The 108,355-nt window shown below is 41.7% G+C and overlaps 1 protein-coding gene and 1 pseudogene across 1 annotated transcript; both read right to left on the bottom strand.

The window, feature by feature from the left end:
* Nucleotides 1-8,538: 8,538 nt before the first annotated feature.
* Ireb2 (iron responsive element binding protein 2) lies at nt 8,539-56,686 on the bottom strand. Its single transcript, XM_057766934.1, has 22 exons — nt 56,555-56,686; nt 54,874-54,963; nt 40,000-40,165; nt 38,517-38,654; nt 36,590-36,808; nt 34,936-35,005; nt 34,230-34,413; nt 33,273-33,412; nt 30,146-30,317; nt 28,895-28,992; nt 25,865-25,981; nt 24,726-24,885; nt 23,701-23,836; nt 22,092-22,176; nt 21,508-21,664; nt 21,052-21,176; nt 17,869-17,973; nt 17,639-17,781; nt 15,508-15,655; nt 15,301-15,423; nt 12,261-12,446; nt 8,539-11,394 (listed from the first exon to the last, which is right to left on the bottom strand). Exons 1-22 carry the CDS (start codon nt 56,571-56,573, stop codon nt 11,284-11,286), a joined length of 2,892 nt encoding a protein of 963 aa, XP_057622917.1. The 5' UTR covers nt 56,574-56,686; the 3' UTR covers nt 8,539-11,283.
* LOC130872721 (high mobility group protein B1-like) lies at nt 45,880-46,696 on the bottom strand (annotated as a pseudogene).
* Nucleotides 56,687-108,355: the final 51,669 nt, after the last annotated feature.

The raw sequence follows: 108,355 nt of genomic DNA, 5'->3' as shown, positions 1-108,355 counted from the left end.
AAGTAGCAAGGGTGTTTTTCCTACACTTTAGGATGTCAGTGACTTTGACTTGGATTTCCTGTAACCAGAAATGGAACACTCTGCGTTCTAAGACCCCTCTGCAGAATCTGAATTCTTCTCACCTTCTCTCACCAGTCTGTTTCTACTGACCATTTTCTTTCTCCTCAGCACTAGGGTTGCAGAAATGCACAGTAATGTCTGGCTTTTTACATGGGTTCTGGGGATCTGGACTCAGGTCTTTGTGCTTGGGCAACAAGGACTCTAACCCACTGACCTTCTGTGACATTCTTCAGAAATGCATAGTCTGGTATGGTGATGGCTGTGGAATCCTAGCACTTGAGATATTGAGACAGGATTCTGAGTTCAAAGCAGCCAGGCTGGGCTACATAAGGAAACCCTGTTGTAAAGGAGAAAAAAAAATGCTTTCTGTAACTTGCCATTTTCACTTTAAGTAGATATTTTCCCATTTTAAGGGTATCTTTATATATAAACTTTTTGTACATCTTAAAATTTTGGTTGAGACAATCTCATGTAGCCCAGGTTGGATTCCTGTTATCACCTCCAAGTGCTGAGATGATAGTGCACACCACCTTGCCCAGCTTTTGTGTGCCTCAGATTGTCTTTTGGATGAACTGTTCAGTATTTTAAGATTCCTAATGTGTGCTGCCAAACCATTTTTCCCTCAACATTGGAGATTTTGTGTGTGCTTGCATATGATGTATCACACACACACACATACACACACACACATACACACACATACACACATACACACACATACACACACATACACACACACATACACACACACATCCAATTTGAAACAAAGACGATTTGCAGTGTCAGGCTCAGTGTCTAACATGTATAATGTTTTGGATTCAACCTCAACAGAAAATGTGTTCTAGAAAACAATCTTGTAGTTTAAAACATGTATTAAAGCTGAGCATGGTGGCACACACCTTTAATCCCAACACTAGGGATACGGAGGCAAGTGCGTCTCTTTGAGTTTGAGGACAGCCTGGTCTACAAAGCATGTTCCAGAACAACTAGGGTTGTTATACAAAGAAACCCTATCTAGAAAAACCAGTGTGTATGTGTGTGTGTGTGTGTGTGTGTGTGCGCATGCGCACACACACAGGTGATCATAGGCAACATTGTGGCGTCAGTTCTCTCCTTCACCTTTGCATGGCTCTGGAGATAGAATTTGTGTGACCAAGTTTGTCCAGCAAGCACCTTCTATTGCACTGGGGCAACCATGCAGTTTTGTTTTTCCTTTATATAACGGACATTCAGAGTTTAGTGCTAACACAATGAATACATAAAATTCAATGGTCATATGAGCAGACTATGAGGATTGTACATATACATGTTTTTGCAATAATGACTCATTTTTAGGTACTAATATGATACCGCTGGTACATGTTCTGAGAAATGCATCCTAAGGTGATCCCATTGTGCAAATGTCAGTGCAATCATACAGACTAAAATGGCTACTAGGAGACATCTTAGAAACCAGTTCTATGTGTTCTGTAATTCACTGGTAATCTCATTTTGCAAATGTCAATGCAATTACACAAACTAAAATGGCTTGCTGTAGGAAATCCTACAGCCAGTAGCCCTTAAGTTATCTGCCCACTGGGGCGTGGCCTCTTATACTATTTATGCCAATGTAAAGCGTGCATCCGGCCTCTTTTCTGGCTGCAGGATTCCGTTGCTGTTCTCCATTCCAGCAGAGGATATTGATTTGTGAGTCTACCCCCATAAATAACCATCTATTATTCTCAATTCTGAGCTAGTGTGGGATTTCTTTTAAGTGTCCTTCTTCAATGGCTACTGGGTGACATCTTAGAAACCAGTTCCATGTGGTCTGTTATTCACTGAAAAGTTACTATGTGGCTCAAACATAACCTGAACACCAGTGGATAGCCTAGCAGTGTAAAACCTATCCAAACAACTCGCATCAAAACAGCAAGACTAGCTGTAACTGGTAATTAGGAAGCAAAACTGAAATCAAGTGATAAATGCACCAAGGCTGTTGTTTCCATGAAGTCTGAATATCCAAACTACCAGGATGCACTTGTGTTGGTATTTTCTTTTGTGAAACTACCCTAGAATCTGAAATTGTAATCATTTTAGTCTTTGGATGTTAATGTTGGAGAATATTATTTTAAAGTGTGATGCATTTTTTCCTACTACTTTTGCTAACAATTCAAAGGTGTTTGATTAAAGAAAATTAACCTGTGAGCAGGAGGATGCGTCACCAAGTAGCTGACAAGCAGTGGTAAAAAGGGACCATGTGTAGCAAGGCAGAGAGAAGGATGGTGGGTTTTGGTTTTTGTTTTTTGAAAGATGCCAGCAAAAGGTTAGCTACTTGCTATTCTGCTTGCCTCTCTGAGTGAGCAGAATCCCACCTCAAACCTTGAATTCTGAGTTCTTTAGATTTAGATAGTTTCCCTTAGTGGCTTTAAAAGATTTGGGATCTGTGGGAACAGAATCCCCTCAGACTGCAGGCCTTGCGGCTGAAGCAGTGCTTAAGGGGCAGCCACTGTAAATAATAATAATAATAATAATAATAATAATAATAGTCAAACAAACATAAAAAAAAACAATTGGCACCCAGTGGATGGTAGAACCACACAGGAGGGGTTACACCAGCCAGCTCTTCTGCATTTGCAGTCTGGACCTCCCTACGCTAGCAGTCCACTGTGACTTGCCTGGAGAAGGCAACAGAATTGGGGAGAGATTTGGGAAATCCTTTAGAAAAGTAGGAGAGAGTTAAATAATATTGAAAACAACGTCTTCAACATTAAGAGTGGGAAAACAACAAAGCAGGATGCTAGGGCTCTCTATACTGCTACTTTAGAAGGCTTGAAGTTAGAAGTAGAATATGGGAAGATAAATGATTTAACCAACACTGATATAATACTGATAATAAGTACTGTCAGTATGGTATTTAATGCCTTATCAATAATAGCCTTTGTGGTTTTTGTTCTAATAATGATGAGTAGATTGATAGGATGCAGGCCTTGGAAAGATATACTAATAAAAAAGAAAGAAAATGCTCAGACATGGACAGAGGAATTTAGAGCAGAACTTACCACACCATTGCATTGTAAAACTGGAGAGGAACAGCCTAAGGTTATTAGAACACCAACTTTAATATATCTGATTACTGTTCAACAACAACCACCGATAATATGCAACCCCAAGGCTATGCAGAAGTTAATTGGAATTCTGTAGATATATCAGAATTAAAGAGATTTAAGGAGCAGTAGTTTCATATGACATGCATTCACCCTTTGTGAAACAGATGTTAAATTCATGGGCAACTGGAACAGAATTATTCCACAAGACTGGAAGGACTTAGTTACAGCCATATTATAATCTGGTCCTCAATTACAATAGAGAACTTGGTGTAGAGAGGAAACCAGGGCTCTAGAACAACGAGGTAAGGCTAGAGGTCATGAGATTTCCCAAAACCAAATTATTAGTGAGGGTCAGTATGCTGGTTTGCAAAGACAGTGTACGTTGAATGATAACACCCCGATTCTGTTATATAGCAGCTTTGAATGCTTGGGACCGGGTTGAAGAATCAGGAAAGAGGACTGAGTCACTTACTAAAATTTTACAAGGCCTGAAAGAAGCTTTCACTGATCTTTTACACAGATTAACATAAGCTTTAAATAGAAAGATTCTGATCCAGATGCTTGACAAATATTAATTGAAACTTTGGTTTTTGAAAATGCTAATGCAGAATGTAAAAAGGTGATAAGGCCTTTAAGGGCAACATCAGCACCTATAGAAGAATGAATCAGAAATACAGTCAATATTGATTCTAATGATGATACCTGGATAGGAGCACTGCTTTCTAAAAATATGAAGAAAAATCAAAATATTAGGTGTGTTAATTGCAGTAGACAAGGTCATCTGAAAAAGGAGTATAGGTAAGGTGCTCCTAGAAACTATGCTTATTCTAGAAATAATTCAAACAGAAAGCCCCAGCCCTTTGGAGTATGCAGAAAGTGGGGCAAAGGCCAACACTGAACTAATGAATGTAGATCAACAAGGGATAGGCAGGGTTACCCTTTGCCATTGGGAAATGCCCTTTGGGGCCTCTCCAAGGCTTCAATATCAAATGTAGTTTAATCTTTACCTGCCAGCATTGGGAAAATCTTCCACAAAATGATTAATGGCCTGTTGTTTAAAAACATACTGAACTGGATGCCAGAACAGCTTTAGAAGATAAAACAAAATTTTCACAAGATATCATAAAGCAAATATTTTGGCAAACTTCTATAAATGACCAAAGGTAGAATTTGAATAAACAACATAGAAATTGAGTGTTTAGTAGACACAGGTGTAGATGTAACAATAATTGCACTAATTATGGCATCCAGGTTGGCCTCTTCAGGAAGCAAATGTTCAGCTTTTAGGGCTTGGCAGTTTGTCTCAAGTAAAACAAAGTGTGAGATGGGTTGAATGTATAGGGCCAGAAGGACAGATAAAAAAATTGAAACCAAATATGGCTAACATAGCAATGAATTTATGGGGACATGATTTACTACAGCAATGGAAAACACAGATTAACATTCCCCCAACCAATCTCAGAAAAACACTATAAAATACTTATGAGAAAAATATCAAAAGATACTATCAAGAACAGTAACAGACCATTCAAATCGTAGATAAGCAGGGCACCACAGTTGTTGGTATTACAAAGGTACCAAAAGCCCTACCTTTAAAATGGCTGATTGACAAACCTGTTTGGGTGGAACAATGGCCTGTGACATCCAAATAATTACAGGCCTTAGGCTAGTACAGGAGCAGTTAAATGCCCAACATATTGAAGAATCAACCAATCCTTGGAATTCTCCTATATTTGCTATTTAAAAAAAATCAGGAAAAAGGAGAACGGTAAACACATCTAACAACTGTTAATAAGGTGATTCAGCCAATAGGCTGTGTTTGGAATTCCCCTGCCTTCTCTATTACCTGAAGGATTGAATATTATAGTTATTGAGTTAAAAGACTGTTTCTTCACTATACTTTTACAAAAAGGATGAAAAATTTGTCTTCACAGTGCCTACTTATCATGATTCTCAGTCCATTGAGAGATATCAATAGAAGGTTCTCCCTTGAGGGATGTTAAATAGCCTAACCCTGTGCTAATGTTTTGACAGTCATTGGAAATAATTTGTGTACAATTTCCTCAATCTCTTATTGTGTGAATTCATTGTGCCAATAGCCTTTTGGGTACCAGCCCATAAGGGCATGGTCTGATAAGCGCTGATGAAAAGCATGCTTGCTCTCTTGGATGGTGGTCAGAGTTCTGTTCTCAGCTTCTGGTGCCCAAAGAGGACCACAGCTCTCTACCATTAAAGTGAGTTTTTCCCAAATAAATACTTGGTATACTTTATTCTGGGCTATCATGGACCCTTGTTAATTACACCTACAATCTGTAATTTTTCAATATATAGAACATTTTACTAGCTGATTCAAATATAGATACTTCAAAAAATGAAGTAAAGAAAATTTTGCCTTGTTGGGGATTACAAATTGCTTCTGAAAAAAATACAAAGGGGAGAGTCTATTAATTACTTAGGATTTAAAATAGGTTTACAAAAAATTCAACCAAAAGGTACGAATCAGGAGAGATCAATTTCAGAATCTTAATGACTTTCAAAAATTGTTGGGAGACATTGCCCATGTAGGGCCCACTATTAGAGTAACAAATAAAGAACTAAGTAATTTGTTTCAAACATTAGAAGGTGACATGGACTTATCTGATGAAGCTGAAAGATGACTTTGGAGGAAAAGAAATTACATGATGCTCATGTGGATCGTTTGAATCTGGAGCTTGATTGCATTCTGGTTATTTTACCTTCTACACATTTCCCTACAGGAATTTTTTTTTTTTTTTGGTTTTTCGAGACAGGGTTTCTCTGTGGTTTTGGAGCCTGTCCTGGAACTAGCTCTTGTAGACCAGGCTGGTCTCGAACTCACAGAGATCCGCCTGCCTCTGCCTCCCAAGTGCTGGGATTAAAGGCATGCGCCACCACCGCCCGGCCTCCCTACAGGAATTTTAATGCAGAGGGAAGATAGTATCTTAAAATAGATATTTTTATTTTACCACATAAACAGAGTAAAAAATTAAAACCTATGTGGAAAAGGTTTCTGAGTTGATTCTAAAAGGAAAATTAAGACTTCATTAATTAACAGGAATGGAACCAGCAGAAATTGTAGTGCCTTTTACTAATGAGAAAATTGCTTCATTTTGGGCAAAGAGCTTGCAGTAATTTTTTTGGGAGAGATTAGTAACAATCATTCAAAAAACAATAGATTTCAGCCTTAAAAAAAACTAATTGGATTTTACCTCATATAGTAAAAGGCACCCCAATTTCTATAGCCCCTGGTGTAGGAGGTTCTTCTGTTTGTGTGTTGTTTTCACTCGTTGAATAAAGAGACTGCCTTGGCCTTTTGATAGGGCAGCCCTTAGGTGGGCAGAGTAGACAGAACAAAATTCTGGGAAGAAGAGACAGGCAGACGCCATGATTCTCCTGCCCAAGATGGACACTGGTTAGACTCATGCTAGTAAGCCACAGTCAAGTGGGGATACACATTAATGGAGATGGCCTAAACGAATATGTAAGAGTTAGCCAATAAGAGGTTAGAACTAATGGGCCAGGCAGTAGTTTAATTAATACAATTTCTGTGTGGTTATTTTGGGTATAAGCTAGCCGGGCAGTGGGACAACAAGCCCCTTTATTGTATACTGATGCAAATAGATTGGGAAAGGCATGTTACAAGTCAGGAAAAATAAGTGGCTCAAAGCCCTTATGATTTGGTTCAGAAATCAGAATTCTATGCCATTCTCATGGTATTACTAAATTTTTCAGAACCTCTTAATATAATTACTCTCAGTATACAGAAAGGGTTGTCTTAAATATTGAAACCACTGAACTTATTCCTGATAAGTCAGAATTAACTTCATTATTTATACAATTACAAGAAATAGGAATCATCTCTCTATTTAATTCATATCAGATCCCATAGAGGTCTGCCAGGTCCTCTAGCACCAGGTAATGACAAAATTGACAGTTATTAATAGAAAATGTCCTAGAGGTCTAAGAGTTTAGTAATAATAATAAAACCATGTCAATAGTAACTGTGTGCTTAAAAAGGGAATTTTCTATCACTTGGCCACAAGCCAAGGAAATGTTCTACTTGTTCCCTGTATAACCAAACTCCACTACCTGCAGAAAGTAACCAGAAGGGAAATTTGGCAAATGTATGTTTTATTTTGCAAAATACACCATATCATAGATACATATTCAGGATTTCAATGGGCAACCATTTTGAGTTCAGAAAAGGCTGATTCTGCAATTACACATCTATTAGAAGCAATGCTCATTATGCAGACAATATACAAATTAAGACTGAAACCATATGTATCTAGTAAAATGGAACAGTTTTGGCTCAGCCTGCTCTTCCCACAGGGATTTGAATCCAAAGCCTTGATCCTGCTAGACACGTGACCTATCACTGCCCTAAACCCTAACTCCTGGACTATCCTTTCCAATCAGTGGAAAGCTGACCATATTTACAAAACCTTGATTTAGGGGAGAGTGCTGTGATCCTAGCTCCTGGCCGTGGAAGACTTGTTTTGCAAAAACATCAATAAAATTGCAGCACAGTGAGTGACACCATTAGTAGGACCTGCAGTGTGAAGCTTCCAAAGCATATGACACCACTGTCCTATATCAAAGCCATTTCCTCCTGTAATAAACAATTCATATCAATGAGCTTTCCAAATCTGTCCTAAACGTTATCAGTTACCATAACAAAGATCTATGGTATAAAGGAAACATGCAATGCCATTTCTAGTAGCTTTTAACTATGTATTTAAATTAGTTATTAAAATAAGGGACAGACAGATTAGGGAGAAAGAATCAAGGAATATCAGCTACGAACAGGAGATTTCAGCTTGAATAAAAAATTTGCTTTGGGACAAGTAGGTGGCCACAGTAGCGGCCCTCAACTCAACCAATCCTCCTTGTTTTAGCTTCATAAGCACTGAAACAACAGGCATGCAACACCACACTTGGTGAAATAGTTTTTAAACATCCAAATGTCAGCTCAGCACTGAAATTGCCTGGTAGAATAGACAGTCTCCATCCCTTGAATGTTAAGTTGCCTGCCTTGTGCATGTTCAAAAGATCCCGGCTTAGGTCAGGTTAGTCCTTTCACTCTAAACTGATTCCATGACTTGACTATGTTGGAACACTCCCTGAATTAAATCCGTTTACTGTTTCTTAAGTGGGTCCTAACCATATTTCAGACTTTCGATTAAGTCTAAGCATAGAAAGGAACTTTGAGATATAATGGTGAGATTAGCTGCTTCAAATGCTGGATGGGAATGAACAAAGGCCAAACATTACAGAACATATTTAAGGAGAAATTTATGGATAGCATTTTATTTCTTAAGTCATGCTATTTTATTCTGTTCTGACAAAATACAACATGAGTCAAATGTGGTAATACAGTTTCTTTATTAAAAATAATTTACAGCATCAATAACATATACACAATTTCATTAACTGAACTTTACCTCCAATATATTTCTATACAATACTTAACATTATTGAACTTAAAACTGTTATGCTATTTTGTTGGCTTTAAATAACAATGATTTGTAATTACTTAAGATACATATATATGGTTTTATAGCCATGTATTATGCATAAAATTGATAAAACAAAAACAAAACAAAAAGATCACATCAGCACAGTCACAGTTCCCCTTGAAGGGGAAAAAAATTCCATTGAAAAAAGTCAAAGTCCACTTCCTTTCCCTGTTTTTTCCCCAAAATCAAATCTAGTATCATTATCTAGTATCTTAGTGTCTTCTCCCTAGACTCAAAAGCAAAAAGGAAGCTGGTTTTCAACCCCTGGAGAGTGTCAATTTTTATCATCTCGTCACTTACCACAGAGAAGAGGAATGCACACTATACTGTTATCACATATGCAAATAACTGGCTCTGGCTTTACAACATCTAGTTCAATACCAGTAAAACCCACACAGTCTGGTGAAGAGATACCTCTCATCCAAGTGCTAATACAGACAGAGGTACCTGCTGGAAGTCTTTCCTTCATTTGTACGAGCAGCACAACTAAGGCACACAACAGCATGGAACACAGTGTTCTTGAGATAAAAATGCTGCGGTTGGTAACTGCACTATGTTCACAATACTGATTGCTTTTTTTGTGTTCACTTCCTTTCCCAAAAATTGGTAATGTTTAGAAAATAACAAAAATACTAAAAATAGTCAAAATAAAGGAAGTAACACATTAAACACAGGCCATCACATTTTTGCATCATTTGGCTGGAGGCAGAATTATAAAATATATGCATTAAGACATGCGCTTAATTTCCTTCCCCCATTTAAAACCATGCTCATCAAGAGTTTAGTTCACTGTTTATAAGCAAGAGATCGAGAACCTTGACTTTGTTCCTGAAATACAAATTTTTTACACCATTCCTGGAGGGTGGACTGGAAATGTAAATGTTTGATTTACAGCATCTTAGATGTTTATATCCACACCTTTAACTCAGATTGTTGACAGAGTATGCCTTCAAAATAAGACACCCCCCATATAAACATCCTGAATTACCATTTCTTCAAAGCATGTACCAGTACTTTAATATTCAACTTGTAACTTCCCCATTCCTAACTCAAGTTTCCACCAGATGAACACAGATGCACAGAGAGAAGACACATGGCTTCTACCAGAACACAATATGATTTCAAAGTAGCAAAAAACACTTAATAATGAGACTTTGCTTTGTCAAATTCTAGTCCAACTAGATACACATATCTGAAAAAGACTTCAACAGACTGGATGACTGATTATGTGCAAAGTTCCCAGTGCTCCTCACTCACTACTGGTTTGGTAGTTCCTGAATTTTAGCATAAAACAAGTACTTTTTGTTTTGTGCTATGCTCAAAACCAGATCAGATGAAGAAAACATTTTAAAAAATCATTGCACTTAATTAACATTTTGCTGCTAAGTTTAATTTCTTAATTAAAAAGAGGTATAGGGCCTTCTAAAAGTAATTACCAACCCTTTTAAAAATGATTTAAAACATGGACAAAGCATGTGATGTGGTGTAAGATATAAATGCAACTGAGGAACACATGACGTGCAGACGGCAATGATCGCCAAGTGTCTTATCCTCATGGTCAGTCTTGATTAAAAACAAACAAATCACAATGAAATGAACAGAGTGACGTATACCAAATATTCAAATAGCAGTAAGTCAACTTAAAGGACTGTAAAAAAAATAAATAAATAACATTAAAAAATACTTTGGGTGTATAGCCAAATAATTTTGGGTAGATAACTTTTAAGTTTAGAGGAAATATAGAATTGATTCAAAGTTGTTTTCAGCATTCATAAAAGGAGTGTGGAATATCAGCTGGTAATACCTAATTGAGGTTACAGAAGTTACAACATCATGTAAAATGAGTAAAATCTAGCCCAAATTAATACACCAGAATTTGGGGCTTGCCAGAGGGGTCACAGTGGCAAATTACTAAAAAATTAAAGAGCTATATCATAGCATATATATTTGACCTAACACATGGTATCATACAATCATCTATATTTTGCAGTTTTTTATCTTCAGGCATGGAGTAAACTTTGGCTGAACTGGTCAGAGGAACTGTGATCTGGGGCAGGTTCTAATCCTCAGACATATTGAGACTAAGGGTAAACCTAATTTACATTACAAATTGGGAATGCCAACTGTGTCCAACTCAATTCTGGAAAGAAATACACTTAAAAATTCATTTATAAATTAGGGTCTAATCTGGATTCTTGTATTTCAACTTGCTATTCTTAAACCAACAAACAGCAATCCAAGTTTATAGGGCAAAACAAAACAAACAGCTTCAGAAAGGCTACTCATATGAATCTTCAACACAAGTTCAAATTCTATCTTTATTTACAAAATGTTCTGATAAAATATAACCCCCATACTTACAGGTCTCTTCCACAACACACTTCACACATTGATTTTTAGCAATGTTAATAGCACCATTCGTATATTATTTAAGATCAAGATTTCATTTCAGTTACTACACTGATTCATAATCATTTACATCCATGGATGAGATAAACAAGTTTACTGGAATTATCTGCAGCTCCATGGCAAGGGTTCCTGGCTCCAGCACAAAAGGCTTTGCAGTTACCAGTCACAAAAGATACCACGGTGAGTATATACTATGAGAATTTTCGAGCCACAAAGTTTAATAAGCCTCCATGTTTGTACAAAGTTATCTCCACATCATTTTCAAATGATGCAATCACGCGGAATTCTTTTCCAGTACTCGTCTTTAAACAAACAAAAAAAAAATGTGTGAGCGTCAGAGCTTCAAAGTGTTACTTGGTTAAGATCATTTGTATCCACATTCACTAACTACCTGATTTATTGCCTCATTTTCCCGGTTCTAATTCTTACATTTCATTGCCCCAAACCCTTCCGATATTTAAAAACATGAGACCCCTCCCAAAGAGCTAAGTGGAAAACGAGGTAGTTTGCTCTCTGATTCTAAAGAAGTCTGCAATTCCACAGCATGACGCGGATGCTGCTTCCCTTAAGTCATCACTCACTGTGCACATTTACGAGACATAAGTGTCGACCACATACGATGTCTACTGTCCCTGACTTTCTTCCCTTAGTTATAAAGTCTTACTATAACACTGAGTGATGAACTTTTTTTTTTTTTTTTTTTTTTTTGGTTTTTCGAGACAGGGTTTCTCTGTGGTTTTGGAGCCTGTCCTGGAACTAGCTCTTGTAGACCAGGCTGGTCTCGAACTCACAGAGATCCGCCTGCCTCTGCCTCCCAAGTGCTGGGATTAAAGGCGTGCGCCACCACCGCCCAGCCTGAGTGATGAACTTTTGCTTCTCTTTGGATTATTGCCTGGGTCAAATTTAGATCAAAACACAAACAGCTGAAAACCCAGCACAAGGAACTGAGCCTCAGTTCTCTATCAGGCATCTTTTTCCTAGACTAACCAACCAGTTCCTTCTACCTTTCCTCAGACACGAGCTCTATTAATAACACATATTAACAGGAGAGAGCTACAGCTAACATGCACTGACATTAGCACGCAATGAGAAACAGTTCTTACTCAACTAACAAAAGCCCATTTGAGTACAGAGTACACAATTATGTATTTGGAAATCTTCAAGATACCTTCATATTTAATGTAATTCCAGGAGAGAGTTCTTCAGGAAATGATAAAGAAAATACTTCTCTACCAGAGAGGCCCAAAGTGTCTGCATTTTCTCCAGGAAGGTACTCAAGTGGAGCGATGCCAATTCCAATCAAATGATCTTTGTGTATTTTTTCATAACTTTCAGCCAAAACAGCCTTTACACCCTGTAACAAATATGCATTTTATTTCCTCACTTTAATTTTAATCTATCACCATCATCATCTTTATTATGATTATTTCTGAGACAGATCTTGGTTTGTAGCCTAAACTGGCTTCAAATTCATAGCAATCTCCCTGCTTTCTGGCCTGGGGTGCTAAATTTGCAAGATGTACAATTATGTCTGTTTTACAGGGAATATTTTAAAGAAAAAACCAGATCTTTGGGCTTTGTTTTCTATAGTTATTTTTGATGGACTATACTATTACTGAGATTGTAGTTGTATATGGTATCTACAGAAATCTTTTCTAGATTCTTCTTTAAACAAAAACAAAACCGAAAACAAAGAAACCCTACAACACTCTTAAAGATGGGTAGTGATGGCACACCCCTTCAATCCCAGCAGTATGGAGACAGACCTCTGAGTTCAAGACTAGCCTGGTCTATAGAGAGAGTTCCAGGACAACCAGGGCTACACAGAGAAACACTGTCTCAAAACACAAACAAACACCCCCCCCCCCAAAAAAAAAAACAGAAACAAAAATCCTTACATTGCTTTGACCACCAAAATAGCTCAAGGGTTAACACTCTGACTCGAAGTAGAACTCTGGGGGCCTTTGGAGAAGTAGAAGGAGGTGGATTTGTGAGTCTCAGGCCAGCCAGAGCTACACAGAAAGATTCTGTCTTAAAAATAATAATAAACAGGTAACTGACCTATCAAAAGAATAAACTAGAAATAAGACACTGCTATCAGCATTAAGGTCTGAGTCAGTCTGCAAACTGAGCCCATGAGTTCTGAGATCTAGGAGAGAGGACCCGGGAACACTGGAGAACTAATATGCAGTGAGCTAGAGCTCTACTCTGAGCTGTTTATTCTCTAGAAGAAATGAGCCAGAGAGGCGGTTCTCAAGCTGTGGGTCATGACCTCTTTGGGGTTGAATGACCCTTTCACAGGGGTCTCATATCAGATATTAACATCACAATTCAGAACAGTAGCAAAATTACAGTTATAAAGTAGCAATGAAAATAATTTTATGGCTGGAGGATCACTACAACACGAGGAACTATATTAGATGGTTGCAGTGTTAGGAAAGTTGAGAACCACTAAGCTAGAGATTCCAGGCTTTAAAATAAGGTTTCTTCACTTAAAAAAAAAAAAAAATACACTGTCTCAAAGTCTTTTAGGACATTTCCCCCACCCCCTTAATCATGCATTCTTCACCATCTTTGTTCCTCCAAAATTTGAACTGCACAAATGTGCTGTACACTTGTTCAAGTACTGCATGCTTACCTTGTACTTATACAAAAATATAACTTGTTCTGAGACAGGGTCTCTACATAGTCCTGGCTGTCCTAGAATTCACTTTGTAGATCAGGGTGTCCTCAAACTCACAGAGATCCTGCCACTGCCTCTGGAGTGCTTGGATTAAAGGCATGTGTTACCATGCCTAGCTCAAGAAAAAACATTTAAACAAAAACGAGGCACACTGGGGTACTGGGGGGTGCATGTGACATGAGACAGGGATGACAGATGAATTGATAACACCAGACTGAAAACAGAGACGGTGCTAACCCATGCCTCCTGTGTAGGTCACTGTCCTGGAAGAAAATGATAGACTCACAGAAAATATAGACAGGTTTCTTTTTTTTCTTTTTTCTGTTTTTTTTTTTTTTTGTTTTTCGAGACAGGGTTTCTCTGTGGCTTTGGAGCCTGTCCTGGAACTAGCTCTTGTAGACCAGGCTGGTCTTGAACTCACAGAGATCCGCCTGCCTCTGCCTCCTGAGTGCTGGGATTAAAGGCGTGCGCCACCACCGCTCGGCCAGATGGTCAAGGAGTATAATATTTGGCTACCTGAGTCTCTTGACAGAAACGAAGTTAAAGAGAGGTATTACACATGATAATTTTTTTTTTTTGTTTGTTTGTTTGTTTTTTTGAGACAGGGTTTCTCTGTGGTTTTGGAGCCTGTCCTGGAACTAGCTCTTGTAGACCAGGCTGGTCTCGAACTTGCAGAGATCCGCCTGCCTCTGCCTCCCAAGTGCTGGGATTAAAGGCATGCGCCACCAGCGCCCGGCTCCACATGATAATTTTTTAAGACAGACTTCTCCTTTCTCTTTATTGCTCCCATGCAGATTTCCTTACATATAAAAAGATTTAAGGTTTTATCAGAGTAGCAAAATAAAAGTAAAAATATATCATCTAAAATTATTGAAAAAATGTGAGATCCAAATAAGCATATAAAAATTCAAATAAACCAAATAAACTTTGAAAATATGTTACCGAGAAAAGAAATATTAAAAATTCTTTTAAGTTTAAGAATATAAAATGATATCTTGTATATCACCACAGAACCTTTATCTGGCGATGGATGGAGATAGAGACAGAGTCCCACACTGGAGCACTGGACTGAGCTCCCAAGGCCCAGATGAAGAACAGAAGGAGGGAGAACATGAGCAAGGAAGTCAGGACCACGAGGGGTGCGTCCACCCACGTAGACAGTGGGGCTGATCTAATGGGAGCTCACCAAGGCCAGCTGGACTGGGACTGAACGAGCATGAGATAAAACCGGACTTTCTGAATGTGGCTGACAATGAGGGCTGACTGAGAAGCCAATGATAATGACACCGGGTTTTGATTCTTCTGCATGTACTGGCTTTTTGGAAGCCTAGTCTGTTTGGATGCTCACCTTCCTAGACTTGGATGGAGTGGGGAGGGCCTTGGACTTTCCACAGGGCAGGGCACCATGACTTCTCTTAGGACTGGAGAGGGAGAGGGAGAGGGAGTAGAAGGAATGGGAGGGAAATGGGAGGAGGTGGAAATTTTTAATTAAAAAAACAAGAATATAAAATTTGAGAATCAGTACCAGCAAATAGGGTCCTTTGGCAGCCCAGTCTCTTGAATTTCCTGAACCGTATTTTTTCCCTGCTAAGATTATCAGTGGGATACCTTCTTTCTGGTATAGTTCTGCAGCTTCAAATACATCAAGCTGTAGATTAAACAGACAGAAAAATATTTAATAGAGAAAATGATCCAGTGAGCAATGGCCAAGGCACTCTGTGTACACCCTTACCGTCTGTCCTGATGGAAAATGAATTGTTTTGGGAGCTGGCTTCCCAATAAACTTGTTAAAAAGCTTAATGTTGGCAAAAGTGCCTCTCGTCATCACGGCATCGTTACCTCTTCGGGCTCCGTAAGAGTTGAACTCTCGAGGAGTAAGGCTACAAAAGTTATAAAAGACAGTTTTCATGCCAGACAGAAAATAAAACAACTGAGTTGTAAAAAACTGTTAAAGGCTGTTGTCCACCTCCCAACCTTAAAATATCTCCAGTTAGTTTAAAACTTGAAAAGATCTCACGAGTTTACCACCAATCTACAAAACCACACAGTTTCTTAGGTAACTGCCCCCATTAATCTGAAGCAAATCTCAGATCTCAAATCTTTTTAAAAGGCAAGGTCTTAGGTATGTAACCCAGGCTGTTCTCAAACTTGCAATACTCTAGCCCAGCAAGCAGTTTTAGAATCTAGAACAAAACTATCTCAACAATCAACAACTGATTTTGATTAGCCTCTGATTTTATCTTTTATATAAAAGTATCAATGCTCTGAACTTGCACATTTGTTTTTTTCCAAGCCCTGGCTGTCCTGGAACTTTCTCTGTGGACCAGGCTGGCTCGATCTCACAGAGATCTGCCTGCCTCTGCCTCCCAAGTGCTAAAGGCATGCACCACCTCTATCTGGTTTTAAAAAACTTTTTACTTCAGGATATAGTGGTGTAGACCAATGGTTCTCAACCTTCCTAATGCTGAGACCCTTTAATACAGCTCCTCATACTGTGGTGCCCCAACCACAAAATTATTTCTTTTGCTACTTTATAACTATAGTTTTGCTACTATTATGAATCATACTGTAAATATCTGTGTTTACTGGTGGTTTTAGGTGACCCCCATGAAAAGATTGTATGACCCCCAAAGTGGTCTTGACCCACAGGGTGAGAAGCACTGGTGTAGATTCTGGGTGTCATATTTTCAGGAAACTTTAAAGTGATGAGAACTACTAGATTAATAATACAAAACTATATATTTAAAAGAAGTGGTAACTGGCTTTCTTTGTGGAAGATACATCACCAGGATGGAAATCATAGTCAAAAAATATTAGGAGGAGAGGGCAGCCAGATGGCTGAGTAGGTAAGGCACTCGCTGCGAAGCCTGACTAGAGTATGGGTTCCCAGGGTACAAAGAAGAGAACTGACTTGCACATTTACACACAGTATATATTAAATAAAAATAGAGTAAGAAATATTAGAAAAAACTTTGTAAAAGTTATAGCATAAATCTGTCAAATCAAGCTTCATAGCTCCAATTTTTATAAAGCATTTCAATAAAAAACCTTATCATTTGAATCTCTCAAGCAACAAATAATGTCTAAAAGCTAATCAATACAGCAAATAAACTTTCTATCTGACACCAAAACAGTTGTTCAGTGAGAGCAACTCCACATTATTTCTCATACAGAAATGAAATAATACCTTTCTAGTTTTAAATTTTATCTCTGTGGCTCAGTAGTTAAAATTGCTTGCTGTTCTTACAAAGACCTGAGTTCAGTTTCCAGAAGCCAAGTCAGGAAGCTCACAGCTGTAGCTTTCAACTCCAGCTCCAAGGGATTCAAAGTACCTTTTTCCTTACTCCACTGGCAATACATAAGTGGCTCAGGCACAAGCACATGCACGCACACACGCGCGCGCGCGCGCGCACACACACACACACACACTACAGCTTTAAAAAAATCAGCTATTCACATTTGATTCTGACAGTCTTTGTTACTGATACACGCCAATCCTAGTCTCACTACTCCATAGCTTACAGCCCCACAAAGCACACATTTGTTACACTTTAATGATGGAAAGATGTTTAGAACCAAAAGGTCAGGGTCCATTTGGTGAGTCAAACTAAGCTTGATTATTGCATCTAGTCAGTTATGTCTTTAGATTATAAAGGCTTTGTCTAAATAAGGGCTCAATTAAAAACAGCGACTTCAATTTCTAACAGTATAAGGAAAGAGTTCCTGCTGAAGACAATGTGCAAACAATGAGATCCTTAAGATAGTATGTTATTTACAGGACATAGGAATAGGACCAAAAGAAAAGTCTCTTAATGACTGAGTAAGAAGGTAAAGCAACACAGGGGAACCGTGGACACACATACCCTCTGTTTGTTAAATACTTAGCGGCAGCACTACTTCTAGCAATACTTCCAGCAGGTGATATGTGATCTGTAGTGACAGAGTCTCCCAAATACAGTAAGACATGGGCATTTTCAATAGGCTGGAGTATAGATGGCTCTTTGGTCTAAAAAGAGAAAATTTAAAACTCAGAACTCTTCTTCTTTTAAACTGTAACAATCTCTAAAAGCTCGAGCAGTATCCTAGTACTTACAAGTTTATCAAAGAATGAAGGGCATCTGATGTAAGTAGACTTCACGTCCCATGGAAACAGCACCGACTCTGGTGCTTCTAAGGAATTCCATCGTTTATTTCCCATCTGCAAACGAAGTTTGGATGAATGGATCAAAATAGGAAAAGAGACTAACTCACCAAATTTTCAGGAGCAATTTTGAGAGATAAGTTTCAATGTAGACAAATATAAATACTTCATAGAACTGCCCCATCCCCACTAAAAAACTGAAAGACATATATGTGTATGTATACTTACACTCTACAAAAAATTTGTATGTATGGTATATCATTAATCTTTAGAAATGTCATAAAAAAAGGGTTTTGTTGTATTTTGGTTTTTTTACTGTTTAAAGGCACGACTAACAGGTAGTCTTAGTATTTTTTTAAACTCCATTTCTCATCAATCTCTACTGCTACCTCAATGATTCATTCAACCAAAAGCTTTGACTATTTGACTTGAACTTTCTGATACTACATTCCTTATCAACTCTCTCTCAAAATAGGCTGAGTGGGTTAGAGAGAAAACTCAGAGATTAAGGGCACTGGCTGCTCTTCCAGAGGGCCCAGCTTCAATTCCAAGCACCCACCTGGCAGCTCACAGTCATCTGTAACTCAGGTTCCAGGAGCTGAGAGCCCCATCTTCTGGCCTTTACAAGCATCAAGCATCCACATGCTACACAAACATGTACACAGGCAAACACTCAGACATAATTTCCTTTTTCTATATACATTTAGCATAATATTCAATTTACATAATTCTTTTCTTAGAAACAGAGCCCTGCTATGTAGTCTTGGGAGACCTGTAGCTAACTCACTACATACAGCAGGATGACCTCAAACTCATAGTGATTCACTTATCCCTGATCCAATACTATGAATAAAGGTGTAATTCCAGCACGTGGGAGGCAGATGCAGGTGGATCTCTGTGAGTTCGAAGCCAGCCAGGTGTACAGAGCTAGTTCCAGGACACCAAAGAAACCTTGTCTAAAAAAAAAAGAGTGTGTATCACTACACCCAGCTTTCTTTTTGAGACAGCCTCACAGTGTAGCCGAGGTTGGCCTGGAACTAACTCATGATGTATGCTAAGACAGCTTGAAATTTATGGTTATCTTCCTGAGTGCTAGGATTACAGGAATCTGCATAGTTGGCTCCTAAGTATTCTTTCTACAGTTCACTGCCTCTCTGCGGGAAAATTCTTTTCTTTGTTCAATGATGTGTCTAAACAGCTAGAAGAGGAACTGCTACAAAGTAAGGCATTTTCTGAATGTTTATACACTACTTTGAACATAAAGTCTGTATAAATGTATTTGCTCATTTGTGCACAAAGGCAAGACAAATCTCAAAAAAAACAGTTAGTTATAGGACTGCTCTCTGTCCTATAGAGGCAAAGCAATGGCCAGGATTTTAGTGACAGCAAGGTCCATTATTTGCTCTTGCTTATTTTGATTTTTGAACTATCTGAATGGAATGACAAACATTTCCATAAGTAACTCAAAATCAATTAGAATATTCTAGATATTCCTCTTCATAATTAGCAATTCCAGATATAAAATAGCATTCAAAACTATGAATTCACCAGAGATATTTGCACATCTATGCTTACTGAAACAACAGTAGCCTGTTTATAATAGAACTAGCCTGGATGACCATCAACAGATGAAGAAAATAGGCTTTTTATAACAGTGGTATTTTTATTATGGCGTTAAAAAAATGGTTAATTGTGGGAAAAATGGATGGACTGGTGATCATCATTTTAAGTGAAGTAAGCCAGGCTCAGAAACCGTAACTTATTCTCTCTTACATGTAGAATCTAGATTCAAATATAATAGTAGAAACAGGACTATGTGAAGGGGCTGAATACGAGATGGTGATATGACTAAAAATAAAGACAAATATCACACATGTGAAACACAGACTTATGTGTGTGTGCATGTGTGTGTGTGTGTGTGAGGGGGAGGAGAAATTGTTTAAGAAAATGGAACTAGAGCTGGGCGGTGGTGGCACACACCTTTAATCCCAGCACTTGGGAGGCAGAGAGACAAGCATATTTCTGTGATTTCGAGGCCAGTCAGTTTACAGAGCAAGTTCCAGGACAGGCTCTAAAGCTACAGAGAAAAAGAAAAAGGAGCTACAGACCATTAAGTTAAGAAAAGTAAGCCAGATTCAGAAACATATATATTTCACATTTTTTATCTTATGTGGAATCTAGATTTCAAAATAAAATATATGTCAAAAGCATGACATTCAGCCTAGTTTGAGGGGCTCAACAGATAGAAGAACATGTTATAGCGTCTATGTTTAGAGCTCTAAAAGAGAAGGCAGAGGTGAGAGTAGGAAGATGGATTAGTAGGTGCGCCACTTGACACTGATTCTGAATTTGGATCCCCAGAAGCCATGTACAGCAGGACACAGGCTGCAATCCCATCAGTCTTATGGATCAAGTAGGAGGTGGAGATTAGAGAATCTATAGCTTGTGGGTCAGTTAGGCTGGCAGAGGCAGCAGCAAACCATGAGCTTTTCTCACTATGGTGGAAGGTGAAGACAAACACCTACAGTTGTTCTCTGACCTCCACACACGCCGTGGTCCACACAGGCTCACATTCATACACATGAACAAATAATCACCATTCACACGCAAGAGTTTAAAATGTCTGCATGAACACACATACATATGAAAGAGGGGGTACTGTTTGGGGGGAGGAAGGAGACCAGCAGGAGACAGTGGGGACAAGAGAAGAGTGGTGCACGAGTAAAGTCCAATGATACAAACATGAAAACGTCATAAAGAACATTAACCCCTTAGGAAACAGTCTCACTGTGCAGCCCTGGCTGGCCAGGAACTCAGAGATCCTCTGACTTTGTCTTCTGAGTGCTGGGATAAAAGGCCTGGTGTTTTTAATGGTACACGCGCGCACACAAATGCTTTTTTTTAAAAAAAAAAATTCAGCCATAAAAAAAAAAATCAATGTTCAAAATTTAAAATTTTCATTCTGCTTAGAAAGCAAAGACACATAGCTCATGCCTATTATCCTAGCACTGAGGATTGCTGAGCTCACAAGTTACTGTGGGCTATTAAGGAGTGGGTTCCCAGCTAGTATGAGTTAGTGAACCTTACTTCAAAATAAAGAACAAAACTAAAAACAAAGCCCCACAAGACTCTTACCTCTACCTTCTCTTTTAGAGCTCTAAACATGGACAAAACAACATGTTCTTCTTCTATCTGATGAACTTCTTCTTGACTAGGCCAAATGTCATGCAGGTAAATTTCCTTGCCCGTAGAGTCAGTACCTGCTCAAGATTTTAACATGGTATTCAGTATACACATTAGAACAACACAAAACCAACACCTCAAAGTACTTCTATTTTTTCATAGACAAGTCACAGAAATCAAGTAATTAACAACAGGGTGTACTTCAGGGTTAAATATCGAGAACTAATGACATATACAGCTGAAGTTCTCCACATCAACATACGCATTAATAACAGAAGATGGATGGTGAACGGAAGTAACAAGCATTGCATGTTTTCTTTCATATCAAGACTCTGGTTTTAACAACTTCTGGGAGGAAGTATGTACAGAATACATATAAACACACAGATAATATATAGGAAAACACACCTAAAGGCTCTGTCTGGAAATCTATATTCACTGTGCCTGCTATGGCATAAGCCACCACTAAGGGTGGAGAGGCAAGATAATTGGCACGAACACAATCACAAAGTCGACCTTCAAAATTTTTGTTTCCAGATAAAACTCCACAGGTAACCAAATCACCCTGAAGGGAAAAACAAATATGCTTGATTCTGAGAGCCAGACAATCAAAAAACAAATCACTAAGCTTTAAGTGCACAACTATAAATCTTATAAATTCTAATGATTCTTTACACTACTAAAGAATTATTATAAAAATATAGAAGTAATTCTTTATATCAATTTAAGATCCACAAGTTACTCATTCCAAGAGTTGGAAGTATAAATATCAACACACACACCAATGCACACTTTCTGTAACTTACTAACAATATATAGTAAAAACTAGTTGGGGCAACTCTCAAAGCTCATACCCCTGCTCTTCAGTGTGTCCCAATTCTTGTTTCTTTTACTTAGCACCTCTTTCTTAATCTTGGTGCTTAAGCAGATATTAAAGTATCATTTTAAAATTAAAAATAAAAAGCACTTAGATGTGCTAATCCACATTTTACCTGTTTTACTGCACTCGAAACAGCTTCTGATAAAGGTGCTGTATTTCCCACACATGTTGAACATCCATAGCCAACTATGTCAAATCTGCATTTAGAAAGTGAAGCGTGAGTGGAGAGCACATCATATTTGTAAAGAAAGGACAAGATTACTCAAAATTTACTTGGAGTACAAGAATTAACCATCAACACATTAATTTCACAACATTTTGAACATTCAAGCCTCACTGTTGCATGTTGTTTGTACTGAATGCAAATCTTAGAAGAGCCAACATATCTACAGCAGCTGTACTAGATCCAAATTATTTATCACACACCTGATAGCTCCCATAAGTACGCTGTGTTTCCACTTGAAAGGCATATTTAAAACTCTAAAGTATCAATATGGACTCACTATAGCAGGTTAATCACAGGCCCGAAAGGGTAAGGAGGCACTCTAGCAGAGTAACTTATTCAACTTTGAACCAACTAGACCTAAAAAAAATACCTGACTCCAATTCCAACATAAGATTACAAACATAATCCTCTAAGTTACTTTAGTTGCTGTTCTAGAAGCAAAATAAAGAAATTTAAAATTTATGAGGCTTTGAAAAGAACCCATAATTTACATAAGAATATTATGTTCTAAAATTAGACTACTGTCAATTTCTTTATAAAAGAAACATAAAAATTAAGTTTAAGGTTCACAGACTAATTACCCAACATATTGTAGACCCAATAACTTTGTAAAATCTGAATTAAAGCAATTTGTTCAATTTTTTTTTTTTTTTTTTTGAGACAGGGTTTCTCTGCGTAGCTCTGGCCATCCTGGAACTCGATCTGTAGACCAGGCTGGCCTCAAACTCAGAGATCTGTTTGTCTCTGCTTCACAAGTGCTGAGATTAAAGGCGTGTTCCAACTACCACCCAGAGACAATCTTTTAATTAAGTCAATGCAACTTGTATTATTTTACTCTTTTCTGAACTGCAGATGACTCATGAGAATTAGGCATTCCTCACTGTGACTTGGTTTCCCCTGTCCTGACTTCCAAGTGTCTTGCTCATGACATATTTGCAATGAACATCTGAGTGGCAAGCATGAGACTGTGATAACGGCAAGGTAACAAGTGAAGCGCTCTAGACGGGCCTGAGCATGGCAAACATGGCACCGAGGTTTTGCCTTTCTTCTTTCCTTCTCTCCCTTGCTAAACACCGTTAAACTACACTCTAAAAGCTAGAACCCAAGGTCCGTTCCCTTATAATGGCCACTGGCTCATTCTAAACACCAAAGTCCAACAATCAAAATTCATTATTTGTCTAGTACATCTAATCAGGACTTACCAGCTCACCCTAGCACAGACTCCCCCTTTTTCTCCTTAAAAACTCACTCTTGCAAAAAAATAAAATAAAATAAAAAAATGCTTGCTTACTGCTGCTTGCAGTCTGCCTTTGCAGCCCTACCCCCACCACTTGCCCCTCCAGGTAATAAATCTTTAGTGCTGATGACTTGTCTGGATGTGACTTAAGAGGGCCATCTTCTCTTACAACAAGTAATATTTTTTGTCTTTATCTTCTCTTGTTGTTTCTTAAACACATTTAATACCTGGTGAACACCAACAGTAAATGTAACTTACCCCAGCTTGCTAAGATAGGGTAACACTCCACTTGAACTGAGGTAATGCGTAACCATCCCACTGCCTGGAGATAAACTTGTTCTTATATAAGGTTTAACTCGCAAGCCAGTTTCAACAGCCTTCTTAGCCAAAAGACCTGTAAAATCAACAAACAATGAATAAGACAATATACCCTTTCCTCCTTCATATTAGAATAAAAACCAAGAAAAGGGTGTGATTACTCTAGACTACAATTTATAGTAAAATCTCAAACTCATAAACTTTCTATCATTACTACTGTACATTTTAATCACTGAAACCGAACTGAAATTTTTAGTAGATAAAATAGTCACCACGTTGTTAAGTTATCGGGATGGGCAGACACCTTGGCATCACAAAAATATAAAAAAAAGAATATTCACAGTCAGCAATTGACTGAATCAAAAATGTCATAATCATAGTAAATAAAGAGCAATTTAATATCGATTATACATAGTTGTACAGACATTAAGAGTTGTCACTGTAAACCAGGCGCCTTTAATCCCAGCACTCGGGAGGCAGAGGCAGGCGGATCTCTGTGAGTTCGAGGCTAGCCTGGTCTACAGAGCTAGTTCCAGGACAGGCTCCAAAGCTACACAGAGAAACCTTATCTTGGGGGGCAGACGATGACTGTCACTGTGTATACAAACTGACATTAATTGCTAATGATCCCTCACTTGCATAACTTTGAGTGGGATCAAGTATACTGTGATATTACGTGGTAGGAAAAAGTCCAAGCAATACCTGTGATACTTCTAAATTTACTAAAGACAGATACAATTTAAAATTAGTAGATATGTAAACTACCGTTTTCAAAAGCTACCTTTTGTGTAATAAAAACACTATACATCAAACTCAAGGTCCTAACAACTTAATTAAAAATTTCAGTGCCTCTCAATATGGAAAACAAATATGGATACATCATCTAAGGAAGAGAAATAAATATAACAGAAAAACAAACAGTAATTTACAAGAGAGAATAATTGCGGTCATAAATACCAACCTACCTGCAGCAAGCATGACAGACGGATTACAATTATTGGTACAACTGATAACTGCAGCAATGACCACGGATCCATGGGACAGCTTATACTCACTTCCATCATAATGAATAGAGACAGTGTCACTTTGTTTTTCTGCTGCAACTTGAAAACCTTTAAATCCAACCTATAAATTTGCATGTAGATATTACTGACTTTGCAGAGGAAAGAGTGACAGAGAACACAGCGTGGACACCTGACACCTCAGCGTTTAACAGTTGAAATTCTACTATGACAGAGAAAGTCTACACCACTCAGAAGTGCAACTCATCTTAATATGATCTGAATAGTTACAAGAGGAGCCTAGTGATGTTCAGAAGCAACACTTTTATATCAAGTGACTGCAGCCAACCTCCCAGAGCCAGTCCTAACTCACATGTTCCCTATTCATTCCTGTTTACAGACATTCCTAAAACATGGTAGAAACTCTTCCTATTCTAAAGATCTGCACCAAAGCACTCGAGTGTGTGAGTGCAGAAGAGAGGAACAAGATTTGCTAAGTAGTAAGTATTGAAGCTGCCCAACTGGAACACATCAATTCATCAGAGAAATTTCTTCTGAATGAGCTTAACATTTTCCAAATAAAAAGTAAAGAAACTATAAAACAAGGTGTGGGAGACAAGGCCAACTCTGGCTTTTCCTAATAAAACAGAGCAAGACACAAGACCAAATATGTAACTCTCAAGACAAAAAATAGGAACCCCCAAAGCTAAGGTTATTCAGTTTTTGTTTTTTGTCAGATTCTATGAGAATAATTACAGTGTGACGTCTTCCTAGCACTGACGCCGCCCAACAAAATGTCCTTCACTGATGGAGATGGTCAGACTGTGCTGACAGACTCAAGGCAGGCCACATGTAGCTGATTGATAGTGAAAGGTGACTACTGTGACTAAGAAGTATAACTTTATACACTTTTGATTACTTTCAATAAATATAATCCAAACTCCGACCCTCAGAGTGGTGTTGAAGAATAAGCTCAATGAATGACTGACAGAAAAGAAAAGAGGTTGTTGGCATATGCCATAATGTACACTGAATATGAAATAGTCCCAAATCCTGATGGTCCTTTATGCACACAGCATAAAAGTAACAATAAAGCAACTTACCTTTTCATTTAAGCAAGCCTGAAAATCACTTTTCATATCTGTTATAGCAACTCTATCCTGAGGCCTCTTTGGACCACTAACAGACGCAACTATTGAATTCAGATTAATCTGTATCACCTGGGAAAACAGAGATTATAGGGACAGAGATCAGAATTTCTAAGTAGAGATATAAAAGCAAACGCTACTTTTTAAAATAGATGAGTACATTTACATTTTTCTTAACACAGCTTATGAAAATCACGGTTCCTCAAATGTCTTTCTCCTACAGATATAAATAGTGTCAAAGGGGCGGGGATGCAGCTCAGTTGCTGGAGGGCTTGCCTTAGCATGCATAAGGCCCTGGAATCCATCTGAGGACCACACGGGATCAGACTTGATGGTGCACTGTCTGTAATCCCAGCACTCCAAAGGCAGAGATAGGATGATCCTAAGTTCAAAGGCATCTTCCTATATAACGAACCAGCCTGGGCTACATAAGACTGTCCTAAAAGAACAACAAAACCAAAACCACTGTCACAGCGGATGCCTGCACAATACTGAAGCAGAAGCTCTGCTAATCACCAACTCACTGCTTCTGAGTTCTGACTCCACTCGTGCCTTACTCTGAGATCAAAAAGTTAATGGTGAGTAAACATTGCCCCCAGTCACCTCACATGTGATGGCTGGTCAACAGAATGTGTACAGGACCAAAGCACAGAAAGCTTTTCTTTCTCTCCGGTTCTAGATGACCTTGCTGCTAGGTCCCTATGAGTAGGCTTCTATTACTTGGTCAAAAATCCTTAGCTTTGTTAACATCTCAGTTGCACATTAGCTATTTCTTTCTCCAAATATTTATCGTTTCTTTTGTGTACTTTATTTTACGAAGTTAGACAAATCTGAAACTTCCTCTGCATGACAGCCTCTTCACTGTCTAATAGCCAAGCTTATTCTGACTGATCCTATTTTGATTTAAAGGATTCAACTAATCCTCGTCTTTGATCTAAGTAAACACTGAAGGAATTTATTATCCTTTAAAGATTTAGTTTTATTTTAAATGTATGACTATTTGCCTGCACTGTATGTATGTGAATCACATGTGTCTGGTACCTGCAGACATCAGTAGAGGCTGTCAGATCCCCTGGAACTGGAGTTACAGTTACGAGACATCATATGGCTGTGGGGAACCCACTTGGGTCCTCTGTGAGAGCAGTAAATGCTTTTATCCACTAAGTTATCTCTCCAGCCTTAAGAAGTTCCTTTTGAAATCAACATCTTGATGGATTTTAGCTTTATTTCCAACTACTGTCAAGAGTTTACATGGTGGAGGAGTTCATTTTTTTTTTTTTTAAAATGTTCATGCTATGCAGCCCAGGTTGGCCTTGAACTATGTAGCCCAAACTGACTTTGAATTTACAATCCCCCTGTCACAGCTTCCAGAGTCCTGGGATTCCAAGTGAGAACCAGTATCCTCTGTACAGCCAGGGTTTTTTGTTGTTGTTGTTGTTGTTTGTTTGTTTATTTGTTTAAGGTGTGGTCTCACGTAGGGCTGGCTGACCTTAAACTTACAGGGTCAAGCTGAGGATGGCCTTGAACTGATTCTCCAGCTCTTTGTAGGTGTGGGTAACCAAGTACTGGAGACTGGACCCAGGGCTTCACACACGATAAACACTCTTATCTTATACTAACGGAGCTACATCCTGCCCCTGCAGTTAGCTAGGGTGTTTTTCAGTAAGCAATCAATGCAACTTTACTCTACTTGTCATTTTTCAGAACTGTGGACAATGCACCAGATTCAACAGAAATCAAAGGAGAAAGAAAATGTAAGAGAAGTTAAAAGATTTTTCCAGAATCTTGAAAATTCGATGTCTAAGTCTTTTATTCTGGCTTTTAAGGCCATTCTAAAAAAGCCAGCTGTGGTGGCTTACACTTCAAATCAAGAGACCATGGTAATAGAACAGCCTCAAACACAAGAACAGCCTGGGCAATTAGTGACTTCCTGGTCACTCCAGAGGGAGACCCTTCTGTAAACAAACCAACTTCCTCATGCACACCTGCATATTCTGTTCTCCCCCATCTGACTTTTTCTCCATTCTAAAAACTAGGAATATACATCAAAACAAAGCTCCTTGCCTTCATGGAACTGACTCTGCTCTAGTTAGGGGTAAGTCAAATATGTAGGTATTCAAATTGTGTGAAATAGCAACATGCTAGGAAGAAAACAAAGGTGGGTGAAAAAGATCCCCACCCCAGGGAAGGCAAAATCATAAAGCCAAATTGTTATAAATCCTTGGTATATTGTCCTTAAAAATAATTTTATTAAAACTAACTTTCCTGAATGTAAATTCTACCTATGGCACCAAAAATATCCAACAGATAAGAATTATAAGTATCTTTAACATTTAAGACCATATAACAATAGAATAGTACAAAATATTCATAAACTAGACAAAGACAGCACAAAAATTGAAATCGGTTGAGCAGTGGGAATATTAACAGTGTTCATCATGAAGCAGAAAAAAATAGAATTAAGAGTTGATATTTTGAATACTTAAAAAGTTAGACTGGGATCTGGAGATATGGCTCGGTGGTTAAAAGCATACACTACTTACTCTTTTATAGGACCCAAGTTCTGTTCCCTGCACCCATGTAACTCTAGCTCCAGGGTATCTGGTGTTCCTGTGGGCACCTGCACTCAAAGATATATTTGCCCCCATAATTAAATATAAATCAAAATGGTAGATTTCACAAAATGTTGCAAAATTTACTACCACCAGAATCTATGTAAATGTCATTTTAAAATGAAAATGAGTCACAAATGGGATTTCGTATTAACAGCTATCACTCACTGAGTCACAAGTGGCATTTATTTGCCGTTAGCACTTACTACATGACTGGAACTGTTCTACAAATCTGCATTTAACTTAAGAACTCTAAGGAGTACAGCACCCAGTTACCTAGCTACTAAGTACTTAGAACTAGGATTCAAACGGAAGTGGTTATGCACAAGCACTCATCCTTCTTATTACTCCTAGGAAAGTTAATTTCATATACCTGAGAATATTCAGGTTCTGAAGAAGTCCCATCATTTCGAAACAATTTCACAGCTTTAAGGTATTTTTCCATTGACTCAAGTTTGGTTTTGTCAAAACCTAAAAGAAAGAACAGTAAAATAAGATGTAGTAAAGAATCCTGAGACCCTAAATATAGGATGTGAAACTACACTGGTGGGCAGGTGTCACTTACTTACATGTTTACTTGACCTTGTCTTCTGCTATACTTACCAGAGTCCAGACTGCATGAGGGAACCTCATGGGCACACTACATAACATATATGAACGGATGGGCTGACAACCCTCCCTGAGCCCACAGCTGACATTCATGTAAGTAAAGTCTTCAGGATTCCAGGCCTCAGCTTGTGAATTGGGCAGCTGAGGCCCTAGACACAAAGCAGCAAGTTCTTCCTGCTGTGCCTTGTCTGAACTCCTTGACCCACTAAAACCATGAGGCAATAAATGATTATTGCTAGGTTTGTTTTTGATTGGCCAGGACCCCGTGGCATAAGACAAGTGCTCTACCAGAACCAAACAGCCTGACCATTGTTTTGTAAGCCACAAAATTTTAGGCTAGTTTGCTAAATAGTTAAAAAACAAACAAACAAAACAGTAGTATCCTAACTCAGATTAGTAAGTGAATAATGAGGTAAGCAGAGCTGGGGTGCAATAAGACAGTTTAACACTAACAAGGGTCAAGGGAGATGTGCTCATAAGGAACACACCTGAGAGTAGGGTACCATCTTTCTCAAAAAAAGCAATGCTTTTCTAGTGAATGCTCTACCATCAAATCCTGGTGAAAAAGTTTTGCACGTTCCAGAAAACCCTCTTTTCAAGGGCCTGTTGATCCACTCACTGTATCATTCTGAAGGTAGCTTCTATAGTCATCAGGGTGACCAAAGACCCTCGCCAATCAAGCTCCACAAAGATCTTGAACCTGAAACCCTACCCTACTTCACACTCAAAAACTCTAGTCTGGTTGCTCCTCTACTAAATATAGATAGGAAGGTTGCTCTTTGTGAGGCAACGGTGAAGTGAGTATCAATGTTTACGTACTTCCTTTACATGTTGTCTGTGGATCATAAGGGACTAGGGTTTGAGGACTCTTTTAGAGGTATCGATTGAGATTTGAGTGTTACTGTTTCAAAACAGGACAGTTTCATAAACATTCACTAGCATATATGACTGTAATTTGTTATAAAGTACTGTCAAGCAGCTATTTTGCAAATACAATCATTTTATATTCTCTTACCTGTATGTTCTAAATGTCGCAGTGTCACATTGTCAACAGGGAAAAAGCTGAGGATAGCACCATATTCTGGACACATGTTTGCTATAGTAGTTCGATCAACAATAGATAATTGTGAAACTCCACTTCCAAAAAACTCAACAAACTTTCCAGCCACTCCTACTTGCCTGAGGTGCTTTTAGGGATATGCAGAAACAACACAATATCAGCAATGATAAAATTAGCATGGATTTCTAACCAATACTAATGATAAGGTCTTTTATTGTATGGAACAAACTCATTTCAGTTTACTGGTATTTTAAGATAAGCAGTAAATAGAAGAGTGGTCTGTGTTTTAAAAGAAAAAATGAGCTGGGTATGGTGGCCAGGCACACCTTTAATCCTAGCTCTTGGGAGGCAGGGGCAGGTGGATCTCTACAACAGCCAGAGCTACATGGTGAAACATTGTTTCAAAAACATTAAAAAAAAAATCCCTGAATGCTCAGAAAAACAATTTTAATATTAATGTCTCTGAAATCAGAGATATCTTAGACTCCTCAGAATGCCTACATAGCTGGCAAGCACTTTTTCTTCATAACAGTACATAAAACAATGGTGCTCTAACCACTGTTGGCATCCTATAAAGTTTATGAAATAATAATATACTTATGAGAGACACCATATAGTGAACTTAAAACTGTATGCTGTTATACAAAATTCTTCAAATTATTAGTATTGGATCAAATATTTACAGCAACAGTATTATAAGTAAATTCATTTTGGTCAGATTTAACATATGATTTAAAACTGAATTCCTCCAAAAATTATTCTTCATTACTACCAAGTAACTAAAACAACTTCTAATCTTAGTTTGTTTTTATTATTTATTTTCTTTTTATTTTACAAGTGTGGACACTTTTGCCTGAATGTATGTTTATGAACCACATTTATGCCCTCTGACTGCAGAAGCCAGAAGAGGGTGTTGGATCTCCTGTAACTGGATTCTAGCCAGAAGAGGGTGTTGGATCTCCTGTAACTGGATTCTAGGTCCCTGACCTCAGTTTTAAAGACAAAAAGAAAAGTTAGGGGAGCTGAAGAGATGGCTCAGTGGTTAAGAGTATGTACTTCTTTTCCAGAAGATCTGAGTGTGGCTCCCAGCACCCACATTAGGTAGTTCACAATGGTCTTTTAACTACAATCCTAGAGGCCCTGACACCCTTTTCTGGCCAGTGTGGACACAGCATTCATGCACACAAATGCATACATGGACTCAAACATGCATAATTAATATAAAAAATAAAATCTTTGAAAAAGAAAAGAAAAATAAATTAGGTTAAATGTTATCATCTTTAAATATGGACTTGGGAAATAAGATGGTTAATTCTATAAAGACCATAAAAAGAGAAGAACCTCAACAGAGAAATAATATATCCAGTAAATACACATAATAGATAAGAATTCTCTCACAATAAGCTGTCAAATCACACAAACAGTAATACTGTCAAGCAAAAACAGACAAAGGGATTGAAAGTAGTGTGTTTATAGGACCTCTGAAGAACTAGTTCCTTTAAAATCAAAGTTAGGAATAAACTGCACTGCTCCTTTAGAGAAAAAGAATCACTATCACTACTGAGAAGGTAGCACTGCTCTTTCACCTTGAGGAGCAGCTCCAAAGCTGTCTCATCAATAACTTAGACAACACTGCTGAGGAGAGCAGCCCACACTGCAATTATGAGAGATGCATGTCTCAAGTGCAACTATTTTCCAAATGGAACTAGTGAAAAGTAGAAAAACCAGACTGCAATATTACAACTTAATATTCAGCATACTAAACATATACAGCCAGTGCTACCTCAAAGTATGTGAAAACAGACAATGGAGAAGTCTGACGCTATCACATTTCTATCACAGACTGTTTCAAAGCATTACCTAATAATTTTTTTTGTCTTGAACCTTTTTTTTTGGGGGGGGGATAAAAAATGGGGAGGAGGGTCAGACAGCTCAGGGTGTTAAGGTACTTCCCACCAAGGCTGATGAACTGAGTTTGGTTCCTCAGATCCACATGGAAGAAAGCTAAATTCTGAAAGTTGTCTTCTGACTTCCACATGTAAGTCATGGCACCCATATGTACCCACACTCATACACAAATATGTATATAATAAAAACACTTTTTTAAACTGGGGATAGACACTGGAGAAACGGCACAGTTGGTAAAGTGGTAAAACTGTTGGCCTCAACTTGATACCCGGAACCCAACTTCAACAAGTCAAGCATGGCAGCATGTGCTGTGACCCCAGTGCTGGAAAGTCAGACAGGTGGATCCCTAGCCAGCACAGCCTACTTAGAGAGATCCCAGCCTAGGTCAATGAGAGATTCTGTCTCAAAACAAAGGCACCAAAAGAACAACTATGGGTGATGCCTCTTGCACTTGCAAAAGCATGAACACAGATATATACATACACATGCACACACAAAAATTACTTTCTGGTGTCTGGCCTCTTATTTTATGACCCTCTTGTCTCAGCCTCTTGAATGCTGGAATTATAGGCATGTGCCCCACACCTGACTTCTTAATTAAAATGCCAAGTATTACATTTTGTTGTTGTTTGGTATGTATGTATGTATGTATGTATGTATGTATGTATGTATGTCCTGGAACTTGATATATTGAACAGATTAGTCTCCAATTCACAAAGAGCTACCTCCCATGTGCTGGGATTAAACGCCTGTGCCACCATCACCTGGCTTAACATAACATTTTAAAAATCCAAGTGGTCAACAAGTTATTTATTGAGGCAATAATGCATAACTGTCAAGGGCAAGGACTCCTGGGTCTGAAGCCTTGGTCTACCACTTAGTATTGAGCCCTGTGCTCCTTTGATAAATGATTAGGCTGTATGTATTTTCTGCTCAATTAAAATAATCACAACAGTAACTCACCCATAAGCTTATAATAAAGTTATTTAATAAATGTATTGACAGGTAGCAAGTACATAATGACTTTTTATGTACTTCCAAGTATATATTATGTTACATTTAATGTAATTACTATGGTAGCTAGTGATGTGAGAACTAAGGATGGAAGCATAAATGCAAATCTGGGCTCTCGTGGGGCTGCTCCACTTACATAACAACTAATATTTGAGCTTACCTTTGTAATGCCAAGGACAATATCTATGGATGTAACAAAAGTGTTGGACGAGCCAGTTAGCTCACATCCAACCACCTCTGGTAAAGTGAGAGTAACTGGCAGGCCAAGCATAACTGCTTCTGTTTCAATGCCTCCAACTCCTGTTAAGAAGGACAAGTACATCAACAAAGGACATTAATGACAATTCAGATTAGCCATCTTCCATTTTCAAATCTCCTGCATCTCACAAGTGAGACTCACATAGCATCTTACAAGGAGCTGCCACATTACTGTCACTGTGGTCTTTGGACCTGAACCCTTTATAAAGGATGACTCCACTTACTTAATTGAAAAAACTGGTATTTTTATCCTAATATTAAATTTAAAAAGCATTTTCTGAGAATGTTATGAACTGTTCAATGACCAACAAAACACCTGGATAAAAATACAACCCAGCTTGTGCCTTAGTCTCATGAACTGAAACTAAGAAAAAACCCAAGTTATAATACTCTAATACTCCATTTAAAAAAAAAAAAAAGTACAGTTTGGGGTACTTTTAGACTGATGAGATTCTACAAAGATTAGGGATTTCAAGAAGCAACTGTGCTTAATCTTGAAACAGTTGTAAATAGGGATGGTGGGCAAGGCTGTGAGACATGAGGTCATGAAGGACTGAACAAAATGACCTGATGGATTTTGGGTCTATAAAGGCAGCAGGGGATGTGACACCACAGCCACCATCAGCACTGCTACAGACCTCACCATTACCCAGTGTGGGAATGCCTGACAGGGGTGCTGTGCTGGCAGTATACAATCTTTCTTTTTCATAAATCATCTTTACTATAATTCAAAAAATCTTAAGTCTGTTCCTTTGCTACTATTATGAGAAACTGTCTCAAAGAGGCTCTCTGCCCTCTGATAATATTCTTGGTATTCCTTCTTAAAAATAAACCAAATTATACTGAGGTATTTACTTACCCCACCCAAGAATTCCCAATCCATTCACCATGGTTATATGAGAGTCTGTGCCAACTACGCTGTCTGGGAAGAGTAGGTCCTTTTCTTCAAAAACTACTCTTGATAAATATTCTAAGTTCACTTGATGAGCCATTCCAGTTCCAGGAGGGATGACAGCGACATTCTTAAAAGCTCCTGAGCTCCACTACAATTTGTTTGGATTTAAGAGACACAAGTGTTAGTACATTGTGTAACTTTGTATTCACAATCAAGATACAAACAAATACTGACACTATAATGTTCAATATGGTCCGCTCCAAATTTATAATACTAAAAAATACACAAATATTGAGCCTATGCATTTTGAAGATCATTAAAACCAAATTAAGCTGGGCACTGTGGTGTTTACCTATAATCCCAGTACTTGGAAGATGGAGGCAGGAGAAATCAGTTTAAGGCCATTCTCAACTATGTATCAAATTCTAGGCCAGGTACTGTGCTCTAAGACTCAAGGAAAGCCAATGAACAAGACTGTGGATGGCTCACTTAAAATACGGCAATTATTTTCATTATTTTTTTATGCCAAATATAAGGGTTTCCAAAATAATATGGTAAAAGAAAGTTCCATGATTATAAAGCTTTAATTAAATACAAGTTTAAATATTAAAAACTGTACAGGTTTAGTATTTTATAAATGTTAATGAAGAATTCCTCAAATCATTTATACCTTAAAAAACTGAAGCCTCTCTCGATTTCTGCCGAATTCTATTTCTTGATTTTTTAACACTGTCTCAGGTCTAAAAGGATGAAAAGCTGGTATTAAATACATATACTAGTAAAAACTCATTTGCCTTATGTCTAAGTCTTCATTCTCACACATTTAAAAAAACGCCCATAAGTATTTTCAGTTCCTTTTTTCCAGAATTATTTTCTCTCTCAACAAGAAAGTCCTTTCCACCTAACCCTGCACACAAGACAGCTATGGAATTATTATCTTACTGAGTACAACAGGCAGCATCCACATCAGTGCTCAGACTGCTGTGGGAAGACAGTCAGACCACGGTAAAGCAAACTAAGCTGTGCTAGAAGGAACAGGGAAGTGAGCGTGGTCAGAGAAAAGTGTGCACATTCTCACCCCCTTGGCTTCTGTACCAGTTAAAACAGGTAGATGGGAACCAAGTTATATCCTTAGAAATAAAAATAACACATTAAACACTTTATTCTGCAGTTATATAGAAACAACTTTTAAAAAATCAGGAATTTGTGAGGATGGATGGCTCTGTAATTAAGACAGCTTACTGCTCTTGCAGAGGACCCAGGTTCAGTTCCCAGCACCTACACAGTATCTCACAATCACCTGTAACTACAATTCTAGGAATTCTGATGCCCTCTTTTGGCTTCCGAGGGCTCCTGCATGTTTGTGGAGCATTTAAACTTACGCAGGTATAAACATTACATACAAAATAAAATAAAGATTTTGTTGTATCAGTCATTTTGAATCAGTAAGCATTGTCAGAATGCTACTTTGTATATAAAAGGTGCTATTCTCTCAAGTCAACACACCTAGTCATGGCGGGAAATGAGTATTAAAGAGTTACTACATAAAATTATTGAAACCATACAGCAAAGGAATCAGAATACATCTAATCCTTAGAAAGGATGTAGGATATCACTATAACCTCAAGTTTTATAAATAATACTAAACCAAGATTTTTAGAACTAGACTGAAGTTGAAGATTCAAATCAGATTCAATTCAAAGACAGACAAAATTACTGCATCATTTTGGCATTTACCATGTATATGTGTGAATACTTTTTCTAGCTACTTAAAACTTTAAATGTTTTAATATTTCTTAAGCCAAAGTATTTTTGTTTATTATATTTGTTTTTATTTTACTTTTATGTGTATGTGGGTGACTATATATCTGTGTACGGTATGTATGAGGTGACCACAGAAGTCAGAAGAGGTATCTGATGCCCTGGAATAGATGTTACAAATGGATGTAAACCACTGTGGCTTCTGGGAATCAAATTCCAGTCCTCTGCAAGAGCAACAAGTGTTCTTAGCTATTAAACCATTATCTCTCCAGCCCTGTTTACTAATTTTTTTAAAAAAGTTAGTAACTGACTAGTAAAAAGCAACAACAACAACAAAAAAAATTGCAACTTTATAGCTGGTAAAAATGGTGGCGCACATTTTTAATGACAACACCAGAGGGCTGGGGCAGGAAGAATGCCTAGAGCTCTGGGCCAGCCTGGCTCTAGAAAGCAAATGAGAAGGTAAGTTGTGAAAGCAATGCAACAGGAATCAGACATGAGAAGTATGGTATTAACTGAAAAATAATCTGGCAGCGAAAATATTAACTGAAACAATGTCATACTCAGGCACTGGCTGCAAATGAAAAGGACACAGGATGGGCGTATTCTCAATTTGTGAAGAAAATGTTCCTGAGTTTCGGCTTAGTTCTCCAGAATCACATGATCCTCGGCAGGTAGTCTGGCCTCGGCACGGAAGCTTCTTAGGCTGCACTTTAAGTGGAGAGAGCTTTCCTGCTTTCTGTAGGTCACCACCTCCAGGATTTGGTGCATTCTGTATTGCACTATTATTTCAAAAAGGAAACAAAATAATAATGTACAAGTGAAAGAAACTTGAGCTTAAAAAAAAAATTCCCATCAGCGAGTAAATGATGTCCAAATGTTGCATAGTAGTTTGAACGTAATTATTCCCCATAATCTCATAGGGAGTGACACTATTAGGAGATGTAGCATTGTTGAATGGGTATGGTCTTGTTGAAGGAAGTGTGTCACTGTGGGGTGGGCTTTGAGGCTTCCTCCACTCAAGACAACATCCAGTGTCTCAGTCAACTTCCTAGTGCTTACAAGATGTAAGACTCTCAGCTACTACTCCAGCACCATGTCTGTAGGCCGCTAATGCTCCCCATCATGATGATGATGGACTGAATCTCTGGTAGGTAGTAAGTGAGCCACCCCAATTAAATTTTTTTTTTTTTTTTTTTGGTTTTTCGAGACAGGGTTTCTCTGTGGTTTTGGAGCCTGTCCTGGAACTAGCTCTTGGAGCCTGTTCTGGAACAGGCTGGTCTCGAACTCACAGAGATCCACCTGCCTCTGCCTCCCGAGTGCTGGCCAATTAAATGTTTTACTTATAAAAGTTTCCATGGTATCTTTTCACAGCAATAGAAACCCTAAGACAGGTTTATTTTTAACTTGATGTTAGAAAAGTATTTCAGGTTATAAAAGAGAAAAAATAAGGTAGGACAGTGGCACACTTGCCATCTGAGGCAAGGGGACTGACAGGAATTCAAGGCTCACTGTGGCTGCACAGTGAGATACTGTTTCGACTCTCTCCACCACCTCAAACCGAAGTAGTTTATGTTCATGAAGGTAAAAACATAATCCCAAACACCTCATATAATCACACACCTCCCCAAGAGCAGATGTAAATTTCTTCTAATTTGACATGCTAGAGAGGAAAGTTCTTTAAGACAGAATCTCCCCATTGTAGTTGTAGCTGGCCTGGAACTCTCCACTAGACCAGGTTGACCTTGAACTCAAGAGGTCCACACCTATCTCTGCCTCACCAGTGCTGTGATTAAAGCCACACCCGACAATCATTTTTAATGTTCTATACCAATATGAGTAACTCTGAGCAAATACAATATACTCTTTTGACATAAGGTCTTAAAGATCATATAGTGCTTCTCTAGCCTTCCCTTGGCCAACTACGTTAGAAATACACAAAACTCATTTCAATGGAAGGAAGACAGCATTTTCAATCACCAGTTCAAGGAAAATCCTTAGATTTTCTCTAAAAGATAAGTAAACTAAAAACCAAAAAGGAACTGAAGCTGGCTGTGGTGGTGCAAGCCTGGTATTCTACCGCCTGGGAGAGGAAGAGGCAGGAGGTTGAGGATGCCTGGTTTATAAGTAGGGCTCAAGGCCCATCAAAGCTAAATAGCAAGATTCTGACTCAAAAACAAAAACAAAAATAGAGAGAGAGAAAAAAAACTTAATTCATATATTCAGATATCCATTCCAAAAGCAGGTTATAAGCATAAACATTTCCATCAAAGATGGTAACAGCAATACATAAATATGAAAACAGCTTTAAACTCAGAATAAGTACAGAAAATTACACTAATCCAAGTCCCATTGTTTTTTCTTTAATGTACAAGTCAGTTCTGAGCACAACAGGCTTTACTCTGTGCCAGAGCCATTACTCCTCTACCTCCACACTACCCACTTCTAGTTAACTAGGGTGACTTTCCACACACGTCTGTATTGCAGTACCATTTACTGAAGTCGATTTGTAAAGAATGGTCAACTGTGAGATCTGTTGGACAGGCAGGGTGGACTTTCTTAGGATCACCTCCAAGACTTTTTACTGCCTCCCTCATAGCAGCAAAATCCACCATCGCTGGTATTCCACTGAAAAATAAAGAACAATCAAATTACAGGTCTAAATGCTTAATACTCACTTGCTTCCATTTTTAAAACCATCTCTTTTTAGCTGTATGTTTATTTTTAATAATGTACTTCTGATTTAAAGTTAGATGTACCCCCTCGTTTAATGAGAATCAACACCAATAGTATCTGAGAACTTTAGGAGTAGAACTGCCAACATCAGAAGAGATGACTTTTGGAGGTCTATGATGGAGGTGGGTCTTGTATTAATCTGTTGCTTTCATTGGTTAATTAATAAAGAAACTGCCTAGGCCCATTTGATAGGCCAGCCCTTAGGTGGGTGGAGTAAACAGAAGAGAATGCTGGGAGAAAGAAGCCGAGTCAGTGAGTCGCCATGATTCTCCCATTCCAGACAGACGCAGGTTAAGATCTTTCCTGGTAAGCCAGCTCGTGGTACTACACAGAATATTAGAAATGGGTTAGATCAATATGTAAGAGCTAGCCAATAGGAGGCTGGAACTAATGGGCCAGGCAGTGATTAAAAGAATACAGTTTCCGTGTAATTATTTCGGGTAAAGCTAGCTGGGTGGCGGGACGCAGCCCCGCCGCCGCTCATATTACAACAGGTCTAAGTGAACACCATAGTTGGCTGTGCAACTCTCCTCTAGGCCCTTCCCCCACAGCCCTTGTATTATCTCAAAGCTATTCATAATAGCCTTTACCATTTTATATTCGCCCATCTGCATATATATGTAAAACAAACATATACCAAATGACTTCAATATTTTTCATACTGAAGATACCACTCAAATATGACACACTGATGATTACAGAACAGTAACACACGCATTAAGCAGCAACATACTAGAGATACCACACATCAGTGGCACATAAACTAGGCTTGTGTGAGTGGATGAGGGGGACATTCTCCAACATTTAGTTCAAGATTCACACTTCCATAAATATCCCATAAACAGAACAGTAGGGCCAGTCTTGCAGGGTGCTGTAAAGAAACGGTACTTTATTCTGAGATGGAAGGCTGCACATATGGAGGAATGAATGATATAACTTAAGAATTTTTTTTTTTTTTTTTTTTTTGATTTTCGAGACAGGGTTTCTCCGTAGCTTTTGGTTCCTGTCCTGGAACTAGCTCTTGTAGACCAGGCTGGCCTCGAACTCACAGAGATCCGCCTGCCTCTGCCTCCCGAGTGCTGGGATTAAAGGCGTGTGCTACCACCGCCCGGCATAACTTAAGAATTTTAAACAAATCAGCCCATACTGAGGATTCTACATGTGGAAATGAGGCCATCAAGTTAGAGGCAAATGCACTTACAATACAAAGTAATATAAAAATGAGGCTGTCACTCACGTAAAATCTTGAAGAACAACACGGGCAGGAAAAAAGGGCACTTCAACATTGCTTTGTTTGGTCTTCCAGTCCAAAATGTTCATAACATCTTCCTTTTTCATTAAAAAGCCATCACAATTTCGTACAGCAGCTTCCAACAGGACCCGTATTGAATAAGGCAGAATATCTGATTACAGACAAAAATACTACTATAACCAAGAGAACAGTCATATCTACAATTGCAGAAATTACAACAGCAAAATCTTCAGTATAAATATAGAAAAGGATAGAGTATCAACTAATTTCATACTAAAGAATGAAGAAACCCCTGTTGTTCCAATTAGTCTTAAATGTAAACTTGACATAGTCTGGAGTAATCAATCAATCGAGAAAACTGCCTAGATCAAATTAGCCTGGGGGTTGTGTCTGGATTATCAACTGATAAGGAGGGCCTAGACCACTATGAACAGTACAAGTGCAGGCAAGGTGGTCTTGGGTTGGAGAAAGAAGTGAGCCAGAGTGCAAGCCAGAAAGCAGCTTCCCTCCATGGTTTGTGCTTCAAGCTCCTACTTGGGTTCCCACCCTGTCTTTCCTCAAAAATGGGCTGTGACCTGGAAGCCTAGGATGAAATAAATCCTTTCCTCCCTTAAGTCACTTTCAGGCATGGCATTTGTTATAGCAATAGAATAAAACTAGAATACCTATAACATCTTCAAGTACAGGCACCAAGCAGACAGAGTGAACTGGAAGGAGGGTGAGGCTACATACTCTCAAAGTCTGACTTCAGTGACATACTCCAATGACTCCAGCGAGACTGAGCCACCTCCCTCAACAGTGATAAAAACTGGGAACCAAGCGTTCAAATAACTGAAACTATCTATGGGAGACATTTCTCATTCAAACCACCACCACACACATGGATAAATACATTATTTTAAAAAAATTACAATGTTTATAATCCACAAGAGCCAACAGAAGGAACCAAACCAACATAATTTTGAACAGTATAACGTGTATCTGGTCATGGGCTAAGTAGACCAAGCACCCGAAACACACTGGCAATTAGACTGCCGGGGGCTTCTGAGTTGGCACAATAGAAACTGGAAAACTAGGTAGTAATGCTTCAAATTTTCAAGTCAGAATTATTTTTGTTCCTGAAATTTATAAACAGGTGAACGATCTATAAATCCATTTTATTTCCCAAGTATCTTCCTTTCTTAAGTAGCTTGTGGAAGATATGCTTGTAGAAGAATTTTAAGTAAAAAAAAAAAAAAAGACATATAGATACTACTCTCCACATTAGCAAGATTTGACAGGAAAATGTGAAAAAATGGAGGATAAGATGGAGTGTTGGCATGCCATTTCTTACAGCTGGCAAGTAAGTGGCATCAGAAAAGTAGAATACAATTATGATCTGTGTTCAAAAGAATCCTTTCTGGGATCAAGACTTGGATGATTCAATGTGCAGACAGTGGCATTAACAATAGCCACTGTAGAAGAAAGTATAATCAGGGAACACTTAGCCTCTGCTCTGCTTGAATTAAGACAGCCTTTTTAGAAACTGGAGAGATGGTTCAGACTTCTCAAGCAAATGAAAGAGTTCCTCACAGTCTGGCTTGTGAGGCTGTGGGACATGGATATGACTAGGAATCTAAGTATCATGGGAAGCAAAGAACCTGAGTAATAAAACTACTCTTCCCTTCTTGAAACAAAAGCTGCATAAGCCAAGGCATAAGCAAAATCAGTCCCTGGGGGATTTACTAATATAAACCATGAAGGACACTAATACACCATGATATTCCAGTCCCATGCATATCCGTTCCTGAAGACAATAAAAAAGGACAACCATTACATCTGGAATTGTGAGCAGCAGTATGTGATGCTCAACTTACTTGGGCCAGACAGTTAAGAAATGAAGTTTTAGTGGCTTTGCTGAGCCCCACGGTAAGATGTGGTCTTTATGAAATAGAAAAGGCTCTAGGGGATCTGAATGATTTATAATAACATGCAAACCAATTTATAAAGTGCTAAAGCAACCAAGAGAGGATGACAGAAGGATAAAGCAGATAAAGGGCCTCTTTAGGTACCTTAAAATGCATGTGCCCTGTTCTGTACAGAGCTAGTGTTCCTAGGTGAAAAACTGACAAGAAGTCAAACAGTACTCGTGAGCCTCTGGACAACTTTAAAACCTGAGCAACAATTTATCAAGGAGTTAGGGTACGTGTGAAAAGACTCAGTTCACCTTAGGAGCATACTTAAATTATTTAAGCTGTTGGTACAGCATATTAAGGAGTGGAGACTGCTCAAGAGTCCAACTATAGCAGAAAATGCAGCAGACAAGAGTAAGTTCCGCCCTCCCTTTCCCTGGGCAGGATGAACAGAAAAGCCAACATCATGTAGTTCATGAGGTATGGGGAGATACAGACGCCTAATGACAACATCCAAGGTGAGAAATTAGGATGGTTGTCTGGATTACAGAGAGAAAAACGAGGTGCTTCTCATCCATCATGCTGAACCCAAGATTGCTTTTTTGAGGAAACAATGGATAGAAATAATGGGTATTATTTATTTATTTGTTTATTTATTTATTTAAATAATGGATAATATTCCACAGGATACTGGAATTTGCTTATGTTAGTGTCTTTTTTTGTGTGTGTGTGTCTCTTTAGATGCTGAATCTAGAAGCAAATTGCCAATTTCTAATTTCTTGGAAAGATATAAGATATTGGTAGACCTTTAGAGACCCTGTCCACAGTCTCTGAAGAAAAAAAAAAAAGAAAAAAGTTTTACACAATACTAATCCCCAAGTGTCTTACAGTTTTGAAAAAGCATCAGGAAAGACAGTAAAATCAGCAGTAACAGAGTTTGAAGAAACTATGTGGGTGGAAAAATGAATGTCTAGAAGCCATAATTATTTAAAAATAAGCCACAGGCAGGTTACCTCCCTATAAGTTGCTGGTCAGAGAGGCACAAGTCATAAAAACTATTATTGCTGCTTTTGTTACATGCCAGAAATAGACGGTAAGTTCTTGTTGCTGCTTTAACTGAACAAGATGAAGAAATAAAGATGGAACTGAAACAAATGTTCCTTCCCTGTCTCTGACATTATGCAGGCTCCTGTGGCAACTGTCACTGATGTACCTGCTTGAGTATGAACCCTGAGCCCTGTACAACCAACATGTCACTAGTGAACAGTGGCACTGGCTGTCACTGATTTCCGATTTAAAGCCCACTCCAGGAGAGGGCCTGTGGTTTGTTTTTTTGTTTTGTTTTGTTTTGTTTTAATTTTATCTCTACTTTTTTCATTATATACACCAATCCAAGTTCCCACTCCCTCCTCTCCTCCCATCCCCTCCACTTATTCAGCCTGTGTTTGGTTTGTAAGCCAGGGCAAAGACCTGAAGCTCTGGAGGCCATATGCCCTGGTGGGAGGCTGCTGCTACTGTTTTGTTAAACAGATGTTATGTGCCTGTCAAAATGCCTTCTAGATATCTGTATTTACTCCTGCACTTACTACTGCTGTCTGTTGCAGAGGGAGTCTTTTATAATGTTTTGCAGTGGGTGGTAGTTACTGTAGAGACTCTACCAGTCAAACTCCCGAGAGTAAGTGACTATTCCTATAGCATAGTGGCCCAGTGCTAAGCTATAAATGGGAGAAAACGAGACATGTACATTTCCCATTTCTATTCAAGGCTCAGGGAATAGTTTTACAGAAGGCACAGAAGAAATGGGAGAGGAGGAAGAGATGGGAGTGTTATGTAGCTGCATTCTTCATATTGAGACATTCTCTCCTGTAAAGAGGAGGGAGGCTGAGAAGACTCAGGAAGGGTCACAAGGCCTTTCCTATTAGCAGTAAACAATCGCAGGGAGAGCAGAGACTCTATCAGCTGTTATGAATATCCCATATTCCTGTAAGTAACTCCAATAACTCCCTGGTTCACCAAACATGACTGAAGTAATCTTTCTGGTCTGTTGTCTGGAGAAAAGAAGCATTTTTTTCAATTTTCCCCAAGAATAGCCACACAATACTTAGCTTTTCTGCATTTTCAGTTAGTCTGCATTACTTCCCTTATTCAAGAACTGCTTTTTTAAACAAAATAATTAAATTGAGACATATTTTGCATCTTATATTTTACCCTTTCCAAATGAGCAATTTATTATTTTTTTTAGTTCATCCCTATTACATTATGTATCCACAGTAGGATTTAGGGTGGTACAATTTTTAGCTCATATGAACAAGGGTTCCTATTTTTCTTGTGCACATACCATAAGAACACTATGCACAGAGGTTTGGCAGTTAAGAATACTGGCTTCTACAGGAACCAAGTTCAATTCCTAGGACCCACAGACGGTGGCTCACAACCATCGGTGACTCTTAACTCCAGGGGACCCAACACCGTCCTCTGGCCTTCACAAGCATCAGGCACACACATGGCTCACAGACATACATGCAGGCAAACTACCCATATATATAAAATAAAATAATAATAAAACATAAATATACATAAATCTTTAAAAAAAGAACACTGTGTACATACAATAGCTAGGTCATATGATAAGTTTATGCTTAGCCACTAGTTCATTCATTCACTGGTGCTATTAAGAAGGGTTGAAACCTGGGACTTGTAGATGCTAAGCAAACATGCTCCCACTTAGCTACATCCACAGCCCAACTATCTTCCGAAGTGGTGGTATCCTTTTATATTCCCACCAGCAATGAATGAGGCTTCTATTTTCCATATCTTCCCTAATACTCATTTTGTCTCTGGCATCACACCTACCATGCCTAGTTAAGAATTCTAATAGCCTCTCAGCAAGTTAACAAAGTTAACAATTTCCTCTTTCAAACAACTTTTTCTATAGACTCACACAACAGCTCTTTGCAATTTTCTCCCCAGCATGTCATTTAAAGACAGTTTTCCATGCCTTCCAAATGATGTGCCAAAAGGCACTAAATTCCCTTTGTTTTCAACCTGTAGGTTGAGACCCCTTTGGCAAACCTCTATCTCCAAAAATATTTACATTATGATTCATAACAGTAGTAAAATTAGTTATTAAAAGTAATGAAAATAATTTTATGGTTGGGGTTACCAGAACATGATGTATTAAAGGGTTGAGAACCACTATTTTAGAGCACAGAGTAGACAATGCTTATTGCCCATTTTAAAGATTCAGGTTCCATTAGTTCTCAGTTTCACATAGCCAGCTTGTATTACAGGTATTACGCAGTCCTATTCAACATGCTTGTTAAGAAACCAACACAGATATTGTCAACTTCTTCAAATGTAGGCTTACTTCTCACACGTTAGTGCTCTCCCTAGAAGTTCTAGTTGCCACTGTAGCTTCAATCATGCCTATCTACCCACCCTCATTCACTTCCCCCCATGTGGGGATCTAACCCATTCTACATCACCAATAATCCTAAAATATTTTCTGCAGATCAGATTGGTCTTCTAAACTCCAAAACTACATACCTAATTGCCTCCCGGTAAGTTCCCACTCAAGTGATTTCCACTCTGCCCTGACTTCTTTTTTTTTTAAATAAAAAAAAAAATTGTATTTACTTAGAAGCATTCAGAATGTCAACAAAACAGCTGCAATTTTTTTTGCAATTACAGAGTGGTATTCAGTTAACAGAACAACAATTATCTTCGTATAAGCTGCATCAGAGACAATCTGAAGATGAAAAAAAAACCAAAACGAAAACAAAACAAAAACCAAAAAAACTACCGTCCCCATATATAACTAATTTGTGCTGTGCACCAACAAGAACCTGCTTTAAATTTCCATGCCAATTTACAACCCCCAGACTGTACCAGGCAAGGTTAGTGGCTATTGAAAATACCACTAGGACAGGACTATCTAAAGACATACTCGATAGTGTGTTAACTATACAAAAAAAAGACACTGTACAGTTTAAAAACAAATCTTACACAGCCTTACATTTCAATTTTTTTCTTTAAAAGGAGTGAGTTGTGTACAGGGGGGTTAAATGCTTTATAAACAAGAAAAAAAAACTGCACTAGAACCAACTTATTCATCATCATCATCTTCTTCCTCATCTTCGTCTTCCTCTTCTTCCTCCTCTTCCTCATCATCTTCCTCTTCCTTCTTTTTCTTGCTCTTTTCCGCCTTGAACACCCCCTTTTTCGCTGCATCGGGTTTTCCTTTAGCTCTGTAGGCAGCAATATCCTTTTCGTACTTCTTCAGCTTGCAGCCTTCTTCTCGTAGGGCTGCTTGTCATCTGCAGCAGTGTTGTTCCACATCTCTCCCGGTTTCTTTGCAACATCACCAATGGATAAGCCAGGGTGTTCTCTTTTGATTTTGGGGTGATACTCAGAACAGAACAAGAAGAAGGCCAAAGGAGGCCTCTTGGGTGCATTGGGGTCCTTGAACTTCTTTTTGGTCTCCCCTTTGGGGGGGATGTAGGTTTTCATTTCTCTTTCATAACGAGTCTTGTCAGCCTTGGCCATGTCTTCAAATTTCCCCTTTTCTTTAGCAGACATGGTCTTCCACCTTTCTGAGCACTTCTTGGAGAACTCTGAGTTGACAGAAGTATCCGGGTGCTTCTTCTTGTGTTCCTCCCGGCAAGTTTGCACAAAGAATGCATACGAGGACATTTTGCCTCTCGGCTTCTTAGGATCTCCTTTGCCCATGTTTAGTTGATTTTCGTCCGCGAGGCAGAGTCGCCCAGTGCCCGTCCGGCTCTCGCTTGCCCCGGCACTGTCTCTATGGAGCTCAATGTACTGCAATGGCTGCCCTGGCTTCTTACTGCCACCTCTGGTTTTACTTCCTGTCACTATCATCCATTCAGACATCTATGTCAGCACAAGCATCACAGCTGGGCTTGGGCATGGTCAAGATCAGAAGTTTAAGGCTGTTGTGGACTAGAGTAAAGTTTAAGGCCACCGTGGTCAACTTGTTGAAACTTTATCTCAGAATGAAAAATGAAGGAAGGGTTGAAGATAAGAGTTCAAATGAGTGCTTGCCTAGCACACTCAAGGTCTTAGGTTCAATGCCCAGTACAAGGAGTTTTTAAAAAGAAGCACCGTCCTTTCTTTTTGGTTTTTCAAGACAGTGTTTTTTCTGTGTAACAGCCCTGGCTGTATAGGAACTCAATCAGTAGACCACTGACTTCAAACTCACAGAGATCCATCTGCCTCTGTCTCCTGAGTACTGGGATTAAAGGTGTGCACCGCCACATCTGGCTTTGAAACAATGTTCCTGACCCATCTTTTTTGTCTATCACCACTCACAGTCCAAACTCCCACTACAAATTGTTAACCTTCAAGCCTGATCCACACTAGTATTTTCAAAATGTGGTCCCAGGGCTCCTGAGATTCTGAAATCCTTTCAAACAACCAACGAGGTCAACTGAGACATTGTTTTCTCTTTTCCTTGTTAACATTTTGACCTTTCCAGTGTTTTGTTTTGTTTTTCTTATTGTTGTGGTGGGAGGGTTATGTGTCACATTATGATCGTGGAGAACAGAGGACAACTTGCTGGAGCTGGTTCTCTCTATCACCTGGGACCCAGGGTTCAAATTCAGATCATTAGGCTCAGCAGCAGTTCCTTAACACACAGATATTTTGCATGTCCTTCAATGATGGTTTAAAACCAATAGTGAAGCCCGGTAGTGGTGGCACACGCCTTTAACCCCAGCACTTGGGAGGCAGAGGCAGGCGGATGCCAGCCTGGTCTACAAGAGCTAGTTTCCAGGACAGACTACAAAGCTACAGAGAAACCCTGTCTTGAAAAAGCAAAAACAAACAAAAAATCCAATAGTGAGGCCAGGCTTAACAGCTCATGCCTATCATCCCAGCACTCAAGAAACTGAAATAGGATTTCCTTGAGATCAAAGCTCCTCTGGGCCTAGAGTGATACCCCCATCTCAAAACAGCAACAGAACAAAGCCAAAACTGAGTGCTTGATGACTCAAGGCAGTGGCACCAAACTGTACTAGTATTTATATGGTTTAATCACACAAAGACCAATTTCATTTAAGAATGTCACTGAACGCCGGGCGGTGGTGGCGCACGCCTTTAATCCCAGCACTTGGGAGGCAGAGGCAGGCGGATCTCTGTGAGTTCGAGACCAGCCTGGTTTACAAGAGCTAGTTCCAGGACAGGCTCCAAAGCCACAGAGAAACCCTGTCTCGAAAAACCAAAAAAAAAAAAAAAAAAAAAAGAATGTCACTGAAGCAGAGTGTTGATTTCTTAACATTTAGCTGCTAAAATCTTTTCTAATTCTGTGTGATGAAGTACATACACAGCCTTTCTGCTTAACATCAAAGTACAATGGCTGTGATGAATGAAAAAGCTATAAGGAAACTTGCTACTTGTAAGCTAATTAAAAAATAAATTTTAAGCCGGGTGGTGGTGCCACATGCCTTTAATTTCAGCACTGGGAGGCAGAGGCAGGCGGATCTCTGTGAGTTCGAGGCCAACCTGGTCTACAAGAGCTAGTTCCAGGATGGGCTCCAAAGCTAGAGAAACCCTGTCTCAAAAAACTAAAACCAAACAAACAAAAAACACTTTAGAAAAAGTACAATAATTGCCTAATTGCCTGGAGAAAAACATCTGTGATACTATTAAGAGTTTCAAGTAAAATGATTTTTTTCAAGTTTTCACTTGAACAACTCATAAACCACAGCTACTCAAATGTGGGCAGTTAGCAGACATTTCTCAAATAAGTGCCAGGAATAATGACAAATGCCTTTAGTCCCAGCACTTGGGAGACAGAGCAGGCAGATCTCTGTGAGTTTAAGGCTAGCCTTGTCCACACCGTGAGTCTCAGGACAGACAGAACTACACAGGGAGACCCTATCTCAAAACAACAACAAAATAAACTTAACTATTAACTGTCTAGCGTTACACTGTCTGAACATTATATTTATTCATCTTTGAAATATTAATGTTGCAATGAGTTATGCAGATTGTGGTGGTTTGAATAAGAATGGCCTCCATAGGTTCATAGATTTGAAGGCTTAGTCACTAGGGAGAGGTACTATTTGAAAGAATCCAAGGATTAGGAGGTTTGGCCTTATTAAAGGAAATCACTGAGGGTGGATTTAAGATTTCAAAAGCCCATGCCAGTGCCTGCCTGCCTGCCTGCCTATGGTGCAAGATACAGAACTCACAGCTACTTCTCCAGCAACATGTCTGCCTGTTATGCCACCATGTTCCCCACAATGATGATAATGGACTAAACCCCTGTAACTGTAAGCAAGCCCACAATTAAATGCTTTCTTTTAGAGCTGCCTTGGTCATGGTGTCTCTTAACAGTAGAACAGTGACTAATACCTTCCAAATGTATTACACAACTTATTAAAACAACAACAGCAGCAGTTGCCAATTTCACTATGGCCTTCTCCACATGGAACTGGTGCTTCAACATTTTGTCAGCACTCCTTTGAAACAAACTCAGGAACCATAAATATCCTTATGAGCAGTAACTTTGGGTCTAGTTCTGAAAGACCACTATCACGTACGAGAGGAAGCTGATGAAAGAAACCCAGGCTTCCAAGACAAAGCTAACTGGCTGCTATGAGACTAGGCGATACAGGGCTGAGGATGTGGTTCAGCTGTAGTTGATGAAACGCTTGCCTGGCATGCATAATCTTGGGCTTGATCTCCAGCGCCATAGAAACAGCATGCCTATAATCCTAGCACTCAGAAGTGGAGGCAGGAGGATCAGGAGGAGTTTAAAGTCATCTTCAGCTAAATCAAGAGTACAGGGCCATCCTGGGCTGAGTGAGTTCCATCCTAGGAAGGAAAAACAACAAAAAACTAAGCTAAGGACTGAGATTTCTTATTTGGGATTTAGGGATATGTATGAAGTAAGCACACCCAGAAGACCTGTCTTCAAATGACCTGAGTAGAAGGGATAGAAAACTCAAGTCCCTGGGAGAAAAACAAAGAACGCCATCAGTACTGGCCCACTGCCCATTTTCTTGACAGTCAGCCAGATTTAACTGGTCTGAAAGTTGTACACCAGCACAATAAATTCACTTTGGCTGAGCTAGCAAGTGTCACTCACTTTCTTTTAATCAGAGACTAATCAGGAACAAAAGATGAAAAACAAAGCTGAAGTCAACCTCTTGAACACAGTGCTCCAGGTTAAATGTGTCCCGTTATGTGATCTTTAGAAACGTATGTACTGTGTATAGTTTGTAAATAAGTTGGTCACTGCTTACCCAACCTACAGCACTTTCCAGAGTTCAGGGAAGATACAAGATTAGAGAATACATGTTTACCCATCCAGCAGGATTACTGGGATCAGCAAAGAAAAACCAACAAGCCCAGCTAAAGCAATAGGTGAAAGTCACTCAGAGATATCACCTTAACTGGATGGCAAGCCATTCACAAAACACAAAGATGGTCGAGTGGTCATGGTGGGGACTTACTCATAAGTACAGTGAGTTAGACAGACAGAAGACTCAGGTAGACAGAAAAAAAGAGAGAGAGATCAGTCTTCAAATGGCAAATGGCCTCTGCCTGGTTTTGTTAAGACTATATTTTTCCTCCGCTATCTTTCTGTGTCTGGAAACTGTATTGTATTTTCTATAAAAGTCTTTGTTATTCATAGACCATGATAGAGACTGGGACAGCATATACTAAGAACATAAAAGTACAAGTGTGTGATGTAGGTCGAGGAACAGCACACTTTCAACCTAATGTATCAATCAATAGCTTGAATTAAAAGTGTGTGTGTCTCTGCCAGGGATGTAGACCAGTGGTATCACATTTGCCTAGCATGTATTAAGGCCCTGAGTTCCATCTGCAAGGGAAGAGGGGCTAGAGTAACCACAAAGAGAAAAGCCAGTAATAACTTCACTATGTAGCCATTAAAAGCAGTAGCAAAGTACAGATAGCCCTCTCTACTGGAACTCACACTCCCTGACTCAGAAATCGAGCAGATTCAGATAGCAGGAATACTTGAATTGAATGACATGGTGAAATGTGCATAATATATTAGGTGAACAAAAAGTCACATAACAATACATTGTATTTTCATTGTAAGAATAGTCATGTTTTATACACGTACACAAAAATGGACTTTATCCATGAAGGCATTATCTTGTTTGCAATTCTTATAAATTACAAAATTTTTCCTAAGATGTTAAATACAGATTTTTCTTTCAGAGATTGTAATGTAGGAGTTGGCGTCTGTTTTTTTTTTCTACTACTGGAGATCGAATCCAGAGCTTTGTGCATGCCCTACCACTGAGCTACATCCTCAGCCCTTAGTATTTGGAGACAGAGATGACTATGTAGTTTGGGTTGGCGTTGAACCCATTTCTTGACACTGAATAACAGATATGTGCCACCATGCCAGGCTACAAGATAATGTATGAACATAGTGCTAGCTACGTTTCTCTTTACTGTGTTTAAGAAAGTAGGCAAGAAGGAAAAAAAAAAGATAACAGACCCTAAAATAAAGGATTCATGCAAGCTAAACATGTCAATCCATCCTAGCCAGTCTCTTTACTGTCCCCCATCCCTAACAACTTCATTCATGGTTCTCTAAAGTTGCTCACTTAAAACTAAGGTTGACCTCCCTCCACATGCCCTTTGTCCAATAGCAATTCAGCTGCTTCAGAATGCAGTCTCTACTACAAGCAAGAGAGACTGTTCTACCTTGGTAATATGTATATTCTTAATTCAGAAGACAGTCACCAAATTCCCTCAAGTTTCTGCTGAGCATACTAAAAAAGTACCCAATAGGCAACTCAGTAGTTAAAAAACACAGTTTTCCATGAAAGTAATCAGGTCAAAATGTTGTCAACATCTCATGAGTGTCCACTTCCACACCCTGAATAAAAATTTGAAAAGCAAAAGGTAAAATGGCCAGAGATCGGCTCATTTCTGTGATTAAGGCTACTGTGGTCTACACAGTGAGTTACAGGACAGCTATGACTATAGAGAGACCCTATCTCCAAAAATAAATAAATAATTTTTGAAATAATTTTTATAAAGATAAATGACATTAAAAATAAATAAATTTGCATTACACCCCGTCTAAAGACTAAGAAAGGGCATTATGAGTGGTGTACACTTTTAATCCCAGAACTTGGGAAGCAGAGGATCTCTGTGAGTTCAGGGCCAGCCTAGTCTACAAGAGCTAGTTCCAGGACAGGCTCCAAAGCTACAGAGAAAGCCGATCTTGAAAAACCAAAAACCAAAAGAACATAAGGTTAGTGAAGCAGATGGTATAGACTGGCTTACTCATCATTTATTCTTAACAGTTCTATCTTTTTCCTTACCAAGAAATCTTAAACTGTTTTTAAAGGTATTTTATTTATTACAGTTATAATAAATATAACTCTGGTAATTATGAGAAAATAGTACATATAGATGTCCATGACAGCTTATCTTCTATCAGATAAATTAACTTTTATATTATTATTCATCCCCTTACATTACAATGGCTTTTGATTCCCTACTGATTGTGTTTCTAGGTCATCTTCAAGTGGGCACATTTCCAAAAATTTATCCTGAGAGATTATTTATTCTCAAGTACAAAATATTACCCTTATATATGGCTTTTATAAATTGTTCAAATTGGGTTCAAAACACTTTTATATAAAGGAAGATGTAATTTGGATGGTAAAGTGCTTGCTTGGTGTGGAAGAAGCCCCAGGCTTGACTTCTAGTACTGCCTAAATCATGTGTGGTGCCACACACCTGCAATCTCAGTATTTGGGAGATGGAGGCAGGAGAATCAGAATTTTGAGGCCACTCTGGGCTAGATAGTGAGTTCCAGAATATACTGGGCTACATAAGATTCTATCTCAAAACCAAAACACATCAAAAGCAAAAATCCTTTGAGGCCAGTGTGGTGGCTTAACTGAGAATGGCCCCTATAGGCTCATATACTTTGGTACTTGGTCCCCAGTCAGTGGGACTGTTGGGGAAGAACTGGGCGCTGTGGCTTTGTTGGAGGTGGTGTCACTGGTGGTAGGCGTCTAGGTTTCAAGAGACCAGAACCAGTTCCAGAGCTTTTTCTGAGTTGTGGTTGTGTCTCAAGATACGAGCTTTTCAGCTACTGCGCCAACACTGTGCCTGCCTGCCTACCAGCTGCCATGTTCCCTGCCATGATGGTTATGAAGACTAAACTCTGCAACGATGAGCCCCAAAGAAACTGTTTTCCTGTTAGCTGCCTTGGTCATGGTATCTTGCCACAGTAATAGAAAAGTAACCAGAGAGAATCACGTATTTTGGAGAAAAGAGTTTATAAATAAAACCTATTGTGCATGTGTGTATATGTATGGGTGATATATGCCTGTCTGTGCATGTATGTACAACAGAGATCAATGTCAGGTGTAGTTTACTATTGCTTTCCACCTTATTTTCTGAGAGAGATAGGGTCTCTCACCTAGAGAGCTTGCCATGTTGGCTAGACTGGCTGGGCGAGTGAGTCCCAAGGGTCTGCCCATCTGCCGCCCAGAGCTGGAACTACAGATACACAGGACTGTGCTGACCTTTGCTTGTGGGTTCTGGAGATCTGAACTCAAGTCCTCAGGCTTATGTGGCAAGCACTTTAGCACTGAGTCACTGCCCCAAAGCCGAAGACCCCTCTTCCTTTTCTGGTAAATAATTTTCTAAAGCCAACACAAAATCATTAAGGGATAGAATAAATGAAAGACAAGTAGTACAAGAAATAAACTAACCTCTCTTATCTACAAATTACTGCAACAGAAGGTATCAAGGCTATTGCTTTCATTATGGGGGTTATTTTTGAAGCGCAATCTAATTGTAAGATGGGGATCTTCTAAGACATTAAAAATCATCTACATTGTCTCACAATGCACCCAGACACACTCTACATGACAATCTAGAATACTTAAATTCATAAAAATCTACATTGCTTATAAAAGAGAAATAAAAGGATTAAAGAAAATCTCTCTCCAAACTGTAAGGCTGGTCACATATTTTTCATAAAGCTTTAACAGAAAGTTCACCAGCAGCCATGCTTCCTTAACAGGTCTTTGGTCTGGCCGAAAAGTTACTCAACTTTCAACTAAGTCAAGAGCTGGGCTTGGTGGAGCATTCCTTCAATTCTAGCACTTGGGGGGCCGGACAGGAATGACAAGAGAGTTCAAGGCCAACCTTAGGCACTTAAAAGACCCTGTCTCAAAACACAATACAACTAAAACTCAAAGTCAAGACTCCACCTACCCAATGCCAACAGGTTAATTTTCTTCTGAGAACCTGATGAAAGGTTAGGAATGTGCAAATGTTTATCAAAGTGTCAGAGAACCACACTGTGTAGTGAAGAACAATTTAAACCAGTGGACTCACTTGATGATCCTATTCAAAGATGGTGTAAAGAATAATCAGAGGCTCTGGGCACTGGTGGCACACGCCTTCGCACTCAGCACTTGGGAGGGAGAGGCAGGGGGATCTCTGAGTTCTAGGTCAGACTAGTCTACAAAGTGAGTTCCAAAACAGTCAAGTTCTACAGAGAAATCCTGTCTCAGAAACAAACAAACAAACAAACAAACAAACAAAAACCATACAAATAAAAAAAGAATAACTTGAAGCACTGGCCACTTGAAAAAGTTAATGCATACTTTAAGTCACTATAGAATATTGCTATGCTTTCTTTTAAAATAAATTAGCTTCTTTGGGGGGTGAGAGAGTCCATTTAATTAACTAAACTCTTTAAAGGGGAAATTAATGTATGGGTTTCCATTTTCCTCAACCAGATGTCCCAAGGGAAGTTTTGTAAATAAGAGATATGGGTAGGTGTACCTGTTACCACATGGTGGAAATGAATTTAAAATGTCTTCAGCTCTGCTCGACCAATATGCATAATTATAACTATATTATTATTTACATATAATTATAATTACCAGAAACTGAAGCCTAAGAAAATGTAAGGCAATATTACCATATTTGGTGCCTCCAAGTTTAGGTACATTGAAGAACTTCTTATGTGGGCTGTCACCCAGTGTTTCAATAAGGTACTCAAAAGTGTGTCCTGGAAGAAGAGAGAGGGAAAAAAGAGCAAACTTTTCATCAAATACAGCTACGAGGTATTTCTTATTCTTATTCAAAGAGAAAACTCCCCAAAATTTTGTTTTGGATAATGGAAATGTTATATTTGCATTGTCCAGCAAGGCAGCTACGAGGTGCAAGTGGCTTTAAGTGTGGCTGCAGTGTTGGAGGAGCGGAGCAGCCCACATTATAGACACAGGCTAGTCTCCACCATACTGGGATAGCTTAATTCTAAACCATGGCTCTTGTCAAGTAGAAAACTGGTAAGAGAATTTTGTCCATTGAGACATGGTGTGCTACTGCAGCCCAGGTTGGACTTAAGCTGATTGGCAATCCATGAGTGCATCCAACCAGAGGCACACATCCTTTCTCTGTCTCGTGAGTGCTGGGACTACAGGCATGAGCCAACAAGCTCACTCAGTGGCTTTTCACTCTTAAAAATGTTAAAAGTAGGCCGGGCGGTGGTGGCACACGCCTTTAATCCCAGCACTCGGGAGGCAGAGGCAGGTGGATCTCTATGAATTCGAGGCCAGCCTGGTCTACAAGAGCTAGTTCCAGGAGAGGAACCAAAAGCTACGGAGAAACCCTGTCTCGAAAATAAAAAAAAAAAAAAATGTTAAAAGTCCAGGAGACAATAAGGATGGTTTAAAAGATTAAACCAATAAACCAAGCATTCGGAAAACATGCCCTGAAAATTGCTTAAATAGAGAATGTTTTGAGAAAACTATTGTTAGGTTTTTAAAAGAATCCAAAGACAGTTAACAATCTAACAATAGTTAGAACACTATAAAGATTTTTTTTAAAAAAAAAAAAGACCATAAGAATATTTAGATAAATTGGTACATTACATTCTCCTGAAAGCCATGCCCTTATGGTTACGCACTAATTCAGTATGTCCCCTACACTCAGGGTTGTGGGGAAGGGTGAAGCAACCTTGGGGCTGAAAAGATTTCATTGTGCAGACTCATTACATGGATGGGCGGGACCCCTAGACACTGCCACTATCTTCTTCCAAAAGGAGAAAAGATAAGCACAGTCCACTCGGAATGGATAGTGTTTTTCTTTTGCGGAGGGAGGTGGATGGGGGAGGAGACTCGGCGCTGCAATAATCTGGAAACCGGTTGACTAGCGTTCAGCCTCGACGGCAAGCCCCTCACTCCACTTCCAGAAGCCAAGAAAGAGGGAGGGACTCCAGGCTGCTGAGTGCAATGAACAACCAGCAGCGTGAAACCCAAAGGAGAGGACCCAGTTCTTCCCCACCTCAACGCTCACAAAAGGGGGGCGGGTAGAGGAAAATGTGGGCTTGTCCCGATACCAGGAGTTATTCCCGGGGGCCTGGAGGCTGCCGATATCAAGCAGCGGCTCCGAACCAGGGGCGGAATGACCGCCCCGCTGAACAGCGGGACGCGAGCGGGGAGGCCTGGCTTTGGCGGCCCCGGTCCTGAAGGGGGAACAACCAAGCCCGAGCGCCGGGGAGACCCCCGGCGGACCGTAAGCAAAGCAGAGCGAGGGCCACGGCGGACGGCAGCGCACGCCTCCAGCCGCCAGCGCTAAGGCGGCAGCCGGGAACTGACCTGCACTTGGGGAGTCCATCGCCGGAGACCATATTATCCCTGCCGGGAGGGGGCCGGCAAGGGAAGGAGGGGGAGGCCAGGCTGGGAAGCTAGGAAGGAAGGCAGGCGGACAGGCAGGGGAAGAAGGAAGGAAGCAGTCTCGCGCAAACACCGCGAGAGCCGCAGAGCTGGCCCAGGGTCGGAGCTCGCGGGACCTGCCGGCTAACTCTCGCGATATCTTAGGACCCGGTTGGTGGGGGGGAACACAACAAAGAGAAGGGCGGAGCCAGCCAGTAGGCGGGTTCCTGCGCAGTCTCCGCCGTTCTCCCAAACGGGAGTGGGTGGTGGGGGTGGAGACTTGGGAGGTTTGGCTTCGGGGCGCTACAGGGTCCCTTAGTTTATTGTAACCAGAAGTATCCAGTGAGGTTTTGAGGTTCAGCGACGTCTTCAGAGTGTCTTTTGGAGGAAAGGGTCAAGACCGGAAAAACAGCTTAAGGAGAATTAGCTCTGCTCCCTACCCCCACCATGGGAAAGTCTTGAGTTAAGCCTTGATGTATGGGGCGCCCACTTCCGGATTCTCAAGAGAAGACGGCCAATGAATTAAAATTGCCTCACTCGCCTATAACTTAAACCTTTCTCTTCCTAGTAGCAGTTGTTTAATCATGATGGTGTCTTAAGTCCCTCTGCCCAGCCAGGGAGAGTCCTTACGTTTTCCTGTCTGCTGCTTTGTGCCTTGGTTAGCTGACTCTTCTGTGTGAAAAAGTTAGGGATAACTACTTGCTAATACATTTCCCACACCTTGCTTTAACTGCTCTTTTTCTTTTGTTGAGACATAACTCCCAACTATTCTCTACTTCCTGCCTCTGAGCCAGCTTCATCTCGGTGGTCTCTGCCAGAGTCTTTCTCTGCCCAGCCTCAAAGGTACTGACGCGAATTCTAGCTCATGTTTTGCACCAGATCTCATTTTCTCTGGCTCACTTCGCCTCTCCATTGGCTACAGTTATTCGTTCATATGTTGATGCTTCCTAGCCCACCTGTAACAAACTCATTTTCTAAGCTTGGAAAATACCCTAATACTTGTTACCACAAGCACCTCGTATGCAAAAAGCTCTCCAAAACAATCATCACAACCCTCAAGCCCTCTTGTGCTGCCGGTTCCAGTGAATGGCACTGCCCGAGCTCAAACCAGCACATTGGTCTTGACTACTCCCTCTTCTACCATGACCGATAGACGTCCACTTGATCTATTTGCTTTCTAATTATTTCTCTTGTTACCACCTTGGTCTAGACAACTGTGACAATCTCCTAAAAAAGTCTCTGGGGCATGACTATTCTAACCATTTCCATGACACTGAAACAAACTCAAAATAACGTGCTAAGTGATCTCAGATACCAAGAAACTGACTTAAGGTTTGAACTCCATTCAGATGGAAGCAAGAGCTCATATTTAACTTAGATGCTCATGATCTGGTGTCCCATACCTATAATTTATACCCTGACATGCTAAACTGGCTGAATTGCCTAGTACCTCTAGACTATCTCAGTTTTTTTTTTTCTTGGAACGCTTTGTGCATGGTCAGGCTAACCCTTACTAATTCTTCAAGACTCAATCAGGTTTTTTTTAAAGATTTATTTATGTGTGTATCTATGTTCTACATGTTACATTATGACATGTATGTATGTCATCTGTGTAACCGCCCAAAGAGGCCAGAAGATAGTGTCAGATCATTTAGAATTAGTTATACACAGCTGTAAGCAGCAAGTGCTCTTAACTGCCAACCCATCTCTCAAATCCCATGGTTTTTATTACTTAGTTGGGCTTTTAAGAATTTCTTATTGTGTTCCTGGAGATTGAATTGAGGTCTTCTATAAGAGCAGAGAGAGCTGAGCTATCTCTCCAGGCCCCCAGGACAGTCTCTTTCTTATACAATCACACTTTGACAACTAAATTCAAGAAACTTGGCATTGATTCAGTACTATGCACATTTACATTTTATAAATTTGAATAATCAAACCTTATTAAATTCTCTAATCAAACATTGACACAATTTATAACCAATACTCAAATTTTGCCAGTTGTTTCAATTGTCTTTATTTTTCTTTTGTTTGTTTATTTGTTTTGAGATATAGTCTTGCTGTGTAACACAAGCTGATCTGGTGCTCACCACATAGCCCAGACTAGCCTCAAACCCATGGCATTTACCTGCCTCAATCTCCCACGGACTGGGATTACAGACATGTGCTACCATGCCCAACTAATCCTTTTTTTCTATAAACTTTTTTCACCTCAAAATCCAATCCTATCTAGTCTATAACTTAGAACAGTTTCTTAGTTGTTTATTTTCCTTGGAGCTGTTGGTATTTTTCAAAGCACGCTAGCCAGTTCTTTTGCAAAATGTTCGTTAGTTGGAGCTTGCCCAGTTGTTTCTTCATGCTAAGGTTTGTTAGGGAGTCCAACAACTTTTGGCATTGTGTCACAGCGTTGTGATTACAAAGTTCATGAAAGTTGGTGCAATCAAATTAACAGCAAAAAAATCATGCTTTATTTATTTACAATTTAAAGGTTTTTATGGCAAAAAAAAATATGAACTGGCACAACCACTTAGGCCACTGGAATGACATCTACTAAGTATGTGTCAGCAATGTCACTCATGACTCTGCGTACATGAAGATGTATGTAGAAAAAGCACTAGATTACTGCTTATGATAAGATTTGAAGCAGTTTCAATGCCAACCCCAGGAACATAGAGGTGTGCTACGAGGTGTTAAAAGTGACTTTGAGCCGTGTGTATTAACATACAGGTTTTAACAACTATACATGTGTATAAATGTATGCCTCTCTAATACCTCAACTTCCTCTGAACATTCCCAACACGTCTCCCTCCTCCCTTCAATAGTTCAGTGAGTTTAATTAGAGTAACTTGCATATCCACAAGGGTGGGCTTATGTACAGGATCGGGGCAACGTACCTGTGGCTATACCCCTGAAGAAAAATAGCCACCCCCAAGCAGCTATTACTCATAATAAAACTCATATTACTTTATGGTTTTGTGTTGGGCCACATTCCTAGTCATTCTTGGTCACATGTTTCCTAAAGGCTTGGGTTGGACTCACCTGAGAGATGAAGCATTTGGGGCAGGAATGCTATGGAAACAATGTCACCACGATGTTGTGCTCTTTCTGGTTCAGTGCTCCGGGAGTCACCTGATTTCACTTAGTTCCCTTTCTGTTGGTAATCAAGTTGCTTCTTGGGGTGGGGGACAAAGAGACTTTTGTTTGGTTTGGTTTAGTAAGGGTGAAGCTGGAGGCTCTCTCAGACTTTGGAAATTTAGTGTGACCATAGTAGCTAAGCCCAGAGGTCTGCTATGTTCAGCCAAGGTATAGTTTAGTTCCATTGTCAAAGCCTGTTTGATTGTTGATGTTTCCGCAATAAATAGTGTTGAATATTAGGGAAATAAAAAGCAGGATAAACACAAGTGCTGCCATTCTGAGGATCACTTTTAAAGCCACTGCTGCATCTGACCATGGATAAGATAAGAGCAGCTGGTTGCCAGCCCTAGATGTGTAAAATCAAAGAGAGCCATTGTGCAATCAAAACACGTAGCTGTGTGTTCTGCCCAGCTAGCAGGACGAGTGCAAACTCAGGGCTGGTTTTTTCTCTCCACTAATAACAACTTTTAACTTTTTTCTTTTTTAGAAAATAAGAAAAATACAAAATGAAATCTTTAAGTTTTTAGAAATGGAGGTTGCTAGGGTTATGCTTGGGCAGCTGAGGAAGGAAGATTGCCCCAAGTTTCAGTCTAGCCTGAGCTATAGAGTGAGACTTTTTCTTTATATATATATAAAAAAAACAGTAGGGGATGGGGTTGGAAAGTGACTGAAATGTCTGCTGAGAGCAGATAGGAAAGAATGTGGATGCAGGCTTATGGCATGTGTTCTAAGATAAAAAACAAAAGCAAAAGGTACAGGAAAAAATAGAAGAGATCTTTACTCCCCAGGCTCCTACAGCTCTTGCTCCTTTTTTTTTAAGAGAAACAAAAACAAAACACAGACCTGCTATTAGCAAAAAGAACAAGAACTTAAGATTCAAAAGTACTGTTATGTAAACAAGGATCTGGGGATGCGGTTCTGTTGGTAGAGTGTTGACTCGATCCTAGCACCGCATGAAACAGGCATGGTGGCACACACCTGTAATCCTAGGACTAAGGCACAGGCCACTGCACACAAGTGCACAAATGTGTGCACACAAACATGCAAATAATATAACTCTTTAAAAACAAGTTCAGGGTCATCTACTGCCACAGACCTGGAATACCTGGGACTCTATCAAAACAACAGCAAACCCCACCCTTGCAGATTTAATTGCTCCACACCCCCCCCCCCCCCAGTCCATGCTATACTGGAGCAGGACTGATCATAACTGAGCAAAATGATCTATGTCACCTGTAATACCTGCACTCAAAAGTGGAGGCCGGGGCAGGAGGATTTTAAGTTTAAGAACAGACTGGCCTAATATCAAGACCCTGTCTCAAAATAAAGCAAGAGGAAGAGAAGAGGAGAAGGAGCAGAGGGGAGGAGAAAGCAAGCCTGTAGGCATAGAGAGAACTTAGCGCTATGAAGAAACAGATGGTCCAGCATGAGAAATGAGCATGAGACCAGGTGATCAATCTACAAGCAAGGGCAGGCCTGACTAAATCCTTCCTGCAGCCTTCACAGGGAACCAGCCCTGCAACCTCCATCTGGGCTACTAGCCTCCAGAACTATGTGAGCTTCTGTTGTTTTTGCCACCCACTCTGTGGCACGGAAACCTCAGGAAACTTATACTAATATCTCCTTTGATTAGCCAGGATATAACAGAGACAGTACCGTCAAGAGACCTGGGGTTAATGCCAACTTAGGACTAAACATGGTTATACAATCATATCCAAATGGATCTATCAGGCCTCAAGTTGTGCAATTCATCAAACTAAATAGAAGTAAAATGTCTAGGTTCAGGCATGATTTCCTGTGACCTGTAATTGTGTTTCTATTGTCTCACGTAGACCTTATGTTTGTCTGTTTCATGGAAGATACTGCGCTGTCATAGTGGAATTCCCAAATGTTGCTTGATCTCATCCATCAGTACTATAGTTTAGGTTCTGGTCATTTCTTACCTGGCTTTAGGATGAGTCATCTCAAATTGACGGCTCCAGGCCAGCCACATGCCTCCATGGATAAAGAAACTTGCTGCATGCCTGGCAACCTGTGTTTGCTTCCCAGAATCCATGTAAAGATGGAAGGAGAGAACCAACTCCACAAAATTGTCCTCTGACCTGCACACTCATGCTGCAGTACCTGCACTTTCACATATCATGTGCACGTGTACAATCTCTCTCTCTCTCTCACACACACACAACAAACAAAAATTCATAACCTTTGGCCACTGTGGCCTGAAAGTGGTGATTCTATATAATTCAGCTTACTAATTTTCTAACAAGTCTTCCTGTTTCATCCTTGACTTCTTCATCCACCAAACACCCTTCCAACCCCACCCTTAAAGGCAAATCTGATAATGTCTGCTTAAAACCCTTCAGAGTTTCTACACGTGTCTGTCTATCAAGATCAGACTTTTCAGCTCAAAATCCCAGGTCCTCTTGGGCATTGAGTTGTTTTTTTTGTTTTTTTGTTTTTAACATGCATCAGTGTGTGGGTATGTGCACGAGAATGTGTGTTTTGAGATAGGGTTCCATGTATCCCAAACTGGCCTCCTACCTGCTATGTAGCTGAGGATAACCTTGAACTTCTGATCCTTCTGGTTCTGTCTCCTAGTGTTGGGATTACAGACTACTACTATGTCTGATTTCTCTAGGCTTCTCTTCCTTCCTACATCTCTGTCTCTCCCCCTCCCTCCTTTCTTCTGTTGTTGACAAGGTCTTATTTTATAACCCAGGCTGCTCTCTAACTCATAACCATCCTCCACCTTCAACTTCAGAGTGCAGAAATTATCGGCACATACCATCGCACTCAGCCACAAGCCCAATTCTTACCTACGACAGAGTTTCAGATCTAGTCCCTGGACTCAGGAGTCTCAAAAGACTGCTCTAGCCAATATCCCAATATACCAGTTAAACAATAAACTGAAGTCCCAGAAAAAAAAAAATAGCCACACCTATGTGAAAGTATCTACAAGGCCGACCAACTAGGCCAAACGTCCTGATTGTACAAAGCTGGAATGCCGGGCTAGTTTCTGTTCCCATCATAACTACCCATTGCCTACTCCAAGTCTGACCTGACGTCCTCCTGACTGTCAGGTGATCTCTGGAATACATTCTCAGCAGACTATCAGCTTCCAAAAGCTGTGGCCTTTTCCCTGCTCTGCTGGGACCCACCTGCCTGATGTCCCTGTCAGTTTGTTTGGCAAGTGCCTTGATTTATAACTCCTTTGTTCTATGAAAAGCTCATGAAATCACTTCCACATGGGAACACGTCATTCAGGACACCCTGGACCCATACTCTCAGGCCATGGTCACTCATCTTTGGCTAAGACTTCCTTTGGAAAAGAGGTCTAAGTTTTTGTGTTGATACGTCAGTACTTACAAAAACAGAAAAAAGAGATCTAATTAATCACTGTGGCCACCCTGGGCAGGAAAGACAAAGAGATTCAGTGACGCTAGGTCCTCCATATTTAGGGCACTGAGATGAACTTTAGGTTTAGACAGTGGAGTAATTATGGCAGTGGGAGAGTGGTACCTAACTACGCAGGGGTGGCCAAGCCGCATGTGGTCTGGTTACCAAAGTTCTAGTCCTGTTTGACTTCCCAAGACATTGCTTTCCAATTGAGGGAAAGCAGGTTGATTCCCACAGAGACCATCAGTCCTGCTCCAGGCTGGAGCCTCACCGTGATAGATTAATGCCCTCACTTGGGAGCCATTCATTGCTTGTGTGGTAGTTTCAAGCCTTGTCATAGAGGTGCCTGTTGGTCCTGTGGTTCTTGCAATCTAAGGTGAATGCAGGTGTAGGACAATGATTTGAGACATTTAGTTCTTTTTTGGACATTGGAGCAGGACAATGTAAAAGCTGATAGTAACATCTAGGCAAGGATAAAGGTAGGAAGAGACTCTTTTAGCTCCCTTTGACTATCAGACTTTTGAAACAATGGACATTTGCCGAGGAGTCTCATGCTGAGAGAACAAAAAGCCAGAAGTCTGATACTAGCCAGGGGAGGACTTGTCTCTTGGAAAGAGAGCTTTCAATTATTTCCTGTCAGACCACCTTGCAGGAGAGATTGAAGGGGAGACAGGGATAGGTCACTGGCGCTGAGACCATGACTTGACCAGGACAACTTGTTTATACACACCTCTCGTCCCCTATTTAAAGCTTGAACTTTATATCAGGACCAAAGATCACCCCAAGAGATGTGCTGGTTAGTGCTAATTGTCACCTTCGTAGGATCTGGAATCGCCTAGCCTCTGGGCACATCTGTAAGGGCATGCCTGTATGGAGGACCTTGATTAGGTCCCTGCCATGGGGATAACCACTCACTCTGACTGGCACCATTCCCTGGGACGGGATCTGGACTGTGTAAAAGGGAGACAGTGAGCTGAGCATAAACGTGTGCTGCTTTCTGCTTCGCAATTGTGGATGCGACATGACCAGCTGCTTCACACCCTGCTGCCTCGACTTCCCAGTTGTTATTAGTGATACTCTTCAACAACAGCAACATAAACCCTTTGTCCTCTTTTGCGAGGGTACTTTATCAGAGCAGCAGGTAAAGAAACTAAGACAAGGGACCATTGGGCCTCTTTATCTGTTCTTCTCGATGTGGCCACATACTTTGTACATGTCTGCATATTTGTCTATTTATGGGTAGCCCAGCTTGGTTTATTGGGCATCTAAGGCCTCACAATGACTAAAGAAAACAGGGGCAAAATGAAGGCAGAAGCGACGGACTTTTAGCCATTTCTGTAACAGGTACTTAAAGGTTGCTTCTTTTAAGCATTGTCTCCTGGCTTGAACCCAAAAGGCAGCTAAAGGCAAATTGACATTTCTGCCTTCATTTTGTATCTTTAATTGGCTGAAGGCATGGAAATAAATAATTGTCCTAAGTCAGCAGTCACTTTGGGTTCCAGGAATATCAAAGCCCATCAGAGCAGACCACCTCCCACTCCCCATGGAGGGCCGTTATCCTGGAGCAGGAGCAATCCCTCTCTGAGAGCCACCTTCAAGCACCAAGGCCTTCTCAGGACCACCTTCCAGGGTGAAAGCTAAGGCCACCCATGATGCCTATGTCTGCACCTTGACCAGGACTGCTTAGTTGTGCACATACCTCGCTCTATGCTTATTGTCCTCTAAAGCTCATGCCATTGTCTTAAAGATGAACTCAGAGTCAGTGTGCCGACATGACCTGGATCGGGAGTTGGCTTGGTTCCTTAGTCTCTGCGATCACTATCACATGGTCTGGAGATGAGGCGCATAAGAAAGTGGGGTAAAAGATAGTTACACACTTCCTACAAACAGAGCTGGAGCACTTTCCAGTCCAGGTGAGAAGGACCAAATGGCTGAAGAGAACATTTTGTGACATACATTTCATTATTTCTAAAACCTCTAAACTGGAAGAGCATTTTCCTGTCCAGATGACTGACTAGTCCACTTGGATTAACATGGAGAAGAGGGACAATGGTATGTCTTTGTTCTTTATTAGGAAGTCTCTGGATAGATAATAATCTTATCATAGCCTTCTGGGCAGTTCAGAATACCATGTTTCCATGCAGAGTTAACCATACTTAATTCAGACCAGTAAGCAGAGCCCTGCCGTTTGACTTCCTGATTTCATAAGCCGCTGATATTGAGGGAGGGAATGCATCCTCATGACCTTTAACCCTGATAATATCTAAATAGCTAACTCTTCAAGAACCGGGACCCTTTGATCACTTTTCAGGCTTGTCCAACCTGCATCATACCTAATAGGAGACGGGTGTTGAGGCGGTCTGATTGTTTCTGGATGAAATAAGGTGGGAAAGATTTAGGGTCTTCATCCTTGCTAATTTGCAGACCTCAGATGATGATCAAAGGGACTAAGACAAATGAAGTTAAGCTGCCTTCTCCCCTACTACTCATCTAAGTACATAAAGTTCAAAGACTAATAGGATCAACCCATCTCAACCATGAAAACCAAGAGGTCATAGCCAGATGTGGTGACTCCCTCCCCTCCCCTCCCTTCCCCTCCCCTCCCCTCTGCTCCCTTCCCTTCCCCTCCCAGCTTCCTGGGTAGAAGAAACTGGGTATAGAAACTGATTTTGCTATATGTAGTAGGCCATTGATGGGAGCCTCAAGTCCTAGTGACAGTTTTGGTGACTTCTTTCTGATTTCAGGAACAAGTTGAGTGATTATTTGTCCCAGAAGTGTACACCTCTACAAACAAAGGAATCAGTAAGAATGGCCATTTTTATGACCTCGAGTCGCTAGAGAAAGGCAGTAGGATCTTTATTAGGTTCCTGGTCAATAGTCACCAGCTTGCTATGACTCACAAGTTGTACTTCAGTCCCTTGAACTCACCGATATTGAAATGAAGGCATTCCTGGGCAATGGGGACACTAAGTGCGATAAGCCTTTTGTGGGACATTTACCATGGGCTACTTAAGCTCTATCATCTATAACTCATTGTACATAACCTCCTTTTAAATCATTAAAATTATCTCAGGCACATAGAGGAGGTCAAAGTTGCCTGTTGAGATGATGAATATTTTCCTATAGGTTCTCAATGATAGAGATTAAAGACAATAAATAAAATGTGCTTGCTTAGGGCCAAAATAATCTATAACCTTGAGTTTTTAGTACCCGATTCTCATTCTTAAGTCTAAACAATACACTTCATAAATCCACCTTATAACACTGTAAAATAAAGTTCTCTCTCTCTCTCTCTCTCTCTCTCTCTCTTTCTCTCTCTCTGTGTGTGTGTGTGTGTGTGTGTGTGTGCATGTACCTGTGGAGGCCAGAAGTTAAGTTTTCTTTCCACATTATTGTTGTTGTTCTAAGAAAGGGCCTCTCGCTGTACTTGGCACTCACTGATGGGCAGGAGGCTGGCTAGATAGCTTCAGGCGGCCTCCTGTTTGTTCTTCCCTGTGCTGAGGTGACAGGTACACACTGCCACTGGATCTAAACTCAGCCCTGCCTGCTTTCACAGCCTGTTTGTTACCCACGGAGCCCTTTTCCCAGTCTTACAAAGGAAAAGTCTTTAACCTTTATATCCCGCTGTAAATTACACCCTCTGAGAAAGTCACAGGATCACTTACTGCAATTACAAAGATAATAAGGCACAGTTTTCCCTTAATAAGAAGCCCCCGCCCATGTGTGCGTGTGTCCTAGCCTCTCCCTGAGCATCTGGTTCTATTAATCCTCCCGTCTAAGATGCACATTAAAGAATCTGTTAACAAACCCTGGCTCTGCTACACACTGCATTCTCTGAAAGTCAAGAACCCTACTTAATGGCAGTCTTTAAGGAGCACAGGAATTCTCCAGGCTGTGAGTGACACTGGGAAGCTGTGCTGTGCTTCTGTCCTTGCCCCGCTTGTGGACAGACCACTAGAGATGGGTTAGAGGTGGGTTAAAGACAGTACTGTTAATCCCTTTAACCCAGCGCAAGAGATGCTTTATCACAAGGCAAGAGGAATACATGAGAAACATTACAAGAGCATAGTCACCTTCCTTAAGAAAGACTCTTAGGTTAGGTTAGCAGGGATGCAGCAGGAGACGGGAGTATATAAGAGGATGTGACCCAAGGTGTATAATTCTGAAACTAAAGGAGATCCCATAGTCAAAGGAAGTTGCACATGTAGAGGAACAGGAAATTCCATGGTCTAAACCCAAAGAAGGGAAGTCCCCACCTTATCCTGATGAAGATGAAGGAGTTATGACGGTAACCAAGCAGGAACACCAGATGTTAGATTATTTAAGGTAGCTGTAGAGAGACAGAAGGAGGACAGCAAGAGATGCCTTTGGCTCATCTTAGGCAGAACCAAATTTATTCACAGCATGGGGACATGTTGTTATCCACCTGTGTGAATGAGCAAAATGCCCACAGAAGAACAGAAATCACTACTACACTGTAGTATGTTCTCTCCTGTGGCCACCTTACCTAGCAGCAAGAAAAGTTGGGAAGTGTAGTCTTTTAGCCCGTAACTTTTTCGTTTGTTTGTTTGTTTAACTCAGGGGTGTTATAGCTGCTTCTGTTGAGGAGAGCATTTGTCAGAGGAGTCATTCTGGGTCCATTGAAGAGGGGGGTCCTCTAGTCACATAGTAGGGGGAAGAGTCTTAACTTGATCAGTTGTAATGGATCAAGCAACTGTCATTCTGTATTCCTGAAGAGACTTGAAAACTAATCAGTAGACGGTTGTAAGCAGATGATTTGGTTACCCTACCAAGTAAAAACTGAGACTCCCCAGGAAGGTTGAGGGAGAGGGAGCAGCAGAGGTGGAGAGACAGTGTGAGCCGGTGAGAGGAAGTGGGTAGAGTTGATTCAAGGTAGTAGTTGCAGTGACAGGTCCCATTGCCTGGACTGCTGCACCAAAAGGACCTAGCGGAGTAGCAGGGAGCTACAGAGCATCAAAGGAGGGAAACAGGAGAAAACAGAGGACTTATGAGAAGAACCGCATCTGGCCTGGGGTGAAGGAGATGAAGGCCTTTTAGCCGGTTTTCCCACAGCATCTAACGGGTCTTTTGGCAGGTGTATCAGGAACAAATGTAGGATGAGAACTGTCGGGAGAGCTTGTGAGGAACATTTTGTTTGGGCATAGAGTGAAGTTCAGTAAGTTCAATACGCAGGGAGCTGTTGAATGACATGACTGGAGTACAGATCTGGAATCCATTTGGCCTGTGATGGGTGCATTCAAGCTGGGACTCCCTGAAGCTTACATGAATTTTTAATTTACAAAAAGAGATCAAAGTTTCAGATATAGTAGTATTACCACTGTTTGTAATCTGTACTGAAATCCACATTGTAGCTTTTGCTACAATGTGTCTGTAAAGCAGCTGGAGCAGACAGACTCCTGCCTTCAAGAAGTAGCAAAAGCTATGACTTTGGGTTAAAAAGTACCCTTTTCTCTGTCCAGAGGGCTGTAATACACTTGGGCAGAGATACCTTGGTCTGATATGAAGCACCTTAAGACCATACTTAGAAGAAGACGGCCAAAGGAAATTCATGTCTTGAGCTTGTGATTGCTAACAGCGGTCAATGCTTTACCAGCCTATGGGAACTCCATGGAACTCCATCAATCAATGTTGAAACTCCCTTGTGAGACCTTAGCCGACCAGGAAAGGAATCGGAAGCATTCCTCACTTTTCACACCCCTTAAATCACTTCCTTAGATCTTCGCAACTACTTACGCTTTCATGTAAATTACTCTTAGACGCTGGCAACTTTACATTTTAAACCTTTCTTTCATGGAATCATTCACCTCAAGACACAAGTGGTCGATTACTGAGGGCAGTCCTCGCAAAGCAAGTTCTTTTGCATAAAGGAATAGGAAAAAGTTAGAGCTGAGCCTGTTTATCCTTTCATATGAAGCCTGTTAGCAAGGCAAGCCTGTCTGCCTTTCTCAGCAGGAGACCCGGGAGTGCCAGAAAAGCCAGGCCTGATCTCTTTATGTATGAAATGAACTAACATGGTAGCTGCAGCCTTCGGGGAGAAGCTGGGTGCCTACAGTTGCCATAGTGACAAAGCTACTGTTTGCTGTCATTATTAGAGATCTGAGAAGGATAAATTACAGCAGGAAGTATAAACCAAATGGCCTCTGTACCAATTAAAATGGCAGAGACTTAGTAGCTTCCTGAACTCCTGTGGTCTTGATGGCTTCGCTGCGGGGGCAGAGGTCATAGGTCTTTGGCTATCACATAGAACAGCATTATATATTTAGCTGCTACACAGGACAGCATAGGCTGTCAACGGCCAGCCCCAAAAGGTCTGAGAGATTTTCCTGTGAATGAAGAAGTTGGGAAAAGTGACTTTCCTGACTTAATGCGGGGTAGGGCAGTCAACCCAACACTGTCCACAGTTTGCCCAAGGCCCTGGAATCAGGCTAGGCACGGGGCAGTTTTGCCTAGTGGTTAGCATCACTGCATTCCAGGTCTTTTCCTGTTTGTCTTCTTTGGAGACCTTAGGGTTGCTTCTGGGATCTGGCATTTCTATCACAGGAAGCTTTATCCTTTAATCTTTTCAGATGCCGTATTCAGCAGAGCTCTGAAGAGTTTTGAGAACCATTAAGTATACCTGTTTTGTTTTGTTTTTTTAAACAAACCTTACTTGTTTTTAGTTATTTACTTTAGGTTTAACCTTAAAAACATATACAGTAGGCTAAATAAAGTTTATTCCTGGGGGTGAGGAGAGAAGGGAGGGCAAAAGGGGAGAAGAAGTGGAGAAGGGGAGAGAGGAGGAGAAATTGAGGGAATGGGATAGTCAAGAAGGGGGAAGGACAGAGACAGAGAGCAAGGAAAGAGATGTCTTGATTGAGGGAGCCATTATGGGGCTATCAAGAAACGCTGGGTTTGGAATATTTTCCTAACTGAACCACTCCACCAAGGCAAAATCATCCCAATCAAGCCAAATCAGACCAGATTAAAAGATATCCAGGTTTAATTAGACACCTGTGCTCCTTGGTGGCCCCAAGGGGAAGAGGGGAAACCACGTGTTTATTTTCTGGGGAGCAGTTTCAGTAGCCTGCGGGAGTGGTCTTGACCTTTCCTGGGGAGGGGTCAAGGTTTGAGGGGCACGAGGCTGGGATTACACCCTGCACTAGAGAAATTCCCAGGAATCCACAAAGATGACCCAACTAAGACTCTAAGCAATAGAGAGGGTGCCTGAACTGGCCTTGCCCTGTAGTCAGATTAATGGCTATCTTAAATGTCACCATAGAACCTTCATCCAGCAACTGATGGAAGCAGAGACAGAGAGCCGTAACAGAGCACTGGGTTGAGCTCCCAAGGTCCAGTTGAAGAGTGGGAGGAATGAGAATATGAGCAAAGAGGTCAAGACCATGATGGGTACACACAATGAAATAGTTTACCTGAGCTAACGGGAGCTCACCAACTCTAGTCAGACAGGGAAGGAACCAGCATAGGACCAAACTAGACCCTCTCTGAATGTGGTGACAGTTGTAGGGCTGGGGCAGACTGAGGGGCCACTAGTAATGGGTTCAGGATTTATTACTACTGCTTGTACTGTCTTTTTGGAACCAATTCTCTTTGGATGGATACCTTGCTAGGTTTAGATATAGTAGGGAGGGCCTTGGTCCTTCCTCAAAGCAATGTGCCTTGCCCTCTCTGAGGACTGGGTGGGTAGTGGGAACTGGGATTGGTATGTAAAATGAAAATAAAAACAAGTTTTTTAAAAAATAAGTTAAAAAGAGTTTATTCCTGTAATGAGTTACATTAGCATGACTACAAATATAGTTCTGAACACATTACATTATCTAATTTACAAGGTGACTATTAATTTGCATATCTTGGGCTGGAGAGATGGCTCAGTGGTTAAGAGCACTGTCTGCTCTTCCAGAGGTCCTGAGTTCAATTCCCAGCAACCACATGGTGGCTCCAAACCATCTGTAAAGAGATCTGGCACCCTCCTCTGGCGTGTGGGTATAAATGGAGGCAGAAAGTTGTATACATAATAAATAAATCTTTAAAAAAAATTAATAATTTGCATATCTTAATTTGTAAATCTTAACAGTTTACAATAAATTAGTATCTTTTATAGGATTATGATTTGCAGTTTTATCTCTGTTAGGTTTAGCCTTAAAAAATAATTTCTGAATTGAAACTTGTTTAGTATAAAAATTAAACTTTATATACAGTCCAGGGGTGTTGTTGTAATATTACTTTAACTGTGTAAAGATGTGTTATACTTGTGTATGTTGTAAATTATTACTTTAACTATATAAAGGTATGTTGCATTTGTTTAACTATGTAGCGATGTGTTATATTTTTTAATTATGTGAAGATGTGTTTCTGTTTTATCTTGCCTGCCTAGGGCACCTGAGTGGCCTAATAAAAAGTTTAGTGGCCAATAGCTAGGCAGTAGAGGGATAGGTGGGGCTGCTGGGCAGAGAGAATAAGTAGGAGGATGAATCTAAATTTAAGAGGAGGGAGAATAAGGGAAGAAGAGAGGGAGACGCCCCAGGCCAGGCAGCCAGAGACGAAACAGGGAAAGTAGGACATACAGACTGAAAGAAAGGTAAAAAACCCCAAGGCAAAACGTACATGAAGAGAAACAGGTTGAATTAAGCTGTAAGAGCTGGTGGGACAAGGCTAAGCTAAGGCCAAGCATTCATAATTAATAAGTCCCCGTGCCTTTATTTGGGAACTGGTTGGTGGCCCAAAGGAAGCCTGCTACACAGGGGAGACTGGCAACTTTACTTCCCTGGTCCTTTCATAGTGCACCATTACAGAATATCACAGTCACTTGTGTGACTCAGCTTATCAAAATAGCTAAAGCTTAACAAAGTTAACAAAGACAAGGCTAGACATACACTCTTAAGCCAGTCTCTGTTAGTCTGAATAGCCCTTGTATAAGGAGACACATTCTAGAGGCTCTTTGCCAGACTTCTTGGACCATTGTCTTGCTGCCTGGTAAGATAGGGATATCCTTGTTTCTGGTGTTTAGTATTTGGTGCTCATAGCTGTGACCCTAAATCTTTAGCTAATTAATTAATAATTATGATTATACATTAATAAGACATCATAATATAAAACATCTTATAAACTTAAAATGTCCCAGAGTCTTATAACTTTTAATATTTAAAGAAAATGTTCAATTTATTTATTTATTCTTGTAAAACTCTAAAATGTCTTTTAAAAACTGTTTAAAGTCTATCAACTGTGGGCTCCTGCAATATTGAAAGATAAATTAAGTACCTTTTTTACTCCAAGAGGGAAGAAACAGGGCACAAGTACAATCTGGACAAGGCAGAACCAAACTCTAGGCACAAGTACAATCTGGACAAGGCAGAACCAAACTCTAACCATGCAAACAGTTCAGTGCTCAACAGGAGATTCACTCACAAGCTCTGGGCTTCTCCAGGGGCCTCAGGTCAGCTCTCCAGCCCCACCCTCAGCAGCACACACAGCCTGTCTTCTAGGCTCCAACCAGCTCCATTTCACTGTGACTTCTGTTCCTGGTGGCCATCATGTGGCGCTGGCATCTCCAAAACTGCTGGGACTCTCCTTAGGAACTCTCGCCCTCCCTCATTGCCAAGCCTCAGCTGCTCTCTATGGCTGCTTGTCTTTAAAACCAATACCACCCGGGTTTGGCTGCATGAGGTGCATTTTTGTATATGAGTATAGGGAGATGCAACTTTAACCCCTGATTAAACACTCATTGTTTTTAAATCCTATCTTTTATAAAACTTGTTTTTAATGACTATTTTCAGGACAAGAATTATACAAGAATTCATCCTAATCCAAAATATTTTGGAGACCTGCTGTTGCCTCCTTGATTGATTTATACCATGTGGTCACCTTTAATCAAATGGTGATGAAGTCACATGGCATCCACCCTCTCCAGTCCTAGCAATATTTGTTGCCAGTCACATGGCTGTCTCTATACAGAGTTTACAGATTTTTAAGCATACCCAATAAACTTACAAATCTTGAGGCGCAGAAAGTTCACATAATGATCTTAAAGAATCTTGAGATAACGTTTATATCGTAGCAAATGCTTTAAGCAATTTAATGAAACTAATAGGCTATTTTTCTTTTTAGCTGTTTCGTTTTGCTCTTATCTCTGCCACAAAGTCAGGTGCACAGATTTTGGAATAGACTTTCAGGTAAGCATGCTTGGGTCTAGAGAAGGTAGAGCCATAACCTAATTATAGAACCAGTTTTCCAACAAAGTGGACAACATAAAACAACTATAATGTTATTCATACTCAAAAGACATTTGAATCCTTGCTAAATTGAATCTAGAGACCAGAAATCTTGGAGATAAATCCTGAGTCCTGACTATCAAAGCAACCACGGCAAGCAGCCTCAGTGGTGGTGGCTGGCAGCCAGCAGTGGCAGAGATAGCAAAAACAAAACTAGTAAATGCAGAACGCAGAACACTCACACACATAAAGGGGACCACCAGTCAGAAACTAAGTACACAGTGGCCATCATCATTCGTACATTCAGCTGAGCCTGACCTGTTTCTGTCTAGGCTTCCATGTCAGCAACAAAATTTACAGACACACCAGAAAACACAGACCTATCCACATACACAAAACAGACATACACAACTTCAGGACATTTCATGGGGCCTGACAGATTGTCTTAGTATCCAACAACCAGAACCAGATGGATGTATGATGTCTCACTATTGCCCTGGGATGGGATAGTATTGGGTACCATTGAACCTCTCCATGTCTCAGATTGTGATCCCAATAGACCAGATGTCAAGGGAAATTACTATGACTTACAAGGGAGACTTTTATAGATGCTTGCTGCTTTTTTCAGCCCAGCAGTTCATTCTGATAGTTTGCAAAATTGAGAGCATACCTCGGAACTTTGGAATGTCTCAAGGTGCAGTCCTTCAGCCCCAGAGTCCTAGGCAGAAGTTCCAGCTTTAGAGTTTGGGTAGGTGGCCTGACCTCACTGGGGGCATCCAGACAATGTTAATCCAAGTGGGCGAGAATAAGATCACTGCCACAAGTATTGAACCAAATTCGAAACAAGCTTTATTGAATACTGGCCAGGGCAACTAACACTGGCTAGGTCCATACCTGGGATTTCTAGGGTAATGGGACTGAATTACATTAGCTAGGGGCTTATAAAGGTGAAACTCACAAGGCTATGTACTTCCTGTCTTCATCCAATTAGGGGTAAGCACATATCCTGATGTACTTCCTGCCTATGGACCTCCAGCCTACATGTGAGCAAGTACATCCTGTGCAGCTGGGGCAACCAAGCTTGTTTACAGCAACAAGATCTCATGGCTTGCAATCTTACATGGACAACAGCCCCCAACATTCCAGGAAGTCATTTGTCCTTAGGCAAATGGACTTACAGGTTAGAAGTGGTTTATTTTATGAATCTCTTAAGCATGGTAATTTAAACTTAAAACATAATTTTAGCCAGCACAGGGTCCCTCTGCAGTGCCCTCCAGGCCTGAATATCTAACTAGATTCTGAACAACCAGACCCCTTTAACCCATTTCTCTTCCCAGTGTAGCTAAGTTGAAGCAATCTTCTTTTGTAAACACCCTGGTGTGACTTAAGATAGTCTAGAGAGATACTATGCCCTTCTGCTTAGTTATTAGGCTATTGAAACGATGGTACTTTTGGACCCTAGAGTCCAATCACTGAGGAGGATTCGCCCCAAGAGACCATCTTTCACACCACAGCTGATGTAAAAGCGCGAGGATTTTATTAATTCTGTCATGACAGGGTCCCTCAGCATTCGGGAAGCCAAGAGACCCTGAATAGCTGGTACAGGCTACTTTTAAAGGAAAAAGCCACAGAAGCAGGGGGATGTCTGGGGGTTGTTCTTTGACTATTATGATTGGCCTATTCAAAAGGGCTATTACCAATAATTGGCTGGAGAGTAGTTGCCAGATCAGATGAGGTAAGAGGTCACTTTGACCCCATTTCCCAGGGACTGAGTCAAAACATATGTGTGTGGGTAACTGTTCAGGAACTGAGTCAACATCTTAAAGGTTATCTTGCCCCAATTTCTGGAGAACATATGTGCATGTGTAGCTGTTAGGTCCTTGGTTCCTGGGGGGAAGGGGAGAACATTACTGCTGAGTCTGAGAGGGCTCAGAATTGTCAGAAATGGGTTCAGAATTGTCTTAAAGTTCTACAGTACCCAAGAAATTAAATTTTCATCAGGAATCTCATGCTGAGAGAAAAAAAAGGCTAAAGCTTGCTGTTTGGATGGAAGCATCCCCTCAGCCCTTGGCATCCATATATCCAAAGAGTCTGGAATGTTCTGGTGGAAGTTCTACCCCAAGCCCCCTCCCCTAGGAGTTGCCTCAGTCCAGACTCCACCCCCAAGAAAGCCCGCCAAACTGTAATCCTCCCTCCCCAGAGATGCTCAAGACCACTCCCACAGGGAACAAACACACGGTTATCTGGTCTTCTTTTCAAGTTTCATCTGGGAGCAGGCTATAAAGTTATCTGGGAGTGTTTGTATCCATTAAACCTAGGCTTTTTCTAATTCAGTTTGATTTGGTCTGATTCGGATTATTGTGTCAGTGGAGAGGCTTATTGGGGTACAGAAACTTTTCACTTGCTATTAGTCAGAAGCAAGCCTGTCTCCTGAAAAGTCATTTCACACAGTTCTGATTTTCATAGTCCTGACAACTCGCAGGAGAGACTCTAGCCTAGACGATGATGATGGGAGGGATCACACTTTAACCAGCACTGTTTAGTTGTGCATGCTTCTCGTCTTCTATTTAAACCTAAACCTCATGTGAGGACCTCAGAGAGAACTTGAGAAGGTGTAAGAAGTATCAAATGTGAGTCTTTTCTATCAAATACTCTAAGATTTTGTGTTTAGGACAAGGGCTTAGAATCTTTTTGTCTCCCTCACCTTGTAAAACTTTTAATTCCCCGACTCAGTAAAACCTTTGTTTACACCACGGCCCAGTGTTGTATTCTAGGGATTTGATGGACTAGCGACCCTTTTCCCTTGGGAGCAGTAACCTCTTCCCCTTCCTCCTTTATTTCCCATGCACTAAATATTTTCAGACTAGCCAACTAAGATTGTGAGGTCAGACCCCAGCCAACGGGGAAAAACAGAACCAGCACATGAATTGTAATAAAAACCAAAGGCACTTCCTGTCTTGGTTTATCTCTTGCCAAGCACACCCTTTTGATCAGTATTTCATGAATCTTGTGAAACTCTTGTTTACATGCCTGTTTGCCCAAACTCTGAACATTCCTGAGGCCTGATGCTATCACACCCTAATGCTTTGCACAGATTATGAATTAACCAATTGTGTCAGATTGTGAGGCCCAGCCCTCACCAATGAGATGAGACACTCACCACCACGTTAGAATAAAAACTAAGTGAACTTTCAACCCTGCTGTGCTTGCTTTTTCGCTTTGGAAAGACGCACACCTTCTGCACAGGAACAAATTGCCCTGCCAAGTCGCCTTTGCTTTATTTACATGTTTGTACAATACAGGAAATATTCTTTTCTGGCACTTGTGAATTTGAAAATATCTTGAACTTAAAAATTCAACAGACAGGGCCAGTCGAGGTAGGTCATACGTGTGATTCCCACACTTGGGAGGCCGCTTTCCTAAACTCAGGTATGAGCCAAGCATGGCGCTTGCAGTCTCAGTGCCTGGGAGACAGAGGCTGCAGGGTCAGGACCACGATGTCAACCCCGGCTACATAATGAGTTTGAGGACAGTTTTGGTGACAAGAGAACATGTCTCAAACTAAAACAAAATAAAATTCAGCTGATGGCCACCTGACTCTTGTGAAGGGGTAATCTTCACCTTTGAGGTTAGTTCATTCCGTTTATTATCTACAACTGTCACGGGCATCCTATGTCAGAAACTGATTGTGCTTTTCCATAATGTCAGAATTTGATAATAACAAATCCACAAAGCACAAAGGTCTTGTTGGCAGCAACTTGCTTAGTAGTACCTCTTTCTTAGTGAGCAAAGAAAACACATGATTTTTTTTATTCCAATCCTAATTACTAATATTAACTCTTGATATCTTACACATACACAGTAAATAACTCTATATAGCTGTCTATATGTACATGTGTAGGTTATCGAATGGCCACAAAGGGTTAGATAGGCCACGGTACGACTCAAGACATTTCAAATTCTAGAAGCTGGGAAGCTGATAGAAACGCAAGACAGAATCTGTGTTGTGTCAGGCTGTTGTCCAGCCATAGAGTTCAGCTGTAGAAGCAAAGTAAAGTCTTTAGGGGTGGAGGACAGGACTGGGTCCCAGCAAACAAATGGGCTGATGTGTGGATAGCAGGTCCAGAGGGGCCCACAGGTGGCTAGATGGATGGTGATTGATAGGTCATGTCAGCAATGAAGACTGAGCCAAACTGAAGCCTCTGGGACAGTCAAGAGTTCTCTGACAGTCCCCTAACACACACAGCAGGTGTCAGATGGGGCCATCAGCACCCAGCTCTAGGTGTCCCCTCCTCTATGAGGTACAAGTGAAGTAGTTGTTCCTTCCCTGAGTCTGCTAAGTCAGATTGGTTCTTCGGCCTGGTTTTCTTGAGATGGTTTTAATACTTCCATGAGTTCCTACAGTCCCAATTTACTCGGGTGGTACCCATTCTACTTTTAGGAATATATTCAAAGCCTTGTGAGTGGTGACTGACTAATGATGCTGTTATGTGCGGATTTGCCCTCCATTCTCAGAATGGAAGAAAAAGCTCCTTATAAAGGTGCAGTCTGAAGACTCGCCATTTATGTAGTAGGGGCACTTTAGGGCAGCATGATCTAACCAACATTCTAGAACACTGAAGCCCTTGAGGATCTCCTAAGCAAACAAGGCTAGTGAATGTGATAATAAATATAATACAGGCTGGGCAGTGGTGGTGCACACCTTAATCCCAGCACTTCAGAGGCAGAGGCAGGCGGATCTCTGTGAGTTCAAGGCCAGCCTGGTCTACAAGAGCTAGTTCCAGGACAGACTCCAAAGCGACATAGAAATCCTGTCTCAAAAAACCAAAACAAGGGGGCTGGAGAGATGGCTCAATGGTTAAGAGTACTGCCTGCTCTTCCAAAGGTCCTGAGTTCAATTCCCGGCAACCACATGGTGGCTCACAATCATCTGTAATAAGGTCTGGTGCCCTCTTCTGGCCTGCAGACATACATACAGACAGAATATAGTATACATAATAAATAAATAAATAAATAATTTAAAAAAACCAAAACAAAATAAACAAAAACCATAATAACAAATACCTGTTAAAGCCGATTAAGTACTTTACGCATATTACCTCATTTAAGGTCTTACTTTTGTAAGGACTCATACCCAGTTAGGATGTGTTCAGCTGCAAAAACAAAACAAACCCAACAAAACATGCAAGTAGGGCACTGGAGGTATGATTCATTAATTAAGAGTAGTTGATGTTTTTGCAGAAGGTAGGGGTTCAGTTCCCAGCATCCACAACCCTGGTTCCGGTTCCAGGGTATTCAATGCCATCTTCTGTCCTCTGCAGGCCCCAGACACGCGTGGTCCAGGTACTTGGGAGGCTGAGGCAAGTTCAAGGACTGCCTGTATCAAAGAATAAGTTCAAGACCAGCCTAGGCAATTTAGAACCTGTCTTGAAAAGTACAAGTGTGGGGAGGTGGAAACGATTAGGACTAGGGCTATGACTGAGCGGCACTGATTTGCTAACTGAAGTACAGCCAGCCTCCAAACCCAGAGACTGAAACTATTTGGGGAAGAATTGCATTTGTATTAAACATGTACATTTTGTCTTATCATTATTATCATTATTTGCTTGGCAATAGGTTTATTTATTTATTTATTTATTTATTTATTTATTTATTTATTTATTATGTATACAATATTCTGTCTGTGTGTATGTCTGCAGGCCAGAAGAGGGCACCAGATCTCATTACAGATGGTTGTGAGCCACCATGTGGTTTCTAGGAATTGAACTCAGGACCTTTGGAAGAGCAGGCAGTGCTCTTAACCACTGAGCCATCTCTCCAGCCCCTTGGCAGTAGGTTTGTGAAGGTTTGCTGTCCAGTTCCCCATGTCCCCTGCCCAAACTACTTTGCATTTTGAATTCAAAACATTTCCCCAGTTCTCACCCCCAGGTCCACTACTGGACACGGGCTTGGCTCAGGAATCGGGGCTGTCACCTAAAGAAACTCAGTAAGTTGTGACAAAGCTCACTGGGGCTGCTGAGGAAAGAGCCCATGCCTTCTTCCTCTGCAGCCTGCAACTGGAACCTGCGACCCTTGAGCTATACCACGGCGCTGAGTGTGGAGCCGTGGGGGCCCTCAGACCTGTGGAACAGTGGAGACTAGGAGACAGATAAACCAGAGAAACACTGGATCTCGGGTGTCGCCTTCTGACTTTTGAATCCAGCCTAGCCTGTTCTCTTTAAGAGCATCTTGTTTTACAAGTCAACAAATTCTTTATAGCGTCTAATAAAAACCTCTACCTTTAGACGGCTCAGCGGGTAAAGGGGCCCGATGACCTGAGTTCGATTCCCAGGGCCCACATGGTGGAAGGAGAGAATCAGCTCCTCTAAGTTGTCCTCTGACCTCCACATGTGAGCCGCAGCATGCTTTTGTGTTCATACACACGTTAATAAGTATGGAACAATGTTAATAAACTCCTTGAGGCCGCTGGTTCAGGCTCTGCACCATGCTTAACAGACCAAACCAAAGTGGCATTACTCACCATGAAGCTCCAGACCATTGTGCCAAAGCTAAATTATTTGACCATCTAAGAAATCAGGCCATGGGGAGAGGTGACAAAAGCACCAAAAGGCCAGTTTTGGTTGTCACGGTGTGAAGTGGCCCCCTCAGCTTCAAGTTTATAAGGAAAACAAGCTGCAAATATGTTTTGACAACACTCAGCCAACTTATGGCCTGTTTTTCTCTGTGTAGCCCAGGCCATCCTGGAACTTGCTCTGTAGACCAGGCTGGCCTCGAACTCACAGAGATCCACTGCCCCTGCTTCCTGAGTGCTGGGATTAAAGGTGTGCGCCACCACATCCAGCTCCCTCCCTTCTTTTCTTGTAGCTTGTGTCGGCCTTGAAATCACAGTGATCCTCCTGCTTCCACCTTTCAAATGCTGAGGTTATAGACTTACGCTACAATGCCTGGCTCAGTTTGAAAGTGTGTGTGTGGATGTGTATGTATGAGTATGTGTGTGTGTGGCATGAGTGTGTGTGCATGAGTGTATGTGTATGTGTTTTCAGTGTGAGAGATTGACCCCATGGCCTTGTGCAGGCTAGTTAACTGCTCTGCTACTGAGCTACATCCCCCCACCCCTGTGCCTTGTTCGTTGTAATTTGCATCAAAAGACTGTAACTGATGAGTGGTTAAGATCATTGGCTGCTCTAACAGAGGACCCAGATTCAATTCCATTTGTAATTCCAGACCCAGGGGATCCAACGCCCTACTCTAGCCTCTGTGGGAACTGTGCACAAGTGATGCCCAGTCTTACATGTAGACAAACCACCTAGACACCTATACACACAAAAATTAAAATAATCTAACTGATACTTTTAATAATTAATACTTATAATTGAATAATTAAATTAATTTTAATAATAATTCAACAATGTTAAAAACTCAGACACTGTCTAGAGCAGTGGTTCTCAACCTTCCTAATGCTTGAACCCTTTTAATACAGTTCCCCATGTGTGGTGACCCCAACCATAAAATTATTTTTGTTGCTACTTCACAACTGTCGTTTTGCTACTGTTATGAATTATAATGTAAACTTTTTTTAGAGGTAGAGGTTTGCCTAGGAGCTGTGACCCACAGGTTGAGAACCACTTTCCTAGATGGGCAAGGATACTATTTGTATCCTTGAAATGACCTTAAAGACAGATGTGATTATTAGCCAAGATGGCTACCCCATTGGCACTTGTCAGTTGGTAGAACTAGAAGTAAGTCTTTTTTCTTTTTGTATGCATGTATTTATTTATTTTTTGTTTTTACATCTAGAAATGAGCCTTAATGAAATATGAAGAAGACTAAATCTCCTAAAGTCAGTGCATGAAAGCATGGGAAGCCCAGAAAAGACTTCAAAACGTGGTTTTATCAAAATGGTCAGAGGACTGTGCCCAGGCACCAAGACAAGGTGTTTGGTGAGAACGAGAGTCATCTGGAAGGAACTTGGGGTGATAGGAAGCTGTGCTCATTTTAATTTACAGATTCCATAAAGACTGACATGTGAGTGCCCAGAGACTGCGACATCAGGAATGGTGGGATTTGCCTGTGATTCCAGCACCAGAGAGCTGATGGCTGAGGATGGCTTGAGTTCCTTTGGGAATACCCAGCTAACTATAGCTGCAGAGTAAGACCATGCCTAAAAAAGAAGAGGGAATGGAGACAACCATCTCCCTGAAGGCTCTGTATATTGGTCTGTCCCCTTCCCCCGAAATCCCAGAGTCACTCCCAGAGATGATGGCAGAGCAGAAAGGGGAAGGCTGGATTGCCCAGCCCCCACATCATCTCTGGGATCCCAGGCCAGTATCCAGATTAGGCAGAAACTGAGTCATCTCAATTCTCTTAGGACTTTGCTATGGGTTTCTGCAGGGGTTACAGTGTGGGCTGCTTTTAGGAATAATGGCCTCTAGGGGGCAGCAGCACAAAGCATTTGCCTTTGGCGAGCTCAGCTATTGTGTCTAGCCTTGACACCAGTGTTCAATGAATGAAATACTCAGGGAATAATACTAGCATAAAGTTCTCAGCTGTATCTTCTAGAAGTGCAAGAAATTCAAATAGTCCTTTCAAACACACTGCCCCCAAACCAGCATGGTGATGCATGCCTGTAATCCCAGAATTTGGGAGGTGGAGGCAGGTCTGAGAAATATGATCCTGTCTCAAAACACCAAAATACAAAAATACAAACAACACCAAAAAAATAGCAAAGCGGCCCTATTGCAAAAGAGCTGCCCTTGCTCAGAACACTTGAAGAGAGTCAGTGAGATAGTGCTGTGTGATAAAAAACTTTTCCTGAGGAGATGCGAAACACATCTACTCACCCCAGACAGGGAGCCCTTGAGAGACCAGCATACAGACGCCACCAAAGTCCAGCTTGGTGAACTATGAGTTTTACTGGGGGTACTTACAGGAATATGGGCGAGGGGTGTAGGCCCATATTTCTATTTGGTGTGGCAGCCAGGCTCTAAAGCCATAGGCCACACCTGAGATGGTCACGTAGCTTTCTAGACAGGCTGCCGCTGCCCTAACAAAGGGTCAGGATGTTGTTTTGCTCCTTTCTTTGTAATTTGGAGGATGCCTGAATAGGGATGCTAATTCAGCCTACATGACAGCCAACATCCAGAGCAGATAGGTGGATGTGAATGTGACTAAAAGCCATTCGCCTGGTTACCTAGGAGACAGAATGCTGGTGCATTTCCCACTCAGTTTATGTTTTGGTATAAAAGCTGTTTGGAGAATAAATGAGAAGGAATTCTTCAGGATGTGAACTCAGGACTTCATGAGGGACCACTGAGAATCTCCCTCCCGATAAAGCCACGTGAGTTGTGTCTTTATTCTTGTGCCTCCACGCTGGTCCAGGGAGACAGTTTGTGTTGGGATCATAACTATTATGTTGGGATGCTGGTTCAGGGAAATAATTTATGGTCCGGCTAGCACCGGACCCCGACCGAGGGGTTACTTACAGGAGTAGAAACGACTCAAGGACAGCTGTATCACCCCAGCCCACCCCAGCGTGGGTGACAGCTCACAAATATGGGAACCTGGAGCACGCTGCCCAGCCTGCAGGCAGCTCAGCAGGTTGGAGGGCATCCTCTCCACTTTTGGTTGGTATTACGGCTCTTCTAGGCAGCTCAGGTGGTGTGCTGGCAGAATCTTCTTTTGAGCTTGGCCCTCTGAGAGCTTTCTCTGCAACTTGGCTTATTTGATGGTCCTTTTGCAGCTCTGTTAGTCTGAGATGGACTCTCAGCTTTTATTGCTTACTCAATAAAGGAGGGTCTAGTGAATCTGGTCAGTTTTAGGAACTTCCTGAAGCCATTTTGAGTTGTTTATCTTTCTGTTTAGGGGCTTCCTTTCAACATGGAATGTTTCAATCCTGAAGGAAACTGTTATACAGCAGGTGGCTCAGAGGGTAAAGTGCCGACAGTCGAGCCTGATGTCCTGAGTTCAATCCCCCGGACCCATATGGCAGAAGGAGAGACCCAAGTCCTGAAAGTTGTCCTCTAGTGACCTCCATATGTGCACAATGGCACCTGCACATGCTTGTACACACACACACACACACATACACACACACGGTAATAAACTTATGTACCAGAGGGCATCACATTTAGTGAAAGCCCCGGATTTGGGCGTCTGTTCACTGAAAGCCAATGAGATTAAAACCTGACTCTTCCTGGTCTACCTCCTAAAACTAACAGGACATGTTATCCTAGGCTAGTATGGAGATGCTTTCCACTATTCCCAGAAGTCTGGAAGAGGTGGAAGAAAGATCCATGGAGCCTGGAAGCATAAAAGCATCCAACCTGGGCAACACAGTGAGACTGCCACCTCTAAAAACAAAAACAAAAAAACCCACAATAAATTGGAGCCACCATCATTTTTGTCCTGAATGAAAGCAGTATCTTAAGTAGTCTCAACAAAGCCACCAGACTGATCCTGTTAAGGTGCAAGCCGGTGCCAGTCCTCTGCTTAGACAGCCACAGTGGCTGTGTCACTCAGTGTACAGCCACGGTCCTCCCCAGGTCCTCCTTGTTCCAGATCAGCCTCACTCTGCTCTTTGCAGTTCCTTGAACAATAAACACAATCGGTTTTCTAGGTCTTTGCACAGTCATGGTCTGCCTGGAACATTCGTCCCGAAACACAAGGGCTTCCTCCTTCACTCAGCCTGGGTCTGTGCTCTAATTTGCTCTGCCCAGAGACACCATCTCGGAATACTTAGCACATATGGCTGTAATGTGAACCACAAAGATATATTTATTAAGGGATGCTATGGGAAAACAGACTCATGGATACAAGAGAAGGCATAACTAGTTGTAGAGTCCTTTGGTTTTGCCCAAGGGAGCTGGGAACCGACCACACACTGCTTTATGCCACGCCCCTGACCCAGTCTTCCTAACCTAAGAGCAAGCAAGCGTGACCCTCTCTCTCTTCTCTTAAGTACTCACCTCTGCAGACAAGGAAGTCACACCTAAGGTGAGTGCCCCAAGGCTATTGTGGAATGAGTCCTCACTAGGATGTGGCGTAACCCAGCTCTCATGCGTATTCCTGCTTCCTTCTTCCTGACACCACTTACCACTATCGATCAAGTGCAGAACATATCAGACTGGCTTGTCTGTTGTCTGTTCTTGTTGCAATGTGAACTGCAAGGCTGAGGGCTTGGTTGCATTGTTCACTGCCGTATCCCCAGTGTTGAGAGTTAGTGTGTGGTAGTTCGATGTGGGTCAAATAGAGGTGCTCAAAAAGAGATTTAACTTGTCTCTTTGCATTAAGGGCAAAGTGTTGATTCCGGTCACATTGGCCTCTGTGACTGTAGTGATCACTTAACTCTTCACAGTGAAAGTCTTTCCTTGGGGTACGACCATGACTACTCTGCTGACAGCAATGATGATGGAACTTGTTAAGGCAGAGAAAAGGTAGAAGCCTAGAACAGCAGATCCCCAAATCCCCAAGGGAGAGAGTTCTGTGTCTCCAAGAGATGCCATCTCATCCTGCGGCCAGATACCACATAACCTCCTGATTTTTCATTTACTCTTACAACCCAGAGTGTCTTTGTGCACTGTTAGAGCAAGAAGCATCACCTCTAAGAATGTGAGGACAGTCCCGACAAGCAGAGAGAACTCTGGGAGATTTCACACCACGTTTCATAGGAGGAATTGAAGTTTATGTCCCAATCCCAAGGCTTAGAGCCCTCTAGACTGTTTCTTGTCTCTTGGCTGGCACTCCCTCTGCACACCACAGCCCAGCCAGTTTTTGTATATACCAGCTGCAATCCCAGTTGCTTTCCTGCCCCAAACGTCTAGTCCATTCACGCAAGGCCAAAGTCCAAACTCTCTGGCCAAAGTCCAAACTCTCTGGCCAAAGTCCAAACTCTCTAGCCTGATATTTGAGCTTCCTGGCACCCTACTTTGGGCTACCTATTTTCATTCTCGTTGGCTTCTCAACTCCTGGGGTCTTTTGTGTCACTAACTTAGCCATCCAACAGGTCCTGAGCCCCAGAGTTGGTGACAGAATGCCACTCCCACTTCCTCGAGCTATGCAAATCTGCCTCCTGTCACCCAGTGCCCTGCTTGCCCTGAAGTCTTCCATGTTTCACACACTTCCACAGCACTGTGTCTCTGCACACAGATGCAGCATCTTCTTTGGATCTTCTTGTCAGCAGCCCTTCAGACCCAGAGAAAGCCTGAGCAAGAAGCTAGGTTGAAAGAACTCCCTTGGGCTCCAGGGACCCTTCAGCAGCACTGTTTCACACCAGTGGCACCTCTGGAGTGACATCACTCCCTTCCCACTCACTTTTGACCTGCTGGAGCTCCAGTGTACTCATTCCGTCTGTTCTTCATGTCTTGGTTGACACCATCCTCTTGCTTTTGCCTCTGAGCCCCTCTCCTTTTAGCAGAATTCACTTTTTCATAGTGTGAGCATTGGCTTGAGATACTAGTTCTGTCTGTGCATCTGTGTGCTGAAAAATCTTCTCTTTCTTTTCTCTTTTCTTCTTTCTTTTTTCTTTCCTCCTCCTCCTCCTCCTCCTCCTCCTCCTCCTCCTCCTCCTCCTCCTCCTCCTTCTCCTCCTCCTCCTCCTCCTCCTCCTTCTTTTTTCTGGTTATCCCAGAACTGTAGATAAGGCTGGCCTCAAAGTCAGAAATCTGCCAATCTCTGCCTTCTGAGTGCTGGGATTAAAGGCATGTTCTATCACCACCCAGATATTTTTATACATTGTGAACCTAAGTCCAAGCCTGCTGCTGTCTAGAGCAGTTACAGCTTCATGGTCATTGTCATCTTCTTTTTCTTCTTCTTACGATAGCTAGTGACTGGGCAATATGATTAAGTCAATAACTTAGAAGCTGCTTGTATTAGGGTTCTCTAGAGAAACAAAACAAATATCTATCTATCTACCTATCTATCTCTAAACTATCTATCTAAAGGGCTTTATTAAAATAGCTTAGAGACTATGGTCCAGCTAGTCCAATGATGACTGGCTATTAATGGAAGTAATTAGGTTCTAATGCCAGTGACAGAATTGACCTGCTAGGGAGAGTGAGAGCAAACAGGCAGAGAGAGAGAACTTCCCTCTTTTGTGTCTTTTATATAGGCTCCAGCAGAAGATGTGGTCCAAGTAAAGATGTGTCTTCCCACTTCAAATGATCTGGATTAAAAATGAGTCTTCCCACTTCAAATGATTTAATTTAGCAGAAAATTGCGCACCGATATTCCCAGCCACTTTTTTTTTTTTTTTTTTTTTTTGGCTTTTAGTTAATTCCAGATATAGCCAAGTTGCCAACCGAGAACAGCCATCACACCACTTCTACTAAAGGGCACAGACTCCTCACCTGAGTCCACAAGGTAAATGAAAGCCTGGCATCTGTCCCCATTCTGTGGTTGTCTGCTTTACGTTAGCTCAGACCTCTACTTGATTGGTCACCAAACCAACCTCAACCCCTCCAGGTTGAAGACACAGAGACAATTTATTGACCTAAACCTGCATTCACTTTGGGTTCCAGAAAGAACCAAAGTCTCAGGTGAGAGCAGCTATCCATGGGGGCGAGGCCAGAGGCTGGAGCAGAAACATCTCCTGGAGCCAGTTGTCTCTTTAATCAGTGAGGACAGCTGCAGACTCCTTGAAGGCTCAGAGCAGAGACAACGATCTCACACCTAGACCAGGGCTGATACAAAAAAACCTCTTGTACTTGCCCCAATTCTTCCTCTGCTAAAAAACAAAGCTCCTGCCAGTCTCCTGAAGGTGGACTTGGGGCAACTGTACCCCTTTATCTGTTTCTCTTACTGATGAGGCACACAAAATTTCTGTCTGTCTCTCTTTCTGATTTTCTGCATTACCAGTGCCTTTAACTGGAATATTAGGGGCTGGTGGCTGAGCCTAGCCTGCTGGGGTTGTCAGAGCCCTGGCGTTTGCCCTAAAAGCTCCAACAACACCGCTATTACACACTCATTTCTGTCACAGTTGACTAGAGGAGATTCAGATGGGTACAAGCCAGGACTCCGACAAACACGGGTTCTGCTGAGATGCTCACCGTCTCCAGGTGGAACTTATCCCAGCGGGTGGCGGTTTCTGCAGAAGTTTTCTTTCACTTGGACCTGGAGCTCTGTTCCTCTCTCAGCTGTCCCTGTTTCACCTTCCGGAACCACACTGAATGAGTCCGGCACTGTTCCCATCTAAGCACACGTCAGAGACCTGAGAAAGGTGTCTGGCATTGGGAGTAAATGCAGTTACCAAAACTCCACCCAGTAGCACCAGGAACTCTGGCTTCTGACTGAAAATCCCCTAAGGATGGACTGTCAAGCACCCACCCATAAGTGGAGAGCCCAGGGTTAAGGAGATACTAGGGCATCTGGTCATGGTCTCTCACTGAAAGAAGAAAACAAGGGGCTGGAGATGCGACTTCGTGGTTAAGAACACATGTTCTTGCTGAGGACCAAAGTTCAGTTCCCAGCGCCTAACTGAGTGGCTCACAAGCACCTATAAACTCCAATTCCAAGGAATTCGATGTCCTCTTCTGGCCTCTGGGGAATCTACACACAAGTGGTAATACATACACACAGTCATGCACATACACACATAAAGTTAGAATAAACCTATTAGGCCATGTGTGGTGGTGCAAGCCTTTTAATCCCAGCACAGGATGAAGAGATAGGTCTCTGTGAGTCTGAGCTCTACATAGTGATACCCTGTCTTGGAAAAAAAGAAAAAAGAAAGAGAAAAGAAAGGAAGAAAAAAGGAATAGGAAGAGGAAGTCTTGACAAAGGCAAAACCCACAGCTAATCTACAATTCCCAGACAACTGAGAAGCTATAAAAGCCAATTAATTCAAAATATATTCCATACAGTGTGTTAAATTGGTCACCAGAGGCAGTCTAGAGAGAATGGCATCTTTGGTTACAGCCATCACAAGAGTTTGCCTCTAAAGAGCTCTTTCCTCTCTTCAAGGGAAGCTCCCAGCATCCCACCTCCACCTTTATTAATTAATGCGCAGGGCCTCAGCGAGCTGGGCAGGTGGCCAGTTTCATTATGCCACTTTTAAAAGAGGTCAAATGACTTTTCCATATCACAGCAATTAAAACCTTCTGAGATGCTTATTTGTAAGTTCATGGCCTTCTTAAAAGCTTGTCAGGGGTTTCAAAACCCCAATTCATTTACTGGTTGGTTTGACACGGTAAGAAGACGAGGTAGTTTTGTCCTCATTGGGGTTATGTTTGAAGGTCAAATAATTTGATTAAAACGTTAAATGACTCCAAGAAACAGGATTTATCTATTCACATACTTCTTGGTTTCCTATCTTGGGTGAATATTATGAACTATATAAAAAGGGGAGGGCTAGAGGAAGATAGGACCATTTCTGGCTGGGGTGATGTTGAAAACATCTCATAAAGGATGTCAGAGGACCAGAAAAAAAAAAACCACAGACCAAAAGGTGTCCTTTTTCTCCTGGGAGACATCCTGCTGGGTTCCCTACTCTCTGCCCTGCCTCCTACTCTGTCCTAACTTTTCTCCAGATGCTGGCACAACCCCACCCTCACCTCTTCACATCTTTCTGCTTTTTGTGAGCTTATGATTATTTCAGAACAAACCTTTAAAAGTGCACTATTGTTTGTGTGACTGGTACAGGCAATGACTGAATCATCATCCCCTATACCATACGGGGTGGGAAAGTTCCAGAGGCAGGATGGAAAGGGGAGAACAGCAGAGGTTGAAGCTGAGCCTAACCACTCTGCAGAGCTGGGAGTAGGTAGGGATATGAGGGACATCCCAAAGTCTAAGACAGGATCTACTGAACTCAGCGTGCTAGGCATTTGGAGCCCAGACAAGGAAGGAGGGAGGGAAAGGAAGGCACAGTAGGCAAAGATGTGAGGAGATGTGAGGAACTGTCTCCTGGGTCCTGTTGACTGGTTTGTGTTTATATATGGTATGTGATATGATGTATGGTGTGTTGGCCCCAACTGAAAGGTGCCAGGGTAAATACAAGACAACAGCGACAGAGTCTGAAGGGGCCTGCATTCTAGTTCATATCAGTGCCTTCTGATATTGTCTGTAAGCAACCGAAGGGCTGCTTTGTACAAGACAGCTCCTCCAGGGCTGTTGAGAGCAGGCTACACACTACTCTAAGCTACTGCAATTGTTTTTCAGGCTGTGCCTTGCCCTAGGAGACTCCATTTTACAGTCAGGTTTTGCCTCCACTTTGGAAGAAAAGAATGATTGCAGCCTTGGGGTGAACCTAGAAACTGCCCTATCTGTAGAGCACATAGACTAATTCCTGGGAATAGAAAGAAAGCCACCCTATAAATGTATCAGGGTCAGTTAAAACTATAGGGCACATGGGGATATTAAAACCATTTCATGGGATCCAGGCCTGACCAAGGAAAGGATGAACTCACTCACTTGGGCCCCATAAAGTGAAGGACACCAACATTGTGCTGGCAGTGTTGGCATGGCACCACACTGACCAATCATTGGATATCTGTCGTGTGCACATCAAGGACACTACCCCAATCATCCTTGGAGCTTTGGTTTCCCCACTCATGTGGCCTCCCCGACTGTTTGTCAGTCCATCTGTTCACCCATCTGTATCTGAGCTCCTGTCTCTCACTCTGGACCGTTTCCTGCTCTTAGACCCTGGTTCCATCCCAGTTTGGCCTTTGACTCACAACTAGAACACCTTTGCTCTCAAATTCTGACCCCAACGACTCACTCCAGGTCTTGTCTGTTGTCCTATCAATATAGACTCTAGCAATTCCCTAAGCCCCCTGGACTCTACCACAGCCTCTTAACTTGGGTTCATTCTGTATCATGCATACAGATATAGTTACTGTGTGCTATAACTTAGTAGCAGTAATTACTGTTCGAATGAAAAAAAAAACCTGGGAAGATGGCTTACTGGTTCAGAGCACTTGTTGAGGATCCGGGTTCAGTTCCCGGCACCTACGTGGTGGCCCACAACCATCTGTAACTTTAGTTTCAGGAGATCTGATATCCTCTTCTGGCCTCTGTAGGCACCAGGCACACATGTAGTACACATACACACATGTAGGCAAACACTCATACATATAAAGTCAAAATAAATGCAACTTTTGAAAAACTGGAATAAAACAATCTGTATTTGTCTCAGTTATGTTACCAAGATAGGAGAGATTACATGAAAAATGAATGTCATTGAAACTGATAAACCTTGTGAATTTATTGTTACCCAGTAAATCCTGACATGGTGGGAAGACACAGATGTGTTCCTTTATGTTTCAGGCACAGCGTGCTCACAATGGGCTCTTGCATAAGGGCACTGATGTTATCCCCAAGGGCTCTGCTGTGTGGTCTGACCATTTCCCCTGCTATGTGAAATGGTGACATATGTCAGAAGAAGAATTTACCGGGGGAATAAAATGGCGGAATTTGTTGAAACGCTGCAGAGAGGCAGCTGGTGAGTTCCTAGAGGAGGGGTCACTCAGTTGAGGGGGTGCGAGCTCTCTTTGTAAAAGCTGAGGAAGTTAGCTGGTTTTAGCTCACTGACCATTCATTCTGGCCTCACAGTTGGGTAGAGAGACAAGCACCTCACTATCGTTTTAAGCAGTAACAAGAGGAAATGACACCAACACCCCCACAAAGTATTCCGTAAAACGACCCGGAAAGGAACAGTACCAAACTCATTCTACAAAGCCAATGTTATCCCAACACCACAACCAGGTAAGGACAAAAACCCAACCAAACAACAACAACAAAACAAACTACAGATCAATTCCCTGAAGACTAGAGATTGCTTGTTTTCAACAAAATATTTGCAAGTAAATTTAAGAACATGTGGAGAGGATCATGTACCAGGCAAAGTTTGTCCAGCATAACACTAGTCAATAAATGTACAAGAACACTTAAATAAGATTGAGGGCACAAATCAAGCGATCATATCAATAGACAAAGGAAATATTTTTTGACAAAGTTTAATCTTTTCCTCATCAAAGCCCTGAAGAAATTAGAAATTAGAGTTTGTAAGACTTTGGCTCCAGAAATGTGGTTGGATGTAAATTACTTAGGAACTTCTATTATGATGAGACAAAGATCGTTGGGCCTTGCAACCATCCACCTCTCTGGAGAGGCTGTGAAGCCCCGAGATATATAAGAACAAATCGTTTATATCACATGAATGAGTGTTTGCATGTATGTCTGTGTACCACATGCATGCAGTACTTACAGCTAGAAGATGGCATCAGATCTCCCAGAACTGGAGTTACAGATGCTTGTGAGCCGCCAAATGGGTGCTGGGAACCAAACCTGGGTCCTCTGGAAAAACAGTCAGTGTTCTTAATCACTGAGCCATCTCTTCAGCCCAAAGCACCAATCTAAAGTCTGTTAAGTTTCCTGAGAGATGGGCTGTGGATGTCGGAGAGTGGAAAGAGGAACTAAGGCAGCCACGAGCAGAAGCAGAGTGGCTCGTTTAGCCTATTGTCCTCCATGGTGGTTCCTCTGAGAAATACGGGGTAGTCTTTTTGATGGGCCTTGAAATGTATAATGGCTACCTTGGTTGGAAGTCATATAGCTTCTGGTAGGACCCAAATCTCAGGGTCATGTTTGTTTTGAGACAGGGTCTCACTATGTAGTTCTAGCCATCCTAGAATTCACTATGTGGATTAAGCTGACCTTGAACTCAAAGAACCACCTGCTTCTGCCTCTTGAGTGCTTGGATTAAATGTGGGTGCCACTGTGCCTGCCTCAGGGTCATGTTTAATTTGTGGTATCTCACCTGCATGGACATGGGCCACAGGAAAACATAGGCTGCTTCTGTATAAATGGTAAGTCTCGTTTCTGTCCCTAAGCTGAAGACCCTCATGTCGGGTATTAGCCTGATTTTTGGAGCTGAAGTAGATTTCACTGGGAGAGACACACATTCTGTTATCTCTGTAAGACTATTGTACACTCTACCCCTAATGTCCTGGCACTGTAAAACTGCTGCCACCTGTAAACCAGGTAGCTTAGGTTGGAGACAGTGGTGAATCTGTTAGATTTGATCTAGCATTGTAGGTAAGATCAATTGTCTCCACCCAAGAAGGGTGTAAAGATTAGGATCTGGTGGTAAGGTGCAGGGTTTAGAGTCTGATTAGGTTTTATAGTAAAGTCTATAGTTTGTAGGGAAAGAGCATGAGATTTTTGGATTTTGTTATCGGAAGTCCAGTAGAAGGTCCCCTGAGTTGAGAGTCTCAAGGTCTTGGTGGGGCACATAAGATGTTAAACTGTGTACCAGGGTTAATTTGGAGGCCAAGGAGAAGAGCTGCGATTGCTAGTTTCCCAAGGCAGAGGGGCCAGCCCATGCCACCAGATCTGATGACTTGGAAAGATAAAGGAAAGGCCCTAGGGTTTGCTCTAGATCTTGCAGGGCTATTTCTGTTTGTTCAAGTAGGTATAGATGAAGGGCAGCTGACGCTTGTGCAAAGCTGGGTGCTGTTTTAGGACATCTAGGGCTGTGTCATCTCAAGGGTCTTATCTGGTCCCATTAAGGATAGGCCTCATAGTGGCAGTTAGCTATAAGGTCAAGTTGGGGCACTCAGATTTATTAAAAATATGCCATGCCCATGAAGGTCCTTGGCTGCTGTGTGATGGCTAGAATTCTCGTAGTTGAGATCCTTAGGTAGGCTTGGTGGCTCACACCTGAAATCACAGCACTAGGAGGCTGAAAATAGGGGACCATCATGGCTCTAGGCCAGCCTAGGCTACGGAGTAAGACCCTGTCTCAGCATTAAAAATACGATAAAATAAAATTATAGAAATGCTTGCTGTGCCCAGGGTTAGTATAAACCTCAGAAGATAGACCTCTATATAGGAAGATTTGGACCCTTGAAAGTGAAAAATCATAAGGCCAGTTTTTGAAGATTTGGAATAGTATTTTGATTTGAAGTGGGTTTGCCTGGGCTATAGATTAATAAATCGTCTATGTGCGGAAAGTCTGGTCTTAGGGGAAACGTAAGAGGGGCTGAGTCTTTGGTTATGGCCTAACCAAAGAAGCGGAGGCTATCTTGGAAACCCTAAAGTAAGACAACCCAGATGGGATATTGAGTCATTTGGGTGGAAGCCTCCTGCCTTTTGAAGACAAACAGGAGCTGGGAAGTCTGGGTAGGCAGCTATGGAAAAGGAGGAAGAATCCTTAAAGATCTAAGATGGTGAACCAGGAGGTATTGGAGGAGATTTGTCGCCAAAGGGCACAGAACTACAGGGACTACAGGGTAGCTATCCTGATTCATGACTTTCAGGTCTTCTGGCCATTCTGACATAGGTGTAATGACTCAATGGATAGGGTTTTCCCTTGGTACAGGCGTAGGTGTAATGACTCAATGGGATTTAATAAGAGAGAACACGTAAGCCTCAGTTCAAGGTTTACGGAAGTTGAGTTTGTGGAATATTATTTTAATTGGGCAAAGATGTGTCATAGTTGTTATGCAGAATATTACTTTAACTGAGTAAAGGTGTCTTACTTTTGTTTATGCTGCATTTGTTTCACTTTGACTGCTTAAGGCCCATGATTGGTCTAATAAAAAGTTGACTGGCCAATAGCTAGGAAGAGAACGGATAGGCAGGGTTGGCAGGAAGAGAGAAAAAAATAGGAGGAGAAATCTAGACTCAGAGAAGGAAGAAGAATGAGAGAAAAGAAGGAAAGAATGAGGGGCACACTCTGGGGCAAGAAGCCGGGCAGACATGAGAAGCAGTGACAGTAAGTTATACAGGAGTTAAGAGAGGTAAAAGGCCCCGAGGCAAAGGGTAGACAAAGAGAAATAGGTTAAGTTAAAAGAGCTTGATGTGGGAATGATTTCTTTCTAATCTGTTGCTTTCATTGGTTAATTAATAAAGAAACTGCGTAGGCCCATTTGATAGGCCAACCCTTAGGTGGGCGGAGTAGACTGAACAAAATGCTGGGAAAAAGAAGCCGAGTCAGGCAGTCACCATGATTCTCCCACTGGATACAGACGCAGGTTAAGATCTCCCTAGTAAGCCACCGCGTGGGGCTACACAGAATATCAAAAATGGGTTAGATCAATATGTAAGAGCTAGCCAATAAGAGGCTGGAACTAATGGGTCAAGCAGTGTTTAAAATAATACAGCTTCCATGTAATTATTTCGGGACATAAGCTAGCCAGGCTGCGGGACACAGCCTGCTGCTCCTTCAACAAGAGCTAACCAGAAAAATGCCTAAGCTAGGTTGAGCATTCAAAACTAATAATAAGTCTCTGTATTATGATTTGGGAGCTGGTTGGTGCCCCCCCCCCAGAAAGCCTGGTATAGTTGGGCTTCTTTATTAGAGTCCTTAAGGGTTATTGTGACAGGAGTGACTGAGAGTAAGCATTTGGGAATGAGATGTTCCACATTGTGGGGGGAACTTGTTGTCCAATGCTGGTGTAGCTAATAGAGATCATAGGGAGGTTCTTTTTTTTGGGGGGGCGATGCGGGGCATCAGTAGTCTCAGGCCTTTGCAGGTCAAGGGACTGTATGTTGGGAATGCCTTAAAGGCCTCTGGAATCACAAAAAAAAAAAAAAATGTCTTAGATGGGCTTGGAGAGTGGATATTATTGCCCTGCCCAGGAGCGGAATTGGGAAGTTGAGAGACCAAAAAGGAATGAGTGAGACTGTGTCTGCCTATCATATAGATTAGGAGGGGAACGTTATGTTATCAGTGTCATCAGGAGGCTCAAAGACTGGATGGTCAAAGCAGGACAATCCAGAAAGGGCGGTCTGGGCAGGAAAAGTTGCTTCCTGTTGATAAGGGGCATAATCTTGGTCCCTGACACATTCAGGGCCACTCACGGCTCATGCATAAAGACAGACAATATGTGAGCCTACCTAACCTCTGGACTCCATCGGTCATCAGAACACAAGGGACTTCTTTCCTCATCAGGTTCCTCATAGTCCAGGAACAGAGTTAATGGCGTTTGTCCTTGTCAGGTTTGAACTGACAAGGAGATCCTTGAATAGTGGGTGGTTCACACACAAGCAGCGAGGGCCCATTCTGCCTCTAATGGCTCTTCATTTTTCAGTTTGGGCCTGATCCTGGTGGAGGTTTGTAGACTGGTGTCTTTAGACACTCCTGACTTCACTGTCCTGCCTGGCCACAAGAGCAGCCAGGGAGGAGCTTTCGTCCTGAGGCCCCTGTCTTATTTAAACTGGGAAAGCAAGCCTCTAGATGGAGCTCTAGTCTTTTTCAGGATAGGCAAAGGCCGGGCACCTTCAGGGGGGGCCTGTGTTGAGCCTGGTGGGTGTCCTTTTGTCTTTGTTTTGGCTTTCATCTTGATAATTAAAGACCTTGAAAGCTACTTCTAATAAAGTGAGGGAAGGAGTTTGGGGATCCCTGCTTTAAGCTGTGATGCCTTTGTCTACTACCTGGGGAGGCCTGGTTTAGAAAAGGTACAGTCAGCACAGTTTGACTCTCTCTATCTCAAAGTCCAGACAAGTATGTTTGTGCATGGTTTTAGTAAGGCTGGACTGAAAGTGAGCCAGGTTTTCAGAAAGCCCTTTTCTGTCTCTCATAACGTACTCTAGATAACTGGTTTGATAAGAGCCGTTTTCATTCCTTCTAGGACACGGGCATGCATGGAGTCCCAGTGAGCGCCTCCTTCCTCGTCTCCTTCCCCTGCCATTGTGTTTGGCTAGACCAGACCTCTGAAGGAAGTGCATGAAACTGGACTCAGTGCATATCGGTGATGAGAAGAAGTGGGGGAGGTTTGTCCTGGAGAAGAAAAAGCCTGATGACCTGTAAGTCCCTCTGATTACTAAGACCGGCTGAGAAGACGGGCAGCAGACAAGCAAATGCCTAATACAGATGGACTATAGCCCCACATACCAAGAAGGTTTAGCCAGGTAGGTGCAGAACCTGGCCTCACAGAATCTGCTTCCTCACAATGTGTGTGGTTACACTCTGGGTGAGCCTTGCGTCAAGAGAGGATCCAGAGTGAAGAATAGATCCTGACGATGATGGACAGAACAAAATGTCCTTTGCTGCCACCTCAGGTCATACCAAGGAGTTGCCCTAGCCAAAGATGTTCAGCTGCAAATGGAAGGTAAGGATTTCCCTGGTGGAACACAGGACCTTGTACCTTGAGGCCACCATCTGTATCTTGACGAGTGACTGCGGTCTAGAGTCACAGCCAGGGGCCTTTGGGTCTCACTGGAGAACAACTCCAGCTAGAGACATTGTTACTCATGGGTCACTCAGCTGACCACAAGCACCAGAAGGAAGAGAGGACAAGAGAGGCAGGAGAGAGTCCTTGTAGAGGTCACTGAAACTCCATGCAAACTGGTCCCTCCCAGGGGGAGAACTGGGCGGCTGAAGGACAATAAATCGGTGAATGAAAAGGTGTCTGTGTATAGGTAGCAAAAAGGACTTACCAAGAGCACGAAAGAGAACTCATTTATTGAGACACACTGCAGAGAAGCAGAGAGTAAATTCTCAGAGGGATCCCACAGATCGAAGGGGTTTGTTTTAATAAGGGTGAAGGGGGGGCTATGTGATCTGATGCAGGAGAGGTCTGTCCAGGCATCTCACAGTCTTTCTTTCCAAGTTGCACACTTTTTAGACAAGTTGTCTTTCTTGAGATTATTCCTTTGGGTAGGACACCCGGGTCCTTAGGAGTGAAGCTCTAAATGTTTGTATAAGACATCACAAGTCACGGAGTCAGGCAGGCTTCAAGTAGTCATGGCCTGATTATGTGACATTTTGCTTTTATTCTGGGCCTTTTGTCTTCATGTGACCTCCTGCACAATGACATTGTATGAATTTTAGGGCCTTTTGTCTTCATGTGACCTCCTACACAATGACATGATATGAATTTTAGTACTACACACAAGTTAGAGCAGTCAGGAAGAGCAAGAAACAGGTAAACAAGAGAAAAGAAACCAAGGCTGCTTATCAGCCATATCCTGGATACCAAACCCAAGGTCACATGCGGGCTTCATTTAATTCTCATATTATCCTCCATGTTGGGTGGTAACATCTTTTGCCTATAGAAGATCAAAGAAGCGAGCTTGAGAGATGGCTCCACAGTTAAGAGCACCGTCTGCTCTTTTGGAGGACCGTGTTTAATTTCCTGAACCCACCCAGCAGCCCACAACCATCTGTAACTCCAGTTCTAGGGGACCCAGTGCCCTTTCTGGCCTCCGTAGACACCACGCATGTGCATGGTGCACAGACATACATGCAGGCAAAACACCCATACTCATAAAATAAAATCAAAATAAAAGAAACTCAAAGGAGAAAAATGGCATCTTAGATCACACAGCTTCAAGGGGTAGATCTGGCTTAATGTTAGTTCCTGGCCCCTGGACTCTCTTCTGCTCTTACCCAGACCCCATCCCCGTCTCCAACTCTAATGTCACCGCTTGTGAGATGTTTTTTGTAAATGTCACTGGGTCCATACTCCCAAACCTTTCTAAGTAAAGCTGCCTCTGCTCACATCCGCTTTGAGCAGGGGTGACATACATTTGTGACACACATATAGCATTGGACTCCTCCCTCCTGGCCACAGCTGACCGGGTCCCGGATCAAGAATCTGCAGTTCTCAGAGAGATCGTGCTGCTGGACGATGCCCCTCACCCACACTCTTTGACTTCATCCACCCTTTCTGATCTTCGGTGATTCCAAGCTAGTTCTTTAAAAACTCAGCTTTTTTGAGGTATTTACTTATTGCTGGGATTTTGAGACAGGGTTTCACGTAGTCCAGCTTGTTGCGAAGTTGAGGCAGACATTATGGAACTCTTCATTCTGCCTCTACCTCCCAAGTGCTGGGATTGCAGGCAGGCACCATGCTCCCTCCCACCCCCCAAGAGACAACAGAAAGACCCAATGAAGAAAACCTCAGTGCTTTGTGTTGTTATTGGGACCTATCAGTGTAACTCAGGCTGGCTGGCTAGAATTCACTGTGTAGCTTATACTGCTTCGAAACACATGACCATCCTCCTGCCTCGGCTATCTGAGATTATGGGAGTGAACTGCCACACTCAGGGAGGTATAGTTTGTGAGACCCAGGTAGTTTTGATTCCTATCTTGCTTGGTATCTTAGGTAAGCACGAGGCCCTCCTTAGTGCAGGGCAGAAGCAATACCCTCTCCATGCCCATCTAGACCCCTTACTGTTTAAGCTCCAAACTGTGTGAGGTTTATGTACAGTGTCTGTTCACTGCACATGACAATCCTATGTGATGAGTATCGTATCGTCTCCGCCCTAAACACGAGGCATTGGGAAGGCACAACGAGCGGCGGCAATGCTGGCTTTATCCTGAGGTTGTTCGAGTCGGCACCACAAAATCTTCCTAGTTCCTTGCTCCTGTTGTTGAACTGGAGTCTCCGCCCAGCCCAGTCAGCAGCTGCTGAGGGACTGAGAAAATCCACGTTTCTTTCTGGGTCTTGGGAAGCTGGGTAGGAAAATAAACAGAATTCTCTAGACGCTGGTGTTTTCTTGGTTTATCAGTGAGTGAGCAGCAAAGTAGAGGGGACACAAACAAAGAATCTTTCAGTCCGGATGCTGGGGAAGGGTGGGAGAGGGAGAGAGATCTGGATTCTAGGCGGCTGTTCGAGGCAAAGGGCAGGCTAGCCTCACTCTGGGGCTCCCCTTGTCCCAGGAACAAACTGCTGCGGCAGAGTGGTGTTCAATAGTAAGAGAACAGGACCCTGGAAGTTACTCGAAGTTCCGGAAAGATGAAGCTAATAAAAACCCAGCTGGCATAGGGCTAAGACAGGAAGGAAACTAGGGCTCCTGTTTAAGTTTTAGAAACTGGGGTGCAAATTTTACAGGAAGAGGTGATGAGGCATAGACAGTCAAGTGACTTGTTCAAGGCCATATAAAGCTTTAAATCTTGAACACAGGTCTCTTGATCCCCTATGGATGCGTCCCCTCCCCCACAGTTGGCCAATCTGCTTCACAAGGCAGGAAGGCCCTAGAAGCCCCTGATGCTACAGAAGCCATGGCAGGTTGGATTAAAGTCTTGACACTAATGGGATCCATCTGCTGGGCTTCCTAATTTAATTGGGCTTTTTATTACTTGCACATTGGCTACTCAGTGGCATGCGTTTACCTTGGGTGTTTGGTTAAAACGACTCTGTGTTTGTGCTCCACCGTGTTGTGGACTCTACAGACAGAGCTCTACTATGAAGGGGATAATGGCTAATTCCAAAAGTGTGTTTCAGCCGGGGAACACCTCCCCTCCCTCAAAAGCTTATTATAAGATAGCCCCATCCTTTTAAGGCCCTCTCAGATGTCAGGGCACATAAACTGGATTACCTCAGGGAAGCTGGCAGGCACCTGCGCTGTTCAGGTGTGGTACTCAATGTTGATAGCTGTTCTGGCAGCAGCGCATGGTCGCCGGGGAGGGGAGGTGCATGGCGGAGAGAGTTCAGTGGTCCTGGGAACCCAGGAGGCCGTGGTGAGGAAAGCCCACCTGTGGCTGAGCATCGGCTCAGCTGCTTTTTGTCCTTCCATGCACGTCCTCTTCCCTCTTCCTGCTGAGAAAGCGCTGAGGGGTTTGGCTGTGGTTCTAAACCCAAACAGACAGGTTAAACATTGTAGCTCGGAGAGTCGGCATGAATTAATTGGCTGAGTGTCAGCTCTGCTTGTTAGCTGCTGCCTTTGGGCCAATTCTCTTACCGCTCTGAGTCTCCATTGGTTATGGACAAAGTATGAATAATATGTAAATGATATGGCCGTTGAGAGGATTAAGTGAGATAATACGTGGTGGCTGGTTAGATCAGTTATGAGGATTCAGTGAACGGCAGTGGATATGATGATTGTTATCTATGGCTTGTCAAATATGATGCTGTTGAATTCCAAAGGCCCCATTATGCCATGTACTATTAAAATGATGAAGAAGACACACTGCCAAGTAAGTCATGAGTATTTACTTATTGCGTAAGTACTTATTGTGTAGGATTTTTACCATGTACTTCAAAAAGAGAGCTCTTGTAGACTTATTTAGATGTTGGTGTTTTAGAATATGTCAAATAAAATATATATAAATTACATAACAGGGAAATGAAAACAAAAGGGGTGCCGCTTCTGTGTTGCACCGTTGCTGGAACAAAAATGCCCAAGTAACTCCACTTACAGCCGGGAAGGGAAGGTACAGTTCTGCATGGAGGAATAAGGCTGCTCGCTTTACGGCAGCTATTGGAGTTTGGATGTACAATAGGTTCAGATGTTTGAATATTTGATTGACAGTTGGGGCACTCATTTGGAAGACTGTAGAACTTTCGGGAGATGGAGCCTCACTGGAGGAAGAAGGGCACCGTGGGCTGGGCTAGCCTCTGGGTTTCTAGCCTGGCTCAGCTCCTGCCAGAGTTGGTTCTCTCCTTCCACCAACGGGTGGGTCCTGGAGAGTCCACTCAGGTGGTCAGGCTCGGAAGCAAGCGCCTTTACCTGAGGAGCCATCTTGTTGGCCAAACTGGATCCTTTTAACAACACGAACAAAATCCAACTCTACCTCCCTCAAGTTGCTTGTCAGGGCAACAAGAAAACCATCTAGGCAGCGCCAAGGAAAAGGGGGCGAGGAGTCTTAGCCCCAGGTGCATGCTCCCCAGCCTGGGCTCACCATGTCTCAGCAAGGGCATTGGGTTATAAAGCCATCAGTGGTGCAACCCCATGGACTAGTCAAAGCTTTTGTGAGCCAGTCACTCCCAAAGGGAAACCAAGACTTCACACAAGCCTTTTTGGGGCAATCTTTCATGTCTAACTTGTAACATCCCTGAATCGCTTTTTTAGTCAGCATCACTAAAAACCATTTTCAACATAACATTTCCTTCCAAGTTATCAACAACAAAGAGTGATTTCCTATTTCTCTCCTCCCCTCTCCCTTTCTTCCTCCCTCCCTCTCTTTCTCCATCCCTCCCTCTCTTTCTTTCTCTCTTCTTCCTCCTTCCCTCCTTCCCTCCCTTTCTCTCTCCCCTTCCCTCCTTCCCTCTCTTTCCTATTTCTCAAATAAGGATTTTCCCAGCTAGACATGGTGGCTTATACCTATAATTGTTGCATTTGAGAGGATGAGGTGATGTGGGAGGTGATGTATGATGTGAATATGTTTATTATCATTGGTTAATAAAGAAGAAACTGCTTTCAGCCAATGGATTAGCAGAGTAAGCCAGGCTGAAAGAGATGTATAGAAAGAGTAGGCAGAATCAGAGAGAAGCTGTGTAACCGCCTACAGGAGACAGACAAAACACCAGAACCTTGAGAGTCAGCCATAGCCAGGTGGTGATACACAGATTAATGGAGAAGGGTTAGTTTAGGATGTAAGAGCTAGCTAACAATACGCTTAAGCTATTGGCCAAACAATATTGCAAATAATATAGTTTCTGAGTGATTATTTTGGGTCTAAGCTGCCGGGAATGAATGTGCAGCCTCTGCCAACAATGAGGCAGGAGGATTATGAGTTCAAGGCCAGCCTGGGTTACATAGTAAAACCCTATTTCCCAAACCCAAACCAAAAAGTACACACAAAGATCCTGCCTGCTGTCTCCACATTTTCTTCCCACTGGTATTATCCAACCCCAGGGTTTTACTCACAGTCAGATGCCAGCACCAACTGTCAGACTCATCCTGAGCTCAGACACACCCAAATGTGAAGCATTGTGTGCTAGGTTCAACAGAACTCTCAGTGTCAATGTTTCTGCTGGTCCAGCGTATGCTGACAAAGTGTATCATGGAGATGTCTAGCCCTTGATCACTAAAATTTTGAAGCCTCAGTTTAACTGAAAGGCTCAGTTTAAGATGTACCGTGTTCGGGGATGGGGATGCAGTTCAACGGCAGAGTGTTCCATTAGTAACTTGGTTGTTAGGACATCAGCTGCTGTACTAGTGACTGAGGCAGAGTGAATGGTCACATGTTCAGGATACAGGTGATGTATCAGATGGGCTTATGGGAAATACTATCACCTTTGTGCTTCTGTTTGCCCATCTCAGGGATAACCGCTCTCGAGGATATTGTATGTGTCCTTTCATTCCGTTCTTATGTTTTACCTTTAAGTATCATGGATATAAGCCTACAAAAAATACACAGAATTAACTTTTCTATTTGGAAATTTATAAAAGCAAAAGTTGGGGTACATATCGTTCAATTGGTTAAGTGCTTGGCTAGCATGCATGAATCCCTAGGTTCGATCCTTAGCATCAAATAAGCTAAAACAAACAAATAAAAATACGAACAAACAAAACAGCGAGAGTAGCACACACTTAAAATCCTAGCACTTAAGAAACTGAGGCAGAAGGATCAGAAGTTCAGTCATCCTCAAGTGTATAGTGAGTTTGAGACCAACCTTATCTAATATATATGAATGGCATCATATAACAATGTATGTATGTATGTATCCATGTATATATGTATTATAGTAGTAGAGGATTGAACCTAGGGTTTTGTGCATGTTAGGCACACACTCTACCACAGAACACCAAGTTCATACTGGCTTTGTGGGAGCCTAGTCTGTTTGGATGCTCACCTTACTAGACCTGGAAGGAGGTGGGTGGTCCTTGGACTTCCCACAAGGCAGGGAACCCTGACTACTCTTTGGGCTGCTGAGAGAGGGGGAGTTGATTGGGGGAGGGGGGAAATGGAAGGCGGTGGCGGGAAGGAGGCAGAAATCTGAAAGAAAGAAAGAAAGAAAGAAAGAAAGAAAGAAAGAAAGAAAGAAAGAAAGAAAGAAAGAGAAAGAAAGAACACCAAGTTCAGGCCATGCTTTCAATAGCACTTTAAAAGTTTTTTCTACATTTATTTAGTGTACGTGTGTGTGTGTGTGCGTGTGTGTGTGTATCACACACACATACCTGCATATCACAGTGCGCATATGCACACTACAGAGTACATGTAGATGGCAGAGGACAACTTTCTAGAGTCCTTTTTTCTTTCCTTCCACCATGTGGGTTCTGGGTGTTGAACTCAGGTCATTGGACTTTCAAGGCAAGTGCCCCCCAACCCCCTGCTGAGCAAGCTTGTTAACCCTCTGCAGTAAGTATATTTTGAAGTCTATCTATAATGACACATTTGGGTTTGGGGGTTGGAGGCTGAACATAGCTTTCATACTTGCTGAATGCAAACGCCATCCTCGGGTCCGCACATAGCTTTAATTCATTACGATTATTGTTTTGCCTTGCCATTTTTCTATTGGATACCCGAGTAATTTCTAGTTTTGCATAGTCACTAACACCCTTCAGGGACAAACACTTGGATGTGTTTGTTTTGCTTATCCCAACAGGTGGCATCTCAGGCTTATAAGGAATACAATTGAAATGCAATGTTCTGTCAGCCATGGTGGCTTCTGCCTGCAATTTCAGCACTTGGGAGATTGAGGCAGGAGGATTGCCAGTCGATGACCAGCTTAGGCTACCGTGTGAAAAAAAAAGAAAAGAAAGTTCCATTTCATTAAGACTCTGATTGTTCTCTGTTGGGTCTGTATCAATTTACCCATTTATCCCTCAGCAGTAACACACAAGAGTTAGCTGTTGGATTTTCCCACACACCAGTTTTATTGTTCTTTAAAATATTTGCCTGTCTGAGGGAACCTATACACTCGGGAGAGGGTCAAGCATGTGTGAATAAACATTGTCAGTCCTGGATGCCTTAGAGGGAAAGGCTTGAGTCAGTGGTCTGTGAGAGCAGACCGGCCTGACCTTCGGCATCACTCCGAGATTGGAAAGTTGATGGATTGCTTAAGAATGCCTCCTGGTGATGCACCTTGGCCAATGAAACAGAATCCACTCTTTAAACAGAGCAGTCATCGAATTAACTGCTGTGATGAAAACCTTTCCCTGTGGACTTCAGTGTGGTCCGTGGGCTGCGTTCAGCAGTTCCTTTCTGTGTGGCTCTCTACATGACCTGGAGGTCTGGGACTTCCCCAGTGACTGCTGGAGGAGTAGCTGGGTGGAGGTCTGAAGTCTGGGTGACGGCTGGAGGGACTGCCCAAAGAGGCGAGTTTTGCACTTGCCACCCCCCACGCTAGGGGACATCAGCTAGTCCAAGTCTTTTGGACTTTTATAAGTTGACTTGTTTCGAGCCATGCACACTCCCTGCCTGCCAGAGTGGCGTACTTCCTGGGGAATTTGGGGAACCCCTTCCACTGCGGTTTCTGGGGGCTCATGTGAGGCATGTGTCCAGACTCAGAAGGCTTTTGGAAACTTTTTACTTGTTATTGTGACCAGGGTTCCTTTGGGCTCACAATTTAAGAAGGCATACGGTCTGTCCTCGCTGGAAGGGCTTTGAACCCCAGGCATGAAGGAGCTGGTCACATTGAGTCTGATATAAGAAAGCAGAGAGTAGACAGGAGGTGGTGTGAGGCTATAAACCCGAAGACTCATCCCTGAGTGACTTACTTCCTGCAGCCAGGCTCCATCTCCTACAGACTTCGTACTGCTTCAGACCAGCACCCCCAGCTGGGACCAGTTCACACACATGAGCCTGTGGGTGTCGTTTCATAGTCAAACATAGTGAAGACATGATAGACACTGGTAAGTCGAAGCAGTGTGGTTCAGTGGCGGGGTTCCAGTCTGGCTGTCCAGTGTCCTAGTCACCATCGCTTAACTGGCTTAGGAGCTTCTGGAAGTCTCTGTCTCTTTCCAGCCTTCAGGTTACTCATCTATACAACCAGAGCATTGGGCTTGATGAGCACTTTTACAACAGTAATCCACAACTCTCAAGATAGCCCATTGGAAAGACACACCACTGCGTATTTCACAGCGAAAGACTGAACAGGAAAAGCAATGCTAGAGATTGGATAAGGATAGCTTTGAGAACTTCTGAGCTGGCCAGGGGAGCTGGCTCGGTCCCTAAAGTATCAATCACATAAACACCATATAAAAGCCAGATGCAGGGCGGAGGCACCGGCAGGTAGGCCTAGGCGGCGGAAGCAACGGCGCGCAGGCAGGCCCGGGCAGCAGAGGCACCAGCACGCAGGCAAGTCCTGGCGGCAGAGGCACCGGCGTGCAGGCAGGCCCGGGTGGCGGAGGCACCGGCAGTCAGGCCCGGCAGGCAGGCCTAGGCAGCGGAAGCACCGGCGCACAGACAGGCCCGGGCGGCGGAGGCACCAGCACGCAGGCAAGTCCGGGCGGCAGAGGCACCGGCGTGCAGGCAGGCCCGGGTGGCGGAGGCACCGACAGTCAGGCCCGGCAGGCAGGCCTAGGCGGCGGAAGCACCGGCGCGCAGGCAGGCCCAGGTGGCGGAGGCACCGGCAGGCAGGCCTAGGCAGCGGAAACACCGGCGCACAGACAGTTCCAGGCGGCGGAGGCACCGGCAGGCAGGCCAGGGAGGCGGAGGCATTGGATACAGGATAGTGCGGGCAAGAAACAGTGAAGCCTGCACTGAGAACAGATTGCCCCGCTACAATTAAATCAAACCCAATAGATAGCATCGGTAAGAGGAGATGGGCAGACGCCAAGGCAAGAATTCACCCAACAATCTGAAAAACAACATGAAAACACCAGAACCCAATGATCTTACAACACAAGGACTTGAACACCCTATCACAGGAGAAGAGGAAAAAACTGACTTTTTGAAAGCAATAGAGTCCCTTAAACAACATGTAAAAAACGCCCTCATAGAAATGGATGAGAAGTATAACAAAAAGTTTGAAGAAATGAGTAAATACGTAAATGATACCCTGGGAAGCCAAGAAAAAACGATCAAACAGGTAATGGAAACAGTCCAAGAATTGAAAACTGAAATGGAAGCAAGGAAGAAAACACAAACTGAGGACCAGCTGGATATGGCAAATATAGGTCAACGAGCAGAGACTACAGAAACAAGCATAATCAATAGAATACAAGAGATAGAAGAAAGAATCTCAGATTCTGAAGACAACATAGAGAAAATAAACGGACTGATCAAAGAAAACACCAAAACCAACAAATTCTCATCACAAAACATTCAGGAAATTTGGGACACAATAAAAAGACCAAACCTAAGAATAATAGGGATAGAAGAAGGAGAAGAGGCACAGCTCAAAGGTCCAGAAAACATTTTTAACAAAATTATGGAAGAAAACTTCCTAAACATAAAGAAAGATATTCCTTTGAATATTCAAGAAGCATACAGAACACCAAACAGACTGGATCAAAAAAAAACGTCCCCTCGCCATATAATAATCAAAACACAAAATATACAGATTAAAGAAAGAATATTAAGAGCTGCAAAGGAAAAAGGCCAAGTAACTTATAAAGGTAAACCGATCAGACTTACACCTGACTTCTCTATGGAAACCATGAAAGCCAGAAGGTCCTGGATAGAGGTACTACAGAAACTAAGAGACCATGGATGCAAACCCAAACTACTATACCCAGCCAAGCTATCGTTCACTATCAATGGAGAAAACAAGACATTCCAGGATAAGAACAAATTTAAACAATACGTTGCCACAAATCCAGCCCTACAGAAAGTAATAGAAGGAAAATCACAACCCAAGGAATCCAACATTGCCAACACTGCCTACAATAACCCAGGCATCTAGCGACCCTTCAACAGCACAACTCAAAGAAGGGAGACACACAAACTCTTCTACCAAAAGCAGTAAGAATAACCGGAGTTAACAACCACTGGTCATTAATATCACTTAATATTAATGGTCTCAATTCACCAATAAAAAGGCACAGGCTAAGAGATTGGATACGAAAACAGGATCCAACAGTCTGCTGTTTGCAAGAAACTCATCTCAACCACAAAGACAGGCATCTACTCAGAGTAAAGGGTTGGGAAAAGGTTTTTCAAGCAAATGGTCCTAAGAAAAAAGCAGGTGTGGCCATACTAATTTCTAACAAAACTGACTTCAAACTAAAATCAATCAGAAGAGATCGAGAGGGACACTTTATACTCATAACAGGAACGATTCAGCAGGATGAAGTCTCAATCCTGAATATCTATGCCCCTAATATAAAAGCACCCACTTATGTAAAAGAAATATTGCTAAAACTCAAGGCAGACATCAAATCACACACACTAGTAGTAGGAGACTTCAACACACCTCTCTCACCAATGGACAGGTCAATCAGACAGAAAACTAATAGAGAATTAAGAGAATTGTTGGAGGTAATGAATCAAATGGACTTAACAGACATCTATAGAACACTCCACCCAAATAGGAAAGAATACACCTTCTTCTCTGCAGCTCATGGAACCTTCTCGAAAATTGACCACATACTTGGAAACAAAGGAAATCTCCACAGATACAAAAAAATATCAGTGTCCACCTGTGTCTTATCAGATCACCACGGATTAAAGTTAGAAGCCACCAACAAAGCTACCCCCAGAAAACTGACAAACTCATGGAAACTGAACAGTCAACTACTGAACCACACCTGGGTCAAGGAAGAAATTAAGAAAGAAATTAAAGTCTTCCTTGAATTTAATGAAAACAAAGAGACAACATACTCAAACCTATGGGACACGATGAAAGCAGTGCTAAGAGGAAAGTTCATAGCACTAAGTGCCCACTTAAAGAAAACGGAGAAAGCATACATTGGGGACATAAGAGCACACCTGAAAGCTCTAGAAAAAAAAGAAGCAGACGCGCCCAGGAGGAGTAGAAGACTGGAAATAATCAAACTGAGGGCAGAAATCAACAAAATAGAAACACAGAAAACAGTCCAAAGAATCAATGAAACAAAAAGTTGGTTCTTGGAGAAAATCAACAAGATTGACAAACCCCTATCCAAACTAATTAAACGACAGAGAGAGAACACGCAAATAAATAAGATCAGAAATGAAAAGGGGGACATAACCACAGACACAGAGGAAATTCAGAGAATCATTAGATCTTACTACAAAAGCCTGTATGCCACAAAACTGGAAAATGCAAAAGAAATGGACACTTTTTTAGATAAGTACCATATACCAAACCTAAACCAAGACCAGGTGAACGATCTAAATAGACCTGTTAGTCGCGAAGAATTAGAAACAGTTATCAAAAATCTCCCTTCCAAAAAAAGCCCAGGGCCAGATGGTTTCAATGCAGAATTCTACCAGAACTTCCAAGAAGAGCTAATA

Source organism: Chionomys nivalis, chromosome 4 (genome assembly GCF_950005125.1).
Source record: "Chionomys nivalis chromosome 4, mChiNiv1.1, whole genome shotgun sequence".
Taxonomy (NCBI): domain Eukaryota; kingdom Metazoa; phylum Chordata; class Mammalia; order Rodentia; family Cricetidae; genus Chionomys; species Chionomys nivalis.
Note: the sequence above shows the minus strand (reverse complement) of the source record. Positions and strands in the feature narration are given on the sequence as shown.

Excerpts from the sequence above, each read along its gene's own strand:
- Ireb2 (XM_057766934.1), bottom strand. Across the intron at positions 38,655-39,999 it reads GTTGTTCTTCAAGATTTTAC|TGGAATACCAGCGATGGTGG; the intron begins GTGAGTGACAGC and ends TTTATTTTTCAG. Across the intron at positions 24,886-25,864 it reads AGGCTTGCTTAAATGAAAAG|GTTGGATTTAAAGGTTTTCA; the intron begins GTAAGTTGCTTT and ends GCAAATTTATAG.